Below are 119,001 nucleotides of genomic sequence, written 5' to 3' on the forward strand. Positions count from 1 at the left end.
ATGTTTCTCTTCTTGGCTCTTTAAAGGGGACACATCCTGCAAATTCCACTTTAATCCATCTTGGTGTCTGCGTAGATATCTTTATATTCTGGTTGTGTCATATTTTTCAATTATTCATTGAGTTTTGTCTGTTTTCTATTACGTATTTGTTTTAACAATTACGTTACAGTATTTGCTGCAGAGCTGCTAAATGAGGTCAATCAATTTAACAAATCCACCATTTTTTTCTCAGAGAAATTTCTTGTTCCAGCCTGAGGGATGTCGGAGCTACAAGTGAGAAAATGTTTTGGTTGTTGGGTGTTTTAAACTACACAATTCATTACGCCATTCAGCAGCAGACTACAAAAATGGCTAAACAGGGTGGAGTGGAACCAACTGCGACCTGAAAGTGTTGAGTGCATCCTTTAGATTTAAAGAGACAGTACCAAAACAAGTTGCTCCCAGACACGCCTCAGACCAGGGGTAAAAGACGGGCTGTGTGGCAACAATAACGAGGAATTCAGACCAAAACTGCACCTACACTTTATATAGAACGCAACTGTTTGCTTTCAATGTCAAAAGAAAGGATTTAAAAACATGATATTTGGTTTAAGGCTTTTCTGTTCTGTCTCTCAGCAGAGAAGGTCACCCCCCCACCCCTGCTGCTGCTGTATCTTGTCTTTCTGAGCTCTCTCTTCATATCATCCAAACTCTGGAAACTATGGATCTGGTCAGCTGGTCTCTCAATGCTATTGATCAAATTTCTTCAACGAGAAGGCAGGGAAAAGGGGACACATCCTGTCCTGATGGGACACATTACGTGGGATACACCCTAGATTCTTGGAACAGGTGGAAAATTGTGTTTTTCGATTTTGTCAGTCAAGGACGTGGAAGACGTATACATGTTTGGATTCATGATACTCGGATTTCTTCTATTTGGATTCGGAGGATTTGTACCAACAAATGTCGGTAGCAATTATGGTCTCGATCAGGCTGCCTGCTGCATATGATGCGATCACTAAGGCCGTGAACGAGCAGAACCATAAGTTGGAGGAGCAGAGCTGTAAGCTAGATGTGATGGAACGCAGACTGGCTTCAGTGGTTGAACTCTGAAATGAGATGGGATAAAATCTGGATGTGAAACGCGGAAAAAAGCCCAACAAATTTGGAATATTGGATTAGAGATGTGGAGCCAGTGACAAAGGACTTTAAAGCTGACGGAAAAGTTGGTGGAGCTTGTTCTCAAAACAAATAGTGTATTTGGATTAGGTTTCCCTACTTTTCTAAAACTCCCCTGGATGTTATGGCGGGAGGGCCCAGAACTACTCCCCCGCTCCCTTCTCCCCCGCGGACATCTGTGGATGCATTCAGAACTGTTGCGCCGGTTGATAAACTTTCCATCATATCAAGGAAAATGGCCCTCTGGTCAGTGTTCATGGACAAACTGAACAAACATTCACTCACCCTTGTCTGGTCATATGTGCTTTTCTCGTGCGAGGTTTTTTAATTTTTCAAACTGTATCCTGGAAAAGGATAAAGTGTGAAATATGTATTTATTTTACTCTCCCTCCCCAAATGTGTCTCCGATCTTTTCACATAGTTAAAGGCAGCGCCCTATCGTAACCTCGTCAGGCGGGGTCCTCAGCAGCAAGGCCTCAGTCAATCGTTTCCCCGAAATGTTTGTGATGTATGCGATGAACGGTTGTACTGGAACTGTAATTTCCCTCTGGGATTATTAAAGTATTTCTGATTCTGATTTTTTGCAGCATGAAAGCTGGGTTATTACTCACTTTCTGGATCAGAGCGGAGCTCCGTTTCCTCTCAAAGCATTTCTCTAAGGAAAGAAGCAGAAAATCATTTACACCACTAAATATTGAATAAATAATGTTTCCTGTTGAACGTATTTATCCTCTTACTTTCTACGTATTCTGTCAGGCTGAACACCAGATCGGGCCTCTCCATCTTGGCAAACAGTTCTTCAATCTTGTCCACGGGGTTGTGGCTGTAGGTCTGCACCATCAAAAGCACGGTTTCCTGCAGACCCGCCTTCATGCCCAGCAACCTCCATGAGATGCTTAAATATGGACCGTTACACTGATCCCAACTAAGGATGTTCTGGATAGCTTTTACATCCCGGAAAGTCAGATCAGCCAGCTGTTCCAGCAGCAGCTTTACAACAGACTCTGTGTCTTTTACCTGGTGGAGAACAAAATGCTTACGATTAACGCCACAAGGACAGGAAGAGTTAAGCTGCTGAAAAAATAACAAGTCGGTAGATTTTGCTTTAGTCATGTTATGTTAAACTGGTTACTTACTTCCTGCTTCAGTTCAGACCAAAAATCCTCCACAAGGGGTTCAACTGGAAGGAAGATTAGTGATTCAGGTCATTTGGTCTTAATATTCAAATGTTTGCACAGGCTAATTAAATATTCAAAAACAAAGCAGGGAGGAAGAACTACAGGCGTCAGTGCTTCAACTTTAAAACTGGGTTTAAAAGTTAAAAACATCCAACGGGACATTTCTGTGACTGTGAGAGTTTAATAGCACTTTCTGTGACTTACTGGTGCAAAATTACTGAAAATATTTAAAAGATCACATCTGGAATGAAGAATCACATAAAATGTATAAACTAAATACAATAAATTGCTGTTTCTCTATAATATCTGATTTTGTTTAATTTCTGCAAACTTCTAGTTCAAAAGTAATTTTTTCTAAATATATTATTGTAGGGAATTAATATTAATAATTCAATTGACCTATTTACATATTATTAACAGGTTTGCTCATGTTACCTTTAAAGCTTGAACTTTCCACTAGAAGGTCTTCTACCAGATCGGACCATTCCATGTCCATCAGAACCTCGTGGGTCACCTGCAGATACCGATCTCCACACGTTCTCCACATCCTATTCACTAACTCTGCCCTGTTTGCAAACTCCATCACGCTCCATGGGATTTGTGGAAGACCCTTCTGGAACTGAGTCAGCTGCAGGAACCATTTGAATTTTTGGAACTCGTGCTCTTTCAGATCAGTCAGTGTTTTCAGAACCAAGTCCTTCAAGGCAGCTACAGCTGAAACCTAAAAGAATCAAAAGAAAATGTTTTTCTTTGCAGTCATTAGAAAATGGTTAGATGATTTTAATGATTTTAATTTAAAGGGGACATAACATGCAAAATCCACTTTTTCAGCCATTGAATGTCTTTCTTTGTGTGCTTGGGGTCTCTGGAAGTACTGAACAGTTGAATTTAGTCTTCCAAAGCGTTATTTAGATAACTTTGGATTCTTTTTGGGTCATATTTGTCCAGCGCTTCAGAATTTCCTTTTACATAGAGCTTAAATAAGGTAATGGGTGTCCCACCATTTTTCCACCATGTTTAGTTGTTGCTTCAATTTTGGAGTCCCACCTTAAGGATGCGAAAGCCCTCAGTGGACCAGTCTAAATGTTCGGTTGTGTGATCTTTCTGAAAACATTTCAACACCTATCCAGGAGTCTTTGTCAGTTCTGGCGGCTCGCACTGAGCAATCTGCAGTTGGAGCGCTGCTGTTTCTAAGGACATGGAGGTCCATCCTCCGAGGTACATTCTCAGTCAGATACAGATCAGTGACCCAATGCCACTGTCCTGGGTCATTAGAAGCTTTTGCTTGGTGTGAGTGGAGGACTTGGTCACCTGAATCATGACGAGATGCTGATGTAATCTGAATGATGGGGAATGTGCGGCTTGGGGACTAAACTATGGCAGCTATTAGTTTGCTGTTGCAATTACGCGGCTAACTGAGAATTTGCACAGGCATGTTGTTGGGTGTATTAACCCACAAAAGTCACTCCTCCAGCCAAAATCATCAGAACTTTGTTGACGTGCCTGGTTAAATGTATCGATCGTGGGATTGTACCCGCATCAGTTGGGAAAGTCCTCCTCATTTATGTGAAGCACTTCAAGAATCAAAGTTTTAGTAAGTTCTGCCAGTAATGAAGAGACTTCACCTGACTGAGGCCTCAGTTCCTTCTGAGTATAGAAACGAAGGACAGCAACGTGGCGAGCTGCCGGTAACTCTGAAATATCAACAGACTTTATTTTGGATCTCATAGAGTTTGAGTTTCTTGAGAGCGCGGCCGTAGTGCCCATTTCAATAAGCATTATGATAATAGCAGCATTGATTTCTCTTGCTTTGGGTCAGACTCTGGCTTGAACATGTAAGGCTGAATCGAAACAGCTTTCGCTGACATTTTTCAAATGAATTTTGGAATAAAAAGTTTCTCTTGCTTTAGATAATAGTATCTCAGCAATTAAACTACAAAGATGTTGAAGGGGATGGAGAGGACTGCTGTGGTAGATGGCGGTGTGTGAAAGGTCACAGCAACACAGTGTAAAAAAGACGCTCTGTGGAGCTTCACTGACAAAGAACTCAGACCAAAGCAGTTCCACTTTACATAGACCACAACTGAAGGATCTGAATGTGTAAGGGATTTAAAAGTATGATAATTGCCCTTTAAGGTATTCCCACCGCCTTTCAGTGCTGTGGGCTGGGTTAGTTGGGGAACATTTCTCTGAATCATCGGCTGTAAAACCTGGCAAACACCAGCGCAACAAGAACGAGCTTGAGGAAGGAAACGTCTCGTAGCAGACGGACGAAAAAAGTCCAGTATGAGTCGACCGATGCTCCTAAAACTACAAAAGGGCAAAGGGGGAAAACGGCCGCTTAAAAAGAGCCTTTATGCCTCCTTAACATCCTTAAAATCTGAAGACGTAGGCAAAGAATTAACCATAAAAATATCTTCCCCATTGGATCATTTTAATTCTTTGTTAATGTGTGGTATGAACTTTACCAGGTCTTTACCCGACCAAATAAATATTATATGATGCTTTCCTCTGAAGGGTCGCAAACATCTGACTTTACTCACTCTGCATATTTCTTCTTCATCAAACCGTTTTCCTGTGGAGACATGTGGGAATTTAAATTAAGAAAAATTATGTTGCAAAACAGTAAAGTTAAAATAGAAAATAAGCATTAGAAATGTTATATTATGGACAATGTTAACTTTTTCTGTTAAATCTGTTTTTTCATGTGAATGCTTTGTCTTTCATTTCTTACTTTTGGCTCTGGATCCGCTGTCCTCCATCTGTTCCCCCTGATCCGTCCTCCTAAAGGACTTTAAAATCTTCTCTGCCACCTCCATGGGTCAGCACCACTAAAAACACAATTTTCTTTAGCTCCAGCCTTCCCAGATGCACCCGTTCAAAGTTCATAAGGGTCCTACTCAGAAAACGTGTCTTAAAGGCCTTCTGCTCACTGGGACTCAGATCAGCCAGTGTTTCTAGCAGCAGCTCTACCCTCACCTGTTCATGTTATAGCATGTTCACAGACCAGGAGTAAGTTTTCAGCTTTGATGGCTGCAAATGATCACGTCACAGTAATAGTAGAGATTTCATCAATCAACTGGACGGACAGACGGAAAAGGATGTGTCCAAACCCAGAGGCTGCATCCTTCGAAGGCCAGATTTGTAGGCCGATTACGTCACGTCGATGTTGTCCAGATTAGAGAACTCCTTAGAAAGCAGGCCAACGAATGTTTCCTTCTTCTCCCTAGATTGAAGATGTGTGTCCTTCGTGGCCCACCCTATCCAGGATAAGTGAAAATCTATGAATAAAGTGGGAGATAAGACGTTTCTGTGACATAATAGTAACTTTAAAAAGGTTTTTGGGTGAGAATTTAGCTATGTAAAGCGGAAATATCTTCTTGGTGAATTGACATATCGCTTAATCGCAAAAGTGCTCTGACTTCCACAGTGAGTTAAAAGCAGAAATACTTCAGTCAGATATCTAATGTTAATTTATTGTTCTCTACAAATAAATGAATTTAAACAGTTCAGAAAGTTAGAGTTAGCGTTGAAGTTCCTTTAAAGGTTTTACTGAGAAATTTTATTTTTGTAGTATCCATTAGCAAGAAGTAGTGTAGTTGGATTTTATTTTATTAAGTATACAGTATAATCTTAAGACTTAATATTAATGTACTTAATCTTAGACTTCTCTGTTCAGTGGAGTGCTGGGTAATCGGGAGGACCGGGCCATCTCCAGATGGACCGGTTCATCTGTGGGCCGGTGTGGGGGACTAGTATACACACACACACATTATTTGTTTTCTAAAGATAAGACAGCAACTAAGTTGTTTTGTTTTGCATTCACTTTAAATGCCTAGATGGTCACTGAAGGTCACTGATGGGCTGAAAAGGCCAGAATTAAAAAGAGAAAAGTCTTGGAAGAGGATGCTGCAAAGCATGCAAAGCTCTAACGCGTCTTCCAGGTGACGGACAGAAGTGACAAAAGCTAAATCACTAGCGCTGGTGGTACAGCTTGTTTGGGGCTAATAAGCTAATATCAGACTCAGCTCAGAATTGGCAAAGTGATATTCGCGTAATTCACTGCTGTGTTTTAAGAATTAACTGTATAATTTGGGAAAATTTTATATCAATATAGCTATGAGAGCATAATTTAGATTATAAAGTAACCAACTAATAATTTATTTACATGCACTACTAGTGCATGTTTTGGGAATCAAAAAATGTTTATTTAATGAAAGTAATTAATCAACCAACTAACCTATCAATTGAATTATTTTTGTAGCACCTGAGAGGTATCAAACAAAATTAAATCAAACCTGCTAGTGCATATTATGTCATATTATTACGTTTTTAAATAAATTCGAACTTTCATGCTGAAATTGTTAATTTTATGCTTTAAACAAAGACACATGCGGTATTACAAATCAATACCCAACAGCATGAATACATTTTGTATTTTAATAAAGAAAATTGTTGGATTTTCATTTAAATTTGTTTCACTCTCACATGTAGAGAGTGAAATTGGCAATAACAGATTAATAAGTATAACATTATGGCCCAAGCCTGAGCCTTCTCTACACACACCAACAATAATTTCTTCATATTTTTAGGTGCTCTGCATGCACACATGGATACACAGGGTCTTTTTTTAAACGCCTAGTGTGTTCTTTAAAGTTTCCAGGTCATTCCAGCGTGTTACACTACTCTGCATGCAACCAGGGCTGGAGCTTAAGGACAGTTTTGCACAGCTTCTTGCATGTGTCTGTACTCTGTAGCTCCAGGGTACCTAATTAGGTAACATGATTGAGCCTTAGATTGTGGAATATGGCAATAAAAGATTATTAATCATAAAATTATGGTCCATCTGTTGGTTTTCTGCATTGTTCTCATCAAGTAAAAACTCACCTTCAGAACCAATCTCAGCACAAAGTAGTGATGCTCATCACATGATCTACTTTCCCCAGTTATTGATACCGTAAACTGCAAATAATACGGGCAAAATTGCTCCCTCTGCGTTCACTCTCATTGGGTCCTATGCCAGCCTTGAGTAGGAGAGACCCATCCAATATGGTGGCGACGCAGGATAATAATAATAATTAGCACGTAATGAGAAGTTTACTATAAACTATATGCCCGTAAACAAAGAGACTTCGAAGGATGCAGCCTGCATCTGGGCACACTAAAACATTGCTTCCTTGTGTGATATCATGGCAAAGTCAAAGTCAAAAAAAGGAAAAAAATAAAATATTAAAATAAAATAAAGCAGAACAGATCTGACAAGAGAAATCGCAAAAATAGAGACCCATGGCTGGTTTTATTTAAACCAGAAAGAAGCGGGAGGAGGACGGCAGCGGCTCTACAATAAATCTGATTAACACGGAAGAAACCAGGAAACGGAAATAACAGAAACGTTTTATTCTGGCGTAAAGATACGCAAATGAAAATGATGGCGACATGTTCTTCCAACAGTCCTAAAACTCTGATGACCAGAGGAACTCTTCCTCCAGTTTCCGTTTCACGGGGTGATGCGGAAGTAAACGGAATGTTTTATTAAAGAACCCGAACCGGGCCGGACTCGGACACAGCGGGGTTCTGCTTCCTCCCCGCTGCAGCGGCAGTCAACGCGTTCAGCTCCACAGAGAACAAGGAGAACATCTCCTACCTGCAGCTGGTGCTCCCTCTCTGCAATCCTGCAGCTTTCTCTCATTTTACTGCAGGATCTCTGCAGGATTCAGAAACCCGCCGCCTTCCACAGCACCGGTGTTGAACACACGCTGGCGCTCAGGTTACCTGCTGAACCGGGCCATCCCGGGGCAGGTGTGGCCTATCAGAACCTCAAACAGGAATAAAACAACATTGGATTTGTGTGAAATTCGCTAAGATAAAACAAAATCAGGAAAGTTTACACTTTGCGCTCATTTGCTGGGTTGTAAACCAATTGTTTTTTATTTTCAGACCAACTCATTTCAACAGGACAGAATGTACTCAATACTTTTTAAATATTTAATGTTTCTTTTTAATCAGGCACTCGTGTTGTCGCCCCCAGGAAGTTTGTTGCGAGGAGGATAGTTTCACTTTCACTTTGCCACTATCCGATCCACTGAGCTATATTATACACTGGAGTGCTGATTTTGCCGAAAATCTGAAGTCACTGGCCGCCATCTTGCTACTCCCTACTCTCACAGAATCCCACAGGATTTGGTTGCAACAACAAGCAGTTTTCTGGCTGAGTGAAAACGTTTCACAGGTAATTCTACAGTCAGTGGATGTACTAACACTATCAACTACTAGGAAATTAGGTGCTGAAATATTTTACATGTTATTCATATTAAATATATATACGTGTGTATATATAAGTATGTGTATATATGTATACAAATATGTAAATATATGTTCTTGTATATTGTTATTTATATATTTATAAATGTTATATATATATATATATATATATATATATATATATATATATATATATAAATAAAATGCAAAATATTTCAGCACATGACTTTCTCATTACTTAATAGTTTTAGAACATAACATAAAAGTATATGACATTTGACATTTTAAAAGTTTTAAGCCCCCCCTAAACATGAGAAAATCCTGGTTATTAGATGCTGCAGCGCACATATTTCCTAGTTACTGAGGGAAAATAGGGAGTACCAATATGGCGGCCGGTGGCTTCAAAGCGACTCGTTCCAACAGCGGGCGATTAGCACTCCAGTGTATAATATAGCTCAGTGATCCGATCTGATAGCACGATTCGCGCCATCTATAGACAATCTACGTAGACGCCTCGGTGAGCGGGCTCTGCCTATGCTGAGGATGCGTCAGAGCGTCCGCCATGTTGAATGTGGCAAATCTGCTGTTAGACTCAGGCACTTAAACAGTATCAGAGGGAATTTAATCTCAGAATATACTTTATATTCGTAATATTTTAATTTTTTGTAGTATTACGAGTTTATTTTCGTATCCCTTTGGCTTCATTCTCCTGACAAGAAGGGGCTCTGAGCTGATCCTTGATGCAGTCCCTCCTCCACCTTGGACTCATCTGTCACACCTACAGCGCATCTCACCACGGTCCTACAGCTCTCATACATGTCCTCCACCACTCTAACAAACTTCTCTGCTCCTCCAGGCTTTGTCAAACAATTCCACATCTGCTCTCCTTGCAACCTGTCATTTGCTTTCTCTAGATCGACAAAGACACAACACATCCCCCTCTCACCCTCTCTGTTCTCCTCCATGAACATCCTCAAAGCAAATACTGCATCTGTAGTACTATTTCTTGGCAGGAAACCCTACTTTTGCTCACAGATGCTCACTTCTGGCCTCAAACTAATAATTATCATTATCTTTATTATCATTGCAACATACATTCCAATGAAATGTATCCTCTGCTTTTAACCCGTCCCTCAGGGTGCAGCCCACTGCACACAGTGCAGTGTATGAGGGTGCAGTGTATTTTTGGGGTGTAGATCTTGACCAGGGACCCAGAGTGACAGTCTGTTGGATTCTAACCCAGAACCTCAAAGCCTCCCCAGGAAGCAGGCACCCTGCTCTAACCATGAGGCCACCACTCCTCAAGCTACAACTTTATTCCCCTGTAGCTGCCAAAACTCTGCTCATCTCCCTCACTGTTGAGGTTGTGCTTTTCAGACATATTTCCAAGTTCCCCAAATGGTGTCAGCATTACTTCCCACGCCATGACATAAACATTTTATTTTGTAGCTCATCTGCTTCAGTGTTTGGCCAGTGGAGGGACCAGAGAGTGTTCTTCATACTCTGGTTTTAACAAGAGTTATTTGGGCTATTTTGTCTATTCCATCATCTCACATCAGTGTGGTCATTCTCTTCTGACATCGAGGCATTTATGTACAGCTTACTCAATATTTTCTCTTTTTTTCAGACCATCTGGAAGATGGCTATGTGTGAAAATCTCAGTAGATACGAAATGCTGAGAGCATTACTCCTGACATCAGAAAATCATGCTACGTTAAAAAACACTTCTTTCCCTTTCTTCATCATTCTGATGCTCAGTTTGAACTGCAGCAAGTCATTTCACCACCTCTAGATGCACTGAATGTATCGTTTTGCCACCATGTGATTGGATGATTCCATATTTTGGTTAAAAAGCAATCGGACAGAGTTTCCTGAAGTTGTATAATAATAATAATAATAATAATAAGAAGAAGAAGAAGAAGAAGAAGAAGAAGAAGAAGAAGAAGAAGAAGAAGAAGAAGAAAAAGAAGAAGAACTACACTTGGTTAGATTGTTTAATCGTGGTGGGATAAAGGTGATTAAAAGATGCACTTGGATTTTTACATTCACCAAGAAAGAGCAGTTCAGTTAGAAATCTGGAAAAGTTTGAGCAACTAACTCTGCCTGATACTCAAATGTGATATTCGGTGAAATAACTCTTGTATTATGTATTAATTTCTCAGAGCAAAAAGAAGAACCTCAGCCTGAACTGGACAAAAAAGTGAGTGACTTTTAATCTCTTTTCAAACAGAGCACCATTTTTGCAGAAACAAATGTGGACATAAGTAAATTTCATTAATTAGGAACAATTTCAGGCACAATGGGTTTATAATTGTATCTGGTGTCGGCCACCTTGGACTAAAGGTTCAGTCAATGATTTTGTAATCAGACTATTATCATACGACACCAGGATCAATGCTTTAGACATCAAGATGAGGGGTCATGGTGAACTTCAAACATCTATCCAAGGATCCCATTCTGAAGATCTTCAACTCAAATCACAGAGAGTTGTTGTATCATCTTAGGGAAGTTGGTAAAATGGGGCTATAATCAGGTATTCAGTCATGGATGCAACCCCCCTTCTAAGAGTCTTCTACGCTTAGAAGGTAAGTATGTAACAAAACGGTTATTAGTTGAAGAAATATTGCATTGGAAATTGATCAGATGATCTGCCATAAGGATGCGACAAGCTTGTCCACAGCTCCAGGAAGAGCTTGGAAGAGATGCAGCTTTCTAAATGAACTTTAACCATGTTTACATCTGAGACTCTACTTATAAATTATTCTGTGTGCATTAGAGAAAAAGTGAGTACCCCATTCTTGCTTGTAAGAATTATAATAATAATTCTTAGAAATGTGCATCCAAATAGACAATGCAAACAGATAATTTAAAATCTAAAGTTAAAATGACGATTCCTGTCCGTGTCTTTAAATCTGCACAGGAAACCTGAGTTATTGTTGTTCTTTCTTCCAGGTAGAACAGCTGGAGTCTGTGATAAAGCAGCTGTTGAATGGGTTGGCTGAGCTGCGTGATCCTGAACTTGAAGACCTGAAGTATGAAGTCTTGTGTCAAATTAGCTGCAAAAAAGATTCTTCAAGTTTTCACTGGGAACTTGTCCAGATGACAGACCTGCTGGACTTGACGTTTCTATTGGTGCAGACGTACGGTCAAGAATCTGTGAAACTAATCACAGGCATTTTACATAAAATGAAATGGTCTGTTCCCAGTTGGCAGTCCCCGATTTCCAGCTCAGAGAAAGAAGGTGAGATGGAACGACTGAACAGAGTAAGATTCAGTTGAATATCCTCAGAGTCTCTCAGAGCTCCTATCTTAACTAGGATTCCTAGCTTCAGAGCTATTCAGATAGCTGCTGAGAACGACTCTAAAGAAGAAGACGACATACATTTTTATCTTAGGCTCTAGCTGAAAACCCTTATCGGGTCAGGACTCAGCCAAAACAGAAGTGCGTTATGAGTGCTGTCCGAATAGTGCAGTCAGTAAGGAAGGAGGTAGGAAAAGGAGCCCCAATGCTTCCTCCTGCAGCTAATCTAGCCTTACCATTATGTCCCTTACCGGCGATAAGGAGCTATAATGATGGTCACAGTTTCAGTTCTAGAATTGCGCTCTGAGTGGCAGCACATTGAAGTAGCTCTGTAACTTTGAGATTTTTTCAAAATTTCATTTCTTCTTGTATTGGATGCTGTGCGGCTGGATTTTTTATTTTCCCAATACATTTTGCTCTTTTGTCGGGATGCGTAACCATAGCAACAGTGGTGGTTTATAATACGGAGCAGCTGATTAACATCGCAAAAGCAGAATTAATATGACACCTGAAGCCAGAAATCCCACAGGAGTTGAAAAGGAGGCGTCATGGTTGCAGAGTAGGAGCAAAGAGGAAAGAAGAAGGAAGTTCAAACCATCTCTGTCGTCCATCATCATGGGCAACATGAGATTGTTAGACTACATGTTGGATGAACTTCAAGCAGTCCAGGCATTGATCTATTGGCATATTATTTGCCAAGAGAGTTCACCCGTGTTGTTTCGGTGGTTGTTTACATCCCACCCTCAGCTGTGATGTCATCAGTACTGTTGTCGCTAAGACGGAGACCCAACACCCCGATTCTTTTGTGCTAATATCTGGTGATTTTAATCACGCCTCACTCTCTGCTACACTGCTATTGTTTCAACGCTTTGTCAGCTGCTGTACCAGAGGAAACACGACATTGGATTTGTTTTACACAAATGTCAAGGATTCATATATTTCCCACTCAAGACCTCCTCTGGGTAAATCAGATCACCACTTTGTTTTTCTCTGCTCAGATTATAAACCCCTTGTCAAGAGACTACCTGTAACAAAAAGAGCTGTGAGAAAGTGGTCACAGGAAGCTGAAGAAGCCCTACAGGGTTGTTTTGAAACTACCAATTGGATTTCTCTTTGCAAGCCACATGGAGAGGACATAAATGCCATGACTGAGTGTGTGACCGACTATATAGACAGCATCATCCGGACCAGAACAGTGAGACGCTTCCCAAATAAAACCCTGGATCACCAGTGACCTAAAGGAACTGTTGAACAATAAAAAAGAGCCTTTAGGGAGCAAGACAGAGAGTTATCGATGAGTATACAAAAGCAGCTCAAAGTCAAAATCAGAGATAGCAAGGAGGTGTATAGGAAGAAGCTGGAGAGTAAACTGCAGAGGAACAATATCAGAGGTGTCAGCCCCAGAGTCCTAAAGGTCTGTGCAGAGCAGCTCTCAGGATTCTGCAGCACCTCTTCAATCTAAGCTTGACCCAAGAGAAAGAAAACTCACCCATCATTCATCAACGACGACTACAGACCCGTTGCCCTGACATCGCACATCATGAAGGTCCTGGAGAGACTCCTGTTAGCCCAACTGTGTAAGCAACCTAGCACATATCAAGACCCCCTGCAGTTTGCTTATTGCCATGGAGTTGGATACGCCATCATAAATTTTTAATATCATCTGTTATTGTTTGATGTAAGGTGACCTGAGTGTCAAGAAATGTGCCTATAAATAAAATGTATTATTATTACTCCAAAACCTTCTCTTTGTGTTGTTTGTGGTTTCCATATCAGTGTCATATATATTACCTTAACAGCCCTATCAGTGTGATTCTTCAAATTGGTCCTAAAACGTTTTTCTGTGTTTTTCCTCAGTGCATAAATGGCAATCTGCTCTGATACGCAAAGTGAGTAACATTAGTTCAGGGTTAAAGGGCCAGAAAAAAGCCTTTTTTTGGTGTTGCTGACATGCTGAAGTTATCACAGTAACATTTTCTGTTGATGAACTTTATGTTTCAGGTGGCCACAGTGTCAGCTTTCAAACTGTCGCTGTTGAGAGCTATAAGTGACCTGAGCGACGTGGACTTTGATAGATTCAAGACGCTACTGCTGTCAAAGTCTGGTGGGAGTCTTTCTCCAGTCACAGCGATGTTAATGTATAACTATGACAGATTAGAAATAGTAGATCTGATGATGGAACACCTTGGCCAGCGGTCCTTGGAGGTGACCAGGCAGTTTGTCATAGCCTTGACGAGGACAGATCTGCCGCAGAGGCTCCCTGTGTCCAGCTCCATAAGTAAAGGTAAGGTGCGTCAGTAAGAAAATGTAGCAATACATTACCTGAGCATATATATATATATATATATATATATATATATATATATATATATATATATATATATATATATATATATATATATATATATATATATATATATATATATATGTATGTATGTGTGTATATATATATATATATATATGTATATATATATATATATATATATATATATATATATATGTATATGACAAAGTGTATCAATGTAATATCCTCATTTCCCAGATGACCTTCCTTTGGTACAAGCTGCTGGATCAGTGAAGAGGGTAAGTTTAACTCTAGGATAAATAGCATCCTTGTTTAAACTGGATTATTCTTAAATTATTAATAAAGATGTCTTTAATGTAATAAAATGCAAATGCACAAATATATCACCATCCCTGATAGGCTGGAGCATTCTGTGCTACTGAATTTCAGTAATTCAATTTCAGTTCAGTTTTATTTATAGTAATATACATAACAACTAAATTTGTTCTCTGCTTTTAACCCATCCCTTTGGGGAGCAGTGGGGTTAAGGGTCTTGCTCAGGGACCCTGAGTGCAGGCACTGGGGATCGAACCGGCTACTTGCATCCTTCTCTGAGTGCAAGTGCACTACTCTAACCACTAGGCCACCACTCCCCATGCACTGAGACCCAGCTTGGTAGACAATTTGGGGTTAAGTGCCTTGCCCAGGGGCACATCGACATGTGGCAAGGGGAAGATGGAATCAAACCCACAACCTTCTGATTGCGAGACAACTACTCAACCCATCAAGCCACAGTCGCCCCAGCGCCAATGTAGCACCATTGTGTAGCATCAATTCACAACACACGTCATCTCAAGGCTCTTTCTAAAGTCAGACTCCATCAATTCTCCAGGTTGGTGAGAAAGTTTCCTCTCTAAGGAAACCCAGCAGGTTGCATCAAGTCTCTCCAAGCAGCATTCACTCCTCCTGAAAGAGCGTAGAGCCACAGTGGACAGTCGTCTGGATTGTTGATGGCTTTGCAGCAAATTTGCAAAGTAGAGAGTGTGTCTGCTTTTTCAAGATAGACCTGTTTGATAAAACAGACAACAGAAACAGCATTTCTCATGTTCATCAGAGAGACCGTTTCAAGTTCTGGGAAAATGTGGATCCTAGGAATACACCTTTTCTCAGGGGAACAACAGACTGTTTTATATCCACAGGGTCCAACTTTATTGAGAACAACAAACCATGTTGCTCTCAATGGACCAGAGGACCATGGAGTCATCTGCAAATTTAAGGAGCTTCACAGATGAGTTTACTCTGGTGCAACCCTAACCCCAAATCCAGAAGTTGGGAGGTTGTGTAAAACATAAATAAAAACAGAGCCTAGAGGTTTTCAAATCCTTTTCAACCTATATTCAATTGAATACATGACAAAGGCAAGCTATTTAATATTAAAACTAATAAACTGTATTGGTTTTTTTGTATTCACTCATTTTGAATTTTATGTGTGCAACACCTTCCATAAAATGTTTTCGGAAACAAGTTGATATATTCAAATGAATTTTAATATTTGGATCTTTCCAATTTAAAAAAATAAATTAATATTTGATTTGGGACTTTCAGGAGGACTTCAGATTTATCCTCCTGGAGAAGCTACGTGGTTTTGATCTAAAGGATCTGGACAAATTCAGGTGGTTGCTGCAGTTCGCCTACTTTCGCAGAAGTATTCCGCAAATCCCAGAGGATCAGCTGGAGAAAGCGGGCTCTCCACATCAACTGTTCTTTTTGATGCTGGAGAGACTTGATCAGAAGTCATTGGAGGTGGCCAGAGAGGTTTTCATTGACATGAACAGGAGTGACTTGTTGCAGAGGCTGCCAGATACAAGCTCAGCATCAGAAGGTAACAACAACTGCCAGTTATCTGTTGGTTCTGCATGATTTAAAATTATATTCTGTTGGTAGTTTGTAGTTCATTGCAGTTATTCTCTTTAAAACAGACTGTTTTACATCCACAGGGGTAAACTTTATTATTACCACTTAAGAGCACACCCTTCTATAAAAAACATTAAAAAATTTAATATTTCTGTCTGATTTCTTTTTTCTTTTTTGTCCCTGTGTCACAGCAGACCTATCTGCACTCCTACAGTTGGTAAGTTGGTTCCCCGGGGAATTGTATTTTTTTATTTATTAAATATTTGCTCTAGGTATGCAATTTTTTTACTGTTTGCTGCGTTTTGCATTAAACAGTTAAAATTATGTTTTAAAATAATGGTACAGAATGATGTGTATTTTTGGTTTATATGTTTTTTATTGAATTTAAAAGTGAGCTTTGTATAATTAGAGAGATTAATTTGTTATTTGTTTAGGTTTTTGTCTACACAAAGTCATGGGTAGTTCTTAGATAATTACTAATAAAGGAAATGTCCCTTTAAACTAAATAATCTTCAATTAAACCCATATATTTATATAAGGTTAGAACTTGTTTTCGTAATCTTCTGAATAAGTTTGGGGAAAAAATTATTGTCCAGAACAATTGTCTCCAGACTGCAATTTTGTTCCATTATTGAATAAAATAAATTAGGAAAATCATAATTGCTTAATATGCTATATGTTTTACTTTTTACATTTTAAAATGCATATCTAATTTTAGCCAACAGTATGTTGATTTTTTTTTTTTTTTTTTTTTTTTTTGGTTACTGGTAATGCCTAGATAAGTGAAAACTGGAAAAAGGAATACAATTTACTCTTTCTTGGCCTTCTAAACAACTTTATATCAAAGTTTTAGACAGCTGCAGCTCTGAACCAAAGCATTTTTATTATTCAAAGCTGTGCTTTAAAGGGTATACTTTTTGGTGGGATTATCTAAGTGTTATTCGTACTCAATGGCATATGTCACCCCAAGGTCCAGAGTATGAGGACAAGAGTGAGTATGTCTGTAAATGTTTTTAGCTGATGACTCAATGCAATTACCTGTTGCAACACGCTCGTTCAGGGGAAGGGATTGCTGAAAAATCTGATTAATTGCAATGACTTAGATACGTTTTTACCAATTGGAAAATTAGACTGAACTTGTCTGCATTGTTTTAAGACTGGGAATTAATTGAATGTATGTTATTGACTTTGAACCTATATTAATGATTGGTTTAAATCGCCTGTATATTTCTGTGCCTTAAGACAACATTTGTTGGGAATTGGAGCAATCTAAATAAATTTAATTTAATAAAACCTAATTATTAATCTTTAAATATGGCTGCTCTAAATTGAATATGATAATTGAAAAGCAGTGAAATTGTCCTTTATTAAAGTTAAAATCTGAAGCCAACTTCAGAAGCATAAAGAAAATAAGACCCAAGTATGAAAGTATTTATAAGCTAATGGTTTATGCTTTTATGCCCAGAATAAATTCTACACGAAAATAAATTCTACACGAGAATCTGAAAAAATGTAGATGTTTTGAAGAAAAAAATGCATAGAAATTGACTGATTTAAAAGAAGACAAAGAAGTGTCTTCTGATGTATTTAATCTTTCAGGAAACAAACATCAATCCAGACATGGAGAAAATTTATGAATCCTTGAAGTATCTGAGCGACATGGAACTGGAAAATTTCAAGAAGATTCTCCAGAAGGCCTTGTGGAGCAAAGGCTTCAGATTAGTCCTAAGAAATCAAGATGAGACGTTGGAGAGACTGAAATTAGCAGAGGTGATGGAGCAATTGTTCGACAGACAAAGTTTGCAGGTGACCATGGATATTTTAGAGGAGATGAAGAGGCCTGACCTCCAGAAGAAGTTGTTCGACAGCAGCTCTGCATCTGAAAGTGAGTTACATTCAAAACTTTATTTGATGTTTATTATATGGGTTGTTATATGTCACATCTTCTTAAATAGAGAGTATATACACATTTTTTAGATGTCTGTTAGGGATTTATCATCTTTTGGCACCTCTCCTTGGTGACTAAAGAACCATATAATCACTAACATCCACAGTACAGCACCAGGGAGTCCATTTTAGTTATTTAAACTATATACAAAATAAATAAAATATAAAGGTTTAACTGGCAAACTCTGCTTGAGTTGATACAATGGCCCTCACACATCTAAAGGGTAAGAGATCATTAAGCTGCAAATGACAACACTGAACATGAAGTGTCTCCTCGCTGACTCTGCTCTATTTCTAAAAATTTCTTATAATATGTGGAAGCCAAATTAAACACAAGTTCTGCACAAAAAATAAAAAGGAGTGTGGAGTTTATCGGGTTTTTTCACTTGCATGAACATGAGCAAGGGGTGTAAATTAGGTAAAAGCAATGTTAGTATTCTTGTTAACAATATATTGTCATGTATTAACTAATCATCATTTAGCTAATATCTGCATTCAGCAGCATTACTAATTTTACATGGTTTCTTTGGAAAAATAACTGTGCAGTGTTTGGCTTTTTGTTGGTTCTGGCTGTTTTTGCTGAAGAGGATTCAGACACAGCACTGCTCAGCAGCTCAACAGCACAGCTCAGGTTGCTGGTTTGATTCCCCGCTCTGACCATTTCAGTTGTTGTGTCCTTGAGCAAGACACTTCACCCACATTCCCTGCTGGCGGTGGTCAGAGGGCCCGGTGGCACGGATGTATGGCAGCCTCGCCTCTGTCAGTCTGCCCCAGGGCAGCTGTAGCTACTAGCACAGCTCACCACCGTCAGGGAGTGAGTGCATGAATGACTGATTGTAGTGTAAAGCACTTTGGGCTAGACTAGTTAAAGTGCTATACAAGTACAAGCCATTCACCATTTTAATATTCTGATTTTAAATCTGGAAATGTTGTCATTCATCTGAAGTTAAAAACATACACTCAGCAAAAATATAAACGCAACAATTTTGGTTTTGCTCCCATTTTTCATGAGATGAACTAAAGATCTAACACTTTTTCCATATACACAATATCACCATTTCCCTCAAATATTGTTCACGAACCAGTCTAAATCTGTGATAGTGAGCACTTCTCCTTTGCTGAGATAATCCATCCCAACTCACAGGTGTGTCATATCAAGATGCATATTAGACACCATGATTAGTGCACAGGTGTGCCTTAGACTGCCCACAATAAAAGGCCAAAAATATTGTTGAGTGTAGTAAAGAGATAATGAATCAAGATGAATAAGTCATGAGGATTGGGAATCCTGTTTAGTTTACTCATTAAGGAAAATGTGTGAGCTGTGTTTTACCATGTGAGGTAATCTTACAGTAAAACATGTCATTTAATCTCTGCTCCAAGGACAGCCTTTCGAACATCCAGAAAGAGGTGAACATGTTGAGGTAACCTTCTTGCATTGATGCCATTGACCTTTCACCCATTTGTTTATTAATATCAACAACAAAACATTGCTCTAATTAACTAAATTGTTTTCATCAGCAGAAAGACTCCAGCGAATGGACAAGAGTTGAACCTACAATCACAGATGTGGACGAGGCTCCAATTTACAGGTAAAAATCCTTAATACCACAACTGCCTGGAGGAAAAACACAGAGTCTAGAAATGTCTACTAGAAAATGCTGACTGAATTATTTCACACCTAATAAACAACGTTTGTTAATGTTTTTGGCTGACATGATCATGCAGTTAATATCAAACTTAACAATAAGCTGCTTAGAACAAAAACCACTCTCTGAAGAGCTTGGTCTTCAAAAGTTTCTTGGAGATAGGCAGGCATGACCCGGGTTCAGGAAAGGCTCAGGAAGATGATGAGTCTGAATTGTCTATAGCGTGGTGTAGACACTGCTAGATGACAATGCCTCGATGGCCAAGGTGACCGAGTTGTGACATAAGTCTTGTCTATAAAGAGTGTTTGGTTCAGAAAGTTGTTCACGGCCCCATTAAACCACTGTGTGTGGGGCAGAAGGCAAAATGCAGAGGAGCTGCCCGCTGTTTTCACACCACTGGGCTCCACACTACAGGCTCCAGACCGCTGCTACAGCGGCTGCAGTGTGGTATGCACAGAAGAATTATGTGTAAGACAATATGAATAGTGCAATGAAATGTAGCAACAGGATGTATTGCAACAATGAGCAGACCATATGACTGTGCAGATAGTACAGTTACTCAATAGAGTTCAGTGTCCATGTAAAGTGACCAGTTTTATTGGGGGTATTAGGAGTTTAGCAGTCTGTTGATGTGAGGAATGAAGCTGTTGTGGAATCTGGTTGTTCTGCATTTGAAGCTGTTGAACCACTTTACAGGGGGCAGCAGGGAGAACAGTCCATGGTGGGGTCTTTATAGTTGTCTGAGCCCTGGTCAGGCAGCATCTGCCAGCAGTGTCATGGATGGAGGGAAGTGCTGTCCAGACGATTCTCTCCGCTGTTCTCACTGCTCTCTCCACACATTTCCAGTTTGAGCTGTTGCAGGCCCCAGACCATTTTTTAAAATGGTCCTGTAAGTATTTATGTGTGGGTGCCCACAGTAACACTCTAACGTCATGGCTTCTCCCTGAGTTATTTTAACTTCTCCAAGCAGCTTACCACTATAAACACCCTCTAAGGATGACTCAACTTCAGAGTTTAGCTTTACCATTTATTCTAACATGACAGAGAAATAATCATAAGGTTACAGCACTGGACCCCTACAGCAAACAGCCCCAGGCAACATCCTAAAGATAAGGAGTCCTGTTCTCATTCAAGCATGGATTTTTCTAAGCTTAGACACAATCCTCTAAGGCAGGGGTGTCAAGCTCCAGTTCTCGATGGCCGGTGTCCTGAAACTTTTAGAGGTTTCCCTGGTCCCACACACCTGAATCAAATAGCACAATTAGCTCCTCAGTATGCATTCAGGTTCTTCAGAGTCCTGCTAATTACCTGATTATTTGACTCAGGCGTGTCAGACCAGGGACACATCTAAAAGGTGCAGGACACCGGCCCTTGAGGACTGGACTTTGACACCTGTGCTCTAAGGGGCTGGTCTCCTCAGTGATGTCTGAAGAATGAATATGTCGCCATGAAGACACTATCTGTTTTCCAGCATGTTGATTTGAGTGTCTTTGAGCTGACTAAATGAATACACGTCTCTGAATCACAGGGAGAGCTGCTCCATTAAAGAACTCCAAACAGCCTATATCTGATTAAGCCAGCTTTACCTTTTAGCAAATGATTTCACAAATGAAACAAACCACAACAGTCTGTTTAATGGTTCACTGACTTTTAAAGACAGGGACTTAAGGTTAGTCTGCTGGGGGGACTGTTTCCCATACCTGCTCTTAGATCACTACTGTAATATTCTCTGAAGTTACTTAATAGTTTATTATTATTGTTGCTCTTGTTGTTATTGCCTGCATACCCCAAACTATTTTTAACAAAGGCCCAGTCGCCATGTTTGAGCCCATCTGTACATCCTTTTTGCCCTCAAGGGGATTTTTGTTGCACTCCTGGTCCTATCATAGCCATTTGTCCCAAAGAGTTTTGAAGCTGTTAAATTTGCTGTTGTAGGACACAATGCAAACTTTCTACACCCTTGTTCTCTGTCTGCCATCTGGGGCTTGAGGCTCGGAGGAGGAGAAGTCCATTTACCTGGGGTCTGGGCTGAGGTTGGGTCTTGTGAGTCGATTGGGGCTGGCTTTTCTGCTCTCCCAGGGGCCACTTGGACCCTTGTCGGCTCCTTGTTTGCCAGCTGGGAATGAGTGTGGGGTTCTAGCGTGGAGGGGTGGGTTGGCTCTGTGCGGCCTTCGTGGCAGTGGTGTGTGTGCATTCATAATTGCACACAATTGTGTGTGTGTGTGTGGGGGGGGGGGTGCATGGTGGGCTTGATTGTGTTGGCCCATTATCTGGATGTATGGTTTGGCAGTCGTCGAAGCTGAGGTAGGGGCGGGGTGCTTGGTGTATGGGCTGGGGTTGCCCAGGTTAGGGCAGTGCCTGAGTGGGCATGTGTGGGCATTAAGATGGGAATGTGTGAATGTGACTGCATGCTTGTGACAGAATGTTTGTTTCTTTGTCAGGTTGGGTTTAGGACTATCCCCTCTCCTGGAACATCTCAGGTCCTCACAATTTTGTGGGGCCCATCCCTCAGTGAGGCTCCCAGCTGGTGGCTTGCGCCTTTGGCCGTTGGTGCGTTGGTGTTCTCTGTGTCTCGGGCTGGGTGCTTGGGTGTGCTGGCTCACTCCTGGCGGCTGCTTAATGGGGCCTGGACCCCTGGCTCTGTCGGGGCTCTGCTGGGGACAGTGTACCCTTGGGTCAAGGTCTCTGGACCTATTGCTGAATTTGCTCTGGCATCACTGGCTGCCAGCAAAACCCACAGGCTCATTGCTACAGCCATCTGGGGCTTCGGCACTGTGGCTTCTGGGGAATTTCCTGGGACTCTCTTCTTCTCTCGCGGTTATCCCTGTGTTGGTCCTTCTTGGGCTCCTGCTCTCTGGGGGCCCATTTGGATGTCTGGGGTTCTGGTCTCCCCGATATCTGCTTCACCTCTGTCCCTTCTTTTTTCTCTTTTACCTTTCTGTTTCTGTGAACATTTAATTTGAGATTATCCCAAAATAATGTCCAATAAGTGTTTTCCATACATATCAAGCAAAGAACTATAGCAGTAATGCTGGACTTGTGAAAGGAAATCTATTGGTCCCTCTTTAGCATTAAGAAACCAATTATGAATGCTAAACTGGCAGAAAAGAAATGATAAAAATATGAATTAAAGGATTAAAAAAAGACAAAATGCACACAAGTAGCCACTTTACCGTTATGCGATGGGCCCGTTTAGGGTTCTTGAGACCAGCCCGAAGCACTTTTAGATTTCGGGGGCCATAAGGAGACCTTCTGTATAGATAAGTTTATACCCGCTCATGTTATGGCAGACGATCGGGTGGTAAGACCCACCACCCTACACTGCAAAAAGGGAACCAAAAGTAACTAGAAAAATTTGCATATCCTGCGAAAATGCACTGTGAATGCAGTAAGCTAAATGATTGAGCAAAAGATGCAGAAGTTCTTTGAAGAAGAGAAAAAATAGCTTAAAAGCATTGAAGAACTTGAAAAGGTTGAAGAATTTGAAAAGGTTGAAGAATTTGAAAAAGTTGAAGAATTTGAACATGAAAGAACAATTGCTGAATTAGAAGAAGAAAAAACTGAGGGAATGGCACCAAATATCTCCTAACTCATTCTAAACACTAAATCGTTTAACAAAGCAGAAGTAGAATTTCAAACTTGAAAATACTGTAGCCATATGTGGGCCTGCATTTCTAGGAGTATAAGGGGTTTCGCCCCCATTGAAAAGTATTGGATGTTTGACACCACATAGCTTGGAGATGCTTTATGCGACATAGGCCAAATTTATTGTGGAGGGGACGGGCAAGATGGCGGAAGAGGAGTAAGACGTGCCTCGCGTGGGCTCCCGCTTTAACCTCTTTAGTTTATGGTTCTCCAACAAAATGTCCTTGCTGTTCTGAGCATTAGGTCTGTCCGGACTCGTCCTCTAAGTGACTCCTGCCTGGAAGAGTAGAAGAATGGCGACAAATTTGAGGAAAGGCAAACACTCTAGCGTTCCGGCTGCTAGGCCCGATACCGCCTCGGAGCAGACTATTGCTATATCCGGAAGCTCAGCACCCCCTTCTCCTTCCCGTGGTGAGGCGGACGCACTCTCCTTGAAGTCTGACATTCTTGCCGCTATAAAAACCGATATCTCAGCTGTGATTAAATCCGAAATAAAAGAGGCTCTGGCTGAAGAGTTCACTTTTATTAAAGGAGAGTTACAAGCGGTGAGAGCGGAAGTGGCTAACGGCACAATGCTACTCCGTGCCGATCTAGACCACGTTAAACAAAGCGTCAAAGAGGTAGAAGACGGCTTGTCAACCTGGTCCGATGAGGTTGTTACTCTACGCACCACTGTGTTGGAGCTGAAAGAAGAAGTTGATGGGCTCAAAAAGAAGTGTGACGATATGGAAGGACGCATGAGACGGTGCAACTTGCGGATCATTGGGGTTCCCGAGACGGCAGAATCCAGCTCCACTGAAACAGTGGCTAAACTGCTAGCAGAGGTGCTACAGATGGATAAAGCGCCATTGATTGACCGAGTTCATCGCACTGGCAGTGGGAGCAAGTCAGGCGATAAGCCACGGGTTATTGTCGCTAAGCTGCACTATTATCAAGAATGTGTGGAAATATTACGTCGGGCCCGGAGCCGTGGCCCTCTTCGCTTCAAGGAGGCACCGATTATCATCACATCTGATTATACAGCGGTGGTGGCCAGGGCTCGGGCGGCGTTTTCGGAGGTGAGGAGGCTTCTTCGCAACCGACGAGATGTTCGTTACGGCCTGCTTTTTCCTGCTAGGCTCCGCATTTCTCATGGGGAGGAGGACAAGGAGTTTTTGGATGCCAATAAAGCAATGGATTACGTTAAAAAGAAAATCATCTCAGCGACGGCCAGCGAGGACCGACGTTAACTGCAGGTCCAATCCCCATCGTTCCATTATTTCAGGTTGTACAGAACTTTCCGACATTATGTCCCGTGCTATATCTTGATTTAATTTTCGACACTATTCCGAGGGACAACATTCTTCTTTTGTGTTTATGTATGAGGGTTTCGCAGGGGGTCTGTCCAGATCTTGGTCAGTGATGCATTTATTGTATCGATGCAGCAAGGAGCATAAACGACATTAATACTTTAAAGTAGAGGAACCTTTTTCTTTTTTCTTTATATATATATATGTATATATGTGTATATATATATATATATATATATATATATGTATGTATATATGTGTATATGTATGTATATATGTGTATATATATGTATATATATATGTATATGTATATATATATATGTATATGTATATATATATATGTATATATATATATATATATATATATATATATATATATATATATATATATATATATATATATATATGTATATGTATATGTATATATATATGTATATATTATTTTTCTTTTTTTTTTTTCTTTTTTTTTTTTTTTGTCTTTTTTAATTATTGTTATTTAGCTTGGCGGGAGCCCAGGCAGGGAGACAAGTTCCCCAGCACAAGCACAAATGTGTGGATATTTTGTTTGTTGGGTTCTCCGTGGTTATTCAGGAGAGAGGGGTGGGACTATACCGGATCTATTTGTTTTGAATATGCCTTTTGTCAGTTACCATTTTGTGATTGTTTGTGGTTATTGTACTACATCTGATTGACCATTCATGAGCAGTCCTAATACTAATAGGTTCATCAACAGTCACCCAGTTAATTGTGTGAGTTGGAATGTGAAATCCCTTAATGGTCCAGTGAAATTTAGGAAAGTTACGACACATTTAAGACAACTTGAGGCTAATATTTCTTTCTTGCAGGAGACCCATTTGTGTAAAGCAGACAGTGTAAATCTATGTAGGCGATGGTCCGGTCAGGTGTTTCAGTCTAATTTCCAATCTAAATCGAGAGGGGTAGCCATCTTAGTTGGTAAACAGGTGCAATTCACGGCATCCTGTGTCAAAACGGACGCTGCCGGACGCTATGTTATTGTGGTTGGAAAACTGTATGCGCTTCCAGTTATTTTAGTCTCGGTATATGCTCCAAATTGGGATGATCAAACATTTTTTAACACGCTCTTTTCAAATTTACCTAATATTTCAACACATAACCTTATAATTGGAGGAGATGTGAATTGTGTGCTATCATCCCTTGATCGTAGTACAGCGGGAAGGATCTCTCTCTCTAAATCTGCCCAGTCAATTAATTCATTTCTTAACACCTATGGAGTGGTTGACGTATGGCGTTTTCGAAATCCGACCCTAAGACGGTATTCGTTTTTTTCTCCTGTTCATAAGAGCTATTCCCGGATTGACTATTTTTTCCTCGATAAACGGATTTTACCTTTAGTGAGCGAATGTAATTATGGAGCTATAGTCGTTTCTGACCATAGTCCGCTCACAATGAAACTGAACATTCTTGTTGTGCAATCAGTCTATCGTCCTTGGCGACTTAATCCCATACTTTTATCTGACGAAAACTTCGTCGATATGCTTACTTCTGAAATTAAGTTTTTTATTGATATTAATCGGACTCCTGGGATGCCACTCAGCACTGTTTGGGAGTCATTAAAGGCTTACCTGAGAGGTCAAATCATTTCTTACTGTGCAAACAAAAAGAAGAAAGGTATCGAACGGCTAAAATTGTTAACAGATCAGATTCTACAATTAGATAGGGAATGCTACCATACTTTTACACAAGACTCTCTTCAAAAACGTGTATTACTTCAGACAGAGTTTAACATCTTATCTACCCAACAGGCCGAATATTTATTATCCAAATCTAGGTGTGGCTACTATGAGCATGGTGAGAGGGCTGGACGCCTTCTTGCGCAGCAGCTACGGCAACGCTCAGCTAAACAGGATATCTCAGCAATTAATGATGAGCATGGTGTAAAATGTTATGAGGATGCTGGAATTAGTCTATGTTTCAGCAAATTTTACCAATCTTTGTATACCTCTGAAGCCTCACTTAACCCAACTGAATTGGATGATTTTTTTAAAGATATTAAAATCCCTTCACTAAGTTCTGATTTATCTAACGAATTGGAAAGAAATTTTTCTTTAGCTGAAATTAACTCTGCAATTAAAAATATGCAAAATGGAAAATCTCCAGGACCAGATGGTTTCCCGGCAGAATTTTTTAAGAAGTTTTCTGATTTACTTTCTCCCCTGCTGCTATCAGTTTTTGAGGAGTCTCTGGCCATACATTTACTGCCGCTGTCTATGCGTCAGGCTGTAATATCACTGCTTTTAAAGAAGGATAAAGACCCCTTGAGCTGCAGTTCATACCGCCCAATATCATTATTAAACACTGATGTTAAAATTCTCACAAAGATGTTGGCAAAACGAGTTGAACGGATTATCCCTACAATTGTTTCACCTGAGCAGACTGGTTTTATTAAAAATCGTCAATCCTTCTTTAATATCAGGCGGCTATTTAATGTGTTGTATACTTCTGCCCCGCCCGGTCACAATTGTAATGAAGTTTTAATCTCGCTGGACGCTGAGAAAGCGTTTGACCGGGTGGAATGGAACTATTTATTTAAGACCTTGGTGATGTTTAACTTCGGTCCTAAATTTGTTTCATGGGTGAAGTTGATATATACCTTGCCAATGGCAGCAGTACGCACTAACAGTAATTTATCCAGTTATTTTGAACTGAAACGTGGGACGAGGCAGGGATGCCCACTTTCGCCACTTTTATTCGCAATTGCAATTGAACCACTTGCAGTGGCCTTGCGAAACAGTCCCAAAATTAAAGGTATTAATCGGTTTGGCACTGAACATAAAGTTTCCCTATATGCTGATGATACACTTCTTTATATCTCAGATCCCTTATCTAGTATTCCTGAGTTACTTATTTTACTTCAAAAGTTTGGAAACATTTCTGGCTATAAGGTTAACCTTCAAAAAAGTGAACTGATGCCTGTGACTCCAATGGAAGTGCAGCATATGGGTTCAGTCCCTTTCAAAATTAGCCCTGCTAAATTTAAATACCTTGGTATCTGGATTACTTACAGTCACAAAGATCTTTATCCAGCAAACTATCTGCCTCTCCTGGTGAACCTTAGGAAAGACATCACTATATGGGCATCTCTGCCTCTATCCCTGGGAGGTAGAATCAATATAATCAAAATGGCAATACTGCCTAAATTACTTTATCTATTTCAGAGCGTGCCAGTGTTTCTCACCAAGACTTTCTTCACAAAATTAAATTGTGAGTTGTCGTCATTTATTTGGAATAAGAAGCACCCGCGGATAGGCTGTAAGATGCTACAGCTACCCCATGGTCTTGGTGGCTTGTCACTCCCCAATTTCCTATATTATTACTGGGCGGCTAATATTAGAGCCTTACTGTACTGGTTGAGAGAGGACAACCCTGCTCCCACTTGGGTGACTTTAGAGAGGAATTCAGTTACGGCTAGTTCTCTCTCTGCTTTACTCTGCTCCCGGTTACCGTTTGATCAACCAATCTCAACGTATACTTCTAATCCGGTTATAACTCACACAATAAAAATCTGGAATCAGTGCAGGAGGATGTTTAAAAGTACGGAATTATTAATATCTGCTCCAGTATCAAATAATCACATGTTTGCTCCTTCACTAATGGATTCTGTTTTTTATGCCTGGAGTTTAAAGGGAATAACTTCTCTAAACGATCTTTATATAGACAATAAGTTTGCCTCATTCGAACAGCTCACACAGAAATTTGATATTCACAAGTCACAGTTTTTCAGGTATTTACAATTGAGACATTTTGTAATGTCAAATTCTGGATGTTTTCCTCTACATCCACCAACTTCCCCTGTTGATGAGGTTTTGATGTGCAAGTCTGTAACAAGACGCTCTATGAGTAAAGTCTATTCCCTGCTCAATTCATTTAATGATACCAATTTAGATTCCTTGAGGGTCAAGTGGGAGATGGACTTGGAGGAGTCCATATCAGATACAGTTTGGCAAAAAATTATTCAAAATATCTATTCGTCCTCAATATGTCTGAAACATGTTATAGTTCAATTCAAGGTAGTACATCGTTTACACTGGTCTAAGGACAGATTGTGTAAATTCAAAAGGGACTTGGATCCGACGTGTGATCGTTGTAAACAATCTCCAGCCACACTTTTACACACATTCTGGTCTTGTCCAAAGTTACACAGATATTGGCAAGGCATTTTCGACACTTTTACAGGAATATTTGGACAAACTGTTTGTCCATCACCACTCATCTCTCTCTTTGGGGTGGCTCCAGCAGAGACCTCTTTCAGCAAACATCAGAGGACTGTGTTAGCTTTCTGCTCTCTACTGGCTAGAAGACTTTTTCTTCTTCGATGGAAGGATCCACATCCTCCAAGATATGGACATTGGTTAAGAGAAGTTATGTCTTACATTCATTTAGAGAAGATCAGATATACTGTTAGGGGATCTGTGAACAAATTCTTTGACGTCTGGCAGCCATTTATATCCTATGTCGGGAATATTTCGGCAGATAACTTTGTGTAAAGGTCAAATATTGGTTTTGTGTTGCAAACCTGTGCTTTGTATCGGCTGATGTATGAATAAAAGGTGTATTCTTGTTGGGGTAGTAGACCCGGTATAGGAGGGGAGGGTGGGGAGGGATTTTTGTTGTATATTTCGTCGGGTTTTCTTTTTTATTTTATTTTATTTTTTTGTGTGTGTGTGGTGTATGTAAAGAAAAAGAAGAAAAAATAATAAAAAGACCTTGATCAAAAAAAAAAATTATTGTGGAGCTTTCTCTCTAAAGGAAGTACAGACTCTGTGAAGCAGAGGTTTGTACGAGCTTCCTAGGGCTACTTCCGGTTAGCAACATGCTACCTGTTAGCTGCTAACATGGTTGTGTTCAGTATCACCGTGTGATGGTACTCTGTTAGTTTGGTCCAAATCCTGTACTGGGAAGTGCCTCAAAAAGGTTGCCAATACTTAATGTCACCAAACGTCACCAAAGTTCATGGGTGAGATCGGCCTCCTCTAGCAACTCAGCCTCACTAAATCTGGGGCCAGAACTCAACCAAAATGGTGTGTAGTGCCATTTTCCACAGGTGGGTGGTGCTGTTTAGGCCGGAGGGGGGGGGGGGTCATGTCTGGGCATCCTGCCAGGTCCTGTTGGAGTCAGAGGCCCAATAGGAAAACATGTGAAATCCAAAAAGTGACAGAAAATTCACACATGCCTGATAATCACTTGAAAAATTTAAAATGTTAAGAGGAAGAGACTGTGCGAATTTCAGATTTCTACATTCATCACAGCCACTGCAGTGGGTGTCGAAAGTTGCCATTCTATCCCAATAGAGCCTGTCCCTGACCTGTAGTAACCTCTGGCCAGCAGAGTTCCGTCGTCATGGAAACTCACTCACGCCTGCAGCGGGCCATTCTACCGAAGTGCAGACACTTTGCGTCAGACTCGGTCCATTGGATTATAATGGAGAACATTGCCTCGCACAACCCTTTATATCTCCTGATCCATAAATGGTAGAGACGTAATTTGTTCTGTGTTTATTTCGTAACGGATAGGAGAAGAAGACAAGCTAATGGGGTTTGCTAGAAATATTTTAATAAAGGAGTAAAAAATTATGATACAAACGGGATATTTATGGAAATGCAGAAATCCTCCAAAAAGGGTCCTGAACAAATCGCTCTAGCTGAAAAAGTATAAGAGATATCAAAATAATTCTTTCACTGTGAGTATCAGCAGGCTTTTGAGGACTATGGTGCTCATTTTTATGTTTGTACAAAAATCGGTGTACGCAAAGCGACAATAAAAAAGTGCATAATTTGGGGGCATGGAGTTCTGATCCTGTTTCAGCTGCGATTTACCTCGCGAGCAGCACATGGTTTCTCCGGAACGGTAAAGGTTAGAGACGTAATTTTTTCTGCATTTAATTCATAACGGATAGGGGAACCGGAAAAGTTATCGGTTTTTGCTGGAAATATTTTAATTTAGGCACAAAAAATCCTGGAAAAAAGGTAATTTTGAGGAAAATGCGAAAATCCCTGAAACATTGTCCCGAACAAATCGCTCTAGCTGAAGAAGTATAAGAGATTTCAAAATAATTCTTTCACTGTATCAGCAGAGATTTGTGGACTATGGTGCTCATTTTTATGTTTGTACAAAAATCGGTGTAGGCATGGCGACGATGTAAAAAAGTGGATCATTTGAGGGGATGGAGGTCCAAAGGGTTTTCAGGATTTTGCACATTTGCTACTCCCGAACAAATTGTGCCTGCGGCCAAACCGTAACAGTTTTCCACAAAATTCCTTTTTTGTGAGTGCCAGAAGGGCCTGGACTTGAATGTGTAAAAAGTCTGATGCCTGTACATTAAACGGTTTAGGAGTAGCGACGATTTGAAAACATGTGTTGTTTGGGATTTTCAGGTGTCATTTTTCACAATCGCTCCATTGAAAATGAATGAGGAGGGTTTAGACTTGTTGGCGGTCTGAGGTGATTTGTGAAAAAACTATAAATGCTACACCAATGAGGGTTACATTTCCTGAATCCAGACCAAAATTCCTACGTTTTGATGTATAATTTATGTGGATAGGTTGAAAACTGAGCGAGTGAGAAGAAGTTGTTCGGAGAAGAAGAATTTGTTGAATTTCTAGAGTGTGCACTCTATAAATGCCTCCTTGACGACCTTAGCAACGCATGTTATTTGCTGAATTTCTTGAAAAGCCAAAATTATTTCAAGGAGGTACTATATGAAAATGGTAAAAGATATGAAAAAGCTGAAATATACCATAATAGCTGAAAAATATCACTACATTTTAAAAGTTGAATGGCGTTTCTAGCTGAAAGTAGGCTGAAGGAGTAAGCTGTCAAAAAGCAGCTGAAATGAACGGAATTTTAGTGAATTACATTAATTTCCTATGGGAGAAAAAAAGCTGAAAATTTGCAGAAAAAGCTGAATATTTTAAAAAGTTGAAAAGTTAAAAGTACAAAAAGATATAGCCATCGATTCCAGAAGAAGCTGAATAGTTTAAAAGTTGAATGATTGAAATCGGACAAAAACTGTAGGAGGAGAAGCGAATCAAACTTTAAACAGTAAAAATGCGAAAGAGGCTCTCAACAACTGTAAATGCCTACTGCATTCACAGTTATTAAAAAAAATTCAATCAGTGTATTTGTTCTTGATTTGAGCAAATAAGACTATTTGCCAATGGAATCAGTGTTTTCCCCTAAAATAAGATTATTAGTTATCATGCACTTGAAATAAGATGATGGAGATTAATTGTTATTATTTTAAATGCAAAAATCTTATACCATTGGCAAATAGTCTTTTTTACCTGCTCAAATAAAGGAAGAATACACTAATTTCAAGAAAATTTAGCTTACTTTTAGTTCCCTTTTTGCATTGTATGGCATTGTCAGACTGTTGTACTCCTTCCAGGAACTCTTATCAGCTGCCAGACCCCAACTCTTCGTCAGTGTCTCCTCATCCTCAGTCTCAGCCTCGGTATAGACCATTCAGGGCTCTGAGGTTCACATGTTCTGGACTGTTGGTTCTGAACCCGCTGTGGACCTTTCTGGGTGTTCACGGGGGTGGTGGGCAGCTGGATATCAATGTTCTGAAATAACAGTGTTTATGTTACATCTTAAAGAAATTAGATTACGAATGATATTATATGGCTTCCCATGTATGTTCATATTATTGCTTTTGTAATTTTAGCTTCCAGTCTGCAGCGGGACAGTTTGAATGCAATGTGTCTGGTCTGCGTTGGGTCTGCGAGGACAAACTTTGCTTTAAGTACCAGTTCTGCTCTTGGGAGGGACACATGGAGAGGATGAAAACCATTGGGTACAGGTCTGCAGGTCCCTTAATCAACATCACCGTCATTACTGGGAAGATAAAAGAAGTGTACCTGCCACACTGGATCTGCATTGGTAGGAGAACATGCATCAAAAAACTGCTGTGTTTTTCCATATCTGAAGCACTTCTTCTCGTTAATAGTAACTTGTATGCTCTTTTTTGCAGATGACATCCCTAACTTATTAGAGAGTTTTTCAGTCCTACACATAAATGACAGCGGAGATGTGTTGGAGAAAGTTTCTGAGGTCACGGCGACACATGTCAGGTTAACAGATCCGGTTTTCTCTCCACTGGCGGCCGTGATAAGCTCCATCTTTCGTGTGAAGGTTACCTGCAACGTGTTGATTTACTATCAGCCCCACATGCCGTTCCTCAAACTTCACGTCTACCTGATCCTGCATGATCCTGCCCTTCAACAGGTGATTTATTATCTGATTTCACAAATGTGAGGTTTCACAGTTGGTTAAAGCACATCCTGCTGGTCTGGACATGCCACTTCTCAGCAGGACATACCTCGAAAATGTCCAAATTAAGGTGTCCAGAAGCTGTCCAAGTCAGCTGGGTCCCTTTGGTCTAAAGGAGCAGCAGATCTCCCATGAGCTTCCTTTCACCTAACAGAAGAAGTTCATTCCAGCCATTCTTACTTGATAGTCTCTGTCTCAAGACAACAGATTAATCAGATATGTTTGTAGCATAGGTGGGTAAATTCAGCTTCAGAAAGTAAAAACCCTGCTTAGGGAAATGCAAATGGTTGGAACTGGTCTCTGATCAGGCTTTATACCTACTGAGCCTGGATTACCCACATGTGGATTGCAGAAGGACTCCTTGACCTACTGAGACCTGAGCAGACCCCTCATAACTTCAAACAGAGCCTGGATCTCACAAATAAAACCACCAAACGAGAACTACCCCTGTTGCCAGTTTCAACTATTTATCCCAGTGAGTTCCACATGTCGTCTAGTAGAAGACCCCCGATTCCCTAAAACCTCAGGCGCTGCGTCCCAGGCTAAAGTCAACTTTATAAGGGTCCTAATTTTCTGACGTTTTGTTCAAAGTTGCTTTAACGAAACAGCCAAAAAGCTACAGGGATGAAACTCCTTCTATAGCTACCTCCACCAATCAGGCCCTACTGGTGGGTTTCAGTGTAAATGTGGGCATACCTCGATTACCTCGATTTAATCAGGAAGAACTCCCTCTCAAAGCTCTGTCAGAGTGGGCTTTGGGTTTTGGACTGAAATGAAAGCAGAATGTATGACGTTCAAAGCCGTTCAAACTGGCAACCTTTTTTTTTTTTTTTTTTTTGGAACAACCTAAAGGAGTCGACCTGCCACTGTTTTGGCTCTGAGTTGCCAAGTCGGGTTCTTTGCTGCTCTGTTAATGACTGACTTCTGTCGCGGTTGGTCGGCTTCACAGCTCCTGGGTGATGGTTGGAGGACAGATGGTCTGTGTGACCAGAAGGGTGGTAGATTTTACACATTCAACTCAGCAATGCAGACTTCATATTTTAAAGTTCTGGCTCCATCCGAATACCTTTAATAACAGCTCCTAGCTCATGTTCCTTGACCTTTCACAGAGTCAACAGTAAGAACTCTATCGTGGAGAGGCAAGGAGCTTGGGACTGCTGTGCTGATTCTGGACATCCTTTAACTCCGACGTCATTACGTGACGTAGACGCTCATGGATGCTTTCTCCCTAGGCAAAACTAGCCTAGGGAGAAAGCATACAGACTCCTTTTCCTACCTCTTTCCTTACTGACTGCACTATTCAGACAGCATTGATCATTGCAACTTCCACTTTGGCTTGATCTATAACGGTATTCGGTTGGAGCTTCAATATTCCACCATCTCTTTTCATTTGACGTTAACTCAGAACTACCTTCTCATGGCCATGTTGCTTCACTACAATACCAATTTAACACATGCATTGAAAGGTAGTGGCATCTGACAATGACAGAAACAAAGGGATCAATTTAGAAGTGTAAAAGGAGCAGAAATGGACCTTTAGTGTGACTCCTGTGTGGGGACTTTGAGACCCCTACAAGACTAAGGGTGGCCTTGTTTGAAAATCTTTCTCTTAACATTTTCTTGTACATATTATTTTCACAAAAAGACATTTAAATTTGGAAAATGGTATTATTTTTTTGCAGTCGGTGCATAAGGAAGAATCATCGATTGGCTACGAAATGATCAAAAAGCCGCGACCGGATAAGTACCTGAGGATGCAGCAGGGCTTCACTCTCAAAGCTGCTATAGAAACAGCTAAAGTCCAACCAAAGGTACCGTCTCGGTTCTGTCTGATAACACATCCTGGTCATTTCTTTCCTTTTTTAATTACAGAACGAGGAGAAGTCCAACCAAAGGTACGGTCTCGGTTCTGTCTGAAAACACATCCTGGCCATTTCTTTCCTTTTTTAATTACAGAACGAGGAGAAGCACAGTTCCTCCAGTTTATCGTTATCTAAACAATTTTTTTCTCTTTGTAGATCAATGAGTCAACTCCTGTTTTTCAAGTTCCTATAATTTTTAGGAACATCAAACATGAAAGTGAAGTAAATAGTGGTAATTTATTTTAATGACTGTTGTATTTCTCTCAATTTAATCAGATTATTTATTTTTCAGAAGTTAACCCTCAGGTATGACAGCCAAGACCCAAACTTCTACGAGGTGTTCATTGAGAACCCAACCAGGGACTTTGACCTCACGCTTCTGTGTGCTGACTCAAAAAAGAAAGAAGCAAAGCTTCACCCAGTTTGGACGTGTGAAATCCGAAGAGGTCGGTGGTGTCATGTGCAATCATTCAGTAGTTTATGTAAAAATATCCAATTGCTCATTATCTCACTGCTTTAATTTGAGTCTCTGACAAATAACACCAATAAAAACACAGCCTCAGATTAGCATCTAGGCTACGTTCACACTGCCAGGAAATGCGACCCAAATCAGATCTTTTTGCCCGTATGCGACCCATATCCGGGGGTTTTTCACAGCAGTGTGAACGGCCCAATTCCGATCTTTTCCCCCCACAAAAAATCTGATTTGTGCCGCTTCCATATATTTTACTAATCCTGATACGTATCAGTAGGGTTGGACCATAATTCAGTAACAATATATATCCATCAATAGACGTATATCGATAATAGAAAAAAGGGTCAATAAAAAGTTCAATAGAATAAAAGTTTTCTTCCATTTATAATTTGTTGATAATTATCAATTAATATAATTTCTATTTTATCAATATGCTTTTTTTTTCTATAACGTCCAGCCCTACGTATCGGAATATTTGTCAAAGCGGTCGTGTCACATTTTCACGTCCCTCTCCTGTCTCTCAATAAACATCCACACAGCAGCAGCAGCTAGCGCTCCATAATAGACCGTTAATAGCTTTGCTGTTTTCTTCTAACCTGACTTCTTTCTATGGTGTGGTCTTAATATAGTCAGCTCTCATTCAACAGCTTTCTAATAATAACAAGAGAGATGCCGTATCTGCAGTTTATTTTTCTTTCCAAGATTTTTTTTTCTAACAAAACTTTATTGAACACGTCTAGAAACAATTACATTCACCATTATTTCTGTAAACAGCGCGCTGCTCTGTGACATCTCCTTCTGGTATAATATAAAACATTTCTGTATCTTATCTTGATTTTTTCAGATGACCACCCCAAATCTGGTCTTGTTGAAGGTAAGGAATGTATTAAAGACATTTCCTGAGATATTTTAGATTTCCGTAGTAATAGAACCTTTATCATTTATAATACCCTGTTTCTGGAGATTTTAAACACCAACATATCTGCCTTAAATTGAGCTAAAACGAACAAAAAAGTACACATATTAGTACTCCTGTCCTCAAAGGTGGAAGATATGAAAATAAATCAACGAGATAATAAATAATACTTAGATTTTTTTTTTCAGCTGCAGCGTCATCCGGTGGAGCGACGTGTCTCAGTTCCCCCAACAGTAAGATCTTTCAAACTCCCAAAACCAGAATCCTTCCTGAGTTACGGGGGGAGATTGACCCATAATGGGGTTTTTTTATGGCCAATGCCGATACCGCTTATTTAGCTATTTCAACTCGTAAAAATCGCTTTTCTGTTTCCAGGCGTTGAATTCTGGTTATGGTCTTTAACGCACTAAATGATCTGCAGAGTTCATACATAACGAGGAACTCTAAAACATATTTAGACCCCTCAGTTTAACAAAGACTCGTTGACTCTGTGTCTCCAGGACAAGAACTAAACAAACAGATTCAAAAACTGTGGTATTTAATTGGCTAGTTTAATTAATATCACAGCCCTTAATAAGCATTTGCTGCATTTATTCTTTGGTCATCAAAATACATTTGTTTTGTCTTTCAAATGCAGATTTTTTTTTAATCTATTTTCCACAGTGGAGCACTTTGTGGACAAACACAGAGAAGAGTTGATCCAAAGAGTGAGCAACGTCGGACCCATTTTAGACAGACTTTTACAGAAGAAAGTTCTCCTGCAGGAAACGTACGACACGATAAGCTCTCTGCCAACCTCCGTGGTTAAGATGAGGGAGATCTTCTCCTGCCTGAGAGCCGGCGTTGCCTGCAAAGACATCTTCTTCTCCATCCTTCAGGAGAAAGAGCGATTCCTCATCACTGACCTTCAGAAGTAAAATGTTGAGCCAAACATTTAAGCTGAGCCACATCGAAATGTTCTTTGTTTTATTTTACAGATGTTTTAAGGTTTCTAGGCCCCTCAGGCATGAAATAAACTCCCTGGAAACCTGTGATATAGAAAAATGGTTGATTCCTTTAAATCAGGGTTGATAAACATCATGTTTACAGCAGCTTTCTTATAAAAAACAAGTAATACCTTATTAGCCTGATCTTATTATGACATTACTTTAATTTTCTATTTGAATTCCAAAGTTTCTTTTTATAATGCTAAAGTTTTATTGATCTTCTTTTAATGAGTTTCTTTTGACTCTTTTGTTTATCCTGTAAATCATTTAAAGAAGTCTACATATGAATATTGATTTACACCAATATATTTGCCTTGTTGTCTGCCATATGTTAAAAAAACATTTTAAAACATTTACAGGAAGAACTTCTCAGTATCTAACATTTTTCTTATTTAATATAGATATATTTCTGTACTTTTTATAGTAAAATGTGTTTTTAATATTTTTTTAAACAATGCAGCTCTTTTTGTATATAGTGTTTATGCTGTGATAAATGAAAATCTTTTTTATCTTATTTTGAAACCGAGGTCTTTATTGATGCCTTGATGAAGGAAGAAGCACTGAGAGCTGTTAGGTTAGAATTTAATAAAAAGCAAAACACAAGGAAAAATTTAATAATTTCATCTCATATCATCTCACATGGTGAAGTAACAAGATTTTAAGCATGCCATACCAGGAGATCTCATAATGTAGCATCTGAAAGTAAGGTATCTCATAATATCTATATAGAATTGTGAGATGACGCAATACCATAATTACGTCTAAATGTAGCATAATTATAGCTAAATAACTATGAGATAGGCCTACAGTTAGTTTTGTTATTGTTCCTCGCGTTGGTGGAAAGGGCCTTCTATAGGTCACCACAAATCTAAAATAAAAAAGCCTGAACTAATGACATAAACACAGGGGTTTATGAAATGTTCCCACCATGACAAAATTACATACACAGAGGTAAAATACAAGGTAAAACAAGAAGTTTCATACTTAAAAATAAATAAAAGGAACTCTAGAACATAAAAAGTGATCTAAAATAAATGCATATAAAGTTAAAGACGTCTAAATCAAGTCACACCAATTAACTCATTGTTTGTGAAAAAAATTATTGATTTGAACAAGGAACAGGAAGTTGGTTCCATTAACTTACTGTTTTGTTTATACAAGCAAAAGAAAACTGACTAAGCACCAAACCAGAAGTGGGTAGTAACTAGTTACATTTACTAGAGTAACTTTTTCAACAAGATGTACTTTTAGGAGTAGTTTTACTGGACTGTACTTTTTACTTTTACTTGAGTCATATTATTACTCAAGTAGCACTACTCTTACTTCAGTAAAAGTTCTGGTTACTCTACCTGCTGTGAGTAACTTCATGAATAAAGAACAAACTTCTTTTAACCTAAAATGCATCAGAGAGACAAACACCTAGAATTTAGGTTAAAGTGAGACTTCTTATTTGTACAAAGGCTTTGTTATTTTAATGTTATTTTCTATCTCCTGAGCTCATTGAGGCATTTGGAGATCAGATGAATGTTCAGTAAACTGTAGATATTGTCATTGGAAGTACTTTGCACTGTTCTAACATTCTGTAAATACATTAACTGCTCTAAGTATTGTATTCAAGTTTAATGTTGAAAAAATATTTAGAAAAGTGTTTCTTTTGTCTTTAGTGTCTTCAGTGTATCTTTTGTCTTTAAAATGCCAGCTTTTGCACGTAACTTTATATTTTTGTCTGTCTGATTTCATAATTTTGAATATCCTTTGAAGTTATGATTAGTTACTCAGTACTTCTTCTTACTGAATACTTTTTTTTTACTCTTCCTTGAGTAATTTCTTGGCTGACTACATTTTGCTTTTACTTGAGTAAAAATATGTTGAAGTAGTGCTGCTCTCACTTTAGAACACTTTTTGGCATCTCTACCACTTCTGCACCAAACACAGATCTCTGGATCCCAGAACAAACTCCCAGGCTGTAGTTCCCGGACCTGACGGCAGGGGGCGGTGAGGAGCCTCGGCGGCAGAGTCAACCATGAAGGAGCAGAGAGAGGAAGAAGCTACATAACAACCACAGGAGCTCACAGGTGACCTGTCCTCCAGCGGCTGTCCGGAACCTTCTGGGCCATGGAGCCGGGCTGAGGCAGTAGAACCGAGCTGCAGGTTTTAATCACATTTCCCGGTGTTTGTGTGTAAATGTTCTCCAAAGAGCGAGGCAGCCGCCGGCTGAAGAACTTCTTTGGGTTGGTTCTGGATCTGCAGTTTCTACCTGAAGCTCAGGTTGGTGTCTGCTTAGAAATAAAGAAGCATTTATTTGATATGTGTGTATTTATCCTTGATTTGAGCAGTTAAATAAGACTAATTCCCACAGGAATTAGTATTTTTACCCAAACAAATAAGATAATTAGATATCCTGCACTTGAAATTAAAATGGAAATGAATTGTTCTTATTTTAAGTGCAAAAATCGTATTCCATTTGCAAATAGTCTTATTTACCTGCTCAAATTTAAGGAAAAATACACACATTTCAAGAATATTTTACTTAGTTTTAGTTCCCTTTTTACAGTATAAACCTGAAACTCATCAGACGTGAACAGGGTTTATCACTATAGATGATCTAAAAATTCTTCTATTCTCTGAGAAAACTTAAAAACTATAAATGGACAATATCCTGACACGTACAAGCTGCAGATCCTGTCGGCTTCCGTACTTCTGCCACCATCCGCAGCCGCTAAGATGAACATTAATGAGCCCAGATGTTATTGGCCTGCAGCAGCAGCTGTATTGCATACAGAAAGCAGTGACAGTCTCTACGTGTCTAAGTTTTTACAGCTCATAACTGCATGCAAGGTCACATGCATCAAATGACAGATTTATGTGAATATTAGAAAACGCAGAACTGCAGCAATCATTTATAGAAATTGGAGTTTGAATTTATTTGAACTAAATGAGGCTCAAACGTAGACATAAAACTTAGTAATATTTGGCCTCTGGCTGACTCAGACCGCTCTGCTCTGCAGTTTATTTAAACCTGTTGGGTTCCAACACAAATCCAGCTTTCAGGATCTAATCAACTTTATTAGCCGGGTTTGTGAATTAACACACATTTTTGCTCCTGTACAGACATTATGTATAAATATTAGGGAAGTATGATATATCAGCATTAACATCGGTATCAGCCAATATGTGAAACTGGGCCGATATTATACCAGAGGTGAGGCGGTTGGTCATGCAATCAAGTTAACGTGACACTGATGCAGAGATAATAAAGAAAAAAAAGCAGCATGTAAGTCAATAACTCACATTAAAAAAATATGTTATAGTTTTCATTCAGTACAAACTTTTACAAACTTTAACCATCACAGAAACGTAAATGTGTGCTTACACATCGGTAAATAACAGCAATATTAATATCGGAAATCAATATCGGCCTACATTTTAATATCGGTGCATCCCTAATATAAAATCTTTAGATGAAATAAAATAAAAGCTAGAGAAGCAATATGCACGTATATCTCTGTGTAGACCTAATATGTGTTATTTTTAATAAAGTCTGTGAGCTGTTCATCACAGACAGTCTGAGGAAGGACCGTCTGTGTGGCGGTTCATTTTAGTCCTGACGTTTTCAACATGGTTGAAGCTTTGGGGCGGTTCCTGAAGCTCCAGACCGTCACAACAGCTTTAGATTTAGTTCAGAGAAATGATCGGCTGCAGCTTCTGTTCCTGATGTATGGAGAAAATGATATTTGTTCCTGATGTGAGGTTTTGTGTTTCAGGTCTGAGGACCGTCGGCGAGATGAGCAGCAGTCTCCAGCTGCTGGTGTGCCGCAGTGATTTCCATCATGGCCGCCTGCTGCTGCTCTCTTCCCGGCGCTCCGCTCTGCTCAGGTGGCTCAGCTCGGGTCACCGCATCAGCCGCAGCCTCCAGGAGAGCTACAGGCTCCTGCAGCTGCCCGCCGACGGCCCCCACACCCCCACACAGGTGAGGGACGCCTACCTGCGCCTCGCCAAGCTCTACCATCCGGACTCCGGGGAACCGACCGCCGACGCCGGGCTGTTTGCTCGGGTGGAAGAGGCGTACCGGGCGGTGCTGACCCACCAGAGTACGGTCCGACAGCGGGATGGAGCGGCAGAGGAGGACGACGAGGACAAGACCAGAGGAGTCGCGCCTCAGCACAGACACTACCTCAGCTACGAGGGCGTGGGCTCGGGGACCCCCAGCCAGCGGGAGCGCCAGTACCGGCAGATCCGAGTGGACCGGGCCACAGAGCAGGTCCTGAGCTACCGGCAGAGGGAACACGAGAGGGCGGCGGCGGCAGAGGGGGCGCTGGCGGAGCGGGACACGCGTCAGCGCAGCCGGAAGATCAAGATCACGCAGGCGGTGGAGCGGCTGGTGGAGGACCTGATCCAGGAGTCCATGGCCCGCGGCGACTTCCAGAACCTGAGCGGCGTCGGGAAACCGCTCAACAAGTTCGAGCACAACCCGTACGCCGACCCCATGACCCACAACCTGAACCGCATCCTGATGGACAACGGCTACCAGCCGCCCTGGGTGGTGACGCAGCGCGACATCAGGGACGGCGCCGCTCGGATCCGCAGCCGGCTGCTGGAGGGCCGGGCCCGGCTCGGCGACCCCATGACCCCCGAGGAGCGGACCCGGTGGGAGCGGCTGTGCGGGTCCGTACAGGAGGAGCTGGGGAAGCTCAACAAGATGGTGGACGACTACAACCTGATCGTACCGATGCTGAGCATGCAGATGGTCCACTTCAGCCTGGCCCGGGAGGCGGAGCGGGCCCAGAGGGGAGCCGAGCAGCGCCGGGCCGAGCTGCTGGAGGTCCGAGCGGCGGAGCGAGAGCGGAGGAAAGAGGAGAAGAAGAGAGCCAACTCTGGAGCCAAGACCCAGACTGTAAAACGAGGACTAGTGTCCTGGATGCAGCGGTTGCTCAAATTTTAACTCTGAACCTCAAACACACAACTAACGCGTTAACTCTCATTTACAGGAAATAAACCCAGAAGTTCATTCAGACATCAGAGAAAATACAGTTTATTTAGCAAAGACTTTCCATATAGAGCGTCTATATGGAAAGCTCCTGATGAATTTAATCGGATTGTCGTTAGAAATGACCGGTTCTAAAGCCGGTTTGCACAGAGACTGAAGTCCTGACCCGTTGGTACCGGCTGTAGGATCGTGGCGAGCCGCCGGGTGAAAGAAAAGAGTCGTTGTGGCTGTGAGGTGAGAAGAATCACCTGAAGGTTTAATGTGGAGAAAACAAAGCAAACACCGTAACGTCTGGCTGCTGTGAGACATTAAAGACTGTTTTTAAAAATCTGAACTCACGCTTCTTTACGTTCTTTACCAAACATTTAACAGCTGCCAAGCATGGAGGTGGTGCCATCATGCTGTGGGGCTGTTTTACTACCGGTGGTGCATAGGTGGGTGGATGAACATTTAATTTACATTTAATTTAAAGGACCCAGGGTATTTTGGACCCGTTGGGCTCTGTGTTAGAAGATGAGCTGAGGATGATGCGTCTCTCCGGCCTCAGATCTGCCTCCTTGGAAGGGAAACAGGTTTCTGAGACGCTGACTCAGCGTCCGTCTACTCCGGCAGCTGCTGCACAGCTGCAGGGTTACAGATGACCACCGGCTCTTCGGCCCCCCTCCGCAGGGCCTCGGCCACGGCCCTGGACGGGGCCGCCACGGCGCTCCAGTCGTGGGCGATGTACTGGTGGTACGGATCCTGGGAGCCCTCCAGCTTCTTGGAGCGGATGTAGCTGAGCATGATGCCGAACGTGAAGAAGCTGAAGAGCCCCACCACCAGGAGGATGTACATCAATTCCTGAGGCTGAGTGTGGCCTCTGGTCGAAGCCGCCTGCTGCAAAGCCTCATGGGTAGTGTAGTTCTCAGGCGGCTGAGGGCTGGTCCTGTTGAGACAGTGCTGCAGGAAGGAGAGCAGCAGAGACTGCAGCTCGGTGCTGTCCAAGCGGGGCATCGCTGACCTCTGCTGGCCACTCAGTGCACTGCAACCAGAGACAGTCTGCTGAAGTTTATTTAATTACTTTGGTTTTATTTGCACCTAAAAGGCAAATTTATAAAAACAAAGGAACGTTGTGCTGAGAGTGAAGAGAGAATTAATGTTAATAAAACATTCAGCCAGCTGAATTCATCAAAAACAATTAAAATACCACAAATCTCAGAAATTCATCAGAAAAGTAGACAGGTTTTGAAAATCTTCCTAGTTAAAAACATATAAATATTTTAAAGTTATCTGGATTTCGCTGGAAGATAAGTCTGGTTGTTCATGAGGAGGAATTAAATTTGGATTTAGCTCCTGAGACGATCTTAGAGCTTCAAGGAAACTTTTCCAGCTGTTTCTGACAATATGTTCAGATTATTTATTTGTGCCACAAAATACATTTGAAAACGGGAACTCTTAAGAATAAAAACCTACATCACTCAGATTAATAAGGCAACCTAACAACGATTCTTATTTATTGATTGTTTCTTTGCTTGACGGCTCAGGACGGTTTCTCACTTTTCTAACCTACAAACTACAGATTTTAATCCTGGACTTTGTTACACTTAGTCGACCCTTCCAGAGTTAGTTTAACTGATTTAAGGGAAAGCTTAAATCTCCACCGCTCCTTTCTTACCCACCTTCTGAAGCTCTGAAATCCAACAGGAGCATCTCACGCTCTGCAGCAGCAGCTCAGGAAGCAACCAGCCGATCAGGTCTGAAGCCAAAAGCCCATCCAGCCTTCCCTCCGTCCTGAGGTCATGCTTTTACGCAGAGCAGACATGCACCGAGCTCAGCACGTCAACACGTTTAATGAAACAGGAGGTCACAGGGCAAGGTTACCCTCTCTGCTCCCTGCAGCTCAGGACTCCTGCAGACGCTCAGGGGGAGAAAAATGTGTCCGACCGCTTCCTGAGGGATCTAGACCACTGCAGTAGAAAGCTGCTCTTCTTTCTCATACACCATTTTGTTCATGAATCCAACGTTTGACAGACGGATTGTGGAGCAGAGCGGCGCTGAGCGGCTGCCGGAGAACAAGGCAGCTTTCAGACGGGAAACCGTCTGCAGCCAAGCAGAGAAGAGATTAAATTACAGCAGAACCACCTCCAAATGTCCTCGGACTCACGGCTGTGATTCAGCCTTAAAATTACAGAAAACGTGGGATTATATTAGTTTTTGTTGTAAACATCATTTTCCCCTGATATAAATATACATTTGTTCCCTGAAATCTCTCTTTAGGTATATGTGACGGTGAATTATTCAGGAAACGGGAAAGAACGAGCGCTGCGGACGGGTCAACAGGTCCGTTCTAATGTTCTGACCCGCAGGTTTTTTATTCTAAGGAGGCAAATCTGTTCTCCAACCTTTGAAATACCTCCAGAAATCCACTGATGAAGACCAATGTTGGGATCACAGGAAGGTTGGGAGAGAAAATGTAAAAAAAAAAAAGGACTGGATCAGAACTTTAGAGCTGCACTGCTGCATACCATCCAACCAGCGGCAGACCCAGATCATGTGAAGGTCAGGTTTGTTTATGGAGGCACGTTCCCAACAAGTCAAACCAAAATACAGCCAAAAAAGTTATCTTTATACTATCAGTTATCACAGCAATATTATTACTGGATGTGGATATCGTCTGTGTCCGCAGTCTCGGCACAAACTTGGGCCCGTTCCCAGAATGCATCGGGCTCCTCCGGACCGGCTCCTCTAAGTCTACGGCTGTGGTTCTCGACCGGAGAACAGCGACTGCCTCCTCTGGGTCGGACCTCCGTCTGTCTCCAGAGGAGGAGTTTAAGCATCTTTAAGGACAGACGGATCAGGACTTCTGCTGTAACGCTGCCGCTGATCCGGTCTGTTCTGGTGGAGAAAGAGCCGAGCCTGAAAGCAAAGTTCTCAAATTTACCGTTTCATCTACATTCAGACCCTCAGCTCTGGTTCCCGAGGTCCGGTTCATGACCGAAACAACAAGATCCTGCATCCAAGCAGCTGAAAGGAGCTTTCTCCAGAGGGGGAGGAGCTCAAAGTGGAGCCGCTGCTTCTCCGCATCGAAAGGAGCCAGTTCAGGTCTGGGTTTCCCTTCTGGACCTGTTGCCTCCATGACCCGATTTAAGATGAGCAGGAGATGATGGATGAAGGGATGGACATCAGCCCAGGTTTTCCTATCTATGTGAGCCTATAAGCAGCTGCTTCACTGGATTCACTGCAGCGCTGAACACAGTGGCTGTAAACCCTGGGTTCATTTCTGTTTTTGAAAAAAGAAACATTGTTCTGGTGTGATTCTGCAGAGAGCTTAAAACATTCCTGCCAAAACTGAAGGGGTTTTAAAGTGAAGCTTTTCAGTTGTTCCTGATGTTCCTGATGCACACTTTAAACTGATTCAATTTAAACTGAATCATAAAGAGGTTCTGGTTGTCCGTTCAGACGTCTAAGGTCAGAAAACAAATCTGTGGTTTCCTAATTAATGAAACCATAAGCTTAACGCTCTTCTTTTCCCCTCTGTAATCCACTTAATGGCAAAAAAAAAAAAAAAACATGATCCTCTCCATTAGGTTCAACCATTTACTTCAAAAATATAAACGATACAGCTACAAAATATCCAGCAAAAATAAAATAATAAAAGAAGATTAGGAGAAATGTGGATGAGGTCAAAAAACTGACTAATCTGAAGCCGAAGCCTTCTAATAATCCAGAAACTCACTAATGCGCAACTAGATATGCACATTTGTTCCTTACACACGAGAATCTTTTACTTTCTTGTATATAAATTGTAACTTATGAATAACCCTTTTTGTCTTATCTTAAACAGAATTTTAGGCTCCTACAGAACCTTTAATTAAACTAAAACAGCACATCAGACGTTTTACAGATGGGAGACACAACAATCAACGTATTTCCATCAGGATCTAAAAGTTAGACCACATATCCAGAACTTTTAAGTCAGAGTTCAAGACCTCGCTCTCATCAAAGCTGAGCTGCAGGACAGAAACTCCAGTCTTTCAGAGGCGATTCTTTGTTTTTCCACCCGATCGATTCAAATATAAAAGTTCAACCCGTCTCTGTGGGAGTCAGAGTTTTGCAGCCGGATCGAGATGCAGGCCTCCAGCCGTGCATCCTGGAGTCCATCTGCTTCCTGACGCTACTCCGCCTGCACCCCGTCACAGTTCTCCTTCGACCCCAAAAGTCTGAAAACACAAAGCAGAAGAAGAGTCTGTTGGTGAAGGTTCTCAGTCATCCGGGTGCTATAACTTTTAGATCCTGATGGAAATACGTTGATTGCTGTGTCTCCTATCTGTAAAACGTCTGACCTGCTGTTTTAGTTTAACTAAAGGTTTATTTTCTGAATGCAGCAGAAAGAGGAAGCCAACAGATCATCACTGACTTACGATCCCTGCGCTTTGAGGGCTCTCCTGGCTTCTCGCGCCTCGTGTTCGTCCCAGATCTTCCTGTAGCAGTGGACCATGACGATGATGAGCCACAGCTGCAGAACCACGATCAGGACGTACATCACGATCTCTGAGATCATGGCCGTCAGCTCCCGGTTGGCTGCAAGAAAGCGAGCGGTTGTGCGTCAGACTGCAGGACTGGTCTGGACGGGTCCGGACCGGTCCGGACCGGTCTGGACGGCGCTGAGGCCTCCGTCGGCTCCTCACCTACAGCCACCACGGTGAGCTCCACCTCCTTCTCCACCACCACCTTCTCCAGCTGCAGCGGCAGGAAGAGGGTGCGGTGGAAGGTGCAGCGGTACGTGCCGGTGTCGTTGAAGGTGACGTTCTGGATGTAAACGGCGCCGATCTGAACGTCGCCGTTCAGCGTCCCCTGCCACTCCAGGCGGTCGCTGAAGTCTTCGTGGAGGATGGCGGCGGCGGGGTGGTCGTAGTGGAAGATCTGGGAGGAGAAGAAGAAACACGGTCAGACTCTTCATGGCGCCAGTGACAACGCAGGGTGGGATCTACAGGCCGTGTCCTGGGGACAAAATGAATGGATAACACACGTTATACATTAAAAAAATTATGATTTAAAGTGTGCTGTTTGTTATGTAGATGACATCCGTCTCTTCCTCTATGTCTCCATCCAAATATGTCTAATATCAGCTCCTAGCTCCTGCTCCTTGGCCTTTCATGGGGTCAACAATGAGAACTCTATGGTGGGGAGGAAAGGAGCTTCAGACTGCTGCTGATTTCAGACAGCCTTTAACTCAGGGGTGTCAAACTCATTTTGGTTTAGGGGCCGCATTCAGCTTAATATGATCTCAAGAGGGCCACACGAGTAAACTCATTGCAAGATTAAATAGAACTAATAAATGTGGACTTGTTGATTTTTATATTAAGTTAATTTCACTTTTACACAATATATTATGAATAACCTCAGCGTTTTTAAGAAAAGTATGTGCAATACTTTTACTCAGTTAAATATTTACTTGTACATTATGCATTAGAACTGATCACAGGGATTGTACAATGTTGAAAAACATTTGTTCACATTTTTTTGGACTTAAAAACACTGTCCTACATGACAAAATACATCAAACAGATAAAAATTAAGAAATGATTTGAATTTTTCCACACCTGAAGCTTAATCTGCCAATTAAAACACAGCGCCCCTCGTGGACAATATAGGAACTGCATATTTTCAATTAAACGAAGTACATGTTTTTTTCAATAATTGTTTTATCTTTCTCTTCCTTTTATCTTGTCCACTTGTGAAAGTCAAATCTGATGAGCTCTTTGTGGCATCTTACTGCCACATTGCCAGACAGGATATTGGAAAAAAAAAAAAAAACATTTTTTTTTTTTCTTTTTTTTTAATAATAATACATTTAGCCACAGGGCCGGACTAAATTGTTCAGCGGGCCGGATCCGGCCCGCGGGCCGTATGTTTGACACCCCTGCTTTAACTCCAGAAACGCTCATGTAGTTCCAAAATGAACTACAAAGTGCGTGATCTCTTCTCTACGGACATTTTTGTTGATTTCCATGAGGTGGCTGTGCTGATAGGTCGTGTCAGCGGTCGATCAGAGCTGTCTGAATAGTCAGTAAGGAAGGAGGTAGGAGAAGGAGCCTGGATGCTTCCTCTCTTAACATCCCTTAAGCCAGGCGTACACTGTACGATATTTTCAGTCGTGGTACTCAGCTACAGCTCAAACTGTACGATGAAACCTCAGGGTTTAAAAGTTCACAGCTCTCTGTATCTGTTCTTACTGTACGGCCCGACGCTCTGATGATCTGACTGCTCACACTGTACGACTAAAAACCACGTAGGACTCAGCTCCGTAGAGAGATGGCGCTACTCGGACTCGTCTATCTGGAAGCCAAACGTAGACAGTAGAAGAAGAAAAAGACAGAAGTGTCGATGCTCGCTGTTAAAAATGAGGCTCACTAGAACGAAACGCGCTGCATTGGTAATTCTAGAAGTTGGGGGAAATCGGCTTGTAAACGTTCGTAGCTCTGCTTCACCAGCAGGAGGCGCTCACCATCACCTCACGAGGGCCGACTGAATTTCAGACATGTTTGATTTTCATCTGACCGTCTGATTCCTGATGGTGTGGTGGTGGTGACAGGCTGATCGCCCCTCGTTACCCTCTGAATGCTACACGACGCAACATTACGCTGAAACCCGGCTGATCCAAAATATTCTCTCACGACTGAAGAATCGGCCCAAAAAGTGCAAAAAAAAATGTATGCCCGGCTTTACCGGCGCTAAGGACCTACAAGAAATCCCACAATCCTTTGCGTGACATGACGTATCAGCACAGCCCACCTCACGAAAACAACGAAAATGTCTGGAGAGAAGAGATGACACACTTTGTAGTTCATGTCCAGAAGGCTGTAGGCCCGGATCTGACTCCATCCTCCATGTTTCCGTCACATAATGACGTCAGAGTTAAAGGCCATCAGCAGACCGTAGCTTCTTTCTATCCCACGATTGATTCTGACCTTTGACCCCATGAAAGATCCAGGAACAGGAGGCTAGGAGCTGTTATTCCTTGACTCCTCCTCTGCGGCGTGTTCAGGCTAAAATATTCCCCTGGAGGCCTGAGCACATTTTAAAGATTCTGGAAGAGACCATTTATTAACTGAGAAGGAGGAAAATAAATTGATTCATCCTTGTTTTCAAAAGCACTTTCTAGCTTTGGTCAGGACACTGCCGTCCTAGCAGCATTTTATCTCAGCTAAGATCCCAGATTTGGGGTTGAAGCTTCAGGTTTCCAGGGATTAGTCTGACTCACATGTCTGAAGTCCTCCTCTTGCTGGGGCTTGAAGTGCCAGTCCACGGTGGCTCGGGCGGAGACTTCCTCTCTTCTCTTACAGGAGATGCAGCCGAGCAGGAACCCTTCTCCTGCCACGGCTTCAGTCAGCGAGTCCACCTCCGCACAGCCGGCGTGGCACCGAGACACTTCAGAGGGCCGACATGGAGGAGAAGATCAGGATTAACAGCTGACATTATCCACAATGTACAATCAATGTGAGAATAAATGTTATTACAATGTTATTCTTCTGCCCACAGAGTGAACAGTTTTATAAAGTGAAACATTATAATCCTCAGTAGCTTTGAAGAACTCGGGTTTACTTCTTGTTTGTTTGGCATCTTAACTCAAAGAGTGCCAGATAAAAACACATTCTGACGACATCAGGTCACGGTGTCTGGTTTTATATCGTCTGAATCTTCCTTCAAACACATCTTTAGTCCAACTGTACTGAGGCCTAGTCCCATGTCTGACGTCTAAATTCTCAGATCAGGACGGCATGGAGGACCTTCCTCTTCCCCAGCCGGGCCTTGGAAAGGAGATTTTCCATCATCTTGATCAGGGGTGTCCAAAGGGGGGCTTGGGGGCCATTTGTGGCCCCTGGACTGATTCTGTGTGGCCCCCGAACTGCGATTCAGTAATGATCTGATGCAGATGGATTCTTTTAATTTTTTTAGTTTGAGCAAAATGATTGCAGACAAGTTAAAATCTTCTTGCGTTTGAACATGTTAGGTACAATATAAAGTATTCATCTTTTAATTACTAAACCTTTTGCATTATTTTTAAATTCATAGAGAATAGAATGACATCTATCCAATGACTTTTACTAAGAAGCAGCTTTGATTCAAAAAGATCTGCCTTTAATTCTTTTATTAAAACTGTAGATCAAGCATTTTCAAAGACAGACTGACACAAATCCTGTTCTTAATGCTGAGAATAGACAAAAATGTGATAAAAAAAATAACTGAGATTTTCATCCTTTGACCATCTTTTAATAAGGCAAATTTGCCTTAAAAGTTAGGTATCAGCAGTGATTTATGCATCCCTTTCCTTCAGAAAATCAGAATAATTCATTTATGTAAAGTATTGCATAATCAAACTTTGTAGAGCAGGTAAAAAAAAGCTTTGTACAATTTGGGTTAATTTATGTTTTTATTTAAAATTATGTCTTTTTTTCATCCCTAGAGTTAACTTGAATATTTTGGCCCACCTGACAAAAAGTTTGGACACCCCTGGTCTAGATGAAGCACGGTGGTCTTGAAAGCAGCAGATGTGGCTTTAAAATCTCTGCTGGACTTTGTTGCATCAATGTTTCCATCACAGAAGTGGAAATTAGCTTTGCAAAGATCACCGGTACCGTCCCATACCACGATGCGCCTCTTCCCATCTCTGAGCCTGGCTGCAGGGACTGGTTGCACATTTTCCAGCAAGGACCTGGACAACCTCACTGTGTGAGGGTCCATCTACGAAGCCAGAGAAGTGGACGCTGGAAGAGGTGGACATAAGGCTTCTGCACATTACGTTTCAGAATAAAACTCCATATTGCATGCTGGGAAAAGATTTCCTAACCTAACAAGTGATTTCATTGGCCGTTGATGGATGTTGCTAAGAGATCCCATCTATCCAGCTAAGGCTGCTCCATGAAATAACTGCAGACTCTTTGGAGGTCTTTCATGATGTTCCTCCCTGTTAGAAGCAGAAAGAGGCAAATCCCTTCCTGTCCTCCTCTGATTTTCATGCTTTTTGTTGCCATGCTGAGCTCCTCTGAACTTCTTCTCCCATCAGAGACTCAGACAGCCATTGGTTCTGATCTGGGACCAAATCAGGATTAAATTCAATTCAGTTTTATTTACATATCGCTAAATCATCTCAAGGCTCTTTCCAAAGTCAGACTCCATCAGATCCTCCAGGTTGGTGAGAAAGTTTCCTCTCTAAGGAAACCCAGCAGGTTGCATCAAGTCTCTCCAAGCAGCATTCACTCCTCCTGAAAGAGCGTAGAGCCACAGTGGACAGTCGTCTGCATTGTTGGTGGCTTTGCAGCAATCCCTCATACTGAGCATGCATGAAGCGACAGTGGAGAGGAAAACTCCCCTTTAACAGGGAGGAGAACCTCCAGCAGAACCAGAACCAGGCTCAGTGTGAACGCTCATCTGCCTCCACCCACTGGGGCTTAGAGAAGACAGAGCAGAGACACAGAAAGCTCAGAAGCTCACATTGACCCAGGAGTACTTTCTATGTTAGAGAAGACAGAGCAGAGACACAGAAAGCACAGAAGCTCACATTGACCCAGGAGTACTTTCTATGTTAGAGGAGACAGAGCAGAGACACAGAAAGCTCAGAAGCTCACATTGACCCAGGAGTACTTTCTATGTTAGAGGAGACAGAGCAGAGACACAGAAAGCTCAGAAGCTCACATTGACCCAGGAGTACTTTCTATGTTAGATGGTAATAGAGGATGATCTGTCTCCCCTGATGATGTCACAGCTAACAGAACACCAGACCAGGTGTACCTTCTATGAAGAGAAAAATGACAGAGAACAAAAAGTTAAAAGCTGAAGTAACAACAAACAATGCAGATTGGAGAGCAGTAGGAGAATTCAGCAGAGTGAGAGAAATAGACCCTGATGTCCTCCAGCAGCCTAAGCATATGTAATTAAATGTCTTTTTATCAAACATCTCAGTCTGAACAAGTTTGTAGTAAAGGCCTAAAATTCAGCCATCAATATAAATGTCAGGATTTGAGTTTGGTTATGGTTTATGTTTGTTATTTGATTAATTACTTCACTCTCCTGCCTTAAGTTCAGTTTCTGTTTTAGGTTCTGTCTTAGCTTTTGAATAGGTTGGGGTTTTTTGTGGTTTGATTTTGTTTTATATTATTAGTTTATCTGGCCTGCTCAGACCATTTCTGTCACCAGTCTTAATTCAGTTCACCTGCCAGCATTCTTCCACCCTGTCACTCCCCTTCACCAGTCACCATCGTATCAGCTTCAGTTTACTCCTAAGCACTTCCCTGTTCCCGATTAGCTCCACCCATGCCAGTAATTAGTTTCACTCCATTCACCTGATCACTCCCTTACTTATACCTGCCTCTGCCCCCTGCAATCTGCCACATCATTGTTTGTTTTTGCCATGTCCATGGGTGAGTTTTGCCAGCATTCCCTGCCTTATCTGATTGCCTGTTTTTTTGCCTTGGACTGTTTTTTACCACAAGCTTTGTTTTTGTCCTGCCCTTCATTTTTGCCTGCCTCTCTTGGTTTCTGCTCACATCTGTTTTTGAAAAATAAACCTTCTTAAAACGTACCTCTGCTTGTCTGGTTGAATACTGGGTCCATCTGTCTCTGGTTCATGACAATAAACTTAATTTATTAAAGGGCAGCACAGCTGGTAGCAATGTTTCTTTGCTGCAAGAGGGTCTTGGGTTCAAATTCCGTCCCTTTCTGCATGGGCTTTGCATGTTTTCTCTGTGCACTGATGGGTTCTCTCTGGGTACTCCTGCTTCCTCCCACAGTCCACAAACATGACTGTTGGGTTAATTGGGTAATCTTAATTACCCTCAGGTGTGTATGTGGATGGTTGTCCTCTGATGGACAGGGGACCCATCCAGGAAGGACACCCCCCCCCCCCTTGTCCAGTGACTGCTAGAGAAAGGTACCAGCCCCCCTTCACAGATAAGCAGGTTCAGATGATGGATGGATGGAGTAAATCTTTTACCCGAACTTCAGTCTCAACCTTTTATTAAGTGTCACGTCTGCATTAGAAAATTAAGATGCTGGATTCTGCTTCAGCAACAGAAATTTGAACTGGATTAATAATAAATGTAGAGATCTCTTTTTTTTATTTAGTTACATCCTCTGTATGGTTCCAGTATTTTCTGACTGGCTGTATGAGAATTTATTACTGCAAATGTTATATAATGTATAGCACAGGGGAAGCAAACAGCACCGCCCCATGAGGGCGATTCATGTCGCTCCTGGCAGGTTCCTACGTTAAACTGAGCGGGTTTATCGGTGTTGGACTCACCAAAAAAGCTGCAGACGACTAAATAAAACAAAAAGCTCCTCATTCTGCCGGCAGATAATTCAAACAGCTGCTGAAGAAAATGCTGGAGAAGTTTGTGCAGACTGAAATTACTCCTCTGGGCTCCTGACTGGTGGCATTGCTCCTTCTGCAGGACAGGTCCACATTAATCCAGCAATCCAGGAGAACTTCAGACATGAATAATCAAAGAGCCTCTGAGTTTTTACGGTAAGCTCTTCCCCTGCCGTCTCGTCTGACTTTAAGGCGGCTAAATTTAGGCCGCTGGACGCTGGGAGTGTTGGGGGGCCAACAGAAACCTGAGATGATGAGATGTTCTCCGTAACAACGTGACTGTTCGCAGCAGGGCTCTGATTTATGGGAGAAAACATTGGGAGAAGAACAATAAGCTGTCTAAAGTTATGGAGGGCTTCCTTTTAGAAAAATAAGAACTCTTATCTGAAGACCTGCTGTGGAAGGAACAGCAGGTCTTTCATGCAAAATCGCCTCGCTGTGTTTTGTTAAACAAATATAAGAAGTGCAGAGCAAACAGCGAGGCTGAAAGCAGAGCTCGTTGCGTTCTTGTTGTCTGTAAATACAGATCATGTTCTGCAGGTCAAAGGTCACGGATTCGCTGTTTGGATCAAGGACATCGCAGCAGAGGTTCTGTTATTGAGGCAGGACAAACACTCTTCTGTCAGCTGAACCGTTTGGTTTAAATAATTGTTGCTCTAAATCTGCATTATTTATTTAACGATTTTACAGATTTCATATCTCCTTCATATCTGAATCATAATTTGCGCCCCATCTGTGCCTCGTTTATTTACTTTCTGGCTTAAAAACTCTTTAAACGTCACATTGTACGGATGGGGCTTATCTGTATTAAAAATAACTTCAATTCAATTCAGTTTTATTTATAAAGCTCCAATTCACAACACACATAATCTCAAGTCTCTTTCTAAAGTCAGCTTCCATCAGATCCTCCAGGTTGGTGAGAAAGTTTCCTCTCTAAGGAAACCCAGCAGGTTGCATCAAGTCTCTCCAAGCAGCATTCACTCCTCCTGAAAGAGCGTAGAGCCACAGTGGACAGTCGTCTGCATTGTTGATGGCTTTGCAGCAATCCCTCATACTGAGCATGCATGAAGCGACAGTGGAGAGGAAAACTCCCATTTAACAGGGAGGAGAACCTCCAGCAGAACCAGAACCAGGCTCAGTGTGAACGCTCATCTGCCTCCACCCACTGGGGCTTAGAGAATAACCAATAAAACAAAAATGTATTTCTCTTATCCCAAGAATAACAATGAAGTTATGTCTTCCTCCTGATGTTTGTTTGTTTCAAACCTGCAAGTAAAATGTTAGCAATAGAATAGAACAAAGCAGAAATATCATATTGTGCTGAAATGGGGAAATACACCCGAGTTACACACTAGATTAAAGTAATATGAATAGAAAAGATAATTTAAAGTTAAGATATGAAGCAGAAGAGAATGAACTTAGCAGAAAGGGGAAAATACTGTGCAATTACTAATAATAAACGATACAGCATATGCAGATAATAAGGAAATGTTAAAGTTAAAATAAAAGGACAGCAGCCGGTTGACACAACAATCAGAAAATTGTTCAATGTTGTTCATGATATTACAGCAACACCCAGAGTAGCTTAGCATCTGGGAGACTAAATGATTCATTATCGGATCAGAACCTGTGCAACCATTGACATGATGTAAACAGTTATTGAGTCTGGTGTGTGCAGCAGAGATTATAAAGTCTGATGACCTGCAGGGAAAAACTGCAAAGATTAAATTTTTTGTTAAAAAACAACAAACTCTTGGTTCTGTTTTCATTTAGTCCCAGTTTAAGGTTCCAAAATAAATTAAGTCAAAAGCAACTTGTAAACATAAAAGTAACTGTGTTTGCGTTGCTATACACAACAGTATCATCAACATAGAGATGTAGAGGATGTACAGATACATTAGTAAGGCAAGGCAAGTTTATTTATAAAGCACTTTTCAGAAGCAAGACGATTCAAAGGGCTGTACATGAACAGAAATAACATTTCAGAGGGAAATATTACATTGGACATTAACAAAGGAATAAGCTAGTAAATCATTGACTAGACTTATGTAGTTTCACAGGAACACAAACATACAAAGCTTAAATGTTTCTATTCATATATGTTCTTGTGCACAATATTATGACTTTATTCTCATAATTTCCAGAAACAAAATTCATATTAGGGTAATTGTGGATTAAAGAAAATAAATTAGTGACCATGAAGGAGCAGATTCCCCTCAAAAAAAACTCAAGATACTTTAAGATTAATTTCACATATTTGCATGAAAAAAACCATGAGGTTAGGGGCTCAATGAATTAGATAACTTATGCTATTTTTTACACAAAGCAGCAAATCGTTTTTGGTTAATTTATAAGTAACTTTTAAATCTATCTGGTATAAAATAGAACATGAGTGAAAAGAAAGCACAAGTAAATTTCCCATATTTTAAAGAGGACCTATTCTGAATGTCAACTGTTGTGTATTTTGACTTTAATTACCTGAAAATACCACTTTAAAAGGGCTAAGAAGACCGTAAATGTGCTGAAACCCTGAGTTCATTAAATAAAGGTTAAAAAACTAAAACTAAATGTTTCAGCATTAATTGTGCGCTAAAATGTTGAACGAAACTGTATAATCTCACCATTTCTTCATTGGACATTGTTGATTTCTTTCTCTGTGCTGTAAAAAGTTAATATTCCTTCTTAAAAATTGGATAATGGAGTTAAACTCTTTGCTGCTGTTTTCTCGCCGTTCAGTGAAATGAGTTTCAGAGACTGGACATTAACAAAGGAATAAGCTAGTAAATCGTTGACTAGACTCATGTAGTTTCACAGGAACACAAACATACAAAGCTTAAATGTTTCTATTCATATAGTAACAAACACACAGAAAGCATAAAATCACAGTACCTAATCGTTTTATTCATAATAAGAAAGAAACTGATTAAATCCTTTGGGTTTTCTGATCTAAAGTAGTTTTGTTCAACTTTTCTAAGAGCTACAATTAACTAGTTACCTTTCTGTCCAACATTAACATGAATAATAAAAAAAACAACACAGCCTTGAGGTACACAAGCTAAAACAGTGAGAATAGCTGAAGAGAGACCCTGAAGTGTTAAACTCTGCTTCCCACCAACCAGAAAGATCACTTAAAATTCAGCTGTTGGTTTTGTCTGTCAACCAGAATTAAAAGCTTTTGTTCAAAGACGTCATGATTTGTGGTATTAAATATTGTTGATAACCTTATAAAATGTGCAGCAAAGCCGTCTTTAGCATCCAGACTTTTGACAAAATCAGTGAAAACTTTAGTGGCAAGAGCTTTAGGGCTGTACTGCTTTCTTATTATTCCTTATTGCTTTTTTATTCCTTAATGTATCTAAATTGTTTTATGTAAAGCACTTTGAATTGGCTTGTATTAAATGTGTTATACAAATAAATTCATCGCCTTGCCTTCTGACAGAGTGACAGCTAAATGTGAAAGCAGGTGTGGATCAAATAGAGTTCAACTTCCAACCTTGGCCCACAGCAACTACAAAAGTTATGAAATGATTTTGGATGGAAAATAAATGTGACTCTCGTTAATCTATACAACAGGTGAGTTGATTCAAATGATGATCTGAACTTCTGACTTTAGAGTGGCAGAGATAAACTTGTTTTAATATGGCAAATGTTTCGCCTTTAATCATGAAAACTATTTTTTCTAGCAATTATATAAAATTACTCAAAAAATGTCTGAGTAAAATAATAATACTATATGTACAACAAAAAAGAACATTACGAGAATTAGGTCAAACATAAAGCTGGAATATTACAAGAATGAAGTCACACAGTTTTTTGCACAAGTCCTGATCCTCATAAAAGTTTGATGCTGATGTGCAAAAAGATTTAAAATGTCCTTATTTGTGAAACTGATACCAAAGTATAACTTTACAAGATGCCTAAACATTCCTCATTCTGACACAAAGGGGAAAATTTTAATACTTTATTTAATACTTTATTCTCGTCATTTCCAAAAAAGAAAAAAAAAAGCCTGCACTAAGAAAGGGGTCGCCAGCAGAGTGCGAAATACGGGGGGGTCCGGGGGGGCTCAACCTCCCCGATTAACCCATGAGACCCCCTGAAAGCCTCAAAAGCAAAATTTAAAGGGGGTCTTAAATTGTGTCAAAAAAAATAAAAATTAAATATTTTTTGTCACTAATGGTCACTAAAAATGTTTAAGCTCAACATGTCCAGTATTTAAAATTCAAAACATTTATTCACAAATATCAGAATTAGAATCAGACATACTTTAATGATCCCAGGGGGAAATATGTTCTGTTTTTTGCCAAGTGGAGCCAGCCAATCCTATTCACAGATGCAAATTACCCATGTGCGTGCCAAACAGAAGAAAGACGTAACGTTGACAACAATTAATACTAAAAATGTTTCAATTTTAGTATTAGGAACTGATCTTATCTGTTGTGCCTATGCACTTTATCTGTTTCACTGTTGGTGAATGGGAAAGTCCTCTCGAGTCCTTGTATGTCTGGTAAAAGTGAAGAATTGACATTAAAGCTAACTTTGACTTTGACATTGTAATGTCATAGGCCTACTGCATATTGAGAAAATTTACATCGGTATTGCGCAACAATCGGGAGATGGGGACCCCCCCCCAAATATTGACAGGTCGCCAGTTTCTAGCTCTGTTATTTTGGGGGTTGCAGGTTGAAAACTTTAGAGCCTCTGCTGTAGAAAATGCAGCTTGATGTCTGAGCCACAAAATTATCACTTTGATAACTGCAAGCCTGCAAGTGTTGGAGTTTATAAGACATGTATGAACTTTCTATAGAGTACTTTCTTTAGTTTTATTTAATTTTTTTACCACAAACAAAACGTAATCCCCAGATTTCCCTGAAGTCTGCCTGAGTCGGTCTTATCTGGGCCGGTATCAGGCCCGGACAGTCAGCCTGGGCCACCTGGGCAGTCAGGACAACAAGGCCGCTGGAGTCAAGGCTCACATCACGCCCGGTGACGTGATGAATGTGAGGAGTGGATCGACCTTTGACCCGCTGGATGAAATTAAAACATGGCGTGTGGGAACATGGGTGTGTTTGTGACGCTGAATGATGCAAAGCTCAGCGAAGGCTCTCTGCCCCTTCGACCTTAAACGAGAACAAAAATCAGAGCGGGCAGAAAGATAAACAGGGGAGCAGCTGAGATTCCCTGGTGGTGGCTCACTCCTAGGAGGGGGCAGGGGGGGGGGTGCTTCAAGGAAATGTTGACATATGATAAACCCTGCATGCATTGGTACACTGGACAGAACCGGCAGTGAGATCGCTCCTCTCTCCCCTCTCTGCTGCTGCTGCTGCTGCTGCTGGTGTATCTTTTATTTTTAGCTCGGATCGAGTTTCCAGCCGTGCGATTCAGCTGCTGGAGGCTGAACATCTCGCAGCGAGCCGGACGACATGTGAGCTGCGCTGGGACGTGCTGATCATTACAGGAGGCTGAGGGGACGGAGGCGGCTTTGGGAGCAGATGGGACGTTGGGAAAGTGCAAAGTCACCGTGATGCTCTGCCGTTGATGTGAAAAACAGGAAACAGCTGCAGGTAAACGTTAATTTATTACTGCAAAGATTTATGTGCCGATACTTTATACAAACTACTGCAGCCATCAGAGCCCGGTATCTGTCACACTTAGAGAGCTGTTTAGATCTGAAACTGTGAGAATTTTTACTCTCTTCTGGATTTTAATGTAGAAAACTTAACAGTTGTAACATTTTTAGGTGCCGTACGTTTGAAGTAGTTTGAACGTCCTGTGAAAAAGATTAAAATCACAAAACATATTGTGCTTAATGTCATTATATCTGTAAATTACTTCTACTCAAGTTTTCGTAAACGACTTAAACAAATGTTTCTACTCTGACCACTAATGTACTAAATGTAGTTTTCTTCCCATCACTTGCATTCCAACAAATAATGCAGCATTTAAAGCATCGGCACACCTAATAAACAATGTGGAATGCCAACATGTGAAAACAGGTGAAATTTAAACCATAAAAATGGATAAAATGATGGGCATCTAAAGTAATTATCATCTGCATGTCTAACCTGGGACTGGCGGCCCCGCCTCTCGCCTAATAACCGCTGGAGGTCGGTCACCCTGCATGGACTAGCAGCTGTAGACAAATGATGGAGGAATGAATGGATTTATAACCTGGTGCTAATTGATAAACTACTATTTAAAAGATTTTTTGTGAATATTGGCTTCTGTGAAATCTTTGAAATTATTTTTGTTTCTCCAACAGTGTAAGAACATTTAATTATTTGCATTTGAATTCACTGTGATTCCCCAAGTGCTCAAAAGTACTATCTAGACCAGGGATCTGCAACCTTCCATCCAAAATGCTAAAGTTGAGCAAAGTTTTAACCCCCATCCATCCATCCCTGCTGGTTTGTGCAGGATCGTGGGACGTGCACACATGCTCACAACTAAGGGCAATTTAGAGAGACCAACTAACCTAACTGTCAAGTGTTTTGGACTGAAGGAGTACCCAGGAAGAACCCATGTACGCACAGGGAGAATATGCAAACTACATACAGAATGGCCCCAGGTCGGGGTTCAAACCCGCAACCTTTTTGATGCAAAGTAACAGTCTTGCAGCAAGTTTCTTCGTTTTGGCTTGTAAAGGTAACTTAAAGCGATAACCTTAGCAGTTTCACCAAAGTATTTCATAAAATATGTGTAGTACATGACACTAATAGTGTCATATTCTTTTTCTAAAATAATTTTTTTGTCAATAGGTTCCAAGCTACGTGCTTTTTTTTTTTTTTTTTTACATTATTTTCTATAAACTTTAAATGTTGCATTCAAGAACATGTATTAAAACTAAAACTAAAAATACAATAGTCTTAATTTTAAAAAAAACTTTTAAATACTAGGTATTATTCGCCTTTGTTTTGAACTAGCTGACCCCTGATCTAAATGCTAAATTTGCTAAAATATTCTTATGCAAAAAAACTGAAACGCTGGGAGTTTTGCAAAGCCTGATTAATGTATAGTTAAGTCAAATGTTTAGGAAAATCACTTCACTTGTGTAACGTCAATTTTTTCAAAAGACTTTAATCAAAGTGAAAAAAAAATCCATTTGTTTTTTTAATAAATTCCACATTTATCTCAAATAAAATGTTTAAAATGTTTTGTTCAGATTCCAAGTGTGTGCAAAACGTTGTTTTTCCTGATCAGCAGTGCAGCAAATGATGCAGTATTTTACAGCTGCTGCTGCTGCTGCTGTATCAGGGGTTCTGGTATCGACCTGCCTGGACAACATCAGCTGCCATTGGGGTAAAAAAAATTGTTGGAATTAAACCAAATAACCAACATATGAACAGAGCTGTCCACTTAAAACCAACACAAGATCTAAAAAAAATAATAAGAATCTGTTTCTTAAACTGATGCAAACAGAAAGTGTCCTCCTCTTGATGCAGGTGAGGCGTTAGATGTTTGTATTTGTGCATTCTTTACACTAAATACATGCATTTTTATTTTCAGCTGCAGTCAAGGTGACCTACCAGCAGCTGTTTATGTCCAGCTGAAGACATCCGGTCTCCTTCTGCTGGGACTCAGAGGAAGTGATGCAGCAACAGAAAGCAGGTGGGACTTCTTCTTCTTCATTAGCTCCATTATTCAGGATTTTAGAGAGTTTGTGCTGAAAATAATTCCTCTAAACAGAAAGCAGAGAAGCGCGATTAGGTGAAAAACAAAAAAAACAAAATGGCTGCACGGACACCTTTTAGACACTAGAGGTCGCAACGACCCTGAATTTGTTGTACTTTTACTTTTCTCCCTTTAAACTAACTCTGAAGTTCAGAAAGTTGTGATTTTATCTGCAGTTTCTGCTTCTGTTGCGTGACTGCATCTGTCATTGTGGCTTCATGTGGACACACCGTCAATCAGGCGAAATCTAAGAGTTTTATAAAGAACACGGACTCCGCGTCGAGACAAATAAAGTCATATTTATTTTTGAGTGGTTAAATAAATTGGGTTAGTTGCTGATTTTAATCTGTTTTCGGTGTATCTGTGTGGTATAAACACTCCTTCCTATCGCCACATCTTAGGGTACAGTTATTTTTCCGGAATGTACCAAAAAGTTTCTCAGAGGGGGGAGTTGCTTCCGGTCAACGGGCAGGACCGGACCATTTCCGGAAGAGTTTATCATTTTTATCCGTTAAATGTTAAATCTTTATACATAAAGTATCATCGTAGTTGACGTGATCGGTATAATTCTCCCGGTTGGGTTGATCCGTGTCCCGGTCGGGTTCGGCGGACTCCCCCCTCTCCTGGTTCGGTCCTCCGGTTAAACCGACTTGGTTCTTTTTTTTTTTCTTCTCTACTTTCCGACAAAAAGAGCTTTTGTTCGGCTCTTTAAACCGAGTCGGTTCGGCTCCGCTGCCAACCCAACCCGGCTGTTTATCGGTGATATAACCGTGTTTCTGGATAACCGGGCCGAGATGGAGGACGCCGGGACGGCGCTGTGTCTGCTGGCTGGGAAGCGGCGCTGCTGATCGGACCGTCGGGCCTCCGGGGGTCCGCGGGGAGCAGCCGTTAGCGGGCTAGGAGCCGTTAGCCGCCGCCGCCGCCGGTAGATGCCTCCCCCTCCGCCGCCGCTGCTCCGATTCCCGTCCGACAATGTTGATGTGTTCCTGCGAGAAAGTGGATTTCAGCATCGCCTCCCGGACCGTGACCCGGCTCGTTATCGAGGCCGAACAAGACGGCAGGACCGCAGGAAACTCTTCCAATGGGAGGTAGGAGCGGCAAGTTTGGGCGTGAAGTTCCCGAATAAAGGCCCGTTTCACGGCTTTAAAGCGAGCCGGGGCCGGCTCTGGTCCCGGCTCCGGTAAAAATCAGCGGGTTTGTCCTCCAGATTTCCTGGTTCCCCGGGAATAAACGTCCCTAAAGGCAGCCTGAGCTGCTGCTGTCCCTGGATCTGGACCGTTGCTGAATCAGCAATACCCAGTCCAGGTTGGATTGGGCAATTCCTCTTTAAAAGCTTGTTGGTGATCTGTGGAACCTTTAATCTGCGTTTTAAAACTCAAATGGGAAGATTATAAGACTTTCCCCGCCTGTTTCTACCAGTTTTAATGACTTTAAAGCAGTTTATAACAGTTGGAAGACGATTATTGGGTTTATGGTGTTGTGTGGCCATTTATTCATGTAAATGGGAGAAAGTGCCATTAGTTTGGCGTTTCAAACACCAAGGATGTGGAGATTACTCAGACAATTTATTCTAGACTGAACTGAATAGAAATCTCCTTTATTGCCCCCCAAGAAGGTAGAACCAGAATAAGAGTTTGTCCAGTAAGGGCGGCTTTACAGAAATAAATACTGTGCAGCTATCAGAAATGGCGTACTCTGATTGGGGTGATGTAAATATGTCAGTTTATATTTGTGCATAAAACAACAACAGATTATCCAGAGGAAAAGTGCAGAAAGCAGCTGGAATGTAAAGAACTTATTGAGTTTTTTGGGAGCGGGAATGTTTCTAAAGTCCAACAGCTGCAGGGGGGAAGGATCTGTGACGACGCTGCTTTGTGCACGCCGGATGCAGCCGTCCGTCCCTGAAGCAGCTCCATGCATGGCAGGACTGAGTCAGGAGAACTTTCCATGTTGCAGGAAAAACCCAACGTTTACGGCAGCAGAACCACTCTGAGCCGGCGGGACTATTGCTTCGGTTGCAGCGGTTGCTGCTCTGCCCAGCGCCGTCTGGAGAGAGAAGGTGAAGTTAGTGGCAGCGCTCATCTGGAGGCGGAAATATTAGCCGCGTTGAACTTTTTAAAGCTTTGGTGACTCTATAAACAAGTTGTCCTGATTAAATATTCTGTAAAACAGCTCAAATAATACCTAATAACCACAGTTAGGGATGGTTGCACTGAGCAGTGAAGTCAACATCCGTCTCCCTTCGGCTCGGGTCGTGCGGTCCGGCCGGTCCAGAGCGCCGCTGGTTCTGTTCTCCTTCGGGTTGGTCTGGGTTTTTTCAGGGGAATGCGCTGCCTGCGTTCAGGACCAGGCTTGTGTGGAACTGCTCCCAGATTACAGAGGATTACTCTGGACAAACAAGCCGCTGCCAAGATTGTTCTTGTTCAAACAGATCCGGCAGATAGCGCTGGCCGGGCTCGCGCTCTTTTTAGCTGGCAGCGTCTGCTTTGAAGGCAAACAACGGAGCCGAGCAGCCGCTGCAGGACCCGTCTGCTGCGGGCCGGGAAGTTAACTTGGTCTGGATCTGGATCTGCAGGCTGCTGTCTGCTATTACCATCTACCATAGAAAGTACTCCTGGGTCAATGTGAGCTTCTGAGCTTTCTGTGTCTCTGCTCTGTCTTCTCTAACATAGAAAGTACTCCTGGGTCAATGTGAGCTTCTGAGCTTTCTGTGTCTCTGCTCTGTCTTCTCTAAGCCCCAGTGGGTGGAGGCAGATGAGCGTTCACACTGAGCCTGGTTCTGGTTCTGCTGGAGGTTCTCCTCCCTGTTAAAGGGGAGTTTTCCTCTCCACTGTCGCTTCATGCATGCTCAGTATGAGGGATTGCTGCAAAGCCATCAACAATGCAGACGACTGTCCACTGTGGCTCTACGCTCTTTCAGGAGGAGTGAATGCTGCTTGGAGAGACTTGATGCAACCTGCTGGGTTTCCTTAAAGAGCTGGACGGTAATTCAATAACAGTTTATATTGATCAAAAAAAAAAAAAGGGTCAATAAAAAGTTCAATAGAATAGCAGTTTTCCTTCCTTTTTTTATATTCTAGCGAATCATGTAGGCTAATATTACATTGTTACATTCTCCCAACCAATCACAACGCAGACTCTTGTTTTGAATTTGTTGATAATCATCGATATCGATCAATATGATTTCTATTTTATTAATATGTTTTTTCCTGTATCGTCCAGCCCTACTTCCTGTTAGAGAGGAAACTTTCTGACCAATCTGTCTGCAGGATTTGGTTAAATTTGACTTTGTAAAGAACCTTGAGATGACGTGTGTTGTTTGGCGCTTTATAAATAAAGTTGAAGTGAACTGATGATGGATTGTGTTTCTATCTTTTCTCCTTTCCTGCACACCGTTCCATCCGTCCATAAAGCCACAATGACAGTCCAAACTTTCTGCTACTTCTGAGTCGATTTTAAGGGAGTTTAACCAACAAACAGAACAAAAAACTAACTTTTTTCTGCATAAACCCATAATATTTGTACTTCAGTCTCATTCATGTGTTAAATTGCATGTTTTGTGTGATTTTTGGCTACTGGCCGCTGTGTCGTAGGAGTCGGTGTAATAAAGGTTTTCTGACCCGTGATCAGTAACCATGGCAACCATGGAGAAACATTCGCTTTACCTAATTTAACTGACGTTCGTTTTCGTTCTTCATGTTGGCCTTAGGTTTAAATTAAAAAGGTTTCAAACATGTTTATCTGTAGGGGAGAAAAAAAAAACCCGTAACCAGAACAGTGTTGCTATCAGAACCTTATCTGCTCTAAATGAGCGCGTCCTGAACAGGAGCCAATCAACACGCTGGTCACATGACGCGGCCTGGTCACATGACGCGGCCTGGTCACATGATTTGACCTGGTCACATGACGCGGCCTGGTCACATGACGCGGCCTGGTCACGTGACGCGGCCTGGTCACATGACGCGGCCTGGTCCCGCCACACAGATCCGGTGCTGGTGCCGGTGGCCCGGCGTCTCGGACCGGTGAGGGCTGTAGGGATGAGGAACCTGATGAACAACGAGTTTCTGCTCTCTCCACTCCTCAGGTAGACTCAGATCAGAGTCCGCCTGCAGCTCTTTCAGGCCGCGGCTCGCCTGCCGCTTGGACCCGGCCGGCGAGGAAGACGCTGAGGCGGGACGTGTCGGGCCGTGAAGGACTCCCACGCCTGGTTCTGCCTGGTTCTGCCTGGTTCTGCCTGACGTGTGACGGGACGTCCGGGTCGGCGTTGTGAAACGGTTCTGTGGTCTGACCCTCCTGAGCTGCACAGGAAGCGTGACCCGGCTGTTGCTCTGTGGCTTCCTCGGCGGCGCCGTCATGGAGACCCGGTCTGACCCGGCTGCAGCGGCGCCGCTTGTTTCTGGTTGGTGACTCCGAGCGGAACCATGACCACGTCTTCTCCGGTCAGAGCGGAGCGGTTCTGTCTGGCTCGGCCCATCCCCGTGCCGACGCTCACCGTCCTGCCGCCGTCCTCCGACACCGAGTCCTGGTCCCGCTCCCCCAGCCCCAGACCGCCTCGCTCCGGACCCCCGGGCCGGGCTCACCGCAGCCGCACCAGAACCAAGAGACGGGTCCAGCAAGGCGGCGCTCCTCCGCCGGACTGGAACCAAACGCCACAGATTGTGGTGGAGGATTCTGCTGAGAGAGGTCCGGCCCGCCGGCGGAGCCCCTCTCCCTCGGCGCCGGTCCAGACGGAGGGGCCCGGCGGGGACAGTCCTTCTCGGGACCTCCTCCTGCCGCCGTCTCGCTCCTGGTCCGGCAGCCCGTCGCCCAGCCGGCGGTCCCGCTGGTCGCTGCGCAGCCTGCTGAGCAGAGACTCGGACCTGGACAGCTGCAGGTCAGTGTGCAGGTTCTGCAGAACCGGAGCGTGTCTGCCGGCTCCTCAGCAGAGGCCAGAACATGCGTCCGTCCGCTCTGGGCTCCCAGAACTTCAGCTCAGTCAGGTCCGCTGAGACAGCAGATGATTGGTTCTGGCTCAGACAGACTAGGGAACCTTTCTCAGGCGGCTTTAGGACGGGCCGGATCTTGGGCCAGAGCCGGGTCACGCTGTCAGAACCCTGATAGAGTTCAGCTGATTCATGCTTCCCGCTGACGTCAGACACACAAACGGGCCGGTCCTCAGAACATGTCGGTTCTGCCTGCAGCTTCCTGGCGTTCTCATCGCGCTCTCAGGGCAGCCGGCGTGTTCTGGACGGCAGCAGGAAGGTTATATAAACAAAGAGAGGCAGATGCTGCTGGGGGGGGGAGCTGGAGGCGGGGATCAGCAGCCATTTATCCTTCCTGGCAGTGATGACATCATCCCCAGCCAATGGGAGCGGGCCCTGGATCTGATGATGTCATGTGAATCCAATCAGATAAGGCTGCGTGCATCATCACTGCAGAGGGCTACAGAGCCCACCAGCCCTGACCTGTCCTTCCTTCTAATCACCCACTTAGCGTTTGCATGCATGCAGCATTAATTAATTATTATTAAGCTGCATGCATGCATCATTATGATTATTAACACTGCTGCATGCATGCATCATTAATAAGCTGCATGCATGCAGCAGCGTTAAAGGTGCAGGACCACTCATGATGCATGATAATCTGCATCTCATGATGTTAGAAATAATCTGATGTTTAGTTTAAATAATCCATTTATTAAATGATTGCTTTACATTTTATTTTATTTTCTATGATTTTTTTTTCCTTTAGTTTGTCCAGTTTGTAGTTTTATTTTAGCGTTTAGAGTTCCTCCCTCTTCCAGACGCAGGTTCTGCTCCCGGTCTGCAGAACAGAACCAGTTACAGAACCTGTAGGAAACCTCCTCAGCCTCCGGGTCGGCTTTCCCTCCTCCCCACATCCATTTAGAGCGACTTTGTGTTCGATTAAGACACGACGCCATCTTGGGTTTAACCGTAGAGGCGTCGGGTTCGTTAAAGCAGCAGCAGGCGGTCATTTCAGCGCCTCAGAGCTCGCCGTAAGCGTAGAAATGAAAGTAACAGAAGCAAAGTGTGCGACATGTGATGCTGCAGCTGAGCTCCTGCCTAGACGGGCTGCTTGTCCTGCAGCAGCGTCACCGTGGAGGGAAGCAGCTGGAAGTCTCACCTCCACACGCCTCCATGCACGGTGACGGGTTTTTAACCCGGCGGGTTTTTAACCCGGCGGCGGCGCCGGGCCAATCTGTGACTGGATCTCAGACGTTTCCTCCTCCACAGGAAGTCTTCAGCCGTTAAATGAGCTGCATGCAGACGGCAGATTGTGGCTGCTGTTGGTTTAACGCGCTGAAGGTGAAACGCTGACAGTGGTTCTGTTGGCTGTAAATAAAAAGCTGCTGGAAACCTTTTTACCGGGCCTGCCGGGTCAGGACCGGTTCTTCCTGCCGTCGCGGAGCTTTTCACAGTTTTTTCTGAAATCAGCCTCTGATCTGTTCAGTGACGTAAAACTGATATAAACAGCGACAGGAAATTGATAAAATGCCCTCAAACTCCGTCTTTAGCTCTCTGGTTTCACCCACATCCTCTGCTTTTTATGGGTGTTTTTTCCGGTTCTGTTCTCCTTGATTCTCTGACTTGGGTTCGGACCTCCGGACCCAGACGGGCCGCTGGTTCTGGGATTATCCAGAGATGCTGGAGGGCCCGGCTCAGGCCGCCATGGATTATGATGTGGCCCCTAATCCAGAGGGACAGACGCAGATGGAGGGTTAAAGGCTCGGTGGGTTCTGGGCCCTGGTTCTGGGCTGTGGTTCTGGACCCTGGTTCTGGACCGTGGTTCTGGTGGACTCTCTGCTCTGAGCGGTTTGTTCTGCTGAAGATTTAGGAAATAAAAGCTGATGTAAAGTAAAAGCAGTGAAGTGAAAAATTAAATGAGGAAATAAACCTTCAGCTCTGGGTTTCTGCTGCCGCCGGGTCAGAACCGGCAGGCTGGGCCTCAGAGTCTCCGCCCCCTCCCTCCTCCTCCTCCTCCTCTTCCTCCCTCCCTCCCTCCTCCTCCTCGGCTGCAGAGGGATTAGGGGCAGGCGCACAGACGGCAGCCCGTAGCGGGTCTTGCGTTCGGCTCCGGGGGTTGTGGGTCCGTCCGGTACCGGCGAGGCGCGGCGCGGCGTCGGCCACGATGACCGAGTGAGAACCGACCGCGGGACGGCGGCGCTTTCCGAGCCGAGGCAGAGTGAATGAAAGGCGGCCGAGCGGCGGACGTCCTCCCGGCCCCTTCCTCCGCGGACCGCCGGGCTTTCTGCGGCTGCACGCCGGGAATCTAAGCGGCTCGCCGGCGGCGCGGCTCCGCGGACATCGGCGGACCTGAAGCTCCATGCCATGTTTGAGTAAGTGTCGCTGCGCTCATTACGCGGTTTGGCTGAAGCGGATCCTGCAGACTGGCGCACAGAGGCGGTGCTGGTGGAGGTAAACAGCACCCCCCCCCCCCCCCCCCCCATGCATCCCTTTGCCATGCATCCCTTCGGACCATGGCTCCGCTGCAGAGGAGCTGGACGCTGCATCCACAGATTAGCTGTAATCTGAGGAGCGTTCACAGATTATTGCACAGATTCAGGTGTGCGTCTCACCTGATGATGTTGATGCGGCCCCAAATGGACAGACCAGAGGAGGGGGGGGGGGGCTACAGGTTCAGATGGGTTCAAAACGATCCACCTGCTGAGTTTAGCGAACCACAGCCCCCCCCATGCTGTGCACTGCTGCTCAGCTGGCTGACTGAAGGCAGAAAAAAGGAGAATTCTACATAAGCAGATTTACTTTAGGATATTTATATTTATTTTCTTTATGGCGGTAATAAAAGGTTTATTTCTGCATTAGTACAACTATTTATTGCGTTTCAGTTTGTGAATGAATCAGCGTTGTTGCTGTGTTGAGTTTTTTTTTAACACGTCGGACACGTTTCTGTCTGATTTTCCCGTGAACACGATGTGAGAACCTCTGTGGTGTTTCTAGCCGGGGTCACGCTGCCCGCCTCCATCCTTCCTGCAGCTCTTGGCGTCTCCTCCACGCTCCTCTCCAGACACGCTGAAACATTAATGGCCTCGTCTGTCGAAGCTTTCAGACGCGTTAATGCGGCGGGAGCCTCGGATTGAGTCCATCCGTTTTAAAATCCTGCAGAAATCTGTCCCGTTTCCAGCTAAAGATGTCCGTTTCTCTTCTGTTGGCCGCCACAGAGACATCATGGCTGACGGCCTCGCCTGTGAGACGGCGTACCGGCCCTTTAAGGCCCAGCCTCTGCTGTGGTTATGCTTAAAATAAGCCGTAAATGTTGTTTTTCATTGCAGCATCCTGATCTTACACCGATTAGATTTATGCATCGGCCTTAGATTACGTTTATTCAGTAGGGGAAAGATCCCACTTTCAGAAATAATTGTTCATTAGTTTAACTTGTTGAGGTTAAAACATTTAAATTAAGCTCAGTAGGTTTTCCTCATCAAATGATCCGAAGCCTGCAGGAAACACGCGGGCCGAGTTGAGAAGAACCAGGATTCTGGACCATCTGGAGAGATTATGCACAGAGGAATGGTGGAATCAGTGGTTCTGGAGGAGAATGGACCGGCACCCTGGGGCCGGGTGAAAGGAAGCGTCCTGATTAACGCAGTTTAACGACGAATAGACGAGTTCAGTGAAGGTTTATCGCCGCATGTAATCAGCAGGACAAAAACTGGAAAGAACGGATCTGCACTCAGAACCTGAGCTGAAGTTCTGATGAATGGCGGTTCTGATCCGGATGTCCGTCTGTTATCTCGGTAATTGTTCCTGGGACGTTAGCGGCGTCCCTCTGGCTTAATTGGACCGAGCCGTTTTCAGCCAAACGGATCAACGTCTAGATATGGAAGCAGAAACGTCCGTTTGGGTCGTTGTTCCACCAGAACCGACCCACCGATGCTCAGATTCACTGCTGGGTCAGTACCGGTCCTGGACCTTCTTCACTGTCTGTCTTACATCACTGGTGGATCTTTTTACGTCTCTGGTTATTTCCTCCTGATGTCAGAACCATCCGAAGAGACCAGAACCGGTACCGGTACCACCGCTCCTCCTCTCTCAGCTGCTCTGATGTCGTTTCTGCGCTGATTAAAGATGATTTCCATCCTTCCACATCCTGAACGTCTGAGGTTTAAAAAGCGGTTGCAGTCAGGATGAGCTCAGCTGATGGCGTTGGCCTTAAATGTCCCGTCTTCGCTCCCCAGTCGACGCGTATTTATCAAACAGGAACCGCCTGCAGCTGACTCCCCCCCCCCCCCCCCCCATAGCATGACATTAAAGAACCGCAGGAACAGAATCTGCCTGTGTTCTGCCCTCAGCTAACCCGTCTCTCTCTCTGTCCGCAGCACGGCCAGTAACTCTCCACGCAGCACCCCCGGCAGCTCGCCCTCCCTGCGGCGGAGGGTCCTTGGCGGAGGCAAGGCCGGCGAGAACGAGGGGGGCGGAGAGAAGAGCGGAGGAGGTTCTGACAGCCCGCTGCCCTCCGTGCCCTCCGCCTCCTCCCTGTCCTCGGCCTACCCGCTGGCCTCACGCCACTTCAGCCGCAATGCCAAGGTAAGGCTCAGGGTTCTGGTTCCTGCTCTCTGGTACCGGGCTGACGGACTGGGCTGCAGGTTAGAGACGAAGGATCCGTCCGGTCCGGGTTCCCTGGTTCAGCGAAGGCTGGAGCCGTCCCGTCTGCACCGGCGTTATTGAACCTCCAGTTAAAACTGACATTTTAATGTAGTTTGATTTTGTTGCGTCAGTTTAAGACTGTATCGTATCAAACAGAATCCAAGTTAAGTTTCCATTAACCTGCAGTCTGGTCGCAAGGTCCAGTTCAGCTAACAGAAAAGTTCTGTTTAGATTTATCTAAGCAGAACTTTTCTGTTTAGATAAATCTAAACGGCAAACATTTATCTAAACAGGGAGTTTTTCTTCCCACTGTCGCTTCATGCATGCTCAGTATGAGGGATTGCTGCAAAGCCATCAACAATGCAGACGACTCTCCCTGTGGCTCTACGCTCTTTCAGGAGTGAACTGGTTCCCTTATATAGGACATTTTTGACTAATCTGTATAATCTGATTGAACTTGACTTTGTAAAGTGCCTTGATATGGCATGTTTCATGATTTGGCGCTATATAAATAAAATTGAATTGAATTGAAATGGATTGTTGGTAAAAAAAAAAAAAAAAAACGTTGTGAAGCCTAACTGGCTGCATCAAGTTGCAGCAATCCCTCCTGGCTAAGCATGGGGCAACAGTGGGGAGCAGCCACACAGGGGTACCTTCTACACGCCTCACCTCCATGCCCATCAGCGGGTCGTCCTGCAGGTAGATCAGCTGATCTACCCGCTTCCTCTCAGCTCATCCTACCTTTTGTGAACATTTGCATCCTGAATGAGATTTTTTCTGCCTCATGTTTGTGAAACAGGGAAGCTGAAGGTTTTGCAGCAACACTGCAGCGTGTTACCAAACCCCAGCAGCCTAAACCGTCTCTTCCTTCTGCATGAAATCAGCTTCTGTGGTAACCTTATCTGTGCTGTATAACGAGCTCTGTTCTTTCTCTTTGCAGAAAATGCAGAGCTGGTACAACGTGAGTACTCATTAACCCCCCCACTGAACTCTGGCCCCAGTAAACGGCCGGTTCCTGTCACTGAAGCCGTCTCTGTGTCTCTCTCAGGTCCTCAGTCCAACGTACAAACAGCGCAACGAAGATTTCCGTAAAATCTTCAAGAAGCTGCCCGACACAGAGCGGCTTATAGTGGGTGAGTGGAAAAGTCCCACTAGTGTTTTGTTTTGTGACTAAAGGCAAGAGCAGCCGTGGCCCCGGGTCCGACCGCCTCGGCTGGAAACCGCCACTGAAATGAGGAAGAGGAGTCTGGCCGATCTTTAAAAACAAAAAACCTGATCTGAAAAGAGAAGTGAAGTAAAATGAATCGCTGCTGCTCATTAAGATGCTGAAGTCACGGACCAGAACCGTCCCGGTCCTCGCTGTGACGGCAGCCTGCGGTGCTCTGAGCGAGGCCGAGCGTCTGCAGAGAGCTGACAGGAGCGCCAGCCACGGCTGCCGTTTCACAGACAGCACAGTTTCAACCACAAACACCACAGAAGAAATGTCACACGGTCTCAGAGCGAAGCAGAGCAGCTCAGACCGTTCCCAGCATCGTATAAAACCCACAACACCAGCCGGATACTCTGAGTCTGCGCTTTACGCGGCACCCACCCACCCTGCATGCTGATGAGACGGAGGAGCGGATGTAGAGGAGCTCTGGAGGTGAAACGAGGCGCGGGCAGAGAGGAGGGATGAGTCTGGAAGATGCGTGATAGTCACAGCTGATATAATATTACAGAAGTCATGCAGCCTGAGTTAAAACCTAGAGGAGAAACGTTCAGCTGCAGCAGCAGGAGCTCAGAATGAACCGACTCCATCCTCCTGCTTCATAAGTTTGGACCGTTTTCACTTTTGTCTACAAAATGCTTTTAGTTTATTTCCAGCAGCAGAACATCAGAGTTTTCTTCCAAAAACTTTACTACATTTATACTTTATGTGAGCCAAGTTTGATGGATCCCTGTAAAAAGTTGTGGAAACATTACGTTTAATTCAATTCAGTTTATTTAAATTTGGTCCGCCCACAACACCTTTGGTCGTGGGGGAACTTTCCACAAAAAAATCAATTCAATCAGATCAGAGTCCAACTAAAGTGAGTTCATGCAGCCGGATCCCAGTTATCAAACAATACAATTCATTCAGTTCATCAATCAGGTTCAGAGTTTCCTCTCTAAGGAAACCCAGCAGGTCTTTGACTCCTCCTGGATGAGCACGAGCCGCAGCAGCAATCCCTCATACTGAGCATGCATGAGGCGACAGTGGAGAGGAAAACTCCCCTTTAACAGGGAGGAGAACCTCCAGCAGAACCAGAACCAGGCTCAGTGTGAACGCTCATCTGCCTCCACCCACTGGGGCTTAGAGAAGACAGAGCAGAGACACAGAAAGCACAGAAGCTCACATTGACCCAGGAGTACTTTCTATGTTAGAGAAGACAGAGCAGAGACACAGAAAGCACAGAAGCTCACATTGACCCAGGAGTACTTTCTATGGTAGAGAAGACAGAGCAGAGACACAGAAAGCACAGAAGCTCACATTGACCCAGGAGTACCTTCTATGTGGGAGAAAGGTTAATGGTGGCTTCATCCAGGAGAGAAACACGGTTCTGATCCGGTTTTCAGGTCTAGAGGATAAAGGCTCAGCCAGCAGCAGAGAAACTGGGTTAAACCGACAAAAGCTGGGATAATTAAAGACAAATACTTTTTTAACTCAAGTTTTCCATTTAGTTTGTTGGTGAAAATCTCACCCTAGAAATCATACATGAGCTCCGTCTGCGGAGGACCACATCTGTACTCACACAGAGGAGAGGCAGCAAAGCGAAGATCAACCAGCTGATTGTGAAAATTAAACTTTTAAAGGAAACGTAACGCTTCCACAACACTGCAGCCTGATTGGCCGACTGGCGGCGGGTCGTTCTGGAACGGCTGAGGTGGTTTCTTTAATCCTGGATCCTCCTCAGCTGTTAGTTCAGGTAACCTGAACCAATCTGGACCTGCTGGGTGCAGCAGAGGCTCTCCAGCGTAGAAACCAGGCGGCTGCTGACGTCAGACCAGCGGCTCCTAATTAACCTTCACTCATTGTTCTCTCCATCATTGTTGGAGCTGCTGCTTTGGCCCTCAGGAGGCCCGTCTGAGCGGGAGCAGAGATCTAGGCTCGCTCCCTGCGGTATAAACAGTTTAGTCGTTACTTTCTGTCCTTTTTAAACAAAGCCGTGGAGTTGAAGTGAGGCCTGCTGGTGTTTGTGTGTCAGCTCTCTGCTCTGCGTGTTTTACAGACTACTCGTGTGCTCTGCAGAAGGACATCCTGCTCCAGGGACGCCTCTATCTGTCAGAGAACTGGCTCTGCTTCTACAGCAACATCTTCCGCTGGGAAACCACCGTAGGTCACCCAGACACACGCCTCAGCACAATGTTCTAGACGTTTGTTCCCGGGTCCGGATGGATCCGCTCACATCTTCTGGCTTAAATACGTTCCCACGCGTTTCTGTTCACCATTTGAAGGTCAGCACTGCAAAAACGGATCTAAAAATAAGTAAAATGTTCTTAAAATTAGTGTATTTAACCTTGATTTGAGCAGGTAAATAAGATTATCTGCCAATGGAATGAGTATTTTGACCCCTAAAATAAGATAATTAGACATACTGCACTTGAAATAAGATGATTGAGATGAATTGTTCCTATTTTAAGTGCAAAATTCTTATTCCATTGGCAGATCATCTTATTTACCTGCTCAAATCAAGGACGAATACACAGATTTTAAGAACATTTTACTTATTTCTAGTTCCGTTTTTGCAGTGAGGGTTTAGGTTTGAGTACTAACGTTTAATCAGAGGGAACGGTTCGGGTTCGGGGACGTTTCATTTCAGCGGTTCTGACCCGTTGGAGGAAACATCTCGACTGCTTTGCAACATTTAATCCTCTTCTTGAATAAGGAAGTGGGCGTCGGCCTCAGCGTCCCGACTTTGTCTAAAAGCTGTAAAAGAGCTGCAGTCACTATAAATGCTGTAACTGTTCTAACAGGTTTTACAATTTAAAGATAAACTAGAAGTTACAAGAATATAAAACGTTATTGTACTGAAAATGACGTAGATTACATCTTAGAAGCTAAGATAAAAAGCTGCTTGTTGAGGTTTTCTGTTTGTTTGTTTCCTCCGTTTTCTGTGATGAGATCCATGGTTTATAAAAGCAGTTTTATTTTCTAGTCTTCAGTAAATAATTGTAATGTTCTGCAAACGTTTGGTGTCATAAAAAAAACACTTGTATCGTAACTTTAAACAAAAAAGACTTTCATTCATTGAAAGGCGTCTGCGTCATTTTAAACCTAATGCTCTGCTGGTCGGACCTTTAGACTCCCCGGCGTCGCAGCGGGTTGATCAATGGAAGCCGACTGGCAGAAGATCAACCGTGATGAAAGTTTGATATTTTGCATTTTCTGTAACTGAGAATAGACGTTAGGATGCATTCAGGCGTAGCTGCGTAAAACTCCAATACCTGCTCGGTTTATCAAGATATCGCCGTATTGCAAAAGTGCTCCGACGTTTATGGAGACGTGCGTTCACGCTGTCGTGGTTGCTAGGCGACGAACGCTAGGCGGCGCTAAGAGCGGCTGTTGATGCCTTTTGGTTTCATTTTTACCGCCACCTGCTGGACTGGAGGTGTACTGCTGTGTTCTTCCCCCACATGTCATTAGCCTGATTTTAACACGTTGTCCTTTCAGAGCACTGGAAACAGGAAGTAGACAAATTACCCAGGTAGAAAAAATGTCAGGTATTTAAATGTTGGGTGTTCTGGTGGAAAAGGAGCCGTTGATGATTTCGGAACGTAGCAGGAAGCAGAACAACTCAAACTGGACCGCTGTTTCCTCTCTAGGGCTGCACCATTCTCCCAAAAATCTAAATTAGCAATATATTTAAACCATAATTTAGATTTTTTACTTTCTCTGCATGAACCACAAGCAACAAAAATGGCCTTTTAATAAAGATGTTTTTAAACAAGAACTGTTTAAAACAAGAAAATTGTTTTTATTAATCAGAATATTATTCAAGAGAACAGCTTGTTGAGTTAGACATCAATCCTGATTTACCATAAAGTGAAACCAACAAACAAGTTTATGTGTTAAACAGGCTGACCGGAACTTAATGCTACGGTGAGATTCCTGAAAGTTTCTGGTAAAATGTATGATTATATAAACTCTAAAACAAGTAATAAAATTAGATTATCTCACTGCTGCAGCTCTCCTCCCCTCCATGTGGAGCAAACCAACTTTAAACATAATTACTCACACCTAAAGGATGTCTGATCCATTAATTGTTACATCACCAGAAGTTGCAGACCTCTGAGATTTGGTAACTGCGTTTATTTAAATTGCGATTATGATGCGAATGTGATTAATTGTCCCGGCCCGGTCCTCTCCTCCTGGGTCCAGTAAGTAATCTGGCTGCAGCGTTTTAAAAGGGTTCAAGTTGAACCAAAGGCTCAGCGTTTCTGCGTCTCATTCATGTTCCTCTTAAAAAGGACGTTTGAAGAACCTTTTCATTGAGTCTAAAATAACTCCCAGAGTCAGAACCGCAGACATAACCCACTCAACAGTGAGTTCCCCTAAGATTTTAAAAAGAAATGAAAGACATTACAGCTCATTTATGTGTTTATAACCAGTTGACCGATAGAAACAGAGTTTATGCCACCAACGTGTCTGTGGAAACATGAATAATGCTTCTTAGAGGCGCCACAGATAATAAAACTGGTGCTGGGCAGAGGGACTTCCTTTAATTGGGACTTCTAGAGAACTTCTGTTCCTTGGTGAGTTTTCTGAACCAGTAGAACCCGTTTCCTGGCGTCTGTAATGGATCCACCCTCCCAGTTTGGGTTGGGAGCTGCTTTCAGCGTAAGAAGGGTTAAAGTTAGGTTTTAATTCAACGACCTCAGACTACAGGAGGTAAAGATGGGAATCAAATCAGCAAATACAGGAAGGAGTGTGTCCATGTGAAACTCTGAAGGTTGAGAATGAAACCTGGATCTGACTGGCAGTGTAGCAACTTTAAACGGGTGTAAAAGTTCCTCTGAGCGGGTCTGTGGCTCCGCAGCAGAGTTCTGGACCGCCTGAAGACGAGCCAGACCGCTGGTACTGAAACAAGTTAACGTAACCAAAGTTCAGTGGAGTAGAAATAAAAGGATGAATTATCATCTCAACTGATCCAGGTTTGGAGATCTTCCTTCATTAAATACAGAGAAGAGGCTTCATCAAAAATAACAGACGAGTCAAAGCTTCAGTTTTCTGGGTTTAGCTGCAGATGGTTGTTACTCAACGAGGAACTTAATGTTTGTCGACATTTAACCAAAGAGGAATTAAATGAGCAGCATAGCTGAATATAATCGATGAGAAATATGAATAAGCTGCTGAGTTATAGGGTCTAAAGCATGTATAGGTAATGTATAAAACTAAACGGGTGTCAGCTTGGAGCCCTGAGGCGCTCCACACAGCAGCTCTGTAGATAAAAACCTGGTTTGCAGACACAAAATGACCATCAGGGTTTAACGGTTATTCTGATAAAAGAATATTTTATTAACTCTTTTTTTTTTTCTTGCAGAACTGTAAATTTAGCAAACTAACGGGACAATAACAGTTAATTAGCCTCTCGTCAATCAGGCTTTCACCAACGTGTTGTTTCTGATGGGATGAGCTCATAAAAACGTTTTAAATCTAACGAGCGTTGAGCATAAAGGGAAAACGGTGCCGCTGGTTTTTACTGAACTCTAAACTAGGACCAGAGGTTCTGGGGGGAAAAATGGGAGTTTTTATTTCTGAACAATTTCAGGGAAAATTGAGCAGTTTAGATCATAAATATGTTAATTTTCCTCTTTAATCAACTTTTTCCACACCTGACGTTGTTCTTCCTGTTGTGATGTTGGAGTAAAACGTGTTTTTAAAGTTTAAAATGTGTTCTTTATATTCTAACTGCTCAGATCACCATCCAGCTGAAAGACGTGACGTCTATGACCAAGGAGAAGACGGCCAAGCTCATCCCCAACGCCATCCAGATCAGCACCGAGAACGAAAAGGTAACCAGCAGCCGGTCCGCCGGGACGGAACCGGCCGCCTGACGGAGCAGACGAAGGAGGTGCAGCCGCTGATTGGCTCTCACTGCTCTCTCCTCCTCTCCTCCTTTCCAGCATTTCTTCACGTCGTTCGGGGCGAGGGAGCGCAGCTTCATGATGATCTTCCGCCTGTGGCAGAACGCGCTGCTGGACAAGGTACGGCCCAGTCTGCCGCCGCTCGGCGCCGCCGCTGCTAGTTAGCGTCTGAGAATAACCGGAGAGCGACAACAACCAGCCGGGTGCCGGTTCTGATCCGGGGTCCGTGTTTCTGTTCAGCTCCAGCTGAGTTCAGGAAGTAGGAGGTGTGGTCTCTGGATGCAGACTTTCATCTGAACCGGTTCTGCTAAACGCTGAACCACAGAACCGTTTGGTTCTGGCTGGACTCCGTCAGAACAGAACCAAACGAAACCTTTTCCAGATCTAACAGGGTTCTGCTTCCTGAAGTCTGAAAACGTCTGGTTTTAAGGTCCGGTCCGTTCGGTTCTCCACCGGCTGGATCATTGTGCAGGTTTGGGTTTGTATTCTCAGTAAATGTGCCGGATCCACATAAATGAGGCGCTTTGGACCTTTGGGTCAGGAAGCCAAGCAGAACCAGAATCTAAACGCTTCCTGGGAGGCAGAGAAATCTGTGGGGAACTTGTTCTCTCCTGGATTATGCAGATTAGCTTCTAATCCTGAGCATCTTTCAGAAGCAGAACCAGAACCGCACCGCCATGCTTCGTCTCATGAAGCATTAAATGAGTTAATACCAGCAGATCTTTGTCCTCTGAACTGATTTCTCTCTCAGTAAAATGTTTAAAGCGTTGTTTTGGGCTCCGGTTCCAGGGCGGCGCCGTCTGACTGGGTTTCTGTCGGGAGTGGAAACGGGAAGAGTTGATGTTCTGATCCAGAGTTTGACTTCTGTCTGTTTGCAGTCTCTGTCGCCTAAGGAGCTGTGGCACATCGTGCACCAGTGCTACGGCACCGAGCTGGGCCTGACCAGCGAGGACGACGACTACGTCTCTCCCACCAGCGAACACATGAACGGCCTGCTGTGAGTCCTCCTCAGACCGTTAGCTAGCGCTGCTTAGCTTCTAGGAACGTTCAGCCTCTGCTGACCGGGTCCGGTAACCGTCTGCCGCTACCGGACGGAACCAAAGGCTGGGCAGATTCATTTATATAGAACATTTCAGGACAGAGACAATGCAAAGCGCTTTACATGATAAAAATACAGGGAATAAAAGTAGGAATAAAATGTAGAAACAAAATAGAAACTAAAAGCAAATATTAATGATTTTAAAAACAGCTGGACTACAAAGTTTAACTAATGATGTTTCAGTAAAACAGTTTAACTAGAACAGTTAAAATCCTAAACAAATATGATTTTAATCTTGATTTAAAGGAACTTTGGCTTTCAGCACTTTTACAGTTTTCTGGGAGTTTGTTCCAGATCAGTGGAGCATAGGAACTAAATGCTGCTTCTCCATGTCTGGTTCTGGTTCTGGTTCTGGTTCTGCAGAGCAGGCTGGAGCCAGAAGACCTGAGTGGTCTGGAGGGTTGATGCCCTGATAACAAGTCTGTGATGGATTTAGGAGCTAATTCAGGGATTTATAGACTAACAGAAGGATTTTAGAGTCTATTCTCTGAGATCCAGGAACCAGAGAACCGGACTTCTCTGGCCCGCAGCTGTTCCTCAAAAGCACAACCGGTTCTGCAGCTCCGACATGCAAATCCCGGCGCCAGTCTGCGGTCTGCGTCGCTTTAATCTGCCTTTCTCCCGTCGCTCTCCTCAGCCCCGGAGACGAGTCGGTGTCGGTGACGGACCTGCTGGACCTGAGCACGGTGTCGGCGCCGTCCGCCGGCAGCTCGCCGCCTCCGGTGCCGGTCCACTGCAGCCTGACGAGTCCGGCGTCGGCCCCGGTCCTCAGCGCCGCCTTCCTGCCCTCGCTGGCCTCCTGTCCGCCCATAGAGGTGCCGTCCTCCTCAGGCAGCAGGCTGGGCTCAGAACCCGGGGAGCCCAGCCCGCCCAGCTCCACCGGGTCGGTACCGGCCGTCACCCCCACCATCCCCGCCTCGCTGTCTGCGGCGGCGTCCTTCGTAAGTCCTCGCCATGCTCTGCCGGCCTTCTCTTCACGGTTTATTAAAGCTTAAATCTAAATACAATAAATCAGATTCTTTGCCGTTTGATGCAGGAAAACTTTTCCAGATTTTACATTTAAAGGCTTTTCTTTAAAGGATCTGATGCTTTTTGTTTCACTCCCAGAATCTGCAGCTTTTCTTTTTTTACCAGATTATTTCATCTGTTGCTGCTTCTAATGCAGCAGATTGCAGCTGCAGGCTCTTTTTCTCCTGTCTCTAAAAATCAGCACTTTTCCCTGTGATCTCATCTGTTAGAGGTGCTTTATTTTGATTTATTTATTTATTTATTTTTGCTCCAGATTTATAAAGTAATTTAAAGACAAACAGCAAAACGAGTTGAAATAGGTCACCTTGTTAACTCCTGACTCTTCAGGGATCACATTGTCGGCTCTAAATGAACCTGAGCTAATTTAAGACAAAGACAAGTCGGATAATCTAATCAGAATTAGGTTAATTTGAAACATTTTTGATAAATTGAGCTAAATTGTGCTGTGATTAAGTGCGATAGGCTTTCAGGAGGGAAACTAGACTGAGAAAATGGAAAATAATCCAACCTAAAGTGAGATTCTATCAGCTAAATTAAGATCCAGTCAAACAGGTTAATCTGAGATGGACTCGGCTTTTCTAACGTAACATAAAGATGAATAAATGAAGCTAAACTAACAGGTTTAGTGAATGTTTGTTGTTTTTGGCAGAAAGTGTTAATCCTGGACTTTATACCAACTGTTATAACTTCAACTAAAGAAATAGAAGCATATTGTGTTTTTGTCACAACTTTTATTAATGACTGCTAAGAAAAAAACTTGAAAGGATGTTTGTTGACAAAGAGGGTTTTATAAAAAAAAGATCCTCGGGTTGTTTCTCACATAAATTAGATGAATAAAGGAACGGCTGAAGACTTTTACGCAGATCTCTGATCTCTGCTCCTCTGTTTCAGACGCTGGAGGAAGGAGGCGACAGCCAGTCCGAGTCGACCAATCACATGCCGCCCCCGTCAGCCGCCAGCCTGGGAAACCTCTCCTCATTGGACATCACCAACGACGAGGAGCTGCCCACCGACGCCAGCAACTCGTCCGACACGCAGGAGGAGAGTAAGTATCTGTGACCAGAGGAGTCGGATCATCACTGAATCACTTCCTGTTCACAGTTCAGCAGCTCCACAGTTCTTCTTCGTTTATCTTTTTAAACCTAATGCTCTAAATAAATGTAGATTATGAAGTCACGGCATCCTGGTGACGTAATAACAGTGAAGCCTGGCCTGTTAGAGCCGCTCTCCTCTACCAGGTTCCTGATTGGGTCAGCTGGCTGAAGCTTCATGGATCCTGGGCCGCCGTAGTCAGAGAGCAACCAGGACCGGTTTGTTCCTCCAGAACCGCTGATGCAGGAGGCAACCCAGAGCGCTTTGCATGCAGGACACCAAAGCAGAGACCCCGACCCTCTGAACTCCTCCATCTACAGGGTCTTAAAAATGTTTAAAATGCAAAACTTTGAGTTTAAGGCTTTAAAAAGTCTAAAAGCGGCGTCCAATCTGCTTCTTCCTGGGGGGTTCTGTTAGCTACCGGTGCTGGTGGGTGGCGGTAAACTACCTTAAACCTTAAAGGGTCTTTAATTTAACTCAATGAAACCCTGAGTTCTGCTCCTCGGGTTCCGTTTGCAGTGAGGAGACGGGTCAACGGTTTCAGAACCGCGGAGCGTTAGCCAGAACCGCACTCAGCCCAACCCGGCTGCCTCTGAGCTCAGAGTTCTGCTCCACGTCTCGACTGTTTTCTGCAGAAAGAAGCTGAAGCATTTTTTCTGCTACGCTGCTTAACGAGGTTCTGACCTTAACGAGCCTAACGAGTCTAAAGTAACACCTGAATGGAGTTCAACTCGTTACCGTCAAGCTTCCAGCCTCTTAATTATTAACCGTCATGAACTCGTTAAGGTTCCTCTGAAGTAGAGATTGCTGATTTGGGTCAAGCTCTAAAGCAGCTTTTCCACCTTGACTGCTTGAAGAACCTGAACAGAACTGGACCGGGTCCGTCTGTAGAACCCTGTTAGCAGTTTTTATTCTGGTGCCGTGGTTCTGCTTTAGAACCCCCTGTGGACCCGACGTCTCCAGAACCGCTGGGTGTAAAAACTGACGCCAGGTTCTGAACGGCGCCTCGTTCTGTGGCCCAGTTCAGAACCATTTCCAACATTCACATTTTTTTTTTTTTAGTTATTCTGAATAAATGCAAAGTTTAACCGGCTTCACAACAAAATGTTTCCTGTAAAATAAAACGATTTCCTCCAAAAAGCCCAGAGAAAAAAACCCACAAACATCCTCATGTTTGATCAAAGATGAAATTAAAACGATGTCTCTTAGTAAACATTTAAGTTTTAGACCTTTTTCTCCTTTATTTCCTCCCTGAATGAAGACGGAGTCGTTTATCAGACGGTTTTATTCTCTCTGTTCTCTCTGCATGCGGGGAAAACCTCACCAGACGACTGGGAGTCGTTTCCTAAGCTGATCTCAGAGCTGCGTTTCCCAGACGTCTGAAATGTTCACCGCCCTCTGCTTTGTGTTGCAGCTTCAGGTGAGGTGGAGGCGTTCTGCGCCGACCTGAGCGGGCGCCTCAACATCAACGCGGTGGTGAGGATGAGCGTGGACAAGCTGCACGACCTGCTCTTCTCCGCAGACACACACTTCCTCCAGCACCTGTTCTCCCAGAGACACTTCACCGGTACGCGGGGCTCTGCAGCTCCTCCTCCCGCCGCAGCCGTGCCAGGATTTATTTATCTGAGCTCAGCTATCACGACGCCGCGCAGATGAGACGCTCATGTCAGCAAGCTCTGCAGAACCTGCATGGACTTGTCTGCTTGGAGCATGAATGCCAGTTTTTCCTGTCGAGGCGGTGACCGTTGGAGCTTTTTGTTCTGCTGCTGTCACTCAAACACTCCTAATGGCTTATCCAATCAAGTTTTATTTCTATATATAGCTCCAATTCCTTATACACGCCATCTCAGACTCTTCCCAAAGTCAGCTTCCATCAGATCCTCCAGGTTGGTGAGAAAGTTTCCTCTCTAAGGAAACCCAGCAGGTTGCATCAAGTCTCTCCAAGCAGCATTCACTCCTCCTGAAAGAGCGTAGAGCCACAGTGGACAGTCGTCTGCATTGTTGATGGCTTTGCAGCAATCCCTCATACTGAGCATGCATGAAGCGACAGTGGAGAGGAAAACTCCCCCACTGCAAAAATAGAACTAAAAAAAAAGGAAAGTTTTCTTGAAATGAATATATTTGCCCTTGAATTGAGCAGGTAAACAAGACTATTTGCCAATGGAATAACATTTTAGCACTTAAAATAGGAACAATTCATCTCCATCATCTTATTTCAAGTGCAGGATATCTAATTATCTTATTTTAGGGTTAAAAATACTCATTCCATTGGCAAATAATGTTATTTACCCGCTCAAATCGAGGGTAAATACATTTATTTCAAGAAAGCTTTACTTATTTTAGGTTCTCTATTTGCAGTGAAGGAGTAAAACCTCCAGCAGAACCAGAATCAGGCTCAGTGTGAACGCTCAGTAGAGCCGGGCTTCCTTAGCGCCGCCTCAGACTCTCTGACGTGTTGCAGGTTTTCCTTTAGCTCCTTCGGTTCCTTAAAGATTAGAAAATAAAAACTTTAGATTTATAGCCTGGCAGAAAATCGGTTTAGATTGTGGAGGAAGATGTTAACCGTGTCTCCAGCTTAGTGACACAGAGTCAGAACCTCAGATCTTTTCTTTTAAAGCGCGTTTCATCCTCTCTCCCTCAGACCTGTCGGTGGGCGAGTGGCAGCAGGACGTCGGCAGCGGGACCACCAGCCGGGTGCTGAGCTACACCATCGCCCTCAACAACCCGCTGGGCCCTAAGACCGCCCCTGTGGTCGAGACGCAGGTTGGTTTCTGCTGCACCGGTCTGCGGGTCGGTGGAGCCCGGGTCCTCAGGTCCTCACGCCTCCGTGTGTCTCCCCCCCCCCCCCACAGACGCTGCATCAGAGCTGCTCCCGGGGCGAATGCTACGTGGTGGACTCAGAGGTCATCACCTCAGGGATCCCCTACCAGGACTACTTCTACACCGTCCACAGATACTGCCTGACCTCCATCAGCAAACACAAGAGCCGCCTCAGGTGGGTTCCTCACCCATTCATCCTTTCATCCATTCACCCTCATCCATCCATTTATCCATCCATCCATAATCCATTCATTCATCCATCCATCCTTTCACCCATTCATCCATCCATTCACCCTCATCCATCCATTTATCCATCCATCCATAATCCATTCATTCATCCATCCATCCACCCACCCATTGATCCATTCATTCATCCATCCATCCTTTCACCCACCCATTGATCCATTCATTCATCCATCCATCCTTTCACCCATTCATCCATCCATCCATCCACCCACCCATTCATCCATTCATTCATCCATCCATCCTTTCACCCATTCATCCATCCATTCATTCACCCATCCATCCATTTATCCATCCATCCATTCATTCACCCATCCATCCATTTATCCATCCATCCATAATCCATCCATTTATCCATCCATCCCTAATCCATTCATTTATCCATCCATCCATAATCCATCCATTTATCCATCCATCCATTTATCCATCCATCCATAATCCATCCATTTATCCATCCATCCATAATCCATTCATTTATCCATCTATCCATAATCCATTCATTCATTCATCCATCCACGGAGCGTGTTACATACGGCTGCAGTAAATCACCCAAATATGAGTCAATAAACAGAGAAGCTAAATCTTTATATGACCAATAAATGCAAATAAAGCTGCATCACAGATAAGAAGCCAGATCTCCAGGTTCATGTGTTACAAACGGGTTTAATTCAGCTCAGCTTTCCTGCTTCAGGTTTAACGAGATGGAAATCATTTCCCTGCCGCTGCTGCAGGTCTTCATGTAGATCTAAACATGAACTTTAGTCTCATATTTATTTATTTATTTATTTATTTATTTATTTATTTATTTTTTTTTCCCAGTGTCCTGTCTAGCAATGTGGCAATAAAAATTGATATCTTAATGCCAAATAGAGCTCGACAGATTTTACTTTTACAAGTGGAGCAAACAGCTTTCGCCATAATGCTCCGCTTGATTTGTGCGTGTAAATAGCTTTATTGTGATTCCTGCAGGGAGAATTTCAAATTATATGGACACTACAATGAGAAAGTAGGAGAGTAAAAGAAAAACAAGAAGAGAAAAAAAAAAGAGAAAGAAGAGGTGAAAGAAAGAAGAGATAAAAGGAAGAGAATGATAAAACTTCCTCTGTCTGCTCCATCACCTGGAAAGAGACACAAAAAGAACAGCACAACCAACAGACATAAAGCAACAGATACAATCGTGTAACATCTTGATACCATTGCTAAATCATATGTATTATTATTTAAGCTGACATGTGTAATGTGATACCTAAAAAAAAAAGTAAAAGAAAGTAAATAAATTATAGCCTTTCTATATATAAGTGAACATTTAATACCTGGGACCCAGCACCTGTGGGAGATTGTGAGAGTGCACTAGTTTAGGTGAAAATTATCCAGAAGGAAATGGCTTGATAGTGATTGTGGAGAACCGAAGACCCACCTCATATTTAACACTTTTTTACTGTTAGTGGAGTTTATCCTGTGCTGAAAATGTGTCTGACTGAAACGTCTCGGCCGTCCTGAGCTGCAGGAAGTCTCTGTTCAGACGCCTCTGACCGCCGTTCAGCTGACCGAGCAGCGCTCTTCACTCAATCACTGTTTGCTCTGCGATAACGGCCCATTCCCTGATTAGATAAGGGAGGAGGAAGCGGGCCTGGGAACGATTGGTGCTGAGCACACAGACCAGGTCAACAGAGCTGGATCTGACACTTTCATCTCCTCGTTAACGCTAATTGGGGCTGATTTCTGGCTCTGATGCCGACTGGAGAGGATCAAAGCTCGCAGTCCTTTCCTTTCCAGGCTCAGCTGCTTCTGTCTCGGGTCTAAAAAGCCCGTTGGACCTCCATGGTTGGCATCCGGTCCCGACCAGCAGGTCTCGGCTCAAAGAGCAACACGCGTGTTGCAGCCGTGTTAAACATTCACAGCGCTGCTCTGCCGGCTGTAACGCGGGTTCTGCTGCTTCTGGAGATGGAGCTGATGAAGCGGATCGGACTTCAACCTGAACCTCCAACCCGGGATCTCCTGACTCAGCGGGACGGAGGCATTCAGCCTTCACCTAAAAGCCTCTTAAACCTTTTCACCGACGTCTTTGTCACGCAAACGTCCTCTAACGGCTGTCTCTCTGTCTGTCTGTCTGTCTGTCTGTCTCTCTGTCTGTCTGTCTGTCTGTCTGTCTGTCAGAGCAGTAAACAGTAAACTGAGATGTGTTGGCTAACCATGGCGCGTCTCACCAGCTCTCCTCTGGTTTCTCTTCCTGCAGAGTTTCCTCAGACATCTGCTACAGGAAGCAGCCGTGGAGTCTGGTCAAAACGCTGATCGAGAAGAACACCTGGAGCGGCATCGAGGAATACTACAGGAACATGGGTGAGAACGAGGATTTTACGCACAACTAAAACGCTACGGCGCATTTTCACTTTATCCCAAACCCCCTAAGGAAGCCAGGGGCCTTCAGGAGCAGCTGTGTGGGTTTAGTCTGCAGCTGCTGGAGAACAGAAATCTCCCCAGAGCTTTGGAAGAAGTTGCTCTGGTCAAGAAAACCAAATCTAACCCTGCAGACAGCAGCGCCACAGCCAAACATGCTGCAAAAACGGACCTAAAAATAAGTAAAATGTTCTTAAAACTAGCATTTTTGTCCTAGATTTGAGCAGGTAAATAAGATTATCTGCCAATGGAACGAGCATTTTTACCCCTAAAATAAGATAATTAGACATCCTGCACTTGAAATAAGAAAATGGAGATGAGTTGTTCCTATTTTAAGTGCAAATATCTTATTCCATTGGCAGATAATATTATTTACCTGCTCAGATCAAGGAAAGATGCACTAATTTTAAAGAAATATTACTTAGTTTTAGTTTGGTTTTTGCAGTGTGGTGGTGGCAGCATCATGCTGCGGGGACAGCGAAGCTAAAGCCTGAGGCTCTGAACACGTTTTAGCTCCTCTGTGAGAGTGGCCTAGTCAAAGGCCAGCCCTAAATCCATCCGGCCTGGCTGAGCTTGAGTCCTTCCTGTGTCGCCGCGCTCTCACTTATTCCTCCTCTGACTTCCTGTCTGCAGAGAGCGAGGTGTGCAAGCTGGAGACGCTGCTGCAGACCGAGGTTTCCGTGGTGACCACCGGCGACGCCGAGGGCGCCGACGCCGCCAAGACGCCGCCTTCCCTGCGGCGCCGCAAACGCACCTGCTCCCGGCGGCAGAACGAGCGTGAGGGAGGCGGCGCCGAGGCCGGGGAGCGCGGGGACCGAGGAGTCGGAGAGGACCGCAACCGGAGGGAAGCCGGTGAGTCGGAGCGCCGCTGCCCTCTGGTGGCCGGAGGAACCAAGGGTTACACGCTACTAGTATGTTATAAAGTAGAGCCTCCCTGCTCTGAAGAAGAAAAGCAGTCAGAGATGTTTAACTCTTTGGGAGTTTTAGCTTCCAAAGGAAACATTTCAGAGTCTCAGCCACTGATAAATATTCTTAAAGATGTAAGGAAGAGCGAAGCATCTTAGCTGCTGCTAAGAAATAAAGCCTGCTGACCTCAGCGCCGCTTCGTGTGTTTTCAGGTGCTCAGTACATGAAGCTGGGGGACCGCGTCCGCGGCGGAGGACACGGCAGCATCTCCACGGTGGTCCTCATCGTCAGCTTCATGTGAGCGCAGCTTTCTCTGTGTTCCCTGTGTGTAGCGCCCCCCTCTGGTCGGGGTTACTGCGTGTTCTGATGCTCCGACTGTTCAGGTGCGTCTCAGTCAGGTAGGAGGAGGGAACCGGGCAGCGAGACGTCTGCAGGCTCGTCCATCTGTCGGTGTTCATCTCTGTTCATCCTCAGGATTCTGGCTTCTGCTACAATAACCACAGAAATCAGGACTTTAAACGTTAAACCTGACCAATCAAAGGGATTTTAGCCCAGAACCGTGGTTCTGCTCAACCTACAGCACTTACAGTACTTTCATGGAGATCCGGCTGTGGTTCGGCTCCTTTAGCAATGTGGCTGGCTGGAACATGAAATCAGCATCTCCATGAAGCTCGTCAGCAGAGGGAAGCAGGAAGTTCTCTAAAATGTTCTGATTGACTGTGGACCAGAACCAGCAGATGACGTGGCAGCCAAACCGTACCAGTGGATTCTGGACCTCTCCTCTGTTCCTCCACACTCTGATTTCTCACTGAAATGCAGAATTTACTGTTATTTGTAAAAGAGAACTTTGGGCCATTTAGTAACAGTCTGGTTCTGGTTCCGTAGTCCAGATAAGACGCTTCTGACGATGTCTCTGGTTTAACACGGTAGTAACCTCGGGTTCTGGATCGGTCTGAGGGTGGTGGACCCGGGAGTTCTGACTTTAGCTGCGGTCTCCGTCTCGTAAAGCCAAACTCGTTGTGATTGGTCGTAGCTTCAGAGCCTCCATGGCTGCAGTTATCACCCCTGGTTCGACAGTTTCTCCTTCCACTCAACTTTCCCCTCAGATGTTTGGACACAGCTCTCTGAGAACAGCAATCGCCTTTCATGGCTCACCTGTGACAGCCGTCAGACCCCCCCCCCCCCCCCCCCCCCCCCCATCCCATGACTGTGTAGACACAGCAGATTCTTTATTAAAATCCTTTGATTGTTCCTCTGTAGCCGTCAGACTATTAAGCGTAAATAATCTGAGCAGAGATGAACACCTGAGGATGTCGCTCCCTAAAATACCAGCTTCCTCCTGTTTGAGCTCAGTTACTGCATTAAATCAGCTGATCAGTGATTTTTTTCTACTTGGCTGAGATGCACCTCCATGTCTGAGAACATCAGAGCCCGTATGACCCGCCGGGTTCTGGTGTTCTGGTGCCGTTGGCTCTCTGGGTCGGACTAACCGTCTTTTTTTACGATGCGTCTCTTCCTGTCTCTCTTTTCTCCCTGCGCCGCGCCCTGAGCGTAGGATCTGTATCAGGTTGGTATGACGGGCTTCGGTTTCCCTCCGCTGCTGCATAAATGTGACGGATGTGAACGAAAAGGGGAGAATCCACCATTTAAATCAGATCGGCCCTCACATCCAACATGGCTGCCTCTACGCTGGCTCTGAGTCCAGCAGCGATCGCTCGTCGGTCCAGGAACACCCGACTGCAGGGTCTCCACTCCCTGACCCAGTCCCGGTTCTGTTGGGTTTCAGCTGCACGGGAGAATTTCTCTGGGATCTGCTTCCATCCTGAGAAAACATGAGTTTAACGCGCTGGAGTCTGAGAAAACGATGCATCATGGCTGCAGAAACACGACTTTAAACGCTGCAGACGGCGCCGATGGGTTTCACACCCAGAACCGACCCGTAGCCTCAGGTTCCTCTTCTGACGGCAGAAAACGATCAGAATCTGCTGGCCAAGAAATCTAAATCGGTTTAGAATCAGAACCAGTTTTATTTGCCAGGTCTGTGAACGCATGCGAGGAACTGGACTCTGGATACTTAGACATACTTATACTAGATATTTATATTACACATTTATACTACATACTTATATTACATACTTACACAATAAAACAGTAACACAATAGTGTAGTAATTAAATCAAACACAGTCTGCAGTATAAAAAACAAATAAACAAGCAGATTGAGACAAAAAAATGTATGAGCAGAGGGCGAAGCATGCAGGAGTAATTATTATTATTATTATTATGTTCATGTTGGAGGGTACACATACACATAAAAACATACATATCCACAGTGTGGCGAGAGCAGAGAAACCTGGAATAAATGAGGATTTTTATATATATATATATATATATATATATATATATATATATATATATATATATATATATATATATATATATATATATATATATATATATATATATATATATCTATCTATATCGGTACTTTAGTTATATCTTATACTGATGCAAATTTATACAACCTACTCTTAAAAAAAGAGAACTAATGAGTATTTTTACCCCTAACATAAGATAATTAGACATTCTGCACTTGGAATAAGATGATAGAGATGAATTGTTCCTATTTTAAGTGGAAAAATCTTATTCCATTGGCAAATAATCTTATTTACCTGCTCAAATCAAGGAAACATACTTTCATTTCAAGAGAAAAGTTCTTATTTTTAGTTCTATTTTTGTGGTGTAGTGTTAAACCAGGAGTCGTAGCTGATTGGTCTTTGATTTTTACGTCATCCTGAGGAAGTATGTGGCAACAGTGGAGAGGAACAACGCCTCTTTAACAAGAGGAAACCCCAAAACCCAGATGGGTCGACGTAAATCCAGCACGGGATAATGAATCCGTGCTGAAAGTGCAGCTTTTATCCCTCCGTTTTGTTTCCAACCGTCATAAAGGCTCAGAAATGGAGAAACCTTCATGTCGTCTGGTTTGACCAACGAGCCGTTGGGATGTTTGCGTCGTTTCAAGCTGCAGAGCACCGAGCCGTCTCTGCTGCGTTCTGCTCTTATTAACGCCAACGATCCTCCATGGGAGGAAAAAACAGATTTCAGATCCAAAATTAGAGCCCAAAACGAAATCCTGTCATCAGTTGTAATAACGATGGCTAATGGTGGATTGTTCCCTTAGCTTCATCTCAATGTTTCATGATTTAATGAGTCGTGTGTCAGCATCAACCCACCCTGAAATGTTCCACTTTCTTTTCCATCCTGTTTGGTTGTTTTTTATTATTATTTCTCATTAATCGTCTGGCTGTTGTCAGGATGTTTGACGGCTCTCTGTCTCTCTGAACTCCTCAGTCTGGTGGTTCTGGTGGTTCTCAACATGCTGCTGTTCTACAAGCTGTACGCTCTGGAGCGGGCGGCTCACACACTGGAGAGATGGCACTCCTACTCTGTCGCTGACAGGTAAGCTCAGCACAGGTGCTTCAGAGAATACCTGAAGACATGTTCTTCAGCACTTGGCATCATTAAGACCTTAACAGAGCTCAGAAAATGTTTAGCAAAGTCAATTATTGCCGTTATGTTGCTCTTAATTTACTCATTTTTACAAAAAGAGAACTTGTTAGACACATTGTTGGTTTAAGCTAGTTTGGTTAATTTCAGTCTGATTTAAGTAATCTTAGATTTTCTTTATTTCAATATTTATTTATAGGTAAGATTAGCTTAGATCATGGTAAGCTAACAGCAAGACGAGCTATCATCTTGTTAGCTTAGCACATTTTACACCAACGTAGCTTATTTAGCTTTGTGTCAGTTAGCTTTGATCATGTTATCTTATTTTATATTAATTTAGCTAATCTTATTTTTGGTTTTCTTGTCTTTTACAATATTTTTTTAAAGTTATTGTAATTTATTAAGATTATCCTAGCGTAGCTTTGTTATCTAGCTTCCTTTACGCTAACGTAGACCAGGCTATGCTAGTTAGGTCAGACTCTCCTGGCTAGCTTAGTTTGCTCACTTCAGTTTTCAGCGGTAAAAGCATTCGGCGGTTCTGGGTCAGAACCTTCAACCATCGCCGCGGTTCTAAGCGGTTCCGGCTCTCTCCACAGTCCTCTGCCCCAGACGGCGGGGGAGTGGGCGCAGGTTCTGCACCTCCAGCGGCAGTTTCACCAGGCGCAGCTCAGTAAGTGGCAGCAGATCCTGCAGTCGTCGGTTTCGCTCCTGGACCAGGTCAGTCTCCCCGCCGGCGCCGTGCGGACGGTAAGAACGCGCCCGCGGTGAGCAGACAGCCGCTGACCGCTTCTCTTTGTCCCCCAGATGAAGCATTCTCTGGAAAAGCTCCACAAGAACATCGTGGTACCGGAGGGGGAGCCGGATCCGTCCGCTGACACCCCCACAGAGTCCCTGTCTGACACCTGACCCCCCCCTCAGGTCTGCTGTCTCCAACATTTCCAATCAGAACCGGGTCCCCGGTGGGACCCACAGACGAACTACACTACCCACAACTCTCCTGTCCTGACTGACTTGAAGTGGCATCAGACGCCTTTAGCTTCGCCCAGTGAAGCGTCCAGAACCGCAGCAATAAGCTGTCCTCCAGCCGGGTCTCCTCTGTAAATAACGCTCAGAAACAGGCCACTGGTGGGCCCGCCGTTTTCCAGACTCTACTTCCTGACCCCAGCGGTTCCGCCTCAGTATTTATTATTACCTCCGAAGTCTCGTCCTGCTTTGAACACGTCATGTGATGGCTGTTCTGCGCTCTGATTTGCTGTTCTGGACCAAGAGGAGCTTTGTGAGAACGAGGTGCAGCAATAATGGAAATCTTTGCTCTTCGAATGTTTCACTGAAACTAGTTTATTATAATAATTATAATAATAGTGATGATGATGAGTGAAGAGCGTGTGCGCCGCCTCCGTTACCTTATCAGACGTTCCAGCGGTCGTTTTGCTTCCTCCTTCACCTTTTTGTCCCAATCTTCACATTTCAGCCGAGTCAGAACAAAAAGGACCAAGCAGAACTTTTCAGGTCCGGACGAACAAAAAGGGAAACAGTATTTTTTTTTTTCTTTCTCTGTGTGAAATTAATCAGAATTTGCTCGTCTTTTTTGTTTTTTTATCACATTTTTCACGTCCTGGTATAATTTTCTGTCGTCCATCAATCATCTCACCTTTCTGACTGTTTTTTTTTTGGGTTTTCTCCTCTGAGTGGAGCGGCTGCAGAAGCTCGTTGGCCCTGCTGTGCACGGTCGGCACCGAAGCGAGAGGCGGGTGTATTTATTACGGAAGGATGAGGAGAGAATGTACTGTAAAATTGTGATTGTACAAAAAACAAGATGGAGAGAAATGAAAATCCTAAAACATGCAACCAATCGCTCTTATTTGAGTCTGTGTGCTGTTTTCCTTTTCCTCATGTGCACCAATACTGGAAAAATAGCAGATTAAATGTTTAAATATTCTAAATAAAATTTTAAATAAATAGATGTTAATGTTTTTTTCATCAACAGTGGGAGAAATATTTAAGTTTTGAATTATTCTATCTAGATATTTGAAGATTTTGTGCCATTCAGTAAAGCTCAACTAACCAAATAATCACATTTATGTTTGTATCCGTACAAATTTGAAAGAATTTATGAATAGAAGGTTTTAAGAACAAAATCGGTTTATTAAAACACATTTTATTGCAACCTAGAGGTGAAAAAATGCTCAAATATTTGGGAAAAAAATACATCTCTGCAACACATTTTTAAATTTGACTTTTTATTTTGTTTTAAGTTGTCTTGACCTTTAAAAATCGTTTTATGACCGTTATTTTCCTGTTAAAGCTGCATTAATTTTGTATAAATATATTTCCTGTAACTGGCGGGTTGCTGGTTCGATCCCGCGCTCCAACCATCTCGGTTTTCTCAGAACTGCAGATTTAACACATTTGTCCTGAAATCTTGGCTCAGCTCATAGTTGTTTTCTTAACGCACACAAAATAAAGCTCTAATTAGTTCTAATTAAATATTTAAATTTTAAATAGTTGAAAAAAAAATACTTGAACTTGTTACCTTTCTATAAAAATCCAAACATGAAATGGGTAAAGTTCATAAATCTTTTATTTTTGCTAATTGAAATGAGAGTTCTGTGTTGACCCGACTGGAAACTGCAGGTTTTCCCTCTGAACTGGGTAACGTTCACTGAAACCATAACAACTGTTACCAAAAGTATTCACACCCCTCTGCTTTGACTCTATGAACTTCAGTGATTCCTCATAGGGTCCAATATGAAGGCGGTCCACGAGGTTCTGGAGCATCGATGGTAACTTTGGGCCCGTTCTGCCAGAACCGCATTTATGAGGTCAGACACTGATGTGGGACGAGAAGGTCTGGTTCTAATTCATCCCAAAGCTGTTCTGTTGGGTCGAGGTTCGGACTCTAGAGGCCGGTCCGGGTCATCCGCACCAAACCAAATGATTTTTGTTATTCTTATTGATCCGAGTTTAAAGTTTGTACTTGTTTATGTTTAAAGCGTTTGTTTCTGATCTTATTTAGTTTTTAACATCCTTTTCAGCCTTTTACGGTTAGAACCTGACAAACTGACTCCGCTCCTGAGACGGCTGCTTTTGGTTCTGGTCGCTTTGCGTTCCTGTCTCACATGACTCTACGCACATCTGCAGCCCATCCACATTCAATTAAATTTAATTTCTATAGCTCCAATCCACATCACATCATCTCAAGGCTCTTTCCAGAGTCAGATTCCATCAGATCCTCCAGGTTGGTGAGAAAGTTTCCTCTCTAAGGAAACCCAGCAGGTTGCATCAAGTCTCTCCAAGCAGCATTCACTCCTCCTGAAAGAGCGTAGAGCCACAGTGGACAGTCGTCTGCATTGTTGATGGCTTTGCAGCAATCCCTCATACTGAGCATGCATGAAGCGACGGTGGAGAGGAAAACTCCCCTTTAACAGGGAGGAGAACCTCCAGCAGAACCAGAACCAGGCTCAGTGTGAACGCTCATCTGCCTCCACCCACTGGGGCTTAGAGAAGACAGAGCAGAGACACAGAAAGCACAGAAGCTCACATTGACCCAGGAGTACTTTCTATGTTAGAGAAGACAGAGCAGAGACACAGAAAGCTCAGAAGCTCACATTGACCCAGGAGTACTTTCTATGTTAGAGAAGACAGAGCAGAGACACAGAAAAAGGCTCAGAACTCGGTTGTGAGGTTTGTAATTGTTTTATTGACACGGCTTCACGCGGAGATAATCTGCAACTTATCTTCAGGTGTGCAGGAAATAAAAGGAAAAATTATGAACTTGCTTCAGGAAGCTCTCACCTCGCTCTGTCCAACAGCATGCAGAGGTTCTGATACTTTAAGCTGGGAAAGGTCCCATAGAGAGGAAGAGGACCAGGAGCATGCAGAGGAGCAGCGCTCTGCTGCCCCCTAGTGGTCCATCAAGACTGGCTGGGAGAGACGCTCCTTTAGGCTGAATCTGACATAAGGGTGTTTTTATTTTTTATGTAAAAGGCTTCACCTGTAATCTGTTGCTGCCTGGTTTCCTTTGAGGCACATTGGACCTGATGTGGTGCACTTTCTGCACGGCAGTGAGATCACAGGAAAACGCTAAGCCCTTAGGTTCTGCTGAGAACAGGTTCCCTTCGTCTCTGGTTCCTTCTCTCAGCTCACAGGTTTAAACTGCCTGTTTTTTTTTTTTTTTAAAGACATTTCTGGGTCTGATTGTTCTTCTGGGAGCTAAAGTGGTTCTGCTTTCAGTTATTTACAGGATTGAGAACCGATTTCAAGTTTGGTTCCGTGTGATTTATGAGTAAAATGCTCTCAACGTGTTTTAGAAACATTGCAACAGCGACACGGATGATCAAACGTGAGGAAAAAGTGGAATGTGAGATTTAAATGTAATAACATTTACATTTCTGGTCCGACTTAAAGGAATGTCTAAAAGCATTTCTGAATTTAATTTGACTGAATTTATCTGTTAAATTCAAAATCAGGTAAAACAAAATAAATGAAGCACCCTGCTGGAGTCTGATTAATAAAATATAGAATCACGTTTCACATTTTTTCTTTTAAAAATAAAGGAAATTTGCACCAGTAATGTGGAAATATGAGGATTTGGGATATGGACTCGACGTGAATGTGCTGCAGGGCCTCGGCTGTGTTCTGGTTCTGGTTCTGGTTCTGGTTCTGACCAGAACCCAGTCTGGATGTCTCAGATTGCTGAACACCTGCTCCTGCTTTTAAAGATCTTTGTGACGCAGACAAAAACATCTGAGACTGATGAGGAGCTTTGATAAATCTCTGACACTTGGTGACAAATATATAAGAAATATAAACTCTTTAGAAATAATGATATAAGCTGCATTGATGCGTCTGTTTCAGGTCCGTTTCTCACTTGGGCCAGTAAAGCGTTTTACTGTAACAGTTTTTAGAAATCACAGATTATCGGCTTCGTTTTCTTTTAGCACTTCTGGAGAATCATTGTCAGAATAAACCCGTTGCAGCAGTTTATTTTTAACCTTCACCGACTGATTCTAACCGGGTGAAGAATATTTTAAACCGACTTTAACCCTGATTTGGTCCCTAAGAGGCGTCCCAGCTGATCTGAGTCTTTTTGGAACAACGATGCCACGCGGTTCCTGAGCAGGTTCTCAGTTATCCGCGTCATCACAGCAGCAAACCGGCTTAAATCAGAGCAACTACTCGCTGCTCAGGCCACCAGGACTGGAAAAGTGTTGAAATATTTCCAGTTTAAAACATTTAGGAGCCCTCTATCTTGGGAAACCAATATTGAAGGATTAAACATGAGGTTCTCCACAGAAAGATGGGAGGAACCTGCGTGGTTCTCGCTCTGCAGAGCAGAACATCTGGAGCAGGGGTAACCAACGTGGGGCCCGTGTGCACCAGGTAGCTGAAAAAAGACGTGGAGACACCCAGACCATGGGAGGAGTGTGCAGGAGGACTGGGACCGAGCATCTCCTGAGACGCTCCAGGGCTCCTCGTCCTCACAGAACAGCTTGAAGCGTGGGGAACATTTCAGCGTCTGTGGGAGGCGTTGCAGCCTGGACTCCTGCTAACTGTCCCGTCTGGCTCCACGTTATGAAACGCCCTGAATTAACGCGACATTTTCACTAGAATTAGGCTTTTTCAGGGTGCTGCAGTGTCCGCTGTTGCTCTGCGGGGTGTTTAGGTTTGGTCATTTTAGAGGGAAACCTATAAAACTGAGACCTGCTGCACAGCATCAATTAGCGATGTGTGGCGTTTCTCTCTTTGTCCACTGGGTGTCGCTGTGGCAGCAGAGGCTTAAAAAGTGACGGCAGTTTTGTTTCAATGAATAATCACTTGTTCTCTTGTAAACTCTAAAAAAACATTGGAATATTTCAGATCTTTACATTTTTAAACACATTTTTTAAGTTTTTAAGTTTTACATTAAAATCTTCACCTACTTTAAAACTGGGCAGTGAACTGTTGCTGTTATTTGTTGTTACTTTTTTCTTTATATTTGCACAACAGGGAGCTGAACCTGAAGTGGAGCGCCTGGCTGAGAGGACAGGTGAGAGAACATCAGCGATAGATCAGGTGTGTTCCTCGGCATGCAGGTATGGAGAACACGGTGGGAGGCAGTTTATAGGCGTTTACAGGCGTATTTACAGCTCAGCTCTCCTCTAGAATCAGATGTTTTATTTGGTTCTGTGTGTCGAAGCGCAGCTCAGGCCTTTTCAGCCAAGTCTCATTTTCAAAGCTTTCTGGTTTCATGATGTCCATCATATGGAGGAAGAAGAGGAGAAGCTGGAAGAGGCGTTCCTCAGGGATGTCGACTTTGATTCTTCCTCAACCTTAAAGTCAAAATAAGCAGAAGAAAACCGCTCAGGGATGTTTTACTTCATTCGTGTTCAGCTGTGGAAATATTAAAAGGAAAAAAAAACGTTTAATTCCAGCATTTATATTCAGGGTAAAACAGAATTAAATCATTAACTGGCCAGAAGTAGCATTTATGATGATTCCACTATAAAACTTCAAATAATAAAATCACCATGTTTAAATCTGAGTAAACAATAAACTGAAATCAATTAAGTAGTGAAAGTTTTCTCCTTATTGGATCCAAAACCGTTTACTTTAATTGTTTCAATTAACAACCTTTAATAATTGAATTATCCATTCCTTCTACTGGTTCTGGAATTGTTTTTTTTTTCTTTTTTTTTTCACCACAAGGCGACGAAGTGAACCAGAACCAAAAGGAGATGATCGGAGCAGAGACACAGAAACGTGAGCCGAGACGAGGGAACCCGTTGGAGAACGGACCTACCCGAGTTATTCTGCCTCCTGGACGCTTGCACAGTTATCTTTACTTTCCGAAGCTATGGCTAAGTACTCGGCCCTGCAGGAAGATCAGAGCAGAACGTTATTTTCTCAGAGACAGACTGGACCAGGAGGGGAACAACAAGCAGGAGAACATCTGGTCCACCCAGCAGGATCTGGATCTGGATGTGAAGGAGACTCACTCGCTTTCCCTCAGGGCCTCCTCTCCCGCCACAGAGATCTTCCTGTAGCAGTAAATCATCTCGACGACCAGCCAGAACTGGAGCCCGATGATGGAGACGTACATCATCACCTCAGACAGGATGGAGGCCATTCCTCTGGTCACTGCAGCGGCACAGAGGGAGAGCAGCTGAGACGCAGGGACGCTCGGTGCGTCTTTTAAAGTCATAATTCATTAGTTCACGCCCTAAACTGCAGTGGTGCCGCCACTCATCTCCTCCTGGCTCCTGCAGCAGCAGCAGTTAATTTGTGGGAGGAAAATATGATTTAAGGTTTGTCAGAATTAAAACACATGTAAACAGAACTGATACGGCTACGATGAGGAAGGCGGCGATCATCCAGAGGACCGAGCACAGACCCCGGAGTTTATTACAGCTCCAGAACATTTATCGCCTTAAATCCTCCAGATTTAAGTCAGTTTGTTTAGCAGGGAGAGAAATCTCAGGTTTGTGGATGAGAGAACGACCCACAGCACCACAGGTCCTCTACTTTACCCAACAGCGGGTAAGCATCTCCACTTATCCATGCTTTGCTTTACCTGCCTGCAGCGTGTGTTTGTGAAGCTGCAGGTAACAACCAGCGCTGGTTTTGGTGATCTTGTGACCACGGTTAATGATAGAGTGAGATTTGGAGACGTCCCCCTGCCTGCTGGAGAGACAAACCCCCGTCCTCGTCCCGCCTTTCTTCATCACAGCTACTTTAAACTTTAAAATTACTGCTCTGAATGAAGGAAAGTTCAGACCTGGCTCATGCAGACCAACACACGGTGAGGCTGTGTTCTCCTCTCTTTCCCATTTAGAAGAGCGACATCAAAGCTGTGCATCTAAAGTTTATTTTTAAATGGCAGATGGTAAAAATCGCTAATTGTGTGATGGTTTGATGGTCGGGTGGAAACGCCTAGCTGCAGCTTTTCCCAGTGGTCCCTGACTAAAACACTGAAAGCAAGTGTTGCTCTGTGCAGCAGGGATGTTCCTGCCGTGTATTTCTTCACGATGAGCCGTTTTAATCACCAGGCCTGCAAACAACGCTGCAGCTCTGCAAACAGACCGACTCCTGCAGTGTTTGCATAAGCCGCTGCTCCTCCGGCTGGATCTCCACGAGCAGACGACCGTGTTTGACTACCAAATGAACGAGTCCACGCACGGCTGCTCTGGTTTCAGATTACTGATTTCAGGTACGGCAAACAAATCAGATCACTAGTCAGACACGAGGAGATTGTCCCCTCCACGTCACCTGAGACGCATTTTCTGCTGTTTCTATCAACCTCGGCTCTGATATATCTACTGGAAAATCTGAAATCAAAAATAGACCGCTTTGACGTTTTCCAGTCAGGTTTCACTTTACATTGTCTTTGTACTGAATTGTCCTATACAAATAAATGTGCCTCGCCTTTCTAAATGTCATCAGAATGTGATCAAACATGTTTTTCTGCCTTTTTTAGCCTAGAAGCTGAAATCCTGCAGCCTGTGTTGGCAGATATTTCACCTTTTAATGAATGTGGAGGATTTGTTTGCTGTGCAGCGTGTCTGGGCTCGGTTCTTACGTTTGGACACCACGTTGAGCTGGATCAACTTGGTGGTTTTGTTATTAAACTCGTGGTTTTTGTACTTGAGCGTGCGCTCAAAGATGCACTTGTAGGTCCCCGTGTCGTTGAAGGTGACGTTGAGGATGTAGATGGAGCCGTCCTGCAGGTCCAGGGTGTTCTTGCTGCCGTTCCAGTCCAGACGCTCGTAGAAGCGCATGTCCTGGATGTCGCCCTGTTTGTTCTCGTACGTGTACAGCTGAAACATGGAGCAGAGGGAAGACAGAGGCTGTCACTGAATCTCTCACCGGGAACATCTCATTTCTTTCCTCCCCTCAGTGGCGCTGCTCAGCTGCTGCTTTTCCTGCATTTTCTGCATCTGCATGTAGAATCTGAAGCTTTCCTGCTTTGCCTCCTTCGGTAAGTAAGAGCACTGAGTGCATGGCCATTATTTTCCAGACCGCAGGAAAAGAGGTTGTCATTAAAAATGCATCTGTTTACTAAAAGATAATTACACCAGGAGAAAAACCACAAAACAATCCTTTGGATCTTCTCCTGAAAACGATAGAATGGGTGATGATGTTGCTTTGCACAGCTGCCTTTCTTACTGGCTTTACCAAGCTGGTAATTTCTGCAAAGTTTCTCTGTGTTTTGCTGAACCAGACCTGCTAATAAAACTAGGCTCCATCCAAATACCCTGAATAACAGCTTAATAACAGCTTAATAACAGCTCCAAGCTGTTGTTGCTTGACCGTCCGTGGCGTCAAAACTCTGAACTCCATCAGGGAGGAGAGGAGCTTCAGCTGCTGAGCTGATTCCAGACTTTAACTCTAAAGTCATTAGTGACGGAAACATGGAGGATGGAGTCAGATCCTACAGCCTTCTGGATATGGACTACAAAGAGACGCTTTCTGCTCTACGGATGTTTTAGTTGGTTTACGTGAGGTTAGCTGTGCTGCTACGTCATGTCACACAAAGGATTGTGGGATTTCTTGTAGCTCTTCAGTGCCTGTAAGGCACATTGCGGTGTTCCAAGGCTAAATTAGCCGTGAGAGGAAGCATACAGACTACTTTTCCTACCTCCTTCCTTACCGACTTCTCTATTCAGACAGCATTGATCATGGAGACCGCTGACGGACTTTAGCTTTGGCTAAAGAGTCCTGACTCTGTAACGGCATACGGATGGTTCACTTCAGGCAAACTTCTGTAGATGGAGATCAACCAACAGCTCCCCTAGCAGTGACTGGTGGATATTGCAAAACAACAGAATCTTTTCTCTTAAAAACAGAACAAAAATTTAATTTAATTGAAATAGTTTATCAGGACTTTTGGTTTCCTGTGCAAAAATAAATGCATAGTTTCATACTGAGATGAATTTACCTGCTATTTTCAAGCATATGTCTACCAGTGCTGTGAGCTGTATCCATGATTCACAGACACACTTGAAACTGATTCCCCCTTAATTTTATTCCTGTTCATAAATAAGCTAGCGCTAACACTGCAGCACAGCAAGCTGCTGCAGGAAGATAGAAAAGCAGGAGCTCAATCTCCTGAAATGGTTGCAGTTAGCGACGGGATGTGGAGACTCCTGAATCTTAGCCGTACGCTGAAGGTTTTCCTGCCGTCGTCCCCGTCTCGTTTTCACAGCAGAATAAACGCCACCAGGTGTGAGCAGCAGCACTTCCAGGTCGGGGGAACTGATCCTGTTCTTCAGCTGCAGCCGTACCGTAAGCACCCTGATGCAGCAAATCCTGCAGATCTGCTGTTCTTTGTGTAAATGCCTGCGCTGGTGGTGCCTGTGGTCACCATGGGTTTCTGCCCCAGAGCAACCTGCCCAGGTCCTGCTGCCAGGCCCCAGCAGTGGCGCAGTGACGAGTCTGAGAGGCTGTTCTGTCGCGAGGCATCTAGAACTCCACAAGAACGTTGTTTCTTTCTCAGCTCGTGTCTATTTTCATGGCTGAGACGGAAACAACCCTTAACCTGCCTCGATAATTGCTGCGGCCATAAGAGCAGCCGTGCCTCTCTGCAGAGGGATCGCGTTTCACAGACCTTCCTGTTGCGGATTTTACCACCACTTACCGGAGAGAACGTCTCCTCATCGGATGCCTTGAAGGACCAGATGACGGCGGCCTCGGCGGGCACTTCGCTTCTCATCTTGCAGGAGATGCAGCCCAGTTTGAAGCCGTCGCCGGCCACGGCCTCGGTGTCGGAGTCCACCTCCACGCAGGCGGCGCGGCACAGAGCGGCTGCAGGGGGACAAAGCAGAGACGAATGAGCTGTGAAGCTGCAGCTGTTCGGTTCGCTGCTCGGCTGCAGGTCAGCGGGTCAGAGAGGAGAGCCTCGGTCGGGCCGTCAGTCTCTTTTCCCCTTGACTCCAGGAGGAGCTGTGCTGTTATTTTCTCAGTACTTGCAGGCAAACTGTCTGATCAGTACTTCAGAAAACAACTGTAACATAGTTTTTGCGTGCTTGCTCTCAATTCTGAAAACATGCGTGGTTCTTTTAGTTGCTTTTGCTTGCATTGTTTTTATTTCCACTCATTGCTTCACTTTGGTATTAGACACAATTTAGATTGTGGTTGTGCTCTGATTTTCTCTTCAAAATGTGAATCTGAGGGGAAATAAAGAGGTTGCAGTGAGCAGTCAGACTGTTCTCTTGCATTCTGTCAGTTGCCAACTGGAGCTAACACCATATATAGAAGCGTGAGTCTATATATGGCAATTTCTATTATATCAAACACTTGTCATCGGCCAGGATTAACACACCTGTAACTCCAAAAGTTTCTGTCTGAAACTGCACCTTGCAGTTTCCACTGAGGCCTCAGCATCGCTCTCAACCAAAGATGTGCTACCCTCTACTTTCACCTTTTGAATCGCGAGATGGAGGGAAGGGGGCGAGGGGAGAGAACAGGAGACACATGACTCCAAATCAGATCAACGCTGACAAAACCGTTAAAGTGTGTTGGGTTTAAGATGGCAGCCGTCAGCTCTGACTGCAGCGTTTAATGAAAGGGCCTGGGGACTGCAGAGGAACATGAAGGGGAGGAATGATGGAGGAAAATGTTAGCTAAGACAAGGTTTGTGAAAATGGGAGAGCAGGAAGAGGTCAGAGGCTGGCTGCAGAGGAAAAAAAAGGAAAAGAGAATATTAGGAGAACAGTTTTAGTGTACATTGATATAAGACAAACCACAGTTTGATAGTTTACCAATTGTGAGGTGGATTTTACTGTAAATCAGTAATGAGCTGTTATCCAACGTGCATTCATGTTCCTACCATTTAAAATAAGCTTAAATCAAAGGTTTACCAATATTTAGACGGATGATCACTAAAGTACAAACATTCAGAGCACCCCTCATTTCTTTTGACTATTCCCCGAACAACTGTCACTTTCCTGTAATCTTTTCTCTTTTATTCAGCCCAGTCCTTGTGGTTAACCCTGTTAGCCCACACTTTCTCCTTAAAATAAATGTTAAATTAGCAGAGGTGAAGAAAAACAATTTGCCCCCTACACAGGAAGAATATCTAAAGGTCCCCGTCTTTCATAAATTCCTCCTCCTTGTTAATAATAACAATACATTACCCAAAGACGCTGTACAAATCTGACAATATATCAACAATAAATCATGATAAAAACAACACACATTAAAAAGTGTGTATGCATAACCTCCCCTTGACCTACCTAAGACCCTGCAAAGACCAGATGTGATCTCACCAAAACCGTATAAAGACTTGAAAACCTCATTAAGATCTCACTAAAACTCTTTAAAGACCTTCCAATGCCTCACTAAGACCCCGTAAAGACTCCAAAACTTCACTAAGACCTTAAGAAGACCCTGAAAACACCGTCCAAGACTCTTTAAGAACTTACCAAGACCACGTAAAGATCACCAAAACATCTAAATAAGACTTTGGGTAGACCACCCAAAAATACACTAAGAACTCACCAAGACCATATAAAGACCATCCAAGGTCTCAAAAAGACTTTGGATAGATCATGCCAAACCTCCCTAGGACCTACCCAATACCCTGCAAAGACCACCTAAGATCTAAATAGAACCTTGGAAAGACTCTCCAAAGCTTCCACAAGACCTTTCCAAGGCCCTACGAACCACCCAAGACCTCATCAAGACTATATAAAGACCACCCAAGAACTAAATGGACCATACAAAACATCCATAAGATCTCACTAAGACTATATAAAGACCACCCAAGAACTAAATGGACCATACAAAACATCCATAAGACCTCACCCAGACCCTACAAAGACTATCCAAAACCTCACCAAGACCTAAACAAGATCCTATAAACACCATCCAAGACTCACTAAGAACTTACCAAGAGCATATAAAACCCACCAAACATCTGAATAAGACTGATAGATCATGCAAAACTTCCCTATGACCTACCCTAAGACCCTGCAAAGACCACTGTTGATCTCACCAAAACCATATAAAGACAGGAAAACCTCACTAAGATCTCACTAAAACCCTATAAAGACCTTCCAATGCCTCACTAAGACCATGTAAAGACTCCAAAACTTCACTAAGACCTTAAGAAGATTAAGAAGACTGTAAAACCATCCTAGACTCACTAAGAACTTATCCAGAGTATATAAAACCCACCAAACATATAAATAAGACTATGGGTAGACCACCCAAAAATACACTAAGACCTCACTAAGACCATACAAAGACCATGCAAGTTCTCAAAAAGACCATACAAAACTTTCCCATACCCAATACCCTGCAAAGACCATCTGCGATCTAAATAGAACATTGGAAAGACTCTCCAAAACTTTGCTAAGACCTTTCCAAGGCCCTACGAACCACCCAAGACCTCATGAAGACCATATAAAGACCACCTAAGAACTAAATAGGCCATACAAAACATACATAAGACATCACCAAGACCTTAACAAGATCCTATAAACACCATCCAAGACTCACAAAGAACTTACAAAGATCATATAAAGGCATTTCCAAAGTCTACATAAACCACCCAAAACGTTGTTAGGCCTCGCCTATAAACCCACAAGGTCAAAACTTTATACAGTTTTGACAAGGTAGAGAAAACTGCATAAAGACCTGATTACCATCGACATCTAGGCTGATTTTGTTTTTGTCACAGTGTGGTCCTGACCCAGTATAAAAGGTGCTTTGCAGAAATGGAACAACTCCTGAAGAATTCAGTTGTTCAACAGCAGAAAATTGTGTAGTACATCAATTTAGAAATAGAGTGAAGAATGAAGAGTCTTTCTTGTCCTTATGTAACCATAATGAGATTGTGGCGAGACACCGGTTCAGACGTCACACACACACAAGTCAAACAAATCCATATAAAAACGAAGAAAGAGCATTCCTACAGGAGACCCTCCAAAATGCAAAAACACAGTATTTAATTAAGCAAAAGCTTAATTAAATGTTAAACTGCACTGCAGAAGAGTTAAAAATAAGGCAGAAAACTCATGTAAATGTTACAGTGTGCAAAATTATTTAACGTGGTAAGAAAAAAGTTATAAATTAGCGTATCTCCATGAAAACTCCCGGAATTCTGCAGACTGAAAAACTTCTGCCTGCAGGGAAGATATTGACAGCTCAGAAATACCCCACCTAACCCCACTTAAAGAAAAACAATGTGGAGGATTTAAAGTCTGATTCTGACACCTTTTTAGGATTTATTTTTGTCCAACTGCGTTTGTCAGCTGCATCACAGGTGCGGAACTGTCGTTTCAACCTGAAGCGACAGCTGATCTCATTCCCTGGTTTTCTGCTTATCTGTGTGGCAGATCAGCAGAGCACCAAACAGACTCCAGGCCAAAGGCACATTTAGAAATGCCTGCTGTTTTTAAACCGTCCTCAGAGAACAAGTGCTCCAGCTCACAGGAAGCCACGCAGCGATAATTTCATGTGTTTCAGCTTCATCTCGGCAGCAATTAGCTCCCCGTCTGCGACAAATGGGTCTGAATTGTTGGTGTTAATTACAGGCTGCTTTATGCAGCTCCAGCTGTCAGCGTTAATCCTCGGCTGCCGGAGGTCGACGAAAGACATTCATCACATGGTGCTCCTGTGAAGCCTCCCAGCAGAGCAACAGACACCGGCAGACCTCAGGATGGACCTCAATATGAGGAGGATGACTCCAAAAACCTGCAAGAGACGCTCTGACGACGCAGCAAACCAGAAGAAAACGAGGAGTTTGGCTCCAGGAAGCCTGGAGCTCAGAGCAGAACATGAAACCGTCTCATTTTCATCGTATTAAAGAAGGAAAACGCTTCAGATTTGGAGGTCAGAGAGGCTGGTGCTGAACATAGCAGCTAAGTTTTAATCCTGTGACGTCTGTTTGGTTAAAAACTCTCAGGCAGACGTTAGAACATCCTGTCTGAGAAACCGTATGAGTCCACGAAGAAGAAAAGAAGCTTAAAAATAAAAGCAACAGAGTTCAAGTTTGGAAATAAATTAAGTTATTTATTCTGATTGACTTATTTTGGGAAAGCATGAAAACTTCTTTTCCAAACAACTATAATGGATGATGAAACAGCAGCTGGTTCTCCCGCCTCTCGCCCAGTGACCGTTTCAGATAAGCACCAGCATGGATATATGGATGGTTTAGTTTCAATTCAGTGTTTCTGTGTTCTGCATCTAAAAATAGGTTGCTAAGCAACAGCATAAAATGGCCAAGGCTGCACTTAAAATATATGCTTTGAATTTCTGGATAAATATCGATATCGATCAATATGATTTCTATTTTATCTGTATGCTTTTTTTTCTATATCGTCCAGCTCTAATGTCAGAAGGTCAGCAGAGTCAGATGATTCCTCAGATGATTCCTCAGATGATTCGATTCCTCAGATGATTCCTCAGACGATTCGATTCCTCAGAGGATTCCTCAGACGATTCGATTCCTCAGATGATTCCTCAGACGATTCGATTCCTCAGATGATTCCTCAGACGATTCGATTCCTCAGATGATTCCTCAGACGATTCGATTCCTCAGATGAGTCCTCAGACGATTCGATTCCTCAGATGAGTCCTCACACGATTCGATTCCTCAGATGATTCCTCAGACGATTCCTCAGACGATTCGATTCCTCAAATGATTCCTCAGATGATTCCTCAGACGATTCGATTCCTCAGATGATTCCTCAGATGATTCCTCAGACGATTCGATTCCTCAGATGATTCCTCAGATGATTCCTCAGACGATTCAATTCCTCAGATGATTCCTCAGATGATTCCTCAGATGATTCGATTCCTCAGATGATTCGATTCCTCAGATGATTCCTCAGATGATTCCTCAGACGATTCGATTCCTCAGATGATTCCTCAGACGATTCGATTCCTCAGATGATTCCTCAGACGATTCGATTCCTCAGATGATTCCTCAGACTCGTCAGACTTCAGCGTCTTCTGCAGGTGACGGAGCTCTTTAGTCGTCTCCTTGCTGGTCCGCAGGAGGCGGAGCTCTCCACCATGTTGGGTTCGGTCTGAGCCGACCCGGTGCTGACCCGGTGGACGTTGGTCCGTCACGTGACTCCTGAGTCCAGAGCTGATTCTTCTCCCGGTGACTGAGACACAGCTAGGTAATAAAGCACAAATTCACAACAGGAAAACATTTTTTTTTTTAAAAGTGAGCTAAGGGTCGCTGAGGTCAGAGAGGTCGGTCGGGTTTTTGGCGCCGGTCGGTGAGGAGATCAGCGAGCTTTAGTGAACACGCTGGAGGCCCGGGGAACCGTCACAGGTTCCACCGTGGATCCTGCAGCAATCCTGGAGCAAAGATGGACGCCCAACCGGCTTCTGGTGGACACTCACTCCTCTGACTGGTTCTGATTTGAGAACCCGGACCCTGCCGCCTCAGCTCAGGGGTTCTGCAGGCTCCTCCTGACTGACCGGTTCTGTTCTGCCTTGAATCCAAACCGTTTCAGTTCACCGTGTCTCTCAGGACCGACACACAGAGAGCGCTGGTCAAACGGACCGGAGGTGCTGCGGCAGGACAAGACGGTGAAAAGACAGAGGGAGGAGAGACAGACGTGGACTGACAGGAAGGAGACGTCCCCGTCAGAAGTGCAGCATCAACACATCCTCCACACACTGATTCACTCCAGCAGCAGCGTTCAGTCCACAGGCCCAGCTTTGGGATTATGCAACCTAAGGTCCAGAGGCAGCAGATTAGGATTTTATTCCTGACTGGGTGCTGGACGCTCATAATCCCTCACATCAGCAGCTGTTCCCCTCTGAGGCCCAAAATGTCCCTCAGCTGCAGAAAAGACCCTCTGGAGCCACAGGAGACACTAAAGGCCCGGTTTGAGGAGGCGACGTGTGTCTCCATGGCGCTGAGGAGGAGAGCACGGCCTGAGGAAACACCAGGGAGGCGCAGCGTCAGCCTGATCACGTCCTCCTGCTTCTCCTCGTTTCATTTAACGGCGCCGTTTGTTCCAGGGAGACCAAAACAGGAAGTTAACCTGTGGAACATCTCAGGCTGTAGAGATGAGCTCTGTGTGGAACATTCTGGTTTCACCGCTTCAAATCCATCCATAGCTCAGCTTCAGGATCTTCTCTGCAGATGAAGCAGCGCTGGTTCCTGAGGGACGCCTCCTCCACGTGTCCTCCTGCAGAGAACTCCTCCAGAGCAGGAGGAGACATGGAGGAGGTCCTCTGCTGCGCTGGAGCGGAGAACATCCATCCATCATCCATCCATCTATCCATCCATCCATCCATCCATCCATCCATCCATCATCCATCCATCATCCATCCATCATCAATTCTGCCATCCATCATCCATCCATTCATTCACCCATCCATCCATCATCCATCCTTCATTCATCCATCATCCATCCATCCATCCATCCATCCATCCATCCATCATCCATCCATCCATCCATCCATCCATCCATTCATCCATCCATCCATCCATCATCCATCCTTCCATCCATCCATCATTCATCCGTCCATCCTTCATTCATCCATCATCCATCCATCCATCCATCCATCCATTCATCCATCCATCCATCCATCATCCATCCTTCCATCCATCCATCATTCATCCGTCCATCCTTTCATCATTCATCCGTCCATCCTTCATTCATCCATCATCCATCCATCCATCCATCCATTCATCCATCCATCCATCCATCATCCATCCTTCCATCCATCCATCATTCATCCGTCCATCCTTCCATCATCCATCATCCATCCATCCATCATCCATCCATCCTTCCATCCATCCATCATCCATCCATCCATCCATCCATCCATCCATCCATCATCCATCCATCCATCTGTCATCCATCTATCATCCATCCATCCATCCATCTATCCATCCATCATTCATCCATCCATCCATCCATCCATCATCCTTCCATCCCTCCTTCCATCCATCCATCCATCCATCCATCCATTCATCATCCATCCATTCATCATCCATCCATCCATCCGTCCATCCATCCATCCATCATTCATCCGTCCATCATCCATCCATCCATCATCCATCCTTCCATCCATCCATCATTCATCCGTCCATCCTTCCATCATCCATCATCCATCCATCCATCATCCATCCATCCATCCATCATCCTTCCATCCCTCCTTCCATCCATCCATCCATTCTTCCATCCATCCCTCCTTCCATCCATTCATCCATCCATCTATCCATTCTTCCATCCATCCTTCCATCCATCCATCCATCCATCCATCATCCATCCTTCCATCATCCATCCATTTATCCATCCATCCATCATCCATCCATCCTTCCATCCATCCATCATCCATCCATCCATCCATCCATCCATCCATCCATCCATCCATCATCCATCCATCCATCCATCCATCCATCCATCCATCCTTCCATCCCTCCTTCCATCCATCCATCCATCCATCCATCTATCCATCATCCATCCTTCCATCATCCATCCATCCATCCATCCATTCTTCCATCCATCCCTCCTTCCATCCATTCATCCATCCATCTATCCATCATCCATCCTTCCATCATCCATCATCCATCCATCCATCCATTCTTCCATCCATCCTTCCATCATCCATCCATCCATCCATTCTTCCATCCATATTTCCATCCATCCATCCATCCTTCCATCCATCCATCCATCCATCCATCCATCCATCCATCCATCCATCCATCCATCCATCCATCCATCCATCATCTTCCTCTCAAACCATGTAAACAGAAGAAAAGCTAAAATGTGAAAGCAGAGTAAAGTTTTTTGTTGGGGACCTTCAGGAGTTTCAGATCAGCTCTTCAGGCAGATTTCACCTGAGACCTCAGAGAACCCAGCAGGTGAACCACATCTCTGCCGTTCACCTCCATGGTTCTCTCAGAACATCAACATCAACCGGACATCCAGCTGTCCCGTCCTGCAGCTGTGCTTGACGCTGGAACCGATTAAAGACGTTTTGGGCTGAACTGCAGTTCTGAAACTGAGCTGGAAGCTGCAGGACGGCAGCGTGAAGGCGAGTCTGTCGTCATTCACAGACACTTCCTGCCGTTTCTCCATGAAGGAGCTGAAAATAACCTGTTTTCTTTTTGCACGGAGGAACCGACACACAGGCGGACACTTTGCACCAGAAGCAGGAGGTGCGGCCCTTACGTCAGCGAGGCTGATGAGGCATCAGTGCTGCGGCAGCACTCAGGCTTCATGTCTCTGTCCTCATTGGTCCGTCTGTCTCTGGGACATCAGCTTCCTCTGCTCCTCCATCTGGTCTCCATCCAGTCACCTTAAAAAATCCTCTCTGTCCTAAAACCTCTCATGTCAGACTCCAGGAGCAGATCCTGGTCCAGCTGGGTTCAGACTTTATGGACGCCTGTCCAACAAGGACAGTAATCAGCTGTAAGGCGGGACTCAGATTGTCTCTGATAAGAAATGATGGATCAAACTTTTCTGTCTGCAGGCTGAAATACAGACAAACCTGCTGATGGGGCGTATTTTATTCTGCTTTACTCTGCAGGAACCTCCTCCAGCATCATAAAGATGGATAAATAACTCAGTCATCTACACGAAAATAAATATAAAATAATATGAAACAAGAATCTGAATGTGAACTGTAAACAATAAAAGGGTCATTCTGACCTCTCCTTGCTTTTATGTTATAAATTATCATCATTTATAAAACCAGTCGGCTTCTGTTTTAATAGAACAGAATAAAACGATCCTTCAGCGGCAGAGTTCAGGTGTACCAGCAACAAAAACATAAAGCTACTGTTAATGATCTTCCTTCGTACTGGATTTAAGTTCCTCCATCATCTGTATCTGCTCATGCAGGGTCACTGGGGGTTACCTGTCCAGGTAGGTATCACCTGGACAGGTAAAGGCTCCATTACTAAGGATGAGTTAGAGAGACCAATTAACCAGACCGTCACGTTTGTGGACTGTGGAGGAAGTTGGAGTACCCAGAGAGAACCCACTCCTGCACAGGGAGAACATGATAGCCCCATGCAGAAAGACCTCAGGCTGGGATTTCAACCCAGGACCTTCTTACTGCAAGGCAGCAGTGATACCAACTGGGTCTAAATATTATTTTTATTTTAGATTATTTTATCATTTTAAATTGTATTATTGTTGTTCAGATAAAAAAAGACATGCAGGAACTTTCAAAGGCCTTTTTTTTTGTTTAAAGGACGACAAAAAGGTAAAAATGTTCACTGATGTGCAGATCAAACGAGAAATAAACCGATGAACGAACCCAGGAGGACTCTTTGTGTTTAGAAACTAGTAGGAGATCCTCCAGCTGCTCCAGGAAGGCCTGACCTCATGATCCTGAGCTGCAGCTGGACGAGCAGCGACGGGCTCAGCTGCCAGGGAACCGACGGCTGAAATTAGGCCGAGGAACATCATCCCGCTGCAGATTCACTTGCCTGGAACAGACTGAGCCTCAAACCGCGTCAGAACCAAACGCCTTCCTGGAGGGACTCAGCTGCGAGAGGAAGACGAGCAGTAAAATCACATTTCACCCGTCAGATGAAGAGCTTCCTGTTTGACAGAAACCATGAAGAAGACCTCCTTGTGCTGCTGATTCTGCTGCAAAACCTCTCAGAGGAGACGGAGAGAGGACAGTCAGCTGTTTGGAAACATCGGTCCCTTTAACGCTCCATTAATCATCGCGGCATTTCAGGATAAAACAAAGAAGAAGAACTCAGAACTTCAGGAAACCACCTGGACAGCCCAGATCCTCCATCCCTCAGACGGATCTTCATCCAGAACCGCTGATAGAACCTCACAGAGCAGGGATCGCCTCCACCTCCTCTGGAGTGGACCACCATGGAGTGAGTCTCCTCTGGGCAGAACCTGAACCAGAACCAGGCAGAGACAGTCCAAAGCCCTGGCTGAGGATGAGGAGGTGCAGCTGCTGCACTGACCAGAAGTTAGAAACCAGACGGAACAAAGAGGAACCCGTTCGGTTGGATAACGGGAGGAATGGAACGACATGTGACTGGAAACTCCTCGTTACTTTACGTCCTAAACGGCCGAGGAGCTTCAGGTGCTGGGAGAGGGAACAGGGCGTGAAGATGTGGGGAAAAGCTGCACTGAAACAACTTATTTAGTGAATTAGGGATGAGACATCCGGTGTTAAATCACACTGAACTGCTGCACTGCAGTCTCCTGCCTCTCCTGTGGAAATCCATCTGCCCAGCCATTTGCAGACTAATGGCTTCGTAATGCGGCGCCCAACACACAGAGTCTGTGTGCATTAGCTCCAGCTGCCGTCGGATGCTTTCAGCTTTATTCTGGGTTCTGTTCGACCAAACTTTCTCACAGATCAGCAGAATAAACCCACAGACTCGCGCTGTTCCTCCTTTTTATCCTCTCTGTTGCTTGATTTTACAGAAATCTCCTGTTTTGGATCCTGTATCTGGCCCTGTTGTGCCCAACTGCAGAACCTCGCTGGACCCTTGCAGACCTGCATGTCTCAGACTTGTTTACCGCCTGAATTTCCTGAATCCCTGCGAGTCCAGCGGCGGCTGGCTGCTGCAGATAAAGGCTCCGTAAAGCTCTTTCAGGTCCTGCTTTCTTCCTTTCTGTCAGCAGCAGATTCAGGCCGAGGCTCTTTCAAAGCCTCAACATCTTCATCCTGTTATTTTCCATTTGGAAAGATTTATAAACCCTAAATGAAAAGATTGTGTTGATGAAAGTGCTTCTGTTTTAGGTTTCAGGGAGATTCAGGTGATTTTAACATCCTAAAGGGTGTTTTATGGGCTTAAAAGTGAAAATGTTGGTAACTTAAATGCAGCAGTGGAGGAGAACTGAGAGGCAGGTGGATGTTTGATACCTTCCTTCATGTCTGAACATTTGAGGAGTTGCAGAAAATACCTCAAATTAAGTTGAATTGCTGAATAATAATAAAAACACAGAGAGGAGGTTCAGAGGGTCGAGAACTGCCGGTTCCTGGAAGTCCACTTCTCTGCTGACCTCACATGGAACATCCACGTGACTCAAAGTGTGGAAAAGTCCAACTTAGAGCCGGTTCCCCTCCAGCTGCTCACAAACAGCAGGGATGGAGAGCCTCCAGGTAATCAGGGTGAGGTTCTGCAGCAGGCGGTGAGGTCTGCAGAACACCTTATTGGATCACAGCGGACCTCTCTGATGGACCTGCAGACTCTAGAAGAAAGCCAGCGCCGTTGCTACAGACTCCCTTCACCCTGGACCCGTTCTCCCATCTAGGAAAAGGTTCTGGACTTTAAAGACCAGAACCAAGCGACTCAAGGCGGTCCAATCAATCGTCCCGATCACCTGAAGACACCTGATGGACAGAAGTTGGCATCCTGCTGCTCAGCTTTGGTTGGTGGATTATTTTATCTTCACCCAAATTAGAGCTGCTCCACTGGTTTTCATTTAGCAAAACAATAATAATACAATTCATTTTAATCAGATTTTTGGTTGATTTTTTTTCTCTATTTAAACAAATAAATCATCTAAAAAGTCTACTTTGATCTTGACCTCCTCATCCCACTCATCCATCTTTATGACCTCCTATTCCACTCATCCGTCTTCATGACCTCCTCATCCCACTCATCCATCTTTACGACCTCCTCATCCCACTCATCCGTCTTCATGACCTCCTCATCCCACTCATCCATCTTTACGACCTCCTCATCCCACTCATCCATCTTTACGACCTCCTCATCCCACTCATCCATCTTTACAACCTCCTCATCCCACTCATCCATCTTTACAACCTCCTCATCCCACTCATCCATCTTTACAACCTCCTCATCCTACTCATCCGTCTTCATGACCTCCTCATCCTACTCATCCGTCTTCATGACCTCCTCATCCCACTCATCCATCTTTATGACCTCCTCATCCCACTCATCCATCTTTAAAACCTCCTCATCCTACTCATCCGTCTTCACGACCTCCTCATCCCACTCATCCGTCTTTACGACCTCCCTCATCCCACTCATCCATCTTTACAACCTCCTCATCCCACTCATCAGTATTTACGACCTCCTCATCCCACTCATCCATCTTTACAACCTCCTCATCCCACTCATCCATCTTTACAACCTCCTCATCCTACTCATCCGTCTTCACAACCTCCTCATCCTACTCATCCGTCTTCATGACCTCCTCATCCCACTCATCCATCTTTATGACCTCCTCATCCCACTCATCCATCTTTACAACCTCCTCATCCTACTCATCCATCTTCATGACCTCCTCATCCTACTCATCCGTCTTCATGACCTCCTCATCCCACTCATCCGTCTTTACGACCTCCTCATCCCACTCATCAGTCTTCACAACCTCCCTCATCCCACTCATCCGTCTTTACGACCTCCTCATCCCACTCATCAGTTTTTATGACCTCCTCATCCCACTCATCAGTCTTTATGACCTCCTCATCCCACTCATCCATCTTTACGACCTCCTCATCCCACTCATCAGTCTTTACAACCTCCTCATCCCACTCATCCGTCTTCACGACCTCCTCATCCCACTCATCAGTCTTTATGACCTCCTCATCCCACTCATCAGTCTTTATGACCTCCTCATCCCACTCATCCGTCTTTACGACCTCCTCATCCCACTCATCCGTCTTCACGACCTCCTCATCCCACTCATCCATCTTTACGACCTCCTCATCCCACTCATCCGTCTTCACGACCTCCTCATCCCACTCATCCATCTTTACGACCTCCCTTATCCCACTCATCCGTCTTTACGACCTCCTCATCCCACTCATCCTTCTAGCTGGTCCCCGCGTCCCGACAGCTGAAGCTCAAGCTGATCCACGGACTCATCTGCTGTGGCCTTTTCTGAGAAAATTAACATATCAGCATTTAAATATAAATGATAACTTTTAGAAAAAAGGAGCAAAACAAAAACAAGGACTGAATGAAGGAAAAAAGAATTTCAGGAAAACGTTGAAGGGGAAATTAGGAATGATTCGTTATCAAAGGATAACGACCTGGGAGTGGAAACGCGTCGCAGATTTCTGTTTTTTCATTTTACACAATCGTTAAAATCCCTCTAAGTACAGATAAAGTTGAAGGAAAATTGACAGAAATAAAACTTTGTTTCTTGTCGGATGAGTTTGTTTCTCTCAGGTCTCATAAAAAAGCACTAATCACAGATTTAGTGGGTTTTTCAGCGCTTGAGGAGATTTTCAGGCCGACATCCCAGGACGGAGGCGGTTAGGTTAATCAGCGCAGAGCAGATGAAATCAGCAGGAGATCAACATTACATCCATTAATCAGAGCGAATCACTTTCTGACTTAGCTCAGGTTCATCTTTAAATCGTTACTGACTTTAAATGCTGCTTGAACAGATTATTCTGGGACTGGAGGAGCCGTCGGACGCTCCAGACGTTCAGGGCTTGTCTGCTGTAGCAGCGATCAGATGCCATCAGAGCAGGATTCCCCTCGCTGCCTCTGGGGATCTCCTGGTGCTGCATCCTCCAACAAACATGCTGAACTGAGGCTTTTTCTGCACTGGCTTCTCCTTTAATGTTCTCATTTTGGTTTCCAAGCAGCCAGACCTCCATATAACCCTGAAACTTGTAAGAAAGTATGCCTACTTGGGGGGAAAACATCAGACCTTTGCACAGAGCTCTTCTCTCTCTGTGGCTAAATAAGGGACCTTTCCTGGTCTCTGTTTTGAAGCTCTGACACGATGACCTCATGTCTTCACCGTGAAACAACAACTCTACATGAACACCAGAGAGCCGGCAATGATCCACAACACAGCATCAGACTCTTCAGCACATGGCGGCCCACGTGTGCGCACCATAAGCACAGCCCACTCACCTTGAAGAGCCAGGAGGGTCAGAGGCAGCAGCAGCATCCTGGCCGGGTTTGGAGCGGCGCCGGAGTGACGAAGCCCACCAACACAGCAACTCTCCTCAGACCGAACACCCGATGGCCCAGACCTGCAGCGCCAAAGCGTCCTGCAGGGAGGAGGAGGATGCTGCTGGGACTCTGGGTGTGGCCCGCCCTCTTCTTCCTCTCCTGCTGATGCAGAGGAGGAGGAGGAGGAGGAGGAGATCCCACTGAAGCACCTGGACAGCCTGACAGCGGCGGCGTGTTCACCCACAGAGCCTGTCCCCTCCACAGAGGTTTCAGGTTCAGGCTGAAGTGTGAGGCGGACCTGATGGAAGACGCAGGAATAAAAATATCTGAGTCCCTTAATTCATGAGCAGAAGTAGAAGCTGAAAAATGGAAGCACGTGAGGTTTCCTTCTCTCTTTGGCTTTCTGTAGACCCTTCATCTGCTCTTATTGCCTCATCTGGGAGTTATTGCTGCTCAGGAACAGCCTGAGCTGCAGATCCGGTCACCGCATGCCTCCTCGGACGAAGCTGCGCCGAAATCTGAGCCAAAGTGCGCCTTGTTCACCCGCTGTTTGCGCACATGCGCTCTGTGTGCCTTCACACGGAAAAACAAACGAAACAGAGGTGACAAAAAAAGACGGATTAGTTCCGGCTCCTCTCCTCCTGAGCGCCGGCTCCCTCCCGGTAACGGCCCGTCCTCCCGGTGGGTCAGAGTGGGTCGGCTTCCGTGCCGCAGCTCAGCAGGAGGACGCGGTGCCGGGAGTCCCTGCGCGGACAGAGTTCACAGAAATCCCTCCTGCGGTGGAGACATGCGGAGAAATCTGTGCCGGAGCGCAGCGCGGCTCCCTGAGACGGACGGAGGGAGGGAGGCTGCGCTCATCGGCCAGGATGGGGGAGGGAGGCGCAGCCAGGAGGGAGGAGGGGTGTGATGCAGAGCAGCAGAGGAGGAGGAGGAGGAGGAGGAGGAGGAGGAGAGGTGTAGAGGCGTTGCTGTGGTAACAGGTTTTCCTAAGTGATGCTCCTGTTTCTTCCAGAAGCTCCCAGGAGTTGGAGAGGAGATCCAAAGGTAAACAGGTCCAGAAGGAGGAGTGAGCTTGATGCTTATTTCCTGACAAAGTCAATATTTCCTTATTTGTGAAACCAAAGTATAACTTTGATGCTTAACATTCCTCATTCTAACAGAGGAGGAATACGTTTTTCATAAAATTACTACTTTATCCTACTACTACTAACAACAACAACAATAATAATAATAATAATAATAATAATAATAATAATAATAATAATAATAATAATAATAATAATAATAATAACAATAAATATGAGCAAAAATAAAGCCGCCTCAGCAAATGTTCAGCTGAATTTGGTCGATTCGTCTGAAGATGTTTGTCCATCTCCTCCGTTTCCTGCTCCACAAACCTGGATGGATCAGAACCAGCGGATGAAAACTGGATTTTTGTCTGTGGGCCACAGATCACCTGCAGGTTGACCATCAGGTGATGGTCATCACGCTCCACAGCAGAAGAAATCCAGAGAAACTGACAAGGTCCTAAATATAGAAGCATATTTTCTTTCTGAAAACCAGGTATTTGTGTTTTCTCATTTTTCCTGTAAAAAAAAAATGTTTAAAGAAGAAACTTTGTTTCAGGTCGCATTGAGCAGAAGAACAACGCTGCCACCATGAGGCCAAATGAAGGAACAGAAGCCGCTTTAAGTGAATCAAAGATTCAAAGATTCTTTATTGTCACTGCGGTGAATTTTCTTTTTGGACACTCCGGCTGAGAGTACACATAAGAGACAACAGGCAATGAACAAAGGTTAAATTCTTTTACATTATAGCGTGCAAAATGTTTAAAAGCTGTACAGAGCTGTAGATTCTGTATATATATATATATATATATATATATATATATATATATATATAGAGAGAGAGAGAGAGAGAGAGAGAGAGAGAGAGAGAGAGAGAGAGAGAGAGAGAGAGAGAGAGAGAGTATATATAAATATATATAGAATTGTCCTTCTCTCAGAGGAAAGTCCTTCCTCTGCTGTGCAGCTTCAAAGAGAAACTCTGCAGACAGGCTTTAAAGGTTCTTCAGAGAACATCAGAGAACAACCAGCATCGTGGAGAACAGGGAACCCAGCAGACGTGTCAGAGAGAAAGTTCTGGTCCAGTTTACAGCAGGTCAGGTTCTACAGAACCTCCCAGAGTTCTGATCATCATGTGGACCTGGAGAGAGGATGGACCTCCTGCAGACCTACCAGGACATGGACGTCCACCTGGACTGACAGGCTGGACCAGGAGAGCATTGATCAGAGAAGCAGGAGGACCATGGTGACTCTGGAGGAGCTGCAGAGACCTGCAGCTCAGGTGACGTTTGTATTTAGAACAACTGCAGGTACAACTTAAAACATTTTATTGCATAAAAGTCCAATTTTTCTTGCCGGTCATGTCAGAAAGTGAAACTTGTGTATTATATATAGAATCATTACGGATAAAGTGATTTATTCAGAGTTTCATGTTTCTTGTAACTTTGATTTTCCCTACAAATAATGAAAACCCAACATTTAATGTCTCAGAAAATTAGAAAACTGTGAAAAGGTCTCATTATTGAAAGCTCCTGGTGTTCCGCCCTGATCAGCTAATCAGCTCCAAACACCTGCAGAGGTTTCCTGAGCCTCTAAACGTCTCAGTCTGGGTCAGCAGGCCACATCATCATGATGGAGGACAGACGTCCAGGAGACGGTCATGGACTCCCCTCACAAGGAGGAGAACCACAGAAGGTCTTTGCTGAATAAACTGGTGGTTCAGAGAGTTCTGGATCCCAGAATATTAACAGAAAATTGAGTGGAAGAAAGAAGTGTTGTAGGAAAAGGTGGACCAGAAGCAGAGAGAACCACTTCACCTGGAGTGGACTGATGCTGGAGACGATGCCTCAAGAACTACAGACACACAGAGACAAATAGTTCTAGACATAAAATGTGTGGAAAACTGCAGACATTTAGACAAAATATTACTTTATTATACACACAGACAGAGTTATGCACTTATGCAAAACAAGCTAAGCTAATCTGAAGCAACAGAGAAGGAACTTATCAGAAAGACAAAAGATAAAATAAAGTGCAAACAGTAAGTATAGCCCAGTTATTGATAATATGGCATATTAAGATAAAAATTAAATATTCTGTTAAGCAGAGGAAGGACGGTGT

The 119,001-nt window shown here is 43.7% G+C and overlaps 7 protein-coding genes and 2 long non-coding RNA genes across 23 annotated transcripts in view; 3 read left to right on the plus strand and 6 right to left on the minus strand.

The window, feature by feature from the left end:
• Positions 1–8,221, minus strand: part of LOC105923587 (NACHT, LRR and PYD domains-containing protein 1b allele 1) — a 22,659-nt gene extending 14,438 nt beyond the window's left edge. For 2 of the 4 annotated variants that reach the window (XM_036135521.1, XM_036135520.1), the window contains exons 1-7: positions 7,981–8,221; positions 5,071–5,167; positions 4,880–4,911; positions 2,772–3,057; positions 2,295–2,338; positions 1,896–2,175; positions 1,770–1,813 (exon numbers count right to left, since the gene is read on the minus strand). In XM_036135521.1, coding sequence (XP_035991414.1) covers positions 1,770–1,813; positions 1,896–2,175; positions 2,295–2,338; positions 2,772–3,057; positions 4,880–4,911; positions 5,071–5,155 — 771 coding nt within the window. In that variant the 5' untranslated portion in view covers positions 5,156–5,167; positions 7,981–8,221. The remainder of the gene's footprint in view (positions 1–1,769; positions 1,814–1,895; positions 2,176–2,294; positions 2,339–2,771; positions 3,058–4,879; positions 4,912–5,070; positions 5,168–7,980) is intronic. The other 2 variants (XM_036135522.1, XM_036135519.1) reach the window with 1 other exon arrangement.
• A 9,479-nt stretch (positions 8,222–17,700) lies between these two features.
• LOC105919121 (PYD and CARD domain containing) lies at positions 17,701–36,520 on the plus strand. Of its 2 annotated transcripts, none has more exons than XM_036135528.1 (9): positions 17,701–17,981; positions 19,427–19,467; positions 19,565–19,635; positions 32,332–32,546; positions 32,638–32,891; positions 34,619–34,747; positions 35,091–35,244; positions 36,118–36,147; positions 36,378–36,520. In XM_036135528.1, exons 1-9 carry the CDS (start codon positions 17,717–17,719, stop codon positions 36,485–36,487), a joined length of 1,269 nt encoding a protein of 422 aa, XP_035991421.1. In that variant the 5' UTR covers positions 17,701–17,716; the 3' UTR covers positions 36,488–36,520. The 2 variants fall into 2 exon arrangements, with proteins under 2 accessions (XP_035991421.1, XP_035991422.1); XM_036135529.1 differs by having other exon boundaries at positions 19,568–19,635.
• A 2,690-nt stretch (positions 36,521–39,210) lies between these two features.
• On the plus strand, positions 39,211–42,496 carry LOC105919127 (DnaJ (Hsp40) homolog, subfamily C, member 28). The gene is made up of 2 exons (XM_012854370.3): positions 39,211–39,443; positions 40,940–42,496. Exon 2 carries the CDS (start codon positions 40,960–40,962, stop codon positions 42,115–42,117), a length of 1,158 nt encoding a protein of 385 aa, XP_012709824.2. The 5' UTR covers positions 39,211–39,443; positions 40,940–40,959; the 3' UTR covers positions 42,118–42,496.
• On the minus strand, positions 42,387–45,568 carry LOC105919122 (potassium voltage-gated channel subfamily E member 1). Its single transcript, XM_012854364.3, has 2 exons — positions 43,821–45,568; positions 42,387–43,183 (listed from the first exon to the last, which is right to left on the minus strand). The coding sequence occupies exon 2, from the start codon at positions 43,153–43,155 to the stop codon at positions 42,763–42,765; it is 393 nt and encodes a 130-aa protein (XP_012709818.2). The 5' UTR covers positions 43,156–43,183; positions 43,821–45,568; the 3' UTR covers positions 42,387–42,762.
• Positions 45,569–46,209: 641 nt separating this feature from the next.
• On the minus strand, positions 46,210–51,326 carry si:ch211-225p5.8 (uncharacterized protein LOC555567 homolog). 2 transcript variants are annotated; one of them, XM_036135532.1, is made up of 6 exons: positions 50,993–51,326; positions 50,791–50,909; positions 49,406–49,572; positions 46,830–47,064; positions 46,559–46,722; positions 46,210–46,361 (listed from the first exon to the last, which is right to left on the minus strand). In XM_036135532.1, the coding sequence occupies exons 1-5, from the start codon at positions 51,040–51,042 to the stop codon at positions 46,559–46,561; spliced, it is 735 nt and encodes a 244-aa protein (XP_035991425.1). In that variant the 5' UTR covers positions 51,043–51,326; the 3' UTR covers positions 46,210–46,361. The 2 variants fall into 2 exon arrangements, with proteins under 2 accessions (XP_035991425.1, XP_035991424.1); XM_036135531.1 differs by having other exon boundaries at positions 46,563–46,722; positions 50,993–51,322.
• Positions 51,327–58,859: 7,533 nt separating this feature from the next.
• On the plus strand, positions 58,860–92,946 carry gramd1a (GRAM domain containing 1A). 6 transcript variants are annotated; one of them, XM_036135538.1, is made up of 22 exons: positions 58,860–59,076; positions 61,019–61,120; positions 65,268–66,056; positions 70,521–70,728; positions 71,729–71,749; positions 71,837–71,921; positions 74,037–74,140; positions 77,725–77,820; positions 77,932–78,012; positions 78,771–78,889; positions 79,629–79,932; positions 80,912–81,065; positions 82,527–82,679; positions 83,754–83,875; positions 83,965–84,107; positions 86,412–86,515; positions 87,206–87,424; positions 87,691–87,775; positions 89,034–89,045; positions 90,832–90,939; positions 91,584–91,704; positions 91,792–92,946. In XM_036135538.1, exons 3-22 carry the CDS (start codon positions 65,605–65,607, stop codon positions 91,891–91,893), a joined length of 2,793 nt encoding a protein of 930 aa, XP_035991431.1. In that variant the 5' UTR covers positions 58,860–59,076; positions 61,019–61,120; positions 65,268–65,604; the 3' UTR covers positions 91,894–92,946. The 6 variants fall into 6 exon arrangements, with proteins under 6 accessions (XP_035991431.1, XP_035991433.1, XP_035991436.1 ...); XM_036135540.1 differs by lacking the exon at positions 89,034–89,045 and having other exon boundaries at positions 58,861–59,076; XM_036135539.1 differs by lacking the exons at positions 58,860–59,076; positions 61,019–61,120 and adding an exon at positions 62,254–62,271.
• LOC118562719 lies at positions 61,463–63,841 on the minus strand. The gene is made up of 2 exons (XR_004930782.1): positions 63,368–63,841; positions 61,463–63,229 (listed from the first exon to the last, which is right to left on the minus strand). It is a non-coding gene; the product is annotated as an uncharacterized LOC118562719 (long non-coding RNA).
• Positions 64,749–65,259, minus strand: LOC118562720. Of its 2 annotated transcripts, none has more exons than XR_004930783.1 (2): positions 65,079–65,259; positions 64,749–65,024 (listed from the first exon to the last, which is right to left on the minus strand). It is a non-coding gene; the product is annotated as an uncharacterized LOC118562720 (long non-coding RNA). The 2 variants fall into 2 exon arrangements; XR_004930784.1 differs by having other exon boundaries at positions 64,749–65,042.
• Positions 92,947–94,667: 1,721 nt separating the features above from the next.
• Positions 94,668–116,704, minus strand: scn1ba (sodium channel, voltage-gated, type I, beta a). 4 transcript variants are annotated; one of them, XM_021311622.2, is made up of 7 exons: positions 115,775–116,702; positions 102,287–102,385; positions 101,603–101,769; positions 99,545–99,782; positions 97,965–98,106; positions 97,769–97,840; positions 94,668–97,298 (listed from the first exon to the last, which is right to left on the minus strand). In XM_021311622.2, exons 3-6 carry the CDS (start codon positions 101,675–101,677, stop codon positions 97,774–97,776), a joined length of 522 nt encoding a protein of 173 aa, XP_021167297.2. In that variant the 5' UTR covers positions 101,678–101,769; positions 102,287–102,385; positions 115,775–116,702; the 3' UTR covers positions 94,668–97,298; positions 97,769–97,773. The 4 variants fall into 4 exon arrangements, with proteins under 4 accessions (XP_021167297.2, XP_021167296.2, XP_021167298.2 ...); XM_021311621.2 differs by having other exon boundaries at positions 102,287–102,637; XM_021311623.2 differs by lacking the exon at positions 102,287–102,385 and having other exon boundaries at positions 115,775–116,704.
• Between the last annotated feature and the right edge of the window lie 2,297 nt (positions 116,705–119,001).

Source organism: Fundulus heteroclitus, chromosome 3, assembly GCF_011125445.2.
Source record: "Fundulus heteroclitus isolate FHET01 chromosome 3, MU-UCD_Fhet_4.1, whole genome shotgun sequence".
Taxonomy (NCBI): Eukaryota; Metazoa; Chordata; class Actinopteri; order Cyprinodontiformes; family Fundulidae; genus Fundulus; species Fundulus heteroclitus.

What these genes read in the sequence shown, in the direction of transcription:
- LOC105919122 (XM_012854364.3), bottom strand. Translation starts at nt 43,155, where the DNA reads ATGCCCCGCTTGGACAGCACCGAGCTGCAGTCTCTGCTGCTCTCCTTC.
- LOC105919121 (XM_036135528.1), top strand. Translation starts at nt 17,717, where the DNA reads ATGGAGAAAATTTATGAATCCTTGAAGTATCTGAGCGACATGGAACTG. An exon ending in ATGATCCTGCCCTTCAACAG is followed by an intron (nt 32,892 to 34,618) that starts GTGATTTATTAT and finishes ATTTTTTTGCAG; the next exon opens with TCGGTGCATAAGGAAGAATC. An exon ending in CAAATCTGGTCTTGTTGAAG is followed by an intron (nt 36,148 to 36,377) that starts GTAAGGAATGTA and finishes TTTTTTTTTCAG; the next exon opens with CTGCAGCGTCATCCGGTGGA.
- si:ch211-225p5.8 (XM_036135531.1), bottom strand. Translation starts at nt 51,042, where the DNA reads ATGGGATCTCTTAGCAACATCCATCAACGGCCAATGAAATCACTTGTT. An exon ending in AAGAGGAGGACTTCAGACAT is followed by an intron (nt 47,065 to 49,405) that starts GTGAGTCAGACT and finishes TTCTCCTCCCAG; the next exon opens with ATCTTCCACTACGACCACCC. An exon ending in GCTCACCGTGGTGGCTGTAG is followed by an intron (nt 46,723 to 46,829) that starts GTGAGGAGCCGA and finishes GCTTTCTTGCAG; the next exon opens with CCAACCGGGAGCTGACGGCC.
- gramd1a (XM_036135538.1), top strand. Translation starts at nt 65,605, where the DNA reads ATGACCACGTCTTCTCCGGTCAGAGCGGAGCGGTTCTGTCTGGCTCGG. An exon ending in TCTTCCGCTGGGAAACCACC is followed by an intron (nt 74,141 to 77,724) that starts GTAGGTCACCCA and finishes CTAACTGCTCAG; the next exon opens with ATCACCATCCAGCTGAAAGA. An exon ending in GTCCGACACGCAGGAGGAGA is followed by an intron (nt 81,066 to 82,526) that starts GTAAGTATCTGT and finishes TTTGTGTTGCAG; the next exon opens with CTTCAGGTGAGGTGGAGGCG.
- scn1ba (XM_021311623.2), bottom strand. Translation starts at nt 115,811, where the DNA reads ATGCTGCTGCTGCCTCTGACCCTCCTGGCTCTTCAAG. An exon ending in GACCCTCCTGGCTCTTCAAG is followed by an intron (nt 101,770 to 115,774) that starts GTGAGTGGGCTG and finishes GTCCCCCTGCAG; the next exon opens with CCGCTCTGTGCCGCGCCGCC. An exon ending in ATGAGGAGACGTTCTCTCCG is followed by an intron (nt 99,783 to 101,602) that starts GTAAGTGGTGGT and finishes TCCATGTTTCAG; the next exon opens with CTGTACACGTACGAGAACAA.
- LOC105919127 (XM_012854370.3), top strand. Translation starts at nt 40,960, where the DNA reads ATGAGCAGCAGTCTCCAGCTGCTGGTGTGCCGCAGTGATTTCCATCAT.